Genomic DNA, 144,179 nt, shown 5'->3' with positions numbered 1-144,179 from the left:
TAAGCTGCTAAATAATTTCCTTTTTAATATCTGTGAATTTCTTTTCAGTTAGCCCCACTTTACCTATGTGAACTATAATCACAATTTGGATATCAGAGGCTATACAAATAAATAATATGAAATTGAAGAATTTTAAAAAGAAAAAAAAACATATCTATGCTCTCAAATTTCCATCTTTATTAAATAATTGCCCTTTTCATCTTTGATAATTATTACAACATATAATGCTTAGAGCTTTACAGACTATAATGATCTGTAATTTGAACTAAGTAATCTATTTTCTATAGTCAACTAAAAGTGAAAGAAAGCAATGTATTTATAGTAAAATAATGTAAGCAAAATATTTATAGCTACAAGATTTAACAAACAATTAGATTTATATGAAGAACAAAGTGAGTTTTCAAACCATTACACCCATAGATGCTACATGAACAGTTTAAGGACAAGACTGATAATAACTTAGATAAGATTAACAAAGACTAGTCTTTAGCTTAGCATAATTTCTGAAACCTGCCAGTTTTTTGAAAAGTGTTTACCACATACTGATATCTAAGAAAAGATAAACTTCTCTGAGGCTTTGGCTGAAGAAAGTAAGCAGTTAGCCATGAGCAGCGTGGGGAGGGTAGGCCAGGTACAGAAGGTCACCAGAGTGGAAAGTCCCAGGTGCCTAGCAAGGGGCAAAACTGGGCTGGGATCTCACCCCAAGGGTGACCTTTCCTACCCTAGCATATCACTTGTCATTTGGTTTAGCCTCACCTGCCTGACTTTTCACATCACTGGTCATATTGTTCAGACCCTCCCCTGACCTTTCTACCCTTAGCATGTCGCTGGTCATATGGTAGACCCCCTTAGGGGAGGAACAATGGGGCTGAAGAATAGCCTCCTAGGACCAGAATACGAGCCCTTGCACAACCACTCTCTTAGGCATTAAGCCCTCAGGAAAATGAGGTTCTGGCCACCATCAAATAATCTTAGGAACAAAGCCTTGGGTCTGCGGACCACAGAGACAGAGTTTTGACCAAACTAGAGATAATATCTAGGCCTTAGTTGTGTTTCAGCAGAAAAGTCAGGTGGGGCAAGGCCAAGCAGGGTGATGTCATGGCTGACCTCAGGACCAGCTGCAATGACTAATGACCCCCTGCCCTGACAATAACCAATCAGTGGGAACCATGACCTTGAGGGGATACCCCTGTAAAGCTGATGAATATTCTATTGAGATCCTCCCCTGAGGGTTCCAGATAAAAGCCCTTCCAAGGAAGGATCCAGTGTGGCTCTATCTCTGGAGCACATCCATGCCCTTGCCCCCTTCCTTCCTTCTCCAGTATTCTCATTCTCTCTCTCTCTCTCTCTCTCTCTCTCTCTCTCTCTCTCTCTCTCTCCCTCCCTCCCTCCCTCCCTCTCTCCTCTCTCTCTCTCTCTCTCTCTCCCTCCCTCCTCTCTCTCTCTCTCTCTCTCTCTCCTCTCTCTCTCTCCCTCCCTTTTCCTCTTTCTCTAGCACATCCATGCCTCTCCTCTTCCTTTCTTCCCTTGAGGTTATACCTTTGTTGTCTTTCCCCTAAGCCCCAAGGGCTCTTATTTTGCCTCTATAACTTGTTTCCTGAACCCACGCAACCCAGCTGGCCCACTTCTCCACAGATCACTTCTTCTACCTCTGTAGCTTTCCAAATAATCTTTTGCTTGTATTTTAGTCTTGGCTCTGAATTCTTTCTTAGCCAAAACTCAGGGACCAAGGTCTAATATCTGGTGCCAGGCGCCATTAACAGGTAGTAATATCTCAAAGTAGGAATTTATATTCCTGCTCATTTAAGATCCTCTTTCATTAGGAATGGAAGCCAGTCAATCCATTTGTAAATGCTTCCTTTTTTGGCACGTGGTGAATGGAACCCATCCCCAAGATGGTTGGCATTTCTCATGCTATTCCCTACATCAGTTATGTTCTTCCTCCTCATCCCTTCCCCTTCTCTCCCTCGCTTCCTCAATCCTCTCCAGGTCCACCTTAAGACCCACCTTCCTTTCAGATCTTGGCAGCTACAAAACTGTTTTCCTTCCCTAACCTCCTTTGACTCTGTCTTTATGAAACTTTTAACTCATGCTGTATCCACAAAGTTGGAACAGAATTTGACACCTCCAAAAGGAAAGAAAAAAATTTTTTAAGGTTATTTTAAATGCTTGGTTTCTCTAACATAATAAGATATACAGGTTTGTTTTTTGTTTTTTCTTTTAAATGATTTCTTCGGTCTGAAATAACTACGCATCCTTAAAAATGCCGGGTAATAGAGTAAACAATACTTGACTTTAGAAGGCAACAAAACCACAATATAATCTTCTAAGAAGAAAAAAATATGCAGTTTTAAGATATATGAACTGTGTCTTCAAACATCTTTGACTGTCATTGTTTTCTAAATGCTACTGGAGCGCCCTCTGGTGTTTTTTATTTAACATTTTTCCATCTCCAGGATCCTATTTCCTTTGAGAAAGAGAATTCAGGGAGAGAGTAACAACTTTCATTTACATCATAGTTGACTTTTTAAAAAGTACTTTCATGTGTATTATTTTGCCTAATTCTCCAAATTTTTTATTTTACCTTTGTTTCTTGAGGGTAATGCCATTTTTCATATTCTTTGAGTGACTTGCAGATAGCAGACCCCCCAACAATGTAGCCAGTGAGGCAGGCAGGGCTAATTTTATTAACCTCAATGAATGAATCCTGTGTTGCAGGGAAAAAAGACAGTATGATTTTTTTTCATAAGCAAGTCAGAGAAATCTTCAAGATTCAGAGAATCAAAGTATTCTATGATCGTCATGCTAACATTATCTTAAGGATGGATGGTAACAATTAGGAAATGTCCTTGTTCTTAGCAGATACTTGCTGAAGAAGTTAAAAGTAAATTTGATGAAATTTAAAATTTACTTTCATATAGCTTGTCAAAAGTGTGTGTGTGAGAGAGAGAGAGAGGGAGAGAGAGAAAGTAAATGTGACAAAAAATATTAATTGGTACATTTGGTGAGGGACATAGAGGTGTTCATTGTCCTAAATTTTTTAATTTTTAAATTGTGAAACTTTTAAAAATAAAAATTTGGATCAATAAACATGGATGGTTTCCAATCCCAAATTTCATAAGTAAATCACTTTTTAAAATATGACAGGTAATCAATCAACCTTGGGCTAAACATATTTACAGGCCAATTTTTTCCTTATGGTTAAAACTAAAGTCTGCATCTCTTGTTTCCTCTTTGGAGCATCACAGAGTAAGTTCAGGCCTTCTGAGAGCTGAGGACAGCTGTCATGTCCCCTGCTCCCCACCACCATGTCTTCTTTATTCCTAATTAAATGTATCTACATATACTTAAACTCAATATTCCATATGAAGTCTAATAATATACGTATTCCAAATAATATTCCAGTAAATGTAGGCTATATTTATTTATTCTTTAGTCAGCCATCTTCATTGTTGACAAATATTGAACTGTATAAAATACTTAAGTATTTCCTTTCTGGAATGCTATGAAGCCAGAATGCTCTGATTCTATCACTTTAACATAAGGCTAGACCATTAGTCTTCTCTGAAGTTTCAAGGTCTCAGGAAATAAGGCATTTAATAATATAAAAGAAAAACTATATCCTTCTTATTTTATTGCTATTAAATAACATTTTTATCTTTTCCCCATTTCTGCCAATAAAACTTTGTTCTATAGGTCTGCTTATAATATAGCTAATGAAATTGTTGAATCTAAAAATGAAAGTCTTTAGAATTAACTGAAAGAATCTGGGACAGAGATAAAAGAGGTGTCCCTTCTTGCAGCTATAAAAAGAGAAATAAAATTCTACATCCCAAGAATATCATTTATTCTCCTTAACAAGATGAAGACATGTGAATAGTCACAACTGTTACTAGAATTTCTTCTGTTTGTTGTTCAAAAGAAATTCATTCTCTGTTAATATTTTTTTTTAACTGAAAGGTCTTTGAGAATTTAAAAGCTTTAGGAAGTGTTGCCTTGTCCAGTGAAAATGATATCCTAGAAGAATCAGCAATCCTGGTTGCCTTATTGATAAGGTTTTGACCTGATAATAATATTGTAAACAACAGCTCTGCATTTCTAAGCAGCCTTAATTTTTCTGACAACTTAAAAAAGAATCATTGGCATATTTCTTTTCTCCACATGCACAATGTGAAAATATTAACTGTTCCATAATAATGGAATAATTAAAAGCCTATGCCTTTGCTATATTTACTTTTTAAAAATCTGAGCACCTAAATCTATGTTTAATTTATATTAATAAATTCATGGGTGCTCGCTTCAGCAGCACATATCCTAAAATTGGAACAATACAAAAAAAGATTAGCATGGCCCCTGCGCAAGGATGACATGCAAATTTGTGAAGCATTTCATATTTTTAAAGAGCTTCTGCTCAGCAAAAGAAAACATCAGCAAGACAAAAAGGGAACCAACCATATGGGAAAACAGATTTGTCAATGATACTTCAGACAAGGGATTGATCTTCAAAATATATAAAGAACTTATACATCTCAACACCAAGAAGGCACCCAATTAAAAAAAGGGCAAAGGACCTGAACAAACACTTCTCCAAAGAGGACATACAGAGGGCCCATAAGCATATGAAAGAAAGAATGCTCAATATCACTAGCCATCAGAGCAATGCAAATAAAAACCACAATGAGATACCACCTCACAACAGTCAGAATGGCCATCATCAACAAATCAACAAACAAGAAGTGCTGGCGAGGATGTGGAGAAACAGGAACCCTAGTGCACTGTTGGTGGGAATGCAGACTGGTGCAGCCACGGTGGAAAACAGTATGGAATTACCTCAAAAAACTGAAAATGGAATGGCCTTTTGAACCAGAAATTCCATTGCTGGGATTATATCTGAAAAATCCTGAAACCCCAATTCAAAAGAACCTATGCACCCCTATGTTCATAGCAGCGCTATTTATAACAGTCAAGTGCTGGAAACAGCCTAAGTGCCCATCTGTAGATGAGTGGATCAAAAAACTGTAAAATATTTACACAATAGAATACTATGCAGCAGAAATAAAGAAGGAACTCCTTCCTTTTGCTACAACATGGATGGAACTGGAGAATATTATGCTTAGTGAAATAAGCCAGGCAGTGAAAGACAAATACCATGATATCACTTAATACAGGAAACTCATGAACAACACAAACAAATATGCAAAATTGAACCAGAGGCATGTAAACAAAAAGGAGACTAACAGTTACCAGGGGGTAAATAGGGGAAAGGTCTAGTCAAGGAACATGTATAAATGACCTATGGACATGGACAACGAGGTGGGGATTGACTGTGGGAGAACGGATGGGCTAGGGGGGAGCAGTGGGGGAAATAGTGGGACAACCATAATAGAAAAATAATAAATAAATTAAATGTTAAACAAACAAACAAACAAATAAATAAATCCATGCGTGACAATACAAATGGAAGCATGACAGGTAGGGAAAATGATTCCAGATCCAGAATAAGAATTCACCCCAGTGAGACTAATAAGAGGGAACCATGTAATCAGTCACGGAGTGGCTGTCTGGTCCCCCTTAGGTATTATACTATATTGGGGACCCAGGGGTGGGTGCTGGTATCAATCTGGGCACTCAGCAATAGCAGAACCAGGACATCCTTGGTAAGGAACGTCTGTGCACTTGGGCCCATGTTCACCCCTACAGCCACCACATTGATAACTCCACTGAGCAAGCACTTGAGAGGGCTGCTGAACAACTTCCCTAGGTCGGGTGGCCTTGTCAACCTGATTATTGACAATCTCTTCCAAAATCAGGCCTTTTGGTGGGATTCACATGGAACATAAATTTCCTCACACAGTGCCTGTTATGAAGGTTCCACCCACAAATATTTCCAGTCTTCCTTATTACCAATTTTTCAACCTCAATCCTTCAAAGGCCCTGATCATCTAACTAAATCATTAATTACTGCCTCTTAATCAATGTAGACCCATACTTCACACTATTTCATTGCTGTGAAAAAGGACTCAAAGAGATGTAATGCTTAATGTTCTGTACCCTGGCAGGATTTCCCAAGTCTACCCCTACCAGCTGCCAGGATATTATGTAGAGTATTGTAAAGCAAGCTGAAATTCTCTTCCTCCTCTACAAACTGACCATAGGAAATCTTGCTGAGGGGTGGAAGTGTGGTAGGAATGTGAGTCAACTGCTCAAGCAAATTTATTGTGTCTAGAATCTTCTTGGGTCAATCCTACAACTATCACTTCCACTTGATAATGCTGTCTTCTTGGGTACATCCAGCCTTATAATTCTGTGGATCCAATAATACCCATTTCATGGTGAGAAACTCAGATACGTAGTGTGATCACCTAGTGTCTCATGCCCAAGCATTTTTAATCAGAACCAAGACTGAAGTCAACACAACTTTGTTCTAAAACTTTAGGTTTTCCGTGATTCTACTATTGGAACATGCCATAGGCTCCATACAGCATTCTGCCACAGACCCTTAAAAGCCACTCAGTCCGTAAAAGGAAAGCATCAGAGTTGTTCTAGACAGTCCAGATTAACTGGGTTTCTCTTGCTCTGAGTTCTGCTCAAAGCTGCAGTTTTTTAAGTCACACAGGTGAGACCTGCCCAAAGATGTCTCCTGCACTGATTTCTTACTCATTAGCAAGTCCTCACTTCTCTCTTACAAACAGAGCCCCATTTTATTCAGGGAACAGTTAGTAATGAGCTCCCTCAGCTCCAGAAAACCTATGATTGGTCTAATCCCATTCCCCTTTGCTAGTGACTGATTTAGGGTTGACATATGACTCCATTCTGGTGAGTGAGACATCAGGGGAAGTCTGCTGGGAGGGAGACGGGGTGAGGGAGTAATTTTCCTCTTGATTTTTAAAAAGGAGTTGAGGGGAGAGGCATAGAGAAGATGCTGTCCTTCCTTCCTTTGGATGTTGCTACATAAGGACATGACAGGCTGGAGCTCCAGCCACCACCTTGCAACCAGATGAGAAAGGCAAGAGTGGTGGAGAGGTTGAGCCCTGGCATCACTGGACAACAGAGTTCACCATTCCCTCCCACCATTCTACTCCCACAGGTTTTGAATGAAGTGCACCTTAATACTCTTCTATGGCAAAACCGTGTGGTTCTCAAGGCTTTGCCCTCAATGCTGTTCACTCCAGAAAATCAGAGCTGACTTTTTGTTAACTGCTCCATTCTTGCATACTTAGAGATACCCAGAATCAACTGAATTCTGCTTTCAACCTCAACCAGGTCAGATCATTAATTCCAGGTTGACCCATTTCCCTGGTAATCTGTTTTCTTTCAAAAGTCCTGCTACTGTTTTTATTTATTTCATTGTAAGTCACAGAAATCAACTCTTGCTCATTTAAAATAATAAAGTGTTATTAAAGTGATATTAGGCAGGTCATAGAATTATAGAGGACTAGAAAACACTTTCAGAGATATTCAGCTTGACATTATGTCCAAACCTTGCAGCAGGACTGATCTGGTCACCACATGCCTGCCCTCAGGCCACAGATGCTGCAGACTGAACCACCAATACCACCCCTGGACACAAGACACCACCATCAGCATGGTTGCCATTGCTGCCCCAGGAAATTAAATCTGCAGTAAGGAAAGAAGGAGAGCTTTGCTTATTCTCACATCCATGTTCCATCTCTCCCACCATTTGCTAGCTACTGCTTCAACACCCCTCCATTGTCCAGTCTAGAAGGGAAGGAAAATTTAGAGAAAAAAGACTACACTCTGCATGACCAGTACTGTTGCAATCAGATATTGATGCTCTTTGGGTGTAGTGTCTTTTAAGTACTGGATTCCTTCTTGATTGAGGAATTCCTGGGGGTTTCACAAAGAACCCTCTTCCCCATTAGGAATCTCCTACCTGCAATGTCTTGATAGGGATGATTCTTTCCACAATTAGCCAGCTGAGACTCTGCTTCAGCCCTTGACTTCCACCAGCCACCTCACTTCTCCGGGTGGATCTCTTTGGTAAAGCTCCTGTTAAGATTTCTAAAACTGTACCCCTTTGCAGGATCCACATTTGGTCCATGGAAAACACATGTGTTTACTTGTCCCCATTAAATCCTACTCTACTTCATTCTGTTACCAGACAGACTATTCTACCTGCCTCTAGCCATAAATTTGTTTTCTTTATTTCAGATACCATACCGAGTCCTCCAGGTTTCAGAGAAAACATCTGAAGTTTTTTTAGCTTTTTTCTTCTCTTGGCTTCAGATGAGGGGAGAGTGCTTTTCCATCATCCTCACCTGGAGGTAAAAAGGGCACATGTAGCACATGGACAACTCTCTCCAAAGAGACCCTCCCTCCCAACCATTTCTACTTTTTCCCATGAATTCTTTGCCCTCCCTTACATACAAATAGATGAGCTAATGCTGGCAGATGAAATTTTCTCTCCTACATAAGGTACTCTAGTACCTTGCCTTAGAATGCAAGGATAATTTTGGCACCCATATTGCTTGGCCTTAGAATTCTTTGCCAAAACTGAGACAATATGAAAAGCCCCCTTTGAATTTCCTGTTATATTTAATTATGGAATTACACATTGTACTTCTCTAGCCTACCAGGTTTTCCAGAGGCTCTGGAGTTCCTGTCAGGAAAAGATATGCTCAGGTTACTTACAATAATGGATAACTCACAATATATTATTGCCTACAAAAAAATACAAGGAAAATTGACTTCTTTGTGATCATAGAACCACACTGAGGGAGTCTCTGACTCCCAATTCTATAATATGTGTTTGTTTTGAAAAGTAACAGGGTAAACTGTACAATGCAATTCAGATCAGCAGCTGCAAACTAGATGCCATGTGTATAGAAGAGAAAGGATTTGATGGGTAGCTTTGGAACCTCAGTATTGAATAGAACTCATACCAACCACTTCTGGCTCCCTCCTCTTCAACCCATCTGGGGCTTCCTTTACTGCAGAAAGTTTTCTGTTCCACTTCATGGGACTATAGCAAGGACTATCTTTACCTCTCTAATGAAGTCTGTGCCCAAGCAACTCCTACTACAGCTGGGGGGGGGGGGGGCGGTTCCCCTCAAAATGTAGTAGACATTAACAGCTTCATGAACTCCTCCCTTCAACTCATTCACTATTTATCTTTCTTGTGGCTTCTAAGGAATATGCTTCAACTTTTTTGAAACCTGCTTGACTATAGCAACTGTACACTTACTTGCCTGTTATAAAATCTAAAATGACAGGTCGTTTTCACCTAATAAGTCCCTTCAGTTTAAAATAAACTAAACTCTTTTCATAAGAGTTAGAATTAAGTCACAGTCAACCATGTCACTTGTTGCTTCCCCTCTTCTGCTGGCTAAAATGCAGGACAAGGTCAGTCAAGAATTTAACGCACTCTGCTTCCAAATGAAACCAGGAGGCTGAGGTTCTCCAAAACTTCTGGATTTCACTGTTATGCTCATTTTGTAATCTGCATTTGGGAATCATCTGTGTCTCCTACCTGGTCAGGTTATTTCCAATACGGTCCACACTAGCAAGTTCTCTAATGAGACTGAGGGTCTCTAATTTTACCTTATATCAATTTTTCCTTCTCACAGAAAGTATATGGGATTTACACATCTACTTGTAACTCCTGTCTATGATTTTTTTCAGTATACTTTATTTTTAAGAACAGTGTTAGGTTCACAGAAAAACTGAGCATAAAGTACAGAGTTCCCATGTACCCACTGCCCCACCACATATACAACCTCCCCCACTATCAACCTGCCCCATCAGAATGGTACATTTGCTACAATTGATGGACTATATGACACATCATTATCACCCAAAGTCCACACTTTATGTTAAGGTTCATTCTTAGTGTTATACATTTTATAGGTTTGGTAAATATGTATAATGGCATGTATCTAGCATTATGGTAACATAGAGAATAGTTTCATGGCCCTAAAAATCTCTGTTCCACCTATTCATCCCTCTTTCCCTCCAACCCACGGAAACAAATGATTTTTTTACTGTCTCCATAATTTTTTCCTTTCAAAGAGTTGCAATCATACAGTATATAGCTTTTTCAGATTGGCTTCTTTCACTTAGTCATACTAATTTAAGATTTCCCAATGTCATTTCATAGCTTGATAGCTCATTCTATTTTGGCACACAATAATATTACCTTGTCCCAATGAACCAGTTTATTTACCCCATCTCCTATTGAAGGTCATCTTGGTTGCTTCCAAGTTGTGGCAATTATGAGTAAAGCTGCTATAAATAATATGTGTAAGTTTTGGCAATTATCAAAAAAGCTGCTATTAACTTGTATGGGCATAAATTTTCAACTAATTTGGATAAATACCAAGGAGCACAATTGCTAGATAGTATGGTAAGAAAATGTTCAGTTTTGTAAGAAACTACCAAACTGTCTTCCAAAGTGGCTGCATCATTTTGCATTCCCACCAACAATGAATGAGAGTTCCTGTTGCATTTGATGGTGTTAATGTTTTGGATTCTGGCAATTCTAATAAACATGCAGTGTTATCTTATTGTTGTTTTCATTTCCAACTTCATGATAACATATGATGTTCAGTATCTTTTTATATGCTTACTTTATATAGATAGATATAGATATATATGTCTTCTCTGATTAAGAATTTATTTCTTTTGCCCATTTTTAAATTGTGTTGTTAGTTACCTTATTGTTGGGGTTTTTTTAAAAGATTTTATCTATTTACCTTTAGAGGGATAAGAAGGGAATGAGAAAGAGAGGGAGAGAAACATGCAAAAGAAACATCGACCAGTTCCTCTCACATGCCCCCAATTGGAGATCAGGCCCACAACCCAAGTTTGTGCTCTGACTGCGAATCGAATCAGCGACTTTTCAATTCACAGGCCAGCACTCAATCCATTGAGTCACACCAGCCAGAGCTCTTATTGTTGAATTTTAAGAGTCCTTCATATATTTTGGAAAACAGTCCTCTACCAGATATGCTTACGCCTTATAAATATTTTCTTCCAGACTGTTGCTTGTCCTACTTTCTTGACAGTGTCTTTCACAGAGCAGATGTGTCTTTTTCATTTTAATAAAGTTCAGCATATTATTTCTTTTATGGATCATGTCTTCGGTATTATATATGGTGTGCAAAGGTAAGTTTACAGTTGTGAATACACAAAACACAGAGTTTATTCTTGTATTTTCTATTTATTATTGTACTATTTTCCACACAAACAACTGTAAATTTACTTCCCCCACTCAGGTCATCTACATTTTCTCCTGTTATAGAGTTTTATAGTTTTGCATTTTATATTCAGGTCTATGACCCATTATGAATTAATTTTTCTAAATAGTGTAGGTCTATGTCTAGATTCTTTTCTTGTTTGTTTGTTTTTCCATATGGATGTCCAAATGTCCCAGAACTATTTTTGAAAAGACTATCTTTTCTTTGTTGTATTTTCTTTGCTACATTGTCAAAGATCATTGACTATATTTATGTGGGTCTACTTCTGGCTCTTTATTCTGTTCTATTAATCTATTTGTCTATTCTTTTGCCAATACCACATTGTCCTGATTATTATAGCTTTACAGAAAGCCTTGAAGTCAAATAGTGTCAGTCCTCCAATCCTACTCTTTTCCTTCGATACTGAGTTCAGTATCCTGCATCTTTTGCCTCTCCATATAAACTTTAGAGTCACTTTGTCAATATCCACAAACAACTTGCTGGGATTGTGTTAAACCTGTAGACCAAATTGAGGAGAACTGACATCTTGACAATAATGAGTCTCCCTATCCATGAACATTGGAATATGTCTCCATTTATTTAGCTCTGGTTTGCTTTCTTTCCTCATGGTTTTGCAGTTTTCCTCATATAGATGTTCTGCAGACTTATACCTAAGTATTTCATTTTGTAATATGATAATTAATGGTAGTATGTTCTTAATTTTTTAATTATACTTTATTGATTGTGCTATTACAGGTGTCCCAGTTTTTCCCTTTTGCTGTCCTCCACCCAGCACCTCCCATTCCTTCAGGTAATCCCCACACCCTTGTTCATGTCCATGGGTCATGTGTATAAGTTCTTGGGCTACTCCATTTCCTATACTGTACTTTACATCCCCATGGCTATTCTGTGATTACCTACTTGTACTTCTTAATCCTCTCACCTCTTCACTGTTTCCCCTACACTCACCTCCCATTTGTCAACCACCAAAAATGCTCTCCATATCCATGATTCTGTCTCTGTTCTTGTTTGCTTAGTTTGTTTTTTAGATTCAGTTGTTGATAAATATGTATTTGTTGCCATTGTATTGTTCATAGTTTTGATCTTCTTTCTTTTAAATAAGTCCCTTTAACATTTCATATAATAATGGTTTGGTGATGGTGAACTCCTTTAGTTTTTTTTTTTTTTTTTTTGTCTGGGGAGCTCTTTATCTGCCCTTCGATTCTAAATGATATCTTTGCTGGGTAGAGCAATCTTGGCTGTAGGTCCCTGCTTCTCATGACTATAAATATTTCTCTCCTTTTTTTTTTTTTTTTAGATTTTATTTACTTATTTTCAGAGAGAGGGGAAGGGAGGGAGGAAGAGAGGGAGAGAAACATCAATGAGTAAGAGAAACATCAATTGGTTGTGTCTCGTGCACCCCCAACTAGGGACTTGGCCTGCAACCCAGGCATGTGCCCTGACCAGGAATCAAACCAGTGACTTTTCAGTTCACGCACTGAGCCACACCAGTCAGGGCTTGAATATTTCTTGCCAATCTCTTCTAGCCTGCAAAGTTTCTTTTGAGAAATCAGCTGATAGTTTTATGGGAGCTTCATATAGATAACTGCTTTTCTCTGCTGCTTTTAAGATGCTCTCCTTATCTTTAACCTTTGGCATTTTAATTATGATGTGTCTTGGTGTGGGCTGCTTTGCATCCACCTTGTTTGGGACTCTCTGTGTTTCGTGGACTTGCATGTCTATGTCCTTCATCAAATTAGAGGAGTTTTCTTTTATTACTTTTTCAAATAATTTCCAATTTCTTGCTTATTCTCTTCTCCTTCTGTCACCCCTATAATTTGAATGTTGGTACTTTTGAAGATGTCCCAAAGACTGCTTATCCTCTCCTTGTTTTTTTTTGGGGGGGGGGGGCATGGGGAATTATTTTTTCTTCTTGCTGTTCTGATGGAATATTTTTTTCTTCCTTATGATCCAAATCACTGATTTGATTCTTGGCTTTATCCACACCACTGCTGGTTCCCTGTAAATTTTTCCTTACTTCACTTAGTGTAACCTTCATTTCTGCCTGGGTCTCTTTTATGCTGTTGAATACCTAATGAGTTCCTTGAGCATCCTAACAACCAGTGTTTTGAACTCTACATTTTGTTTTTCTTTTTCTGGAGTTTTGTTCTGTTTCTTGTTCGGGCCATATTTCTTTGTCTCCCCATTTTGGCAGCCTCCCTTTGCTTGTTTCTATGTATTAGTTAGAGCTTCTTTGACTCCCCATCTTGGTAGTGTGACCTATTGTAGAAAAGTTCACCAGTAAGCTATGCAGGGCAACTCAAGTCACCAGCTCTGTGATTCTGTGGGGGTAGGAGGGTTCGGAGAGGGGACAATGCCTCTTCCTCACCTCTGGGATTTTGTCCAGGAGGAAAGTGTCTCCTGCGATTTACTTTGATGTCAGTCACTTCAATTTCTCCCTTTGTGTCACTGGTACCCTTCCAGCTATTGCCCTGATGCTGAAGCCCAGAGGAAGTGAATCTGCATAAGTCCTAAGTCCATTGTGAGCCCTTTAAGAGGAGACTCCTGAAAATCCTGCAGTTTTTTCCACCACCCCAAACCCCACTGGTTTTTTACAGAAGTTATGGGGACTTACCTTCCTGGTGCTAAAACCCTGGGCTGGGTGGTCTGGTGCAGGACTGGGATTCCTCGCTCCCAAGGTATCCCTCCCAATTTTTATACACATGTGTGTGGGACCACCCATTCCATGTTTCCATGCTTCTCTGCGCCTCTCTGCACCTCTCCGCATCTTTGCCCCTCCTACCCATCTGGATGAATGTGGCTTCTTTAGTTCCTTGGCTGTCAAACTTCCATACAGCTCAATTTTCTGACGATTCTGAATGATATTTGTTTTTTAGTCTAGTTGTAATTTTTGTTGTGGTTGTTCAAGGAGGTGAGCCATGTTTACCTATGCCTCCATCTTGACTGGAAGTTCTTCTTTAAGGTTTCTTATAAGGCATGTCAACTGGCAACAAATTTCCTCAAATTTTGTGTGCCTAGGAATGTCTATTTCACCTTCATTTTTGAAGAATAAAGTCACAGGATACAGAATTCTAGGCTGGAGGGGCTATTTCTCAAAACACTTTAAATATTTTACTCCACTATCTTTTGTCTGGATGGTTTCTGTGGAATAACTGATTATAATTCTTATCTTTCCTCCTCAATAGTTATGATGGTTTCTCCCTCTGACCTCTTTCAATATTTTATATTTGATGTTCTGTAGTTTGAATATGTTATGCCTAGATGTAGGCATTTTGTTTTGTTTTTTGGGCACTTAATCTCCTTAATGTTCTGTGAGCTTCTTGGATCTGTGGTTTGCTATCTGATATTAATTTGAGAAAAGCCTCAGTCATTATTTTCCCAAATATTGCTTCTGTTCCTTACTTTCTTTTTCTGGTAGTCCCATTGTATGTATCTTATACTTTTTATAGTTATCCCACAGTTCTTTATTACTCCTTCCTTTTATTTCAGTCTTTTTTCTCTGTGCTTTTCAGTTTAGGAAGTTTCAATTAACATATCCCCAAGTTCGTAGATTCTTTCCACAGCTGTGTATAGTCTACTAATGAGACCATCAAAGGCATTGTTCATTTCCATTACAGTGATTTTATTTTATTTATTTATTCATTTATTTTAGCATAAAGACATCATTCATCTTGTTTTTAATTTTATTTTCCATTATAGTTGACATATAACACAGGGAAATACAATTTTCATTGAGGTAGATCTGACACTTGTTTTTTACTAACTTTTGGCATCTGAATCCAAAAATGACCCGTTTTTCTCTATCACGTCAATTTTTTAAGGTACAGGATACCCTCCCTTTGTCCCAAAAATCATACAAAATGTACATACAAAGGAAAATAAATAAAAAAATACCTGAATATACTGTTTATTTAGAGTTATTTTATTCATATAGAGGTTATATATTGTTACTGTAAGTCAAATTGTGTACAAGTACTAAAGTTCTGCTACCAAACATACATATTAAGGTATTTTATCTTTTCAAATGATAGGCTGGGAAATGCCAAAATGAGATTCTTGAAACAGTCTCCTTCAGTTGACAAAGCTTTAACAAATTGCTTCATGAGACCCAGTTTTATGCGCAGAGGCAGGAATATAATGTTCTTTCTGTCAATAAGTGGCTCATGGAGAATGTTCGGATCGCCAGGTTTGAGGTTAGATCTTGGAGGCCAATTCAACTCCACCTAATGCTTCTCACAAGCTCTGCTGTCCCACAGACACAGAAAACAGGGATACTTGGTGTATCCGCATTGCTGACCAAGAAGGAAGCAGACCATTTTAAGGTCAACACAGATGATCCAATTGTGCTTGTGGTATTGCAACAGATCAATGACTCTCTTTATGTCTTCATATGCTTCACGAAAACAAACTGAATGGCCAATTGGGACTACACCAAATAAATTGCGGTTGTGGTGGAAGACACACTTCAAGCTCCGCTTTGAGCTATCAATGAACAGTCGCCATTCAGTTGCATTATAGACTGGAATTCCCAGTTCCTCCATTAAACCATGTATGTTATGGCAATACACAAAGCCACTTACACTTCAAAAATACTGCAGAAATGCACTTTCTCTTGATCAAAAGTAGGATGCTTTTGCTCCTTTTTCAGGCAAGTTTTTTTCATGCAGTCTTGACGCTAGGAGTTCTGAAGCCTTTTTGGATAGTCCCAAATCTCGTGCCAAATCATTCAACTCATGCTGATCAAATCCCTTATGAACTGAGTCATCTTCGATTTCAAAATCTTCATCATTGCTGTCACTTAGTTCTTCACCAGACTCCTGTTTTTTGAAAGAGGGTAGTTCAATGAAAACTGGCACTAGGATATCAGCTGAATGAGGCACTGGGTGTATAGCTGATGGTAGACTAGGATACTCTATTTTACATTTACTTTTCTTGTTACATCCTGATGTTTTCATTTACAAAAGTAACAGTCACTTGAATGATCTCTGGGCTCTCGCCAAACCATAAGTATACCAAATGGCAATTTATCATGTGTTCCTTTTATCCACATCTGTAAACTCTCTACACATTGCTTGCACACCTTGTGAGGGGCCCAACACTTATCTTGATCACCAAGTTTTACTTTAAAATATGCAAAATAGACTAGCCTGACAAATGCACTGGTGTTTGTCCTTTGGAAATGGTGAAACTGCCACACATATAACACAATGAATCAGAGTTGTTTAGGCACTTATGACAAGAAATAGCAGAGGCAGACATGATCTGAAGGAAAGGAAATAAGTATGTATGTAAATAAAAACAAATTCTGCTAACTCCTTGTATACAGACAAGAACTCGAACTACACTTGGGAATACGATTCACTATATAGAGCAGCACACAACCTCTCACCACACTGTCTCATGTGTAACTGAATAGCGTAGACAAGAATGAACTTGTCACTGGTCTCCAAGGCCATCACCCGCCCCTCCCCACTCAAGGGAGGTTTGCTCTCAGCTAATAGGAGAGCACTAGTGCTTCCCTCGATCCAGGCTCAATCCAGCCTAGAGTGGTTGCATTAAGATAAGCTGTACAGAAAAAACTTGATGTGATAGAAGAAAACTAACTGCAGTTTTGAAATCAGCATGCCTATTTAGTCTAAAACAGCTGAAAAATCTAACTCAATGGGAAATATGTTAAAAATTGTTTCCTGTGTTATAACTGTCTTTGTTCCCTATGGTTTACAGTACATCCCCATGACATGTTATAACTGGAAATTCATAGTTTTTTTTTTTACTGAATTTATTTTGATGTCACTGGTTAACAAACTTATACATGTTTCAGGTGCACAATTGCACAATTCTGCATTACATCATATTTACACCCATTACAGTGATTTTAATCTATAGCATTCCTTTTTGTTTCTTAGAATTTCCATGTGTCTGCTCACATTATCCATCTGTTCTTCCATGTAGTCTATTTTTTCCTTTGGATTTCTTAGCATATTAATTGTAGTTTTCAAATTCTCAAATTAAAAAAAAAAAATGTTTACTGACTTTAGAGAAAGAGGATGAGAGACAGACAGACATTGATATGCAAGAGAAACTTTGATTGGTTGTCTCCCATATGTGCCCCAAGCAGGGATGAAATCTGCAAACTAGGTATGTGCCCTGACAGAATCGAACCTTAAACCTTTTGATGTACAGGATGACCCACTCCAACCAACTGAGCCACACCAGCCACAGCTAAATTTTGAATAATGCCAACATCCCTGCTATATCAGTCTGGTTCTAATGCTTACTTTGTCTCTTCAAACTGTGTTTTTGCCTTTTATTATGCCTTGCAATTTTTTGTTGACAGGTAGATAGGATATACTTACTGGGTAAAAAGGTAGTTAATAGGCCTTTAGTAATGTACGTTAAGTGTGGGAGAAGGGGAAGCTTTCTTTAGTCCTTTGATTAGATCTCAGGCTTTTAGTGATTCTGTGCTCCCCGGGTTGTGAACATCACAATTTCTTTTCTTTCTTTTTTTTCCACTTCCTCAGATGGTACAGGATTTCTAAAGGGCACTGAAGTTGAGTATTTCCCTTCTTTGATGTCAGTTAAACTCTAGCAACACCTCAGTAACTTAGGCTCTGGTAAAATAGCCTCTCTTGAGACCAGGCCTTGTTAACAAGAACAGACTGCTGCGGCATATTTCAAAACACTTTCCCCTTCCCCTGCAAAAAGCAAAAGGGGATTCTTCTCTAATTTTTACTATGAAAACCTGGTGGAGCTCTTAGAGGTAAAGCCACAAAAGTATGACGCTTCCCCTCCCACCTGCCATCCCCCTCCGCAAAGCTCATGAGTAGGTCCCTCCAGGATTTTTAACTCAGACTTATCCACACTAAGCCTTCAGCAATTCATCAATTACATTTCACGTTTTCCAACCCTAATACTGGTTCCCCCAGTGGTGATTTCTCCTCCAGTAAGTTGTGATTCTCCATGTCCAGCTGTCTCTCCAATTCTGGGCCAGCAGTTTGCCCTATCTCACTTCTCTGACAGATTTAAGGAGAGTTTCTGACTTCTCAGTTTGCTCATCTTTTTATTCATTAGAATGGAGGGACAATTTTCAAATTCCTAACATGCCAGATCAGAAATTAAAAGTCCTTTGTATTATTACCGTAAGCCACAATATGCAAGTGTTTCTTTCTAGAACGTAGACATTATATCTGCAATAGGGAAAAGAAAATTAACCCTGCTAAAAAGCTTTTTTTACCCCACTAGAAAAATGCTTGCTGCATTCCAATTAGTTCTATCATATGCAAAGGCCTGGAATTAAGAAAGAGAACAGTTCTTTTAAGGAACTGCAAATAATCCATAAGTTTGAAGCATTACTTGTATGATAGACTAAGAAGAAATATGAAGTAAAAAGCAGGAACCAGGTTGTGCAGGGCCTGGTTGACCCAGCTACAGAGTTTGGATCTTATTCCTCTCCTAGCCCTTGAGGACTTATTACCCACATCATTCAAAAATAATTAAAGGTTTAAATAAATAAAAGAAGCTATTGTTGAAAAAAAAATAATTAAAGGTGAATGGAAATGGCATGGATTGATGTATGTTTTAGCACGATAATTAAGGGGACATTAGTTTATAAGTGCATTAGTTTCAGGGGCCTGGCAACAATAAAATCAAATGGAAGGCTTTTCAAAAACTCTGTAAGAAATATGAGTGCCTGAACTAAGGCAGCAGCTCTGGGGAAAGAGGCGGCACAAGATATGAGAGGCATTTAGAGTTTGGTGACAGACTGAATGCAGGGGCTGAGGGAGGTGGAGAACTTGTGGTTCCCAGGTTTCTGGCTGCGGCAAGTAGGTGTACAGTGGTACCACATACAGACAGAAGCATGAGTACCTTAAAGGAGAAAGATGACAAAATGAGTTTTGGGCAAAATGAATTTCATATAACTGTGAAATAGCTTAATGGAGATAGATGTCTGATAGGCAGTTGTATGCCCAGGGCTGGAGTTTACCTGGAACCTTCCTGATTCATACTCTGAAAGCTGTCTTTATATAAATAGAAGTTAAAAACAATAATGTGTACTAGAGGGAGAAATAAAGGAGAGGACTTTGAACACAAATTGTGAAATGGCCAACACAAAGTACACACTGAGGAGAAGCCATGAAAAAGACTGAGAAGCAGAGAAGAGAGTGGTGTGTCTGGCAGAGTTATTTTAATAAAATTCTGCATTCTCAACAACCAAAGTTTAAGAGTAAACTGACAACACTGCATTCTCCCTATGAACTCTGGTCCACTCTTAAAACACATCAAACGCACCCACATTCCTGAGACTTTTCACTCCTCACTCCTCCTTGCGAACTCCACTCCCCCGTCCTATTGACCACCCAAAGCCGCCTCATTTTTCAGGAGCAGCTCGAATAGCGGCCTCGGAAGTTTCTCAAATAGGTCCCCCTTTCTTGTGTCCCCTTTCTCATTCTAACAGCTCTGTTTTCCCCCTCGCTGGAGTATCCTGAAGGGCTGTATCTTAATCACCTTGCATCCTCAAGACGTAGCACGAACAGTCTGTGGGAGCAAGAAGACTACGTAATCCTCCCAGTATCTTACGTGCTCCCGGCGAAATGCCTGCTCCTCACCTTCCACGTCTCTCGTTTGTAAATCTTAGCTACGCTGCCTCGGCTACATTTAGAAGGGAAAACCTTTCCCTGACACAGACGGTTTGCAGCCAGGAGTCAGGACAGCCATAAAGGCGCCGCTACAGAGCCTCAGCCACAACCACTCCAACTGGGCCCACTCCACCAGCTACCAGGATCGCGAAGCACCGCCCACCCCTCGCAAGCCCTCGGAAGCCCTCGGAAGCCCTCGCAAACCCCGCCTCCACGCCTCCCCTGTGCGGGAGGAGACAGGACGCACCAGACGCATGCTCCACCCACGCTGCGCTGCGCCACGCCCCTTGCGTAAGGCACGCGGCCCCCCACAGGTGCCGCCCCTCGAGAATCCGAACCGGAGGTTATGGCGAACCAGGTATCGCAGGCTGAGTAGCGGGCCCAAGTCCGAGGACGGGAGGGAGCGAAAGCACAGGGGTGAACCAGACCGCTGGGTGCCACAACCGAAATGGGGACTCAGAGCAGCAGTTCAGTAGAAATGAAGCTTTGTTTGGGCTGCGTACTTGGGAGGGTTTTGCTGATTCTGGGCGGCCAGAGCGGAGTGTAGAGATCCGGAGAGTGGCCAGGGTGGTCGGTGCTGTTCTGGTGGAAATGGCTCAGGAGGTGCAGGAATTGGCCTATGCGAAAATGAGTACAGCAGGTTCTTTTGTTCAAGGTTATTTCATGCATAAAGTTGATGTGATGCCGTAGGAACTTAACTCATTTATAAATTAGCTTCTGGTAAAATTGGTTTCCTTATCCCTCATTTTGCATAAAGTCGGAGAACCTATCCAGGACTTCCTGTAACTTACTCAGGGTCATACTTGCGGATGGCCAACCTGTGACCAGAACCTGTGCTCCTAACCTCTAGGTTGCTTGTGTTTCATGATAGTAATTCACAATTGAGCCACTATTATACCACCGAGGAATGTATTTTAGGAAGACTCCTGGACACCTTTGAATATTTAGGCACCGGAGCTTTTCATCCTCCTTTAATCTGCACAGGTATTATTCCCGGTTTACAGACCAAAAACTGAAGCTTAGAGGTTGGTAGTGCTTAGTGGTCACACTAATAAGTGAGCCAGGATTCCAATCCAGATCTGTCCTAGTGCAACAGACTATCCCAGTTCCTGAAGCACATTAGATAATAAAGGTAGGAATATACAATTAACGTGAATGATCAGTCTAAAGTTGCTTTGCAGACTTTAGAAATTTTCTAGAAACATTTATGACCTTAAATGTTGGAGTTGGGAAGAAATGATAAACTCCAGAGGTCTTTTAGACTTGACAGATTGGCACTTGTTTTCCTTATTACCAAGTGTCTTTACGCCGAGAAAGTGAAAGATTATAATTCCTGTTATAGTTCAAGTGTTGAAGTAGGGTAATTGCCTGTGATTTAGAGTGGGGTTTTGTTTTGGTTAGAATTGTCATTGAAAATAAGAGTTTAAACTCCTTTCAAATACTCTTTAAAAGTTGGGGGGAGTAAAACTTATATTATGGATGAACTATTTATTCTTGTTACTTCAGACCTTTAGTGTACATGATCTTATTGTTAGTATTCTAAATTTGACTTTTGCAATTTATGGTACTTTGAGGTGAGAAGGGAGTCCAATGCAGTGTCTGAAATTTTTGTACCATAAGATTTAATATCTACATTTTCATTTTAAAAGCAAAATTTCTGGCCTCACCAGTTTACACAAGCCATTGGTCTCTCTATATCACTGATATGCTGCAAGACTTTTCAAAACATGCAATACCTGACTATTTAGTTAGGGGCACTGACCCCTTTTTCCTTAAGTTAAAAAAACAAAACAGCCCTGGCTGGTGTGGCTCAAAAGATTGAGTTCTCACCTGTGAACCAGAAGGTCGCTGGTGTGAGTCCCAATCTGGGCACATGCCTGGATTGCAGGCCAGGTCCCCAGTTGGGGGTGTGCGAGAGGCAACCACACACCAGTGTTTCTCTCCCTCTCTTTCTCCCCACCACCTCTCTAAAAATAAATAAATAAAATCTTTTTAAAAAACAAAACAAAAAAGTGATGACAGCTAATACAATAGCCACCTGATGTGCGTGAATCAAAATTATACCTATTTTTGCTCTGGCCAGGCAGCTCAGTTGGTTAGAGCATCCACCCAATATGCCAAGGTTGTGGGTTTGATCCCCAGTCAGGGCACATACAACAATCAAACAATGAATGCATACATAAGTGGAACAACAAATTGATGTCTCTCTCTGCCCCCTTCCCCTTTTTCTTCTCTCAAATCCATTTTTTTAAATATACCTATTTTTGACAGATTGGCCAAATATATATATTTTTTGGTGTTGCAGGATTTTAGTAATCAGTTTCTGTGAACCATGAGACGAAGAAGTTTGAAAATCACTGCTCTATATATATAGTTCAACTCTCCCTCCACTCTTTGTTTTACTGCTACTAATAACTACTAACTTATTTTTGCAAAGCTGCCCTGTGCCAAAGACTGTATTAGGGGCTTCTTATTCATTGTCATTCACTGTTCACAATCACCTTGTATGTAGGTGTTTTAGCATGATTTATAACTCTTCCTTCTTCGTTATACCAGTTAAAAAAGTGATGCTTTCTCAGACTCACCAACCAAAGTTTCACTCTTTCTCCACTTCCTGCATTCTGTAGGACTTTGTGCCTCTCCCTTTAAGTCACACTTTTTGTAATTATTGACTTTCCAGTTTCCCATAAACCCAGTGGTTTTCAACCTTTATTCTGTCAACTTGTTTCATAACGATTATGTAAACTGATTAAAACCTTCGTCAGTTGCACTTGATACTCTTGTAATGAAGGGAGTGTACTGACTAGAATCTCCAAGGCAACACTATACTATAGAAATATAATACAATTCACATATGTAATTTTAACTTTTCTATTAGCCATATTAAAATGGAATTAACATTGGATTAAAATTTAATCCAATATATTCAAAATACTATCTCAACATGTAATTGATATTTTTTAAATAGTATTGAAATGTTCTTACCTTTTTGTACTAAATCTTCAAAATTTGAGTGTATTTTACACTTGCAGCTTAACTCAGTTCAGACTGGCCATTTTTCAAGTGCTCACTAGCCACAGTTAAAAGCATAGGTATAGTTTTTAAAAGTTCCCCCATTCAGATACTCCTTACACGCCTTCCCATCCTACTGTTTTGTACTACAGTACACCAATGTTCCCTACACCAGCCTGAGCAAAAGACTTTTGTAGGGCACATGTTAAGCATACAGATTCCCTGGGCTCCGTGCCAGACCTACTGAATCAAATTCTCTTGGAACCTGTATTCTTAACCTGTACCTGCTTATGCATTGTAGAGGGTTATTAAATATTAGATGAATAAAACTTCTCAACCCAAAGAGGCATTTTTATATCTGACCATGTGGTCATCTAAATTAAATATTTTAATGAATATTATTTATATGAAACATGCAAAACAATTCTCTATATCACTCAGAAGTACATGTGTCTCTGTGAATCTGTGATATACTTGCTAAGATCAGCATTCATCAGTATGTAAATTAACAAATAAGCAGTTCATTATTCAGGTGGATAAACAACTTGCTTTCCGTCCCTCCCATTTCAGGTGATCAGGTGCAAGGCTGCAGTTGCCTGGGAGGCTGGAAAGCCTCTCTCCATAGAGGAGGTAGAGGTGGCACCCCCAAAGGCTCATGAAGTTCGAATTAAGGTAATGTTACATCTAAGGCACTGGAAAAGAAGACTTAAAATTAGGTCTCTCAATAGATGAATACTCTTAAGTTTTGCAGAGGATAAATCCAAAGGAGAGTGTCAAGAACAAGGTATTGAAAGTAATCAAACCTTAGAAGCACAACGTCCTCCCCTTATTTTAGCCCTCTCACCTTTGCAGCATTCCCCTCCATCTTTTAGCTTTGATGTTGAGCTGAGCAGCCTTCCCCAGGGGTCACTGGATTATGGCAGTTTACTCATGTGACCTGGGTTTAGGGTGACTCTATAAGATGTTCCCCTTCCTCCTGATCCCGTAACTTAAAAATGTATGGTGACACATTAGAAACAAAAGAAGTTGTCTTCAGTTTTGTTAGAGGAGACTTCAAATAAGATTTGGGAAGAGGCTCCTGATAGACTAGAATAACAGTCAAGTGAAGTCAGCTTGATTAGTGAGCTTGAAATACTGATCATTGCAGACAGGGCCCAAGTTCAGTGGATGCATTCATCACTCCAGTGCTTCTTAATTTCTACCGTGGCAAAGGAGAGAGGCATATTGCACAAGGCAACTAGCTGGATGTCTTTAACTTTCTATTCTGTATTTTCATTTAAAATTAATGGTTTAAATTAGTGACCATTGAATAAAACTAGCATTCTAGAACTCATAGCACATATACACAAACGGACTCACCCTCCCAGGGATCACATATATTAGGTCAAGAAGCACAGAGCCAAATAACTTTTTAAGGTCCTTTTCGGCCCAGAGCCAGGAATCTGAAATCTTGTAATAGTTAAATTCAAAACTTAACCTTATTGTAATTTTGCCACTGAAAAAGAAAATGTTTTGCCTTGAATATACTGTATGGGGCACACTGAGTTCAGCTGTCTTCAAATAGCAAAGAATGTTACATTGTAAGTAAGTATGTAGGTGAGAAGCAGAGAAGTATAAATATGCTCTAAGACTTTTCATTTCTGTGGTTTGGAAAAGTAATAGATACTTGAAAGTGAGAGACACAGGCATAAAGAGCTTATGTAAGCAGATTTTGTGTGTGGCAGCTAAAAGGGACTTGGTTCCACTAGAAACTCTGAGTTTTGGTGCACACCAGGCAGGCTGGCATATTTCAGAAACAGCCCAGACCTTTTTAGAAATCATATTTCCCAGCAGTCATGACGAGGCCAGCAGCGAGATGGCTTTGTACACAGGTGCTGTTCCTCTTCACACCTGAAGGCACAAGTGCCCATACGGTCACCTTATTTACTTTGTCTTGCTACAATGCACTGAAAAGGAGAACAGTTGTACCATCTTTCATTGCATATAAATACAGTGGTGCATCTATGTACTACTAAAAAAAGCTACCAATTCCAGTTGTTAAGATGCCATCTATTTATAAGCACATACTGGTTTTAGAGAAGTTAGAATATGAAAGAAATGTATCTCAGAATCAATGAAATAGGGTAGTAAAGTAAAAGTGCCTTTCCTTTGATCTGCCTCACTGAATTACATGTACGCACGCACTAAAACGCTCTTTATTTGAATATCCTGCTAGATTATTGCCACTGCAGTTTGTCACACTGATGCCTATACCCTGAGTGGGGCTGATCCTGAAGGGAGTTTTCCAGTGATCTTGGGACACGAAGGTGCTGGGATTGTGGAAAGTGTTGGCGAAGGAGTTACTAAGCTGAAGGCAGGTAAGGGGGATTTTGAACCACTTATTTTACAATTTTGGCTTATTTCCATAGGAAACTAACATTTCTGGTAAACTACATATTGTTTGTTTATGAACAAGTTATCACCAAAGAAAATTGTCAAGAATGATTTTATTTCTCACCCAGGAAGCACAAATATGGAGAAGGCAAAAGTAAGTTTACAGTTGTTTGTGTGGAAAATAATACGATAATAAAAAATAATACAAGAATAAACTTTGAATATTCACAAATAATAATACAAGAATATCAACTCTGTTTCGCATACTCACAACTGTAAACCTACTTTGCCCACACCGTGTTTGATGGAGTTTTTTTCTCTGATTTGCAGACTGCTGTTCATCGGAAACAGTTAAAAACACTTCCAAAGCCAATTTTGCCCAATTAAGCAAGAATTTTAAAAATGCATCACTGAGTCAGTATTTTGGGGCACATGACTCCTTGTTCTCCAGATACTGTTTTAAAAGTCTCCTTTAATAAAAATTCTGAAACTTGTATTTTTTGCGGAGTCAGACAGAGTCTGAATAATGTTAGGTAGGTGAAGTTCTAAGTCTTGAAGTTGTTAACTTTCCAAAGCTGAATGTGTTGGCAGGAATGGGAATTTTCAGGGGCTGATATGTTCCTCTAGACATAGAGGCCACCTATCAGGACAACGTCCTTGCATTTGTTTTCCAGGTGACACTGTCATCCCACTGTACATCCCTCAGTGTGGAGAATGCAAGTTTTGTTTGAATCCTAAAACAAACCTTTGCCAGAAGATAAGGTTTGTATCTTTTTATTTTATTCTTAAAACAAGAGGTCATCTTAATAATGATGATAATAAGTGTGTGGCAGTTTATACAGCACATTCTCCATGAATTACTTCATTTCATCTTTATAACTTCAGTATCATCATTTATATCCCAATTTTCATAGGTGAGAAAGTTAAGACTTAGTAATTAAGTGGTTTGCCAAGTATCATCAGCTATTAAGAGAGAAAACTGAATTTTCTGAACCCATTCTCTTTCCATAACACTAGGCTAAACTTACCAACGTGTGTAATAAGGACAGACATGCTTATGAAATTAAATGAAATTATTTTCATGTCCATTTTATTGTTCCTGAAATCGAAGTAATAAAACTTAGAAGATAACTGGGAAGACTACAATAGGAGGAAAACTGCAAGAGATAATATAACCTTAACACGGAAAAGGTAGTTACTTTATTGTAGTAAGGTAAAACAGCTCTTAACTACTTCTTTAAGGCAGTTTACGATTTTCTTGTGTACGTTTCCTTTCTTGTTTTTTTTTTGAATTGAGGTAAAACAAACATAATAAAGTACTTAAAGTATACATACCTGATGGTTATAACCATCACCCAGATCAAGTCAGAGAGCCTTGCCCTGGCCGGTGTGGCTCAGTTGGTTGGAGCATCATCCCATCACCCTAGGGTGGAGGGTTCAACTCCCACTCAGGGCACATAACCTGTGTTGCAGGTCTAATCCCCTGTTTGGGTGCATACAGAAAGCAACCAATTGATGTTTCTCTCCCTTCCTCTCTCCCTTCTTTCTCTAAAAGCAGTGAAAAAGAAAATGTCTTTAGGTGAGGATTTAAAAAAAAAATTAGAGTCCTTCCAGCACCCCGCAAAGTTCTTCATTTCCCTTCCAAGTAAACACCCGCTTCCCTCAAAGGCCACCACTGTTGTGACTTCCGCTGTCGTGTGTCTGGTTTCTTTCATTCACGATGTCTGGGAGAGGTATCCTGGTTGCTCTATCATATTCCATTCAAGTACCATTAGGATTGGAATACTGAGTCATAGGTTACATTCTTACCAGCAGTGCATGAGAGATCCATTTGTTCTTGCATTTTTTTTTCTAATGCCATTGACAAAATTAGTTTATATTTTTGGAAAACAAGATCCATTTGTTTTATAACATAAATCCAGTTACTTTTGGCCAAGCTAGAATAACATCAAAAATTAGCAGTTTTCAAAGGGAATTTCAAATAGCCTGAAGAATTTTGCGGCACATCAAATATAATAATGGTAATGGGCTTTCTATAGCTGTCTGTAACCTTTTAGGACAAGTCCTTTCACAGCTTAAAATGTATCCTACGTTACCTTTGTGAACTCCTCTGGGAAGAAGTGATTCCTCATTAAGAGGGCTAAACAAACAAGTTGTTATATAAAGATATAACAGTTATTTATGGTAGACCTTTGTCACGTATTTGCTCTGTGTTTCTGGTCATATTTTTGTTTTTCTCTCAAAGGACATATATTTCTCTTCATCTGTGTATTAATACACCAAAGGATTTGTAAGTGTTACATCAAATTGTTTATTTTTATTAAAAATAACAAACATTTATTAAGCAGTGTGTGCCAGGCACAATGTTAGTGCTTTATAGAACATCTCATTTGATTTTTTTAGCAATCTCTGCATTTTCTAGTGAGGAAACTGAGGCACAAAAGTTCATTAACTTGCCCAAGATCACACAGGATTTGAATCCAAGTGTGTCTGACTTTAGGGCTCATTTTCCTAAGCAAGACGTTATATCACCTATATGTATAGGATATCAAAAATAATTTTTGTTACCATAAATCATATTGGTTCCCTTTGTGATTTTGTTCTCCCACCCCTATCTTCACTGCTGTGACCAACTACACAGGCAAAAATTAAGTGAAAAGAAAAAACAACTTGAATCCTTGAGGACTGTTATACTTTTGAAAAAGGCCTCCTGAAAGATCTGAGTTAGCCAGTTTGTCCGTCTGTTTTTCTCAGCTGAATTGATCATTGCATGTGGTCTCTGCTTGTGTGGATGCTGGATTTGGCTTTGTGCATTGTGAAGTTACAGTTGCTTAGAGAGTCCTGTGATGGAATTTTAAAACAATTTCGTCTGATCCATAAGTTGTACCTGATAAAAATTATTTTAATACTCTGAGAATAAAATCCAGAAGAATGTTGGAAAAGATACATAAGGTTATAAATCTCTTACAAGTTTCCCTAATAAGGCATTGCTGAAAGATGCTAAATTATTAATACATATATTAGAAATTTGACTTCTGGTCTTAGCACACTCTTCTGTTTATTAGTCATTCTTTTTTAAACTAATTTCTTTTTCTTATGGGTTTTAGGAAACCTAATTGTACCCTGCCTTTTTCCTTTTGTATTTTCTTTAGAGTCACTCAAGGAAAAGGATTAATGCCAGATGGCACTAGCAGATTTACTTGCAAAGGAAAGACAATTTTACATTACATGGGAACCAGCACATTCTCTGAATACACAGTTGTGGCTGATATCTCTGTTGCTAAAATTGATCCGTTAGCACCTTTGGATAAAGTCTGCCTCCTGGGTTGTGGCGTTTCCACTGGTTACGGAGCTGCTGTGAACACTGCCAAGGTGAGCGTTGGCCTGGCTTTTTAGCTTTGCCTTCTAAGTTGACACAGCAAAACTTTTCTGGAATAATGAAATTATCCCAATCTATAAGAAAATGAGTGATTGGCCCTGACTGGTGTGGCTCAGTGGGTTGGGTGTCCTTCCGCAAATCGAATAGTCACCAGTTTGATTCCCTGTCAGGACACATGCCTGGGGGTGGGCCAGGTCTCCTTCAAGAGGCAACCAGTCAACCAACCAATGTTTCTCTCGCGCATCAATGTTTCTCCCTCTTTTTCTCTCCATTCTCCTCTCTCAATCAATCAGTCAATAAACAAACTAAAAAATAATAATAATAAAGTAAATTAGTGATTTTCTTGACTCTTATGGAAGGAGTACCTCATAGACTGTCTTCTAATAGGTGGAACCTGGCTCTACTTGTGCAGTCTTCGGCCTAGGAGGAGTTGGATTGGCAGTTATCATGGGCTGTAAGGTGGCTGGCGCGTCCCGGATCATTGGTGTGGACATCAATAAAGATAAGTTCGCAAGGGCCAAGGAGTTTGGAGCTTCTGACTGTATCAGTCCCCAGGACTTCAGCAAACCGATCCAGGAAGTGATCATTGAGATGACTGATGGGGGAGTAGACTATTCTTTTGAGTGTATTGGTAATGTGAAGGTCATGGTAAGTATGGTTGGCTTCATTCCCCTCTCTCTCTCTCTCTCTCTCTCTCTGTATAACTTTTTTAAATGCAATTTTCTTAAGATTAAAATTGGTTTTTTTTTTTGGAAAGGAAAAGTCTCTTGATAAGAATTATTCTAATAGAAGAAAAGAAAAATCATGACTTGAACTACAGATGGGAAATGACACAAAAATGGCTCAGGGAAAGATGAAGAAAACTGTTCCTTTGCCTTTCAGTGCATGCCAAATCTTAGAGGATGTCTGCTTAAATAAAAAGGCAAAATGATGCCATTACAAAGAGCATGAGCTTTGAAATTAAATAAACATCCATGTACTGAATCAGTGATCTTGAGCAATGACTTGACTTCTCTAAATCTAAGTTCCCTTGAGTGTAAAACACAGATAGTAACAGCACCTACTTGACACAAAGTAGACATTCAGCAAAAGTATTAGTATTACTTTTCTGCCTGCTTCTTTTATTAAAGTCTTTAGAATTTTAAGTTACTATTTACTTTTAAAAATGGGCAAAAAGTAAAAGCTTTAAGTTCTTTCAATTTGTGTTACTATTTAGCCAAGTAAGTGAATTTTTAAAGATTTGTTAAAGTTGTTTAATAAAATTAAATATACTAAATGTTCCATTTGATAATTGTGACTTTTTTTTTTTAGAAAGCATTATGAAACTACCCTCTCTCTGCAGAAGTTTCTGGGGAAGCAGATGTTCTCAGCAAAAAGCACTGACCTCTGTTTGGTCCTATCTCTGCCTGCAGAGAGCAGCGCTGGAAGCCTGCCACAAGGGTTGGGGTGTCAGCGTGGTGGTTGGGGTCGCTGGGTCAGGTGAAGAAATCGCCACTCGTCCATTCCAGCTGGTGACAGGCCGCACATGGAAAGGCACAGCCTTTGGAGGTAGTGTGTTGGATGGGTTGAGTACATTTTCTCTCTTATTTCCATTGGCAGTGTTTTAATTCCAGGCCAGTTTTCTGGTTTTAATAATAATTTTCATGGGCTACTTTCTCATCCTGAGTTGTTGCACACGAAGTTATTTTAATAGAAGGCTTTCACACTCAGTCAGTATTTTCCCCTAGGGCTGGGGAGGTACTCAGCTTCTGAAGCTCAAGACAACATTTTACACACACTTTTAAAAAATCAATATTACGTTAGTGAGGCTATAATTGGGGGTTGGGCAGACAGAAGTTGGTTTCAGGGTAAGCAAACTACAGTGTCTTCCATACTGTATAATTTTGTGGAGATTACAGGCATACAGGCATATTTTTACTCATTTTTCCAGAGAGTACAGTGATCACTGAATATACTCATACCTCTGTCTGAATAGACTTAAGCAGTAACCAATACTAAATCTTAAACTGAAAATTTTAAATTAGACAAACCTTATAACAAAATTGCACAGCTGTCAGACTGATTATTTTTCCTTTGTGTGATCCTAAAAAGTACATACTTGTTTGGGGTTGCCTAAGTTTTGATAGGTTTTTAAAAATACATTTTCACTGTTCTCTCAGGAAGAAGATCACATAGCCTGAGTTTTGAATGATCTGTGTTTAACAAGTATCTGTTAATGTCCCCTACCTTATATTATGCCAGGTTTTTTGGAAGTCAGAAGAAAAGATTATGATTGTATGCTAAAATGAAGAGTTTGGCCACTTTCCCGTCTTTATATTATAGGATTTGCTGTAGAAATGTCAAGCTGACTAAACCCTCCTTTCCAAATCCCCACTGAACTTCAGTATCTTAGAACAGACTTTTAAAGCCACATGTGCAACTCAGAGGCATCGTCTCAGGATCCATAGCTGGATTTGAAAAGGCTTCTAAGCCTGGTGACTGAGCTGGGGGGATGGTCAGAACCTCTAAGTGAAGCCCCATCCTAACACAGTGCTGTTTGGCTGTTTGGGAAATGAGCTGGAGCACTGGGGCCCTGAGGGTGTTGCTAGAATATGACCCACAGATGAAAAAAGGAATTTTGGTCTAGTGTTGTACTTGTCTCAGTTAACAGGAGTTTTAATGGAGAAAGAAAAAGCCCTAATTTGTAGGGAAAAAAATAATTGGTAGAGGTATAAGGAGGGAGATTTGGGAAGAGCTTAAAAGAGGTTTGAAATACAGCCTAAAGCTTCCCTGCTTTAAAAGGTAGGAAGGTTGCTTCGTTGACTTATTGTTTCTTTTAGTAACAAGTGAAAAATTCAAGCATCTGTTATTCTACTTTGGTTTCAGTTTCGCAGTTTTCTATTCTGAGATACTATCCCTATCCATTGTTGAATTTAAAAACAGAAATAGTCACATATCACATCAATATTTTTCTTCCTTGAATTTCATTATTATATAAATCTTTGCTCAGCTTGTTCTAACACTTATACAGTTATACCCTGGGTAGTCTAAAAGTCTCAATTGAGAATTAATGAGATTTTAATAAATCAATACAGAAAAAGGAAAACACTAAAAAGACATTTACTTTTTTCTTAACTAATGATGTGCATTAAATTGTGTCTCATCTCTATGCTAACTTTGAAGTTTTTCATTTCTCTGTAATGAAAAAAATTTATTCTCTTAAAGATCCTTGTTTAATCCACAAAGTAATAAGCATACTGTAGAGACTTGTTGAAAAAAATTAATGAATAGATGTTATGATTTCTTTTAGGATGGAAGAGTGTAGAAAGCATCCCAAAGTTGGTGTCTGAATATATGTCCAAAAAGATAAAAGTCGATGAATTTGTGACTCACAATCTGTCTTTTGACCAAATTAATAAAGCCTTTGAACTGTTGCATGCAGGAAAGAGGTAAGCTTCCTTTTTAATTATATATGATGGAATGTAGTAATGATTTGAGGTGTATGGAAGAAGGGTAAAAAAAAAAAAAAAAAATACAATTTTGCCCTGGCCAGGTAGCTCAGTTAGTTGAAGTGTCATCCCTGTACACCAAAAAAGGTTGCAGGTTTGATCCCTGGTCAGGGCACAAATCTAGGTTGTGGGTTCCATCCCCGGTTGGAGCATGTACAGGAAGCAACCAATTGGTGTTTCTCACACTGATGTTTCTCTCTTTTTCTCTCTCCCCCTTCCTCTCTCTCTCAAATCAATAAACGTATCCTCAGGTGAAATTTTAAAAATATATCTATAATTTTAATGTTCTTGAAAGAAAAGGTAACGTTCAAACCTGTTTATTGTTTCTTTCTCTTACAGCATCAGAACTGTTGTAAAGTTTTAAATTCAAAAGAAGAAAATATGTCTGTCCTTATAACTGAGTCATGAGATCTTATTGGAGCAGCGAGACAAGCAGGGAGAAGCTCTTCCAAGTTCACAGCCTCTTAGACTTTCAGTAACCTACTCTAGGGAATCATGTTTTCTGTATAATTAATATATCCCCAATCAGGGATAAGGCTAATACTGTCATAAATCTGTTTTCTGGACTCTCCTTCACATGAATAATTGCTAACTCATTAAGGAATTTTTTAACATAATAAAAGTAATTTCTGCATCTGTGTTTATCTCTGTCTTATGCTGAATTTATTCTCACAGTTCTCTCCCCATTATCTTTATTCTTTAAAGGAAAGATGGAGAAAGCAGGGCAGCAGTGAGTGTATGAACCTTGTCTGCTGCTGTCCCCAGTAACTTTAACTTAACTTTTGAGAGTCTCAGGCTATTTACTAAAGAACAGATTTCCTTAGCCATAGTGGCAAAGTTAATCAGAACCCAGGTCAGTTTCTGTGAGATTATCTTCTTGAGGGAAGGTACTATGCCTTGTTCAGATTACATACCCCCAGTTCCTAGTATGCTATCTAGCCCACAGCACTAAAATTCATCATCTTGAAACTACCTTCTATACTTAAGTAGGTGTACATGTATTGTTATGTTAGCTCTATGAACTATTTCAAGATTATAAAAAGTATAGTTGTTTATGTACTGAATATCCAAGTTTCCAGCACTTACTCCTCTCAAATTTTAACATTTTACCACGTGCAGGCCACATGGCCTTTTCAGAGGTAGTCACCATCCAGAATTCGATGTTCATCAGTCTCATATCTGTTATGCTTTACTGCACAAGCATACACTAAGTCCTCACTTCTGTCAACAGGCTCTTGGAAACTCCAACTTGAAGCAAAGACACATAAAGAAACTAATTTTCCCATAGGCTAACTGATATAAACAACAATTAAGTTCCCACAGTGTACTTCTAGTCACAAAAATGTCATCAAACTTCTAAGTAAAGACTTAAAACACTTCTAAGGTTAAACAGTGAAATAAATGCGAGGTATACATACATTTAAGAAAGGTGAACAACCCCTGGCTGGTGTGCCACAATGGATTGAGTGCTGGCCTGTGAACCAAAGTGTTAGTGGTTCAATTCCCAGTCAGGGCACATGCCTGGGCTGCAGGCCAGGTCCCTAGTTGGGGGCTAGCGAGAGACAACCATATACTGATGTTTCTCTCCCTCTCCTCCCTCCTCTCTAAAATAAGTGATTTTTTTTAAGTGAATGAAAATACATGAGGTAATGATTTCCCAACCCACTTAATTCCACTTCAGTGTTGTGGGTGGCCAGAGCATTTCCCTGCAGCTCAGGGTATAAGGCAGGACCCCCCACCCTGGACAGGAAGCCCTCCCATCGCAGGGCCTCATCAACAGAGTATGTAGTTAATATTTTAATATTTTCCAGTGGAAAAAGGAGAAATTCTATTTTAGTATAGTTTTAATATTCTCTTATTTTGAGAGATGTCAAGTATATTTTAAGGACTAGGCGTGTCATTTGCATGTGTGCACATGCATGTGTGTGTTTAAAATTTTTGTCTTGCCCTAGCTGGTGTGGCTCAGTAGATTGAGCGAGCACCAGCCTGCAAACCAAAGAGTTACTGGTTTGATTCCCGGGCAGGGCACATGCCTGGGTTGCAGGCCAGGTCCCCAATTGGAGGCGAGCAAGAGGCAACCACACATTCACTACATGCATGTCAGCAAATCCTAGTTGTCCAAAATTAAGATTCTACCACCTTAGAAGTATTGTTGAGTTTGTTTGTTTTTTTAGATAATAGTAGCTGTCTATTAAAAACATCCATTCCATGTAAGTTATCCAATTTATTGTCATACAATTATAGTATTCCCTCCTAATTTTTTATTTCTGTATGATCAGTAGTAATGTTTACTCTCATTTATGATTACAATCATTTGAACCTTCTCTCTTTTTTCCTTGATTAATCTGACTAGATGTTTTTCAATTTTGATGCTTTTGGTCTCTGACTGTTCCCTATTGTTCTGTTCTCTTCCTAATTTTTGTGCCATTGTTATTAGTTGTTTTATAATGCTTATTTTAAATTTAGTCTGCTCTTTTTTTCATTGTTTTCAGATAGAAGTTCAGATTATGGATAAATCTTTAACTCAATAGCAAAGAAAAATCTGATTTAAAAATGAGTAGAGGATCCAAATAGATATTTATTTCAAAGAAGAAATAAAAATGGCCAAAAGTACATAAACAGTTATTCAACTACGCTAATCATCAGGGAAATGTAAGTCAAAACACTGGAAAGTCACCCAATACCTTTTAGAATGGCTGTCATCACAAAGACAAAAATTACCAAGTATTGGTAAGGATGTGGAGAAAAGGGACCACTCATGCACCATTGGTGGGAATGTAGATTGGTACAATCACTGTAGAAACCAGTACAAACTTTCTCAAAAAATTAAAAATAAAACTACCATATGATCCAGCAACTCTACTTCTGGGTATTTATCTGAAGAAAATCAAAACTCTATTGTAGCGAATTCTGGCCAAGATGAAGGCGTAGACAGACATGCTGCATCTCCCTCCACAACTAAGAAGGAATACGACTACCTCAAAACTAGAAACAACCAGAAGTTCCAATAAACCAAACTGCATGGAAGTCCAGCAAACAAAGATATAAAGAAGAAATACTCATCCAGACAGGAGGGGTGGAGCCTGAGCAGAAAGGACGCGGTGTGGTGGCAGTGGCAGTGGTGGCAGCAGTAGGCCGGCGGAAAGGGCATTCACACGTTTTAAAAAGCCAGTAGGGACACCTGGGGAGCTATCCCAGCTTCTCACCGGACCTCGAAGCTCACTGTCCCAGGACTGTGGAAAATCAAGCCTCATTGTTTCTAACTGTGCAAACCAGTGGGGGTTGGAGTGGAGGCAGAAACTGCCAGTCTCTTAGCAGAGTCTGCTTGTTTAAAGGGCCCCCACAGTCCTAGAACGTCCACAGACCCACCCACTCCAGGAAAGATGGCCAGGGCAGCAGCTAAAGGGGCGCCAGTCTGGTGTGGAAGTGGGAGAAGTGCCTGGAAAAGGGGCAAGTGCTGGGCAGGTGGCATTGTTCCCTCTCAGACCACCCCCCCAAAACAGTGCCGCAATGTGGTGAAACAGGTCACCCTGTACTGACGAATCCCTAAGGCTCCGCCCCTTACAATGTAACAGGAGCAACAGCTCTACCTGGAACGAAGAGGCAAACAAACACAGGAGCCTGTCAGATGAGGAGACAGAGAAGTATGGCCCAGAAGGGGGAACAGATTAAGGTTCCAGTGGGAGAACTAAGGGACGAAGAGATAGCCAACCTAAAAGATGAGGAGATAGACAACCTAACAGATGAAGAATTCAAAACACTGGTGATAAAGATGCTCATAGGCTTGACAGATATGCTTGAGTACGGCAAACGCAAATGCTAAATGAAATGAAGGAAAATCCACACAAAACCAATGGTGAAGGGAAGGAAACCAGGGTTCAAATCAATGATTTGGAACATAAGGAAGAACAAAGGTCAACCAGTGCAGAATGAGAAAGCAAGAATTGAAAAAAATGAGGAAAACGTCCCAAATTTTGTGAAGGAGATGGCATACAGGTCCGGGAAGCACGGAGGGTCCCCGATGAGCTGGACCCAGAGGGGACCACACTAGGATGCATCATGATTAAGATGCAAAAGGTAAAAGATAAAGAGAGAGTCCTGGGGGCAGCAAGAAAGAGGCAGAGAGTTGCCTACAGGAGGGTGACTATAGGACTGTCAGCTGATTTCTCAGAGCACACTTTGCAGGCAGGAAGGGACTGGCAAGAAGTATTCAATGTGATGAAAGGCAACCTGCAACCAGAATTACTCTCTCCAGCAAAGCTATCATTTGAAATGGAAGGGCAGATGAAGTGTTTCCCAGACAAAGTAAAGCTAAAGGAGTTCATGATCACCAAGCCATTATTACATGAAATGTCAAAAGGACTTACTTAAGAAAAAGAAGATCAAAACTATGAACACTAAAATGACAAACTCACAACTATCAACAACTGAATCTAAAAAATAAAAACAAAACCCAACTAAGCAAACCAGAATAGGAACAGAAACATAGATATGGGGACCATTTCGAAGGTTATCAGCTGGGAGGGGGAAGGTGAAGAAATGGGGAAATGGTGCAGGAATTAAGAAGCATAATAGGTTGGTACAAAATAGGGGGAAGTTAAGAATAATATAGGAAGGGTTGAAGCCAAAGAACTTATATGCATGACCCATGGACATGAACTAAGGGGTGGTGGGATTCCTGGAGGGTAGGGGAGAACTGGATGGAGGGGAGCAAAGGGGAAAAAAATTGAACTATTGTAAAAACATAATCAATAAAATATACTTTAAAATAAAATAAAACACTATTGTAAAGATATCTGTGCTTCCATGTTTCTTGCAGCATTACAACAGTGAAGACGTGGACGCAACCTAATTGTCCATCAGTGGATTAATGAATAAAGATGATGTATACATCATACAGTGGAATATTATTTTAGCATTAAAAAAAAAGTCTTTATTCACAACACAAATGGGTGTTGAGGAAATTTCTAAAAAGTTCTTTTTTCTTAATATATCCTTTTACAGCTATGAATCTACCATGAGAACTTCAAATAATATGTCCCGTTAAATTTTGTTATACTGTGCCTTCATTTTTATTTATCTCAAAGTATTCTGATTTCTTCTTTTCCTTTTGTTGTTCTATTACAGTTGTCCCATTTTTCCCCCATTGCTCTCCCCTGCCTTACCCACCTCCCCCGTCTCCTACAGTCAATCCTTACCCTGTTGTCCATGTCCATGGGTCATTCATATTAGTTCCTTGACTAGACCCTTCCCCTTCTTTCCCCATCCTTCCCCTCCTCCCTCTCCTCTGGTCACTGTCAGTCTGTCCCTTGTTTCCATGCCTCTGGTTCTATTTTGCTTGTTTGTTCATTAGATTCCTGTATTCCTGGATAAACCACCAACTGGCTTATTCCACTAAGCATAATACTCTTCAGTTCCATCCATGCTGTCGCAGAAGGTTGGAGTTCCTTCTTTCTCTCTGTGCATAGTATTCCATTGTGTAACTGTACCGCCGTTTTTTTTGATCCACTCATCCACTGATGGGCACTTCGGCTGTTTCCAGCACTTGGCTATTGTAGATAGTGCTGCTATGAACATAGGGGTGCACAGGTTTTTTTGGTGTTTCAGGATTCTTCGGGTATAATCCTAGCAGTGGGATTGCTGGATCAAAAGGCAGTTCCATTTTTAGTTTTTTGAGGAAATTCCATACTGTTTTCCATAGTGGCTGCACCAGTCTGCATTCCCACCAACAATGCACTAGGATTCCTTTTTCTCCACAACCTCGCCAGCACTTGTTTTTTGATTTACGACAGCCATTCTGACCAATGTGAGGTGGTATCTCATTGTGGTTTTAATTTGCATCTCTCTGATGGCTAGTGATGTTGAGCATTCTTTCATGTCTATGGGCCCTCTGTATGCCCTCCTTGTAGAAGTGTCCTTTTCCCATTTTTTAATTGGATTGTCTGTCTTCTTGGTGTTGAGTCATATAAGTTCTTTATATATTTTGGAGATCAATCCAGTGTCCGGGATATGATTGGCAAATATGTTTTCCAATGTGATTGGTTCCCTTTTCATCTTGCTGATGTTTTCTTTCATTGAACAGAAACTTTTTAGTTTTATGTAGTCCCATTTGTTTATTCTTTTCTTTATTTCCCATGGCCTAGAAGATATATCAGCGAAAATATTTCCATGTGGGATACCTGAAATTTTACTGCCTATGTTTTCCTCTAGGACTTTTATGGTGTCACTGCTTACATTTAAGTCTTTTATCAATTTTGAGTTTATTCTGGTGTAGGGTGTAAGTTGGTGGTCTAGTTTCATTTTTTTTTTTTTCATGTCCCTGTCCAGTTCTCCCAACACCATTTGTTGAAGAGGTTATTTTCACTCCATTTTATGTTCTTTCCCTTTGTCAAATATTAACTGACCATAGAGACCTGGGTTTATTTCTGGGCTCTCTTTTCTGTTCCATTGATCTATGTCTGTTCTTATGCCAGTACCATACTGTTTTGATTACCGTGGCCTTCGAATATAGTTTGATATCAGGTATTGTGACCCTCCTACTTTGTTCTTCTTTCTCAATACTACTGAGGCTATTCGGGGTCTTTTTTGGTTCCATATACTTTTTTGAAGTATTTGTTCTAGGTCTGTGAAATATGTCATTGGTGTTTTAATAGGAATTGCGTCGAATCTATAAATTGCTTTGGGTAGTATGGACATTTTGATAATGTTAATTCTTCCCATCCATGAACATGGTACATGCTTCCATTTATTTGTATCTTCCTTAATTTCCTTCTTCAGTGTTCTATAGTTTTCTGAGTACAGGTCTTTTACTTCCTTGGTTAAGTTTATTCTTAAGTACTCTCGAGACGGACGGCTGCCGACGACGACGACTTCATAGTACTTTATTTTTCTTGTTGCTATAGTAAATGAGATTTTTTTCTAGTTGCTATCTCTGATATTTCATTGTTGGTGTACAGAAATGCCTTTGATTCTGAATATTGACTTTGTACCCTGCTAATTTGCCAAATTCACTTATCAGGTCTAGTTTTTTTGTGGAGTCTATAGGGTTTCCTGTGTACACTATCAGGCCATCTACAAATAATGAGTTTTACTTCCTTCTTTCCAATTTGAATGCCTTTTCTTTCTTTTTCTTGTTTGATTGCTGTGGCTAGAACTTCCCAACCTATTTTGAATAGAAGTGGTGAGAGTGGACATCCTTGTCTTGTTCCTGACCTTGGGGGAAAGCTTTCAGTTTTTGCCCATTGAGTATGATGTTGGCTGCAGGTTTCTCATATATGGCCTTTATTATGTTGAGGTATGCTCCCTCTTCCCACTTTACCGAGCATTTTTATCATAATTGGGTGCTGTACATTAAATGTTTTTTCAGCACCTATTGGTATGATCATGTGATTTTTGTCTTTCATTTAGTTTATGTGGTGTATTATGTTTATTGATTTGTGAATATTATACCATCCTTGCATCCCTAGATGAATCCCACTTGATCATGGTGTATGATCTTTTTAATGTGTTGCTGGATCCAGTTTGCCAATATTTTGTTGAGGATTTTAGCAATTATGTTCATCAGCGATATTGGCCTGTAGTTTTCTTTCTTAAAGTTGTGTCTTGACCAGGTTTTGGAATTAGGATAATCCTGGCTTCATAGAGTTTAGGAGTCTCCCCTCTTCTTGAATTTTTTTGGAATAGTTTGAGAAAGATAGGAGTTAATTCTTCCCTAAGTGTTTTGTAAAATTCACCTGTGAAGCCAACCAGTCCAGGACTTTTGCGTGCTGGGAGTATTTTTTATTACTGCCTCAGTTTCACTAGTTGTGGAAATGTTTTGAAAATATTTTTAAACCTCTATCTTTGAAAAAAGGTATATAATTTTAACATATATGGCTATAACTTCCACTGTATATTTCATGAACACTAGTAAAATGTACTTTTTAAAAATTTAAGGATCTAAAATTTTACGTTAAGAATTTCATGTAGCTTCATTTTTATTTTTTATTGAAAAATTTTCACATACCTAACATTTTTCAAATCTCTGCATTTCCATTTTCAGCATGTTGGGCCCTTCTGCTTTCTACTTAACCCACTTAATGATGTCTGCTGAAGACAGTTCGTCCATACACAGGCATGTGTGATTTGGAGCAAGTTCTTTATTACATGCACAGAGAACTAACAACATATAAAGTAGAATGTGTAGAATGATGGGGTTTTTTGGAATGGAGGTAAAGAAAAAAACTGTATCATGTCCCAAATTGTCATGCGCAGCCAGTTAATGTGAGTAATGCTCACACCAAACAAAAACAGCTTCAAAATGTACTCATAATGCTAACTTTCATTTATCCATTTGGGATGCAAATTATATGTTCTCAATATGTTTTGTTTGAATTGGGGAAGGGGGACATATTTTACATGCACAGAATGCTTCAGAACACTTTCTGCTTGGCTACCAGTCTGCAAGTAGGCTGATGATCAAAGTCCAAAGTAACTTTGGGCCTGCAGTCATTTCGCTAACTAGTGGAAAAGACAAACTTCGGACTCAGACAATTTTGTTTCAATTAACATGCAAGATCAGATTCTCTGTCAGCAAATACTTTTAGGAAAAAGTATACCTCAAACACATTTGGAAAACATTTTTAAAACAATTTTTTAAAAACATTTATTTTCAGAGAGAAGGGAAGGGAGGGAGAAAGAGAAATATCAATGTGTGGTTGTCTCTCAAGTGTCCCCACCCGGGGATTTGGCCCAAAACCCAGGCATGTGCTCTGACTAGGAATTGAACCGGTGACCCTTTGGTTCGCAGGCCAGCACTCAATCCACTGAGCCATACCAGCTAGGACTAGAAAACATTTTATTAAGTATATTTAGTGTTATTTAGATAATAAAGCCATAGAACCATGCCAAGGACATCAACTTAGAGAAACAAAGTGAACAGGGATATACAAAGTCCTCCATTATATCAATTTATTTTGGTGGAACTTTTCTTTATGGGAACAAAGCAGATATTTTTAAGCAGACTTATTTATCAGACAGGACATGCCACAACAGAATTCCTTGAGAGGAGGTAAATATGCACATAGTCCTTTCAAGAAAGGAGTGTTAATCCACCATAGACCTAACTCTAGGACTAGAATACCAAAAATAATCAAGCTACGTTAAGGTAAAACAGTGGAAATTTGGATTAAAAATATGTTGATCTCTTTCTTGAATCAACATTTTAATACTGTTTCTATCTTGCTACTTTGTTTCCTCAGAATTACCTAGGTCTCATACTTACTGGTAAGGTTTTAAAAGTTCTAGCCTGGCCAGCCAAGATGGAGGCCTAGATAGACACACTGCATCTCCCTCCACAACTAATAAGGAATACAACTACCTCAAAACTAGAGACAACCAGAAGTCCCAGAAAATCGAGCTGCATGGAAGTCCAACAAATAAATAAAGAACTATTCATCCAGACAAGTAGGAAGGGTGGAGCAGGGGTGGAGCCAGAATGGAGAGGACGCGGTGTGGTGGCAGCAGGAGCAGCGGCGGCGGCAGGCTGGCAGAGAGCACAGTCACACATTTTAAAAAGTTGGGAGGAACACCTGGGGGGCACTCCCAGCACCAGACCAGACTGTGCAGCTCACAGTCCCAGCGCCAGGGAAAATAAAGCCTCATTGCTTCTGACTGTGCAAACCAGTGGGGGTTGGGGTAGAGGAAGAAACTGCCCATCTCTCAGCAGAGTCTGCTTGTTTAAAGGGCTGCCACAGTCCTAAAACATCTGCAGACCGACCCACTCAGGGAACGACAGCCAGGGCAACAGCTAGAGAGGCACCAGTCCCATATGGAAGTGGGAGAAGTGCCTGGAACAGGGGCGAATGCTGAGCAAGTGGCATTGTTCCCTCTAAGACCGCCTCCCCCCCACAAAGGGCCACAGGGTGGTGAAAAGGGTCACCTTGTACTGATGAATACCTAAGACTCCACCCCTTATAACATAACAACTGCAACAACTATACCTAAGTCACAGAGGCAAACAAACACAGGAGCCTGTCAAGATGAGGAGACAGAGAAGTATGGCCCAAAAGGGAGAACAGATCAAGGTTCCAGTGGGAGAACTAAGGGATGAGGAGATAGCCAACCTAACAAACAAGGAGAAAGCCAACCCAACAGATGCAGAGTTCAAAAAACACTGGTGATTAAGGTGCTCACAGGCTTGACAGATATGCTGAAGTACGGCAAACGCATAAGGGAAGAAGAGGCTATGCTAAATAAAATGAAGGAAAATTCACACAAAACCAATGGTGAAGGGAAGGAAACCTGGGTTCAAAACAATGATGTAAAACATAAGGAAGAAAAAAAAACAGTCAACCAGTACAGAATGAGGAAACAAGAACTGAAAAAAATGAGGAGAGGCTTAGGAACCACTCGGACAACTTTAAATGTGTCAACATCCAAACCATAGGGGTGCCAGAAGAAGAGGAAGAGCAAAAAACTGAAAACTCATGTGAGAAAATAATCAAGGAAAACTCCCCAAATTTGGTGAAGGAAATAAATATGCAAGTCCAGGAAGCACAGAGAGTCCCACACAAGCTAGATCCAAAAAGGATCACACCAAGACACATCATAATTAAAACGCCATATGTTAAAGATAAAGAATCTTAAAAGCAGCAAGAGAAAAGCAGAGATTTATTTACAAACGGGTTCCTATGAGACTATCAGCTCATTTCTCAAAAGAAACTTTGCAGGCAAGAGACTGGCAAGAAGTATTCAAAGTGATGAAAGAGGCAAGGACCTACAACCAAGACTACTCTATCCAGCAAAGATATCATTTAGAATGGAAGGGCAGATAAAGTGCTTCCCAGACAAGGTAGAGCTAAAGGAGCTCATCACCACCAATGTTAAAGGGACTTAAGAAAAAGATAATAATTATGAACATTATAATGACAACTATCAACTGAATCTAAAAAATAAAAATAAAATCAAACTAAGCAAACCAGAATAGGAACAGAATCATAGGTATGGAGATCATTTGGAGGGTTATCAGCTGGGAGGGGAGAGGGGGATAAGTGAGGGAATGGTACAGGGACTAAGAAGTATAATCGGTTGGTACAAAATAGGGGAAGTTAAGAATAATATAGGAAAGAGTGAAGCCAAAGAACTTATAGGCATGACCCATGGACATAAACTAAGGGGGGGGGGGGTGGGATTGCTGGAGGGAAGGGGGTTACTGGGCAGAGGGGAGCAAAGGAAAAAAAAATTGGGACTACTGTAACAACATAATCAATAAAATATACTTAAAAAAAATTCTAGCCTGAATTTTCTGTTGACCTCTGATGCTACTAAAATTAAGCAAACTTACTTCTTAGTCACACTATATAAAGTTGCTAAATTGTGGTATCACCCACAAAAAGGAAATCAAGTATGGTGACTTGTCCTCCTGTTTCTGGAAAGGGGACCTGGCCCTGAGGGGGTCTGCCTTGGGCCGGCTGGGAGCGTGTAGGTTCTTGACTTTGTACAGGAAAGATTTCACACGAGTCCAGGTGATTTTTGAGGACATTCATTAAAGCTGCAGAAAGTGAAAAACTGAAGGGCTGAGGATACTGGAAGCAGCAGGAGAGGGAAAACCTCACCAGGGCTCTGGAAATGTTACAGGGAAGTGAGCTTTGGTGGGGTTGCTTTAGTTCACTAAGAAGTCAGAGAAAGAGGGTCTTTGGGTCAGGGTCGGCGTGTCCGGTTGGGAGGAGCCACTGCTGCCCACTGCTCCCTGAGTGCAAGTCTGATGGGGTCCCTCAGTTTAGGAGATGCACACCTGTGAGGGGAGAGGATTGGAAAGGCCTGGAGATGCTCCTGGGGAGAGTGTGTGCTCAGTCCTTTGTCTTGAGACTTTTAAAGGTTGGGAGTTTAGGGGAGGTCTCAGGGAGGATCCCGATAGAATATTCATCAGCTTTATGCTGATGTGTCAAAATGAGATTTCTTCTCTTAAACTCATCTATCCTTGGGGTGGTTGGCAAATGGCACTAATTGGATTTCTGTTATCTCTCTGAGCAGGGTGATTTAAGCTATTCACCCTCTGGTTTAAGGAAGATAGGATTTACTAGATGACTGCAAACTGCTTGTTTATCTGAGTTTCCCTATTCTGCTTGTCCTGGCTTGCTAGCCTGTCTTATTCCTAGCCATGCAACCAGTGAAAAAATTAAGAGAAATCTGATCCCCGGTGTCCGGATTGTTGGTCCTGTGCTCTTCCTATGACACCACAGGACAAAAGTGCCTACACATTTTGGAAAGTATTGGCATGTGTTTGTTGTTGGCAGTGGTGTTACAGAACCCCTGGGCTGCTCCAGTTGAAAACAAACCCACGGGCTCTTTAGTTAGGGGCCCGATTGCCCGCCGCCAAAATTATAACTCTCAATACCAGAGTTTAGCAAGAAGAAAAAGAATTGTTTATTTAACAGTTATATAGTTTTAGTTATTTGCGGATTTCTGTTGTTAAGTCTTACGCTCTTTAAAATACCCACAAACACATATCCTTGCCTCCCCCCCTTCCAAACCAGGCTAGTTTTAGGAAAGTCAGAGAAACTGTTTCCCTACTTTCCAAACACAGTTCAGCTTTACCAGCAGCTGCCAATCATTCAATCCTGATTGGGGAGGTCCTTTCTGTGCTGTGGCGCCCTCCAGCTCTCAATGCAGGACCACCTGGATTCTCAGCCTCCTTGCAAACTGCCTTCTTCCTGCAAACCGCGTGGATCTCTTCTCCTTCTCAAAACCGCATGGCGAGAGCCTCTTAAAGCAGCCTGGAGACCCCTTCTCCGAGCCACATGGAGAAGGCCCCTTCACCAAGCCATGTGGAGGGAGCACGCGAGAGAGCGAGAGAGCGAGAGCGAGCGCACGAGCGTGCCAGAGAGAGAGCCAGAGCGCCAGAGCCAGAGCACAAGCCAGAGAGCGAGAGTCCGAGAGTGAGAGCACGAGCGAGAGCCAGAGAGAGTCTCTGCTAAAATGTCTGCAGCTGCTTATATATCCCTGACTGCGTCATCTGACGCAGTGGGCGTTGCAAACAGTTCTGACCATTCACAGACCCTTACGTAGGCTCTGTGTGCTTTCCATACCATCCCCTGGTTCAAGACTCCTCCCATCTGCCTGAGGCTTTGGATGCATTAAAGCCATTTGCATAAGAAAGACAGTAGCCACCAGCCTCAGGCATGTGGAAGCATTTGAAAAGCTGCTTACTTCTCCCCATCCCCCAGCAGCAAACTCTGGGGATTTTTGGACTCCCCTGTTTCTGTAACAGTGGGATGAGAAAGCTGGAATAACAATAGTAAAAAGGCTGATCACCCAGGAGATGGGAGTCATTACTAAAAGCTTTACAATAGTAGAATGTCCAGGTGTCCATAGAATTATTAAAATACTTTGAACTATAACAAACATATTACTGACCAGTGAACATCCTTTTCCAGGAAGACCTTCTTGAGTGCTCCACATACTGACCTTTTGGCACATTTTAGCAGGAGATACCATGTTGACCCAATTAATACAACCACAGAATTGCTACACACAGGTGGCTGTTCTCACTCAGTCTCCAAAAAGAAAAGGCAGCAGGTAACAGTCAGCCAGTGCCATGTTATTTCTGTTCTTTTGCATAATAACCAAATGCAAACCACTATTTTTCACTCATACTTGGCACCAAAAAAGATGAGGTAAAGGAGGAGGCTGCCACCAAAGGCTGCTTGTTCCTTAGAGTTCAAACACTGAGGCCAGAGAATTTCCATGCATGGAGCATGTGTTGCTAAGCTGACCTTTCCTTAGATGTTCATTTAATAAATGAAGCTAACCACATTAACCTTTAGAATATTAATATAATGCAGACTACATTGTGAAACAATTTGTTCCTAAAACATTAATGTCCAGATGATTTTTCCTCCTACTATATTGGAAAATGAGCCACACATCCAAAAGTAGTATAATCTGCTCCTTTTGTAGCTAGAGAGCTTGTTAGAGGTCAAACACCACCAAATAAAGACAGAATCTTATCATACTATTTCAAATGGTTCCAACATTTCTAACTCCCAGACCCCTAAAATATCCTCCTTACTCTTACTGTATGTTTTGCCCACAAGATCCACTGCATTGTTTAAAAAGTAGCTCTGTTACAGAACCCCTGGGCTGCTCCAGTTGAAAACAAACCCACGGGCTCTTTAGTTAGGGGCCCGATTGCCCGCCGCCAAAATTATAACTCTCAATACCAGAGTTTGGTGAAAAGAAAAAGAATTGTTTATTTAACAGTTATATAGATTTAGTTATTTGCAGATTTCTGTTGTTAAGTCTTATGCTCTTTAAAATACCCACAAACACATATCCTTGCCTCCCCCACTTCCAAACCAGGCTAGTTTTAGGGAAGTCAGAGAAACTGTTTCCCTACTTTCCCAACACAGTTCAGCTTTACCAGCAGCTGCCAATCATTCAAGCTGATTGGGGAGGTCCTTTCTGTGCTGTGGTGCCCTCCAGCTCTCAATGCAGAACCACCTGGATTCTCAGCCTCCTTGCAAACTGTCTTCTTCCTGCAAACTGCACGGATCTCCTTTCCTTCTCAAAACCGCATGGCGAGAGCCTCTTAAAGCAGCCTGGAGACCCCTTCTCCAAGCCACATGGAGAAGGCCCCTTCACCAAGCCACGTGGAGGGAGCACACGGGAGAGCGAGAGAGCGAGAGCCCGAGAGCTAGAGTGAGAGAAAGTCAGAGCGCCAGAGCCAGAGCGCGAGTGAGAGCCCGAGTCAGAGAGCGAGAGTCTGAGCGCCAGAGCGAGAGTCCCAGAGTGAGAGCACGAGCGAGAGCCAGAGAGAGTCTCAGAGCGAGAGTCTGAGAGCGAGAGTCTGAGAGAGTCTGAGCTAAAATGTCTGCAGCTGCTTATATATCCCTGACTGCGTCATCTGACGCAGTGGGCGTTGCAAACAGTTCTGACCATTCACAGACCCTTACGTAGGCTCTGTGTGCTTTCCATACTGTCCCCTGGTTCAAGACTCCTCCCATCTGCCTGAGGCTTTGGATGCATTAAATCCATTTGCATAAGAAAGACAGTAGCCACCAGCCTCAGGCATGTGGAAGCATTTGAAAAGCTGCTTACTTCTCCCCATCCCCCAGCAGCAAACTCTGGGGATTTTTGGACTCCCCTGTTTCTGTAACAGCTCGTTATGAAATTTAGCACAAAATAGTATCAAAATTAATTATGTCGAATAATCTTTTATATTTTATTGATTATGCCATTACAGTTGTCCTGATTTTCCCCCTTTGCTCCCCCCACCCAGCACCACCCACTCCCTCAGGCAATCTCCCCACCATTGTTCATGTCTGTGGATCATGCATGTAAGTTCTTTGGCTGCTCCTTTTCCTATACTGTACTTTACATCCCCGTGGCTATTCTGTAATTACCTGTGTAGTTCATAATCCCCTCACCTCCTCACCCTTTCTCCCCTACAACCCCCTCCCATCTGGTAACAACCAAAAGGCTCTCCATATCCATGATTCTCTCTTCTTGTTTTCTTAGTTTGTTTCTTATATTCAATTGTTAATAAATATGTATTTTTTGCCATTTTATTATTCATAGTTTTGACCTTTTTCTTAAATAAGTCCCTTTAACATTTCATATAATGGCTTGGTGATGATGAACTCCTTTAGTTTTTCCTTGTTTGGAAAGCACTTTATCTGCCTTTCAATTCTAAATGATAGCTTTGCTGGGTAGAGCAATCTTGGCTGTAGGTCCTTATTTTTCATGACTTTGAATATTTCTTGCCCATCCTCTCTAGCCTGCAAAGTTTCTTTTGAGAAATTAGCTGATAGTCTTATGGGAACTCCCTTGTAGCTAACTAACTTCTTTTCTCTTGCTGCTTTTAAGATTTTCTCTTTATCTTTAATCTTTGGTATTTTCATTATGATGTGTCTTAAGAGTGGGCTGCTTTGCATCCATTTTGCTTGGGACTTTGTGCTTTCTGGACTTGCATGTTTATTTCCTTCACCAAATTAGGGAAGTTTTCTTTCACTGTTTTTTTCAAACAGATTTCCAATTTCTTGCTCATTATCTTCTCCTTCTGTTACCCCTATGATTTGAATGTTGGTACTTTTGAAGATGTTCCAGAAGCTGCTTACACCATCCTCTTTTTTTGGATTTTTTCTTGTTTTCTGATTGGTTGTTTTTTGCTTCCTTATGTTCCAAATCATTGATTTGATTTTTGGCTTCACCCACCCTACTGTTGTTTCCCTGTAAACTGTTATTTCAATTAGTGTATCCTTCATTTCTGACTGGATCCTTTTTATGCTGGTGAGGTCCTCACTAAGTTCCTTGAGCATCCTTATAACCAGTGTTTTGAATTCTTTATCAGACTGAGTGCTTATCTCCATTTCATTTAGCTCTTTTTCTGGAGTTTTGACCTATTCTTTCATTTGGGCCACGTTTCTTGGTCTCCTCATTTTGGCAGCCTCCCTGCGTTTGTTTCTATGTATCAGGTAGAGCTATTACTCCGTCCTGATAGCGTGACCTAATGTAGTAGGTGTCCTGTAGGGTCCAGTGGCACAGCCTCCGCTATCACCCAAGCTGGGTATTCAAGGTACAACTTGTGTGGGCTGAGTACACCCTCCTCTTGTAGTTGAACCTTCATTGCTGTTGACAGATCAATAAGAGGGATTTCCCCCAGCCAGTTAACACATTGGCTTTCTTTGAGAAGTTGGCAGAATGATGAAATTAGATGTTTTCTTATCTAAATCTAATAAACATATATAGTTAGATATAGACAATTAGAACAGAGCCCATATTGCTTTAAATCTTCCAAACTGAGAAAAGCATCACCACCAGTAAGGTGTTTTAACAACAACAAAAATCTATCCCACCAAGACTTTTCTCCTGGAGCTGCTGCTTCCTTTTTTAAAAAGATTTTATTTATTTTTTTAGAGCGAAGGGAAGAAAGAAAGAGAGGGAGAGAAGCATCAGTGTGCTAGAGATACATCGATAGGTTGCCTCTCACACACCCCCAACTGGGAACCTGGCCCACAACCCAGAATGTACCCTGCCTGGGAATCAAACAGGCAACCTTTCGGTTCGCAGGCCAGCACTCAACACTCTGAGCCATGCCAGCCAGGGCCTAGAGCTTCTTTTGTGATGATAGAAAATGAATCAGCCCACACTTAATTCCACTATCAGTACATAAAATGCTCCCCTAAATATTCAGCACTCTGTCTTAATAGCTCTTAAAAAAAAATATGGTTGCATCTCAAATGCTTCTGATAGACTGCTGAACTAAACACAGCACTGGAATTTTTATATGGCCAATAAACTTGAAAAAGTAATTTTATTCAAATGGTTATGAGTTTTAGATTATGAAATCAGTCACCCCATTCCCACCATTTCCCTCTGAAATCCCAAACAAATGCAACAAAGTTAATGACTACATGGTGGGATAATCTTTCAAACTTTTTAATCTCCCTTTATACATTATATTAATATTCATATTGCAAGGCATTCCATTCACAAATATTACAGTTTGATAAAAAACGTTCACACACATATCTCCAAAAGCCTATACCAGATTCGGTCACTTAACTAAATCATTAAAATAATAAAATGAAAACATTATCATAATTCTTTTAAAGCAATAAGGTCTGAGGCACTCTGGGAAAGATGTTCTCGTACAAGTATAACATGTCAGTGGTATCAAATTATCTTACAAGAAAGTCACCTGAAACCCAGTAATCAAGTACACTTTAATGACAATGATTTTGATCTGATGTGCCTTCACTGGATACAGTCCCATTTGGACTGAACTACTGAAAGGAAGGAACATAGATACTGGGCAGCTGAGGTCATTTCTAATGAGGTTCCAGCGATGTGAAGGGGAAGTGTGTGTTTGCACTCCAAGGACAGCTGTATCCCTACTGCAAGGAAACAGTCCAGTCTTCAAAGAGTTTCCTTCCTCATCACAACTAGGCTTACTAAATGTTATAATCTAACATCTCACCAGACTTACTCTGCTTACTGCTAGACATTTCAGAACTGGCTTTCCCAATCAATTTCCACAGTGCAACCTCCACTATTCTCTGATGATCTCCAAGGTATGCCCTTGAAATAAAATAGAGAGTGGAAGAAAGGGAACTTTGTTCCTCCCATTTTGACCAAATAGAGGTCTGAAATAGCAATATATTACAAAATCCTCATGCTCTGTGATAGCCACCACCATTTGGAACACGGCTATTTTTGCCATAAACTAGATTTCAAAAAACCTAATAACCTTTTTCCAAAGTGAATTTTGCCACATCTGTTCACTAACACCGTCTGACTGACTGCTTCCTTACACACAACTACATGGGTAAATAATTAGCATGGAGGAGGAGGGAGGCCAGTTCCCAATTAAGAATTAAATCACTGCAAACTATGTGTCCATTTCTGACAGCTTATGACCCTGTTGGAGCAGGATCAACACAAACCCCAGGTCATATAGTGTTCAGTAATTACATATATGGAATTTAAAATGTATACATATATATCTCCTATATAATAAAAAAAAATATCTGAAGCAACACATGTTGCTAAAGTTTCAAGGATTCTCACCTTCCACATTCATCTTTCTGGAAAGCAGCTGGCTCCCGATGGCCCTTGTGGCAGTGATAAAAGCAACTAGAAGCAAAAGTGCTCAAAGGGCAAATGAGAAAACAAGCGTGTAGAGATTTGGGGAGGGCAGATGGGGAAACACTGAAGGGAGTTGAAAAATGTTTCCTTTATTCTTCTTGGCTTTTCCAGACCCAAGACAAGTTCTTGAGGACACATGTCAAATGCTGTAGTACTTCCTTATCTATAGTCAAAACAAAACAAGTAATAAAAAATTTCCTCTTCCATTTTGTACTCTCAATAAAAAGCACAGTACAGCCAGAAGGTGTTACTGAGATGTGCCAGCTCAGCAGAAGTTAAAACTGGGACATGAAGTGAGGCCGCTCGCTGTCCAGTCGCCGGGTTAGGATTTCACAGCCAGTGTCCGTGACCAGCAGGGTGTGCTCGAACTGAGCAGACCGCTTCCCGTCTCTTGTCACTGCGGTCCAACCATCTGGCCAGGTTTCATCCTGCCATCCACCTTAAACAAACAGAAACCATTTCTTAATTCTATCACTCAGTTTCCTAAATAAGCTCTAGGTAAGGGTTTCTGTGTATGCTATGTCCTTCGGTATCACAGAAAACCAATTAGAAAATTCACTATTAAGATTTCTACTTACACTTCAACTAAGTTTTAGCTGAAGTCTTTGATGATACTTCAATTTACCACAGGTGTGTATAACTGGACATGTTTTATACTTCCCAAATATCAAACCAAGATGGCATTTCCAAAATAAAGACACTGGATTTGGCTTTCATTTTAGAAGTTAAATTGATACCACTCATTACAGAAGTACAAGAAAAAAATTGAATGAATGAATTTAGCTCTTTCCTGGTATAACTCTGGCATCTGACTAAATTATAGCCAGTGTTAATATAGATAATCTCACTTAATGCTTACTGCAGCCCTGGGGAGCTGGCAGGATACAAACTGTAATTTCCATTTTACAGAAAAGAAGGCAGCCTCTCAAATGATCTCCATTGCTCCCCTCCTCCACTTGAGTGTGGGCTGGATTTACACTCACTTCTGAGGAAGAGAAGCTGGTAGAAGTGATAGGATGTTTCTCTCAAGATTAAGTTATAAAAAAAGGCCATAGGATCCAAAGAGAGGTATATCCTTACATTCAGGGCCCAGGACTCACTACCTGTACTACTGCCTCACTCTGCACCCCCCGATCCCAACAAAGACCTGGCCGAAAAGAAAGGGGAAGGCTTCACGAAGCAGACCTGGGTTACCACTCGGACATCTCAGTGAGGAGCACTGAACATGACTCTGAGTCTATCATCACTGCCACATGACTGTCACAAGGCGTAACAACAGCGAGGACATAAAACTGCCCAGCGCTAAGCATGTCTGTGCTGGGCTTTCTCCCCCACAGCTGCATGATACCCCCTAATGACATGAGTGCAAACCCTGAAGAGGAAGAACAGCTAAGGACACTGGCGTGTGACAAAATCTGCCATGTAACTGGCTAAATGACTTCAGGCAAGTTACTTAACTTCTTAAAGAATCAGCGTGATCTGCTGTATAATGAGACAGCACCTACCTCATAACTTGTGGAGAATTAAATAATTTACCTGTGTCTGCCTCAAAATGAGTGGGTCTACTTCTTTTCTCCTCTCCTCCACCCCTCACCTGTCCCACATATCAAGCAAAAAATTCTACACAGGCTTGATGCAGGCTTCTGATTATTACAATGCAGGTTTTGGCTGGGGAGCTCAGTTGGTTAGAGCATCACCCCAATACGCCAAGGCTGCGGGTTCATTCCCTGGTCAGGGCACATACAAGAACCAATCAGTGAGTGCATAGGTAAGCAGAACAACAAACTGATGTTTCTCTCCTTCTCTCTCAAATCAATCGATAAAAAAAATTAAACATTTGCTATTACAACACATCCTTAGTATCTTTATGAAAAGGGACCAGGATTCAAGTACTTCAGCATCTACTGACAGCAGGAGAAAGTAGTTCTCTACATGACACTAAATCAAGTTTGAGATAGGACAGGGAGTAGAAGTGAAGCAAAAAGTAAGTGGAGCAGACTACTAATCTGTATTAGTAACCAAAAGTAAATAAAAATTCAATTGAAGAACATACAGCCCCCTTTTTTCTCACCTTCACAAATCATTGGCTCAATTGTGAATACGTGGCCTGCCTTCATCACTCCAACTGCTTTGTTTTCTGAAATTAAAGAAATAAAAAAATCTCAAAACATAGTGTATTTTTGAAAAACTCACTGGAAAAAATATACAACTGTATTCCCATTAGTCATTCTTAATTACCTTCTCCTCTCCTGATCTGCCTTTCTTAAAGTATCATTCAACCAATGATAACCACCTACTTTGCAACAGATACTGTCCTAGGTGCAGTTCATTCTGCTTATATTTTCTTTAGGAAAATACACAGACATCCGTAGGCTAAATCTCAGATGTGATTACAACTTTTATAAAAGGAAAAGTCCAATATTTATGTTACAGTAGGATTAGAACTGCAATCAGAACCAAAGTCCCCTTACTCACCCAGGTGTAACAGTTTAAGGGTGTTTGTGGATGCCGGGTGGGAGTCGGTGCACAGCCCACAGAAACAACTGCATGATTTTCTAAAGTTTTAGAAGTTGTCATCTTTCTCTTATTTTCAAAGGGGAACAAAGCCTCTGAACACTAACCTATTTACTTTTAATGCTCATGCAACTATTCCTTTTTTATTTGAAATCAGAAATACCATTTCTGCCTCCAAATACTGTTTTAGCTTTTTGTCCGAGTTCACGAATACAAGAGTATTTTTCAGGACCATCAAGAGAAATACAACTATGAGTTAAAGCGTCCAGATCAGACCTGCCATCCCCGCAAAATGCCAACATTTAAAAAGAGAGACAGGCCTTTTTAGATGATCTCAGACAAAAACAGAGAAGAGTTTAAGTTTCAAATGAAAAAAACAACTGGTAACAGCCCCAGTAAACAAATGCATGCATTTGCTTGGCCTGACCAGCAGATGGCAAAAGCATGGCTTTCAGGGTTTTTGGTCTGGATGGTAAGTCTTAATGATGGTGACTTCGGTAGTCAACGAAACGTGCCCACTGAGGCTGAATTTACTAAACACCACACTTTCTAGGTATGGTCTAGCCTCCCCCACATGTTTCCTCGTGACTAGCTATCATGCTGCTTTCCACTTTCTTAGGTATTGTCAAAATCTGAGGCGCAAACATAATTTTGACGTTTTATTTCTAATCTCATCAAATTTCTCTCCAAATGACATGCAATTAATTACTACATGTACATAAATGGTCCTAGGTGCTTAAGTATATATATAAAAAAAAAATCACACGTGTCAGTGTGGTGTCAGGGAAAGGGCCGAGCTGTTGGATACAGCAGCACTGGATGCATGTAGTTACTGAACACTTGAAAAGTGACTGGTCAGAAAGAGATAGGCAGTAAGTGTAAAAATATGCCACTTTCAAAGACCAAAAACATATATTAATAACTTCCACATTCATAAAATGTTGAAATGCTAGTATTTTGAATGTGATAGATTAAATAAAATACATCATTAATTTCACCTATTTCTTTTTACACTACTAGAAATTTTTAAATTACATATGTGCCTCATTGATTCTATTGGACGGCACAGACAGAGAATCCAAGTTCCATTCCTATTTCTGCCAGAGATTCCCTATTCGCTATTTACTCATCTTGAGTCATGGTTTCAATTTCTCAACATATATCACTCAACCAATACATGTTATCTGAGTAACTACACTACTGTAGACACTAATTAAGTACTTCTTGAAAAATTCATACCTGCTCTATCATCTACTGCACAGAATTATTGTAATATACATTCTAAATGTAGGATATTAACATCATTACTTCCCAACTATTAATAACTTAAAGAAGCAAACAAATTCTCATCTAATAAGGACTTCTCTTACATAGAATGAGGTGGAGGAAGTTACAGAGCAATTTCTTGGTTCCACCCGCAGCTGGTAAGGAATAGGGAGTTACAAACCAGTGCAGAGATCATTTATATTTCAAAGGCCTCTGCTCCATAAAGACTCCCAGAAGTTTCCTCTAACACTTCCCTAAAGTGATCAAAACATACTCTGATTACATAAACCAGATTTTCGTGTGACTTTTCACAAACATATCAAATGTATGAAATTAAGCACACCTAACTTGCCCATGGCTTCTTTTTTTGGAATGTAAAAAATTTTTTCTAATTGAAGGTTTTGTTTTTTTAAAAAAACCTCAAGTGGCATCTCTTGTACATCAGTGACACCCTATTTTGCTGAACCCAACATCACTGACACATGTCCCCTTCTCTCACAAATTCTATCTTCTTCAGTCTCTCTTTATGTAATCCATACCTAAACCTGAGTCTGTCACCTCTACAAGTAAGGGCACTTTCTTCATTCCCTCCCTTCACACTCCTTTTAATGATACACAGGCAAGGCACACTATTGTAGTCAGAGTGTCTATTTCCATTCTTTCTAAGAGAATGCACATCAGGTGATTACAGGGCTTACCAGGAAGGAATGAAGCTGGCTACTAATTTTCTGTTATTAGCTTTATTTCAAGCACAGTTCACAGCTTTAATTTTATAAAAACTACGTGGTCTGATAATGAATGTTTATTGATCTATGTCAAATGCTGTGCTCTAAACAACCTCTTCAGCTCTTCCTATTAAGCCATTTCTATTCATTTCTCTTCCACTTCAAAACTGTCGATGGCTAGGATTTCAGCACCTAACACCTGGACCACTGCACTGTGCACTGGGCTGACTGGTGACATTAGTCCACATCTCCAATACATTCTAGATACCATTGCCAAATTTGTCTGCCCAAAAAAGCATCTTCACCTTGCCATTCCTCCGCCTGAACAGGTTTCTGAAAATGCCTACAAATAAAGTCAAATATCCTCAGCTGGCACTGTCTATTCCTAGTTCTTAACACAGAATACTAAGCCAAGTTTACATTGTCTCCTTCAGTCTAAACATGCTTCCCCTCCACCTGGAATGCTCTTGCTCACATTCTCCGCCAAACCAAATCTCAGCCATTTATTTCTCCCACAGGACCCAGCACCAAATGCTTCAGTCTTTACTAGACAGCACAGGGTACAGAAGACTGACTCTAGAAAGTCAGACAGAGGCCAGGTACAAATTCCAGCCCTGGCATTTATTTACTAGTTTGGGTAAAGTAAATAAATTATTTCCCTAAACACAGTATCTGCTTTTTAAAACAGGGTTAAAAATTATGCATAGCTGTGATGATCAAATGAGATAAGGCAGCAATTCTCAACCTTTTTCATCTCATGATACACATAAACTCATTACTAAAATTCTGTGGCACACACAAAAATAATTTTGTGGATCTGACAAAAATAGGTATAATTTTGATTCATTTACAAGAAAAAAAATAGTAATAGTAATTACCTACCCTTTTTGCTCCAAAGAAACCTTGGGATAAGCATTTCCATTACTAAGCATTAACCAACCAGACACAACCTTATTATGCAATGGGATCAATAAGATGCAACTCAGTTATAGGATCTATATATGTATGGTTCAAGAGAGGGCAGTCACGCTATTGCTGTGTTGGCTGTTGTGATTATTTTATTTAATAATCTAGGGGAAAAGAGGTAAGTACCTCTGACTAAAACAGTGCTTTCCATGTAAAAATAGATCTGACTTAATCCTAATAACAGTTCTAGGGTAGGTGCCAGCCATTTCCTACTATTGTACAAATGAGAAAACTTAAGTACAAGGAGATACATGAAAGTGTCTGTGTAGCAGTGGCTCATAAATAAAATTGTTAAATTCCTTCTTGCTCACTTATTATGAACAGCTTTCATTTCTAGCACTAAATAATAAGACTTATTCTTACATGTCTTACAGCCCCAAGAAAAAAGGTTTCTGGAAGACACTAACTGTCCTACACTTCCTTTGTTATTCTATGACACAGCACTCAACTTGAGGAAAGGTACTCTGTCTATTCTGCTCTATTTATGCCTACAAATAGTACAGTATCTGACATACACTAAAAACTCAAGTCAAACCAAGATGAACCAATTTCATTTAAGGAATCGGAATAGATACACAGTAGACTGTTGGCTGTACACCAAAATTAGTTTACTTTTCTTTCAGAGTACTCAGCTAGGTAACATTCCTGACCTCCCTTGCAGTTAGTATAGCCATGTGACTAAATGTCTGCCAATGAAAAATAAATGTAAGTGATTATCCCAGTTCCAGGATGACTCATTTAAACCTCCCACGCATACCCCTCCATGCTTCTCCCCTTCCTCCCCAGGATCTACAGATTAAGAGGGGAACTCCCAAAGTGATCTTGAAAGCTATAGTTTGAAAATGACAGAGCCTAAGTCACAGAGTAACTCCCCTGCTCCCAGTGACCAAATACACATGCTCTGGACTGTGAACAAGATGAACCTATAAACATGTATTGTGCTTGAGCAAATATACAGGCCCTGTTAAATATTTAAATAAATATTTGTTGAATAAATGGTTAGAAAATACCAGATCCTTGGACAGTACTTACTGGCATAGTGGGGTACATTGGGGGCTGTATGAAAAAGTTTATGGATTCCATGCCCACAGTAGCTTCGAACAACTGAAAAACCATTTGCTTGGGCATGCTTCTGAATAATGTTTCCCAATTCTCTGTATCGAACGCCAGGTTTCACTAGAAGGGAAAGAGAAGACTTATGAAACAGTAATAATACCTAACATTACTATGCAATTATTTATCTATGTGCCAGGAACCCTTCTGAATGAGGCATAGAGAGGCTATTCTAGTAGTACATGGCAAAGCTGCAATTCAAACAGCAGCACCTGAACTTCCTCTTTTGAAGCGTAAAAGGACCACATGTATACAGTAAGTGGGGGGAGGCACATTTTGCTTTCTGAATAAACAAGAGAATGGAAAACACTTCTCTTCTTCTCCTTCCCTAAGGTCAAGTGTGCTATTCTATTAAAGTGAGCACACAAGATAAGAGGAAAGACCATCACGAGAAAAAAGAATGTCCAAAAAGTAACTTGACTTGTCCTGAGTTTCAGTCTCTTCTTATCAACTCCTCAAAGAATTACTTCCTAGGGGCTTCTTTCTTCCCATAAAAGTGGTTCTCAAATTATTCACAGATGCCTCTGGGGGTAGGGTATAGAAAGGTACTTTGCACTAGTACATACTTCCTACTTTGTTTAATTTTTATGACTTTTACTTCCATTTCAATAAAAACCAAAACAAAAGAAGTGGTTCTCATTGCTGTTATGTCTCTCCTAGCATTGAGATCCCTAGCACTGGGCCCTGCCAGACCCCTGGGGAATCTAGCCCTGGTTCTGGAGGTCGTCGGATTCCCTAGTCCCCTGCTCTGCCTGATTTCCAATCTGAGGTTCAGATGCAACATATTTTCTCCAGGCAATCAAATTTCTGGGCAAATAGCTCAAGAATTCATTTTCATTAATATTTACTTGCTCTTAACCAGATGTTCCAGGTTGACATTTTTTGGGGGGTGGGAGGTTAATGATTTTAAGGAACTGTGCTGACTTTCATAATGATTTCCTTCATTCCAATTCAAGCCTTCCTATCACTCCCAATCAATGGGAAGAAAAGCAAAATCTTAACCCATGTTGTACAGTATAAAATAAAGAAAATCCCTGTTCATCAATATGAGGAACAGTAAAAGGGGAAATTCCTCCCTAATTCTCAAAGCAGAGACAATCCTGGTCCCAAGGGTGTAGTATCTGGCGGTATTTTTGGCTGCCACAACTAGGAGTGGTGGGGCCAATCCCTAGATAGAGATCAGGGATGCTACTAAGCAACCCACAATGTACAGGCCCCTAAAACAGAATTCACAGCTGTCTGGTTATTTCAATCAACTCAGAGAGAAACAAAAAGGATGTAAACATTGAATGCATTATCTTCCACAAACCCTAACAATTATTTAAAACTAAAGCTTCCACAAATGAGAAACTGAACACTAAAGTTCTCATCTCACAATACAACCAGGAATATTCAAGTATTTTAATAATCAACAGTGAATATATAAAAAGAAACCTCACACATTGCTGATACATAAAAATATCACATGTTTTTATTTTTCATTACTCCAACTTCATTAAATTAGTAAAAGTTCTGTCATCTCCCATGCATGTTAAATGAAGGAAAAACAATAGACAATGGATCTGTTACTAGAGATAACTGTATGTTTGCCAAAGAATCCTGTGCTGTCCTGTCCTGTTGATTAGGGTTATTTTATTTTATTTTCTTTGTGGTGGTGGAGTGGCTGTGGAGGGATGCAGATAAACACTGAACAATAAAGCTGAAATGCTGTGGATTTCAACTGGAAGCTGTTTGCCCTCAAACTGTCCTGTTTGTGTAATAGACTGTTACCATTTGCAACAAGACTTCCCGTCTCCTCACAAGCTTAAGCATAAACAAACAAACAAAAATCCTGGATGAATTGTTTGTATAGACAAAGAGAGCCTGAGAAAAATCCTACAGAAATACATCTCTACCCAAAGATATTATTCACTATAATGGCAAGACATCTAGAAAACACCGAAATCTGATAGGGGAATAGTTGTGGAAGTTTTTATATTATGGAATATATAGCCATGAAAAGAATGCCATAGCCCTGGCCAGGTGGCTCACTTGGTTGGAGCGTTGTCCAGCACACCAAAACGTTGTGAGTTAGAACCCCAGTTGGGAATATACAAGAGGAAACTAATTAATGTTTCTCTCTCTTTTTTCTCACATCAATAAATATATCCTTAGAAGAAGATATTTAAAAAATCTTTTTTTTAAAGAATGCACCCTGACTGGTGTGGCTCAGTGGTTTAGGCATTGTCCTGGGAACCAAAAGTCACCGGTTCAATTCCAGGTCAGGGCACATGCCTGGGCTGCGGGCCAAATCCCTGGATGGGGGCATGCAAGAGGCAACAGATCAATGTTTCTGTCCCTCTCTTTCTCCCTTCCTTCCCCTCTCTCTAAAAATAAAAATAAAATCTTTATAAAAAGAAAAAACAGAATGCATGTAGGTACACATGCTAATTTGGAAAGATCCCTAGGTATTATTAGCTAAAAAGTACCAAACTACAGAATACTACAAATATTATGATTCCATTTATCCTTAAACACATACACATAAGTATGTGTGTACATGTGTGTCTTTATGCACAGATGAAAAAAACCTTTTAAAAGTGAATACCTCTGGAGAAAAGATATGAAAAGAGGCCAAGTATAAAGGAGAATCATTCAATTTTTTTCTCCTTCATAATCTAGCATCTTCTTTTAGATTTTTTATGAGAATGTAATATTAATGAAAGAATAAAAAAGTAGGAAAAAATTTATACTCAAGAACTATCCATACATTACTCCTCATTTATCAGCCAAAGAAAGATAAATCACAGATGAGACAAAGGACAATAAACAATTATTCAGTCCATCCTCATCAAGGGATTCCAAACCTTCCTTACACAATTACTATGAAAACCCAAAGCTATCTCAGGCGGGGGAGAGGCAAAGCCTGGCAGGGACAGGAATGGCCAGTGCAGTGATGAGTCTTTCAAGTCCCATCAACAAAGAGCAGTTTCAGCGATGCCCAGCATGGCTGACCTGCGTCAATGGCTTGCATCAGGCACTCATACGTAGTCTGAACCAGCTTCCGTGCTCCCTCATCCACATCTCCAACAAAAAAAGTCTCGTTCAGGTCCCCGTGATAACCATTGCGGTAAAGAGTGATGTCCACTGCAAAAAAATGTGCAAACATAAAGACCGTATTTGTTTTTATTTCAAAATTGAAGTACTTTCCGCAACATGACAGCATCAAGCAGCTTAATGACAAGGGTAACTCCTCAATTCTCCTATTAGACCCCAGTGGATATAGAGGCATGGCCCACCAGGCATTCTTACCTATAGTGGAAGTAAGCTCACTGTGCAAAACAGGCACATGGTCATGCGCAGCACAAGCCAGATGGTGGGCTTTTATATACTCTTATAAAGTAGTAATCAGATCATTTATGGCAGAAGAAAAATGCACCCAGGATATATTCATGCAAGATCAATACCCTGAGTTAGTAACATTAAATGAAAGACTTTACTACATTTGACATTAAAAAGAAAATATTGCTTTAATTTATTATCTGCAACCAATTTTTCCTCTTGGTGAACCAATAAATAGAAAAACTTACACTACTCTTCACTTATTTTTCAAATACTAATTTGCTTTCCACATCTTTGTGAATATTCATCCATCTCTTTGTCCCCATGTTTAAGAATACAGATTATTGCTATACAATTATAATACATTAAAGGTATACTAGACAGCACATTAAATATTTTTTATAATTTATTTTAATATACTTTATTGATTATGCTGTTACAGTCATCACAATTTCTTTTCCCTTTGTTCCCCTCCACCCAGTGACGCCCCCTCCAGTTGTCCCCCCCTTAGTCCATAGCCATTGGTTTTGCATATAGTTCTTCTCAACATCTTCCTGTCTACTTCACTCCCTCCTACTATGCTTCTTAATTCCTGTACCATCTCCATCCCCCCCACTAACCTCCCCCCATAATGTTCCCCATACCCATAATTCTTTTACCACTCTCGTTGCGTAGTTTGCCTTTGTTTCGGTTCCCTAGCTTCTGTTGTTGGTTGTTGTGATATAGTTTTCATTTTAATGTTCATAGTTTTGATCCTCTTTCTCCTAAACAAGTCCCTTCAACATTTCATATAACAGTGGTTTGGATCTGATGAACTCCTTCAGTTTTATTTTGTCCTGGAAGCACTTTCTCTGCCCTTCTATTCTGAATGATAGCTTCACTGGATAGAGTATTCGTGGCTGTAGGTTCTTGGCTTTTCATTACTTTGAATATTTCTTGCCAGTCCCTTCTTGCCTGTAGAATTTCTTTTGAGAAATCAGCTGATAGTCTTATTGGGACCCCTTTGTACATAATTCTCTTCTCTGCTTTTAAGATTCTCTCTTTATCCTCAATTTTCAACATTTTGATTATAATGTGTGTGTGGTTCTCCCTGGGTCATTTTTTTGGAACTCTCTGTGCATCCTGGACCTGTAAGTCTATTTCCTTCTCCAAGTTAGGGAAGTTCTGCTTCACTATTTTTTCACATAATTTTTCCATTTCTAGTTCTTCTTCACCTTCTGGCAACCCTATGATTCAGATGTTGGCCTGCTTATAGTTGTCCCATAGGTTTCTGAGGCTCTCCTCATTTTCCTCACTTTTTGTTTCCTCTTTCTGCACTGATCGACTGTTTGTTCCTTCCCTATGTTCCGATTTGTTGATTTGATTCCTGGTTTTCTTGCCCTCACCACTAGTTTCATATGTGTTTTTGTTCATTTCAGCAGGACTAGCCTTCATTCCTTCCCCATCTTGTTTAAGATCTGCTGTTAGGTCTGTAAGTGCTTTTATAAGCAAAGCTCTGAACTGTGCCTCAGAAATGCTTTCTATCTGCTGCTTCGTTAGATTAGATCTTTGCTGTCTGGTCAGCTGCGTCACCGGCAGCTCTATCATGATCTGTGCCATCCTGACAGTTTTGTGTTTACCTTGGCTTCCTGGGCAGGGCTGTCACACCTCCTACACTAAAGGGGGTAGAGCCCTGTGCACTTGTCACAACCGGGCAACCCTTTTTATCATGCTGTGGCGTTTTCTGTGGGGTGGGGATCCAAGATGGATTCCTGCCATTCACTCTCCGCTGAGAGACTGGGAGCCTCCTCCTCCATCCTCATCCGCTCTGGGCCTCACAGTCCAAGCAACGGGGGTCTGCCTTCCCCGGCGTTGGTATTGCAAGCTGACAGTCTGGTCTGCAGCCGACTGTGCTCCCCAAGCACTTCTCGCCTCTCCCTAAATACAGGTGTCTGTGGTTACCGCTGTCCCACTGCTGTTGCCGCTATTGCTGCTGCCAGCACAGCTTGACCTCTCTGCCCCAGCTTCGCCCCTCCTACCCGTCCAGATGAGCACCACTTCTTTATAACTTCATATGTTGAACTTCCATTTATTTTCTGGAATTTCTGGTTATTTCTGGTTTTGTGGTAGCTGTATTTCTTAGTTGTGGAGGGAGACAGAGCGTGTCAGTATAGGCCTCCATCTTGGCCAGAAGTCTCCTGTGTGTTTGCCTCTGTGTCTTAGGTAGAGCTGTCGCTCCTGTCTGGATGAGTATTTCTTCTTTATATATTTGTTTGTTGGACTTCCATGCAGTTTGATTTTCTGGAACTTCTGGTTGTCTCCAGTTTTGAGGCAGTTGTATTCCTTCTTAGTTGTGGAGGGAGACGCAGCATGTCTGACTATGCCTCCATCTTGGCCGGAAATCCCTTAAATAAATATTTTTAAACTATAAATTTTCAATCAACCTACAATATCACAGTACAGATGGGCTGGCTCTAGCATGATACACACATCCCTAAAAAAACTCACACATTATGCATGTCATAAATAACAGGATTTATATGAAAAAACAGGGATGGGCAGACCCCTCAAAAACTATGGAAGTTTATAAACAGATGCTCTAACTAAAGCAATAACAATCCAAATAAAAACAGTGTCTCCACCATCATCCACAGCCAGCATCACAGCTGGTGCATTCTCTGCAGCCTTTAACACTTGGGTTCACGCTTCCTCATTTGATATGTAGGTCCTTGAAGATGCTGGATTACTAAAGAGACCAAGTTCATCAACATTAAAACTCTGGATTGGCCAAACAGTTTGTTGGTTTTTTCCAGAAGATGGCTCTAGTAGTGTTTACTTGTCTTTAACTTGATTTGAAACAATTTTGTTAGACTTTATTGTGACAGCTGTCATGTCAGTGTGCATTAAAAAAAATCTTATCAAAAATGGTGAATTTTTGTGTAGCCATTTTAATATTGAAGATGGAAGAAAATACCCATTTTCAGCATATTATGCTTTATTATTTCAAGAAAGGCAAAAACGCAGCTAAAACACAAAACAAGCTTTGTGCAGTGTATGAAGAAGGTGCTGTGACTAATCAAATATGTCAAATGTGGTTTGCAGAGTTTTGTGCCGATTTCTCTCCGGACAATGCTCCATGATAGGTAGGGGAGACCAGATGAAGTTGACAGCGATCAAACTGAGACATTAATTGAGAACAATCAACATTATACCACATGGGAGATGGCCAACGTAACTCAAAATAGCCAAATCAATAAAGTTATTGGTGAAAATGAAAAATGTGTCCTTTATTTTACAGAAAAAAACTAAACAGACTTTTTGGCCAACCCAATACCATCTAGGAGATGCCTTCTTCATCTGGTTTTTTTTAATAATAGAGGGAAATGTCTGAGCAACTTCTTCCTCTACATTTGCAGCTTCCCAAGACAACTTAACTTCTAACATGAGGGGAGGCATTTTTGTAGGATTTTTAGCTTTTTTTTCCTTAAGGTCTTCATGTATTACTAAAGATTTCTCTTTATCTTCAAGAAAGCCTGCTCTGAACTCATTCAAACAATTAGCAGACTAAAACGAAAAGGGAAAAAATCCCATCTGAATCAACATTACTCCCACATTTCACTGGCATATTTATCAATTACATGAGATATGCTGCATTAAAGAAATACATGCTGTACCAAATGCATCATACTAGAATTACCTTAAAACCATTAAAAAAAGTATTTCACAGATTTAAGATTTAAAATTTTAAATATGAAAAAGGGTAAGTTAAAGACAGGAAGTAAGGAAAGAAAATACAAGTCGGTATCAGATTCCTCAAACCTTGGTGTTTCTTTGCTCATAGTGACAAAACTCACATATTTCTTACCATTAACAATGTCACCTTCTTGCAAGGGCCGTCTGTCTGGAATTCCATGACAGATCACTTCATTCACTGAAGTACAACAAGACTTTGGGAAATTATAATAATTCAAGGGAGAAGGATAGCAATTTCTTGCAATGCATGCCTACAATAAATTAAGATACAGAAAAAATAATTTGGAATGTATAAAAAGAAATTAATCCTATGCAATTAACCAAATTTTAAAATTCAAAAACTGTGAAAATTTTGCTGTGCAGATGCTCTTAATGAAGAATTTGCTTAGTATTTTATTTTAGAAATAGCTGTATTTTTTATCTTACACAGTATATAACAGGGTTTGTGTGAGTCAGACTTAGGTAAACCAGTTTACTGAAAATAGCAAAAGAAAAGCAAATTTACACATTACATATACAAACTGAATATTCTAGAACTACTTATGAAAAATATCATTTCAAGTAAAAAAGATAATAAAGTAAATATCAGCATGCACTTTTAATGAAATTATAATTTCTTATATAAAAACAAGTCTATACCCTACGACCAAAAAAATGAATACTAGTATAATTAAGATATGGTAAAGTACTTCACTACATCCATGTGGAACAAGAAAGAAACCTCTAAGAAAATGGTCTGGTTTTCTATAACAAGTCCTACTTTACTATAAGATATTTTTTACATAGTGGCAGTCATAGTATATATAATATTTCTTCATACTACCACACAGTCTTCAGACTAATAATTTTTAAATAGCTGCACATAACACAATTTGTGGAAAACACAATACTTTTGGAAATTTAAATTACGTTTCTTCAATTGCAAAAAATATCACTCCTTGCCAATAACCACATAAATATCACTTCTCCCTTGCTTAAAAATATACTTCTATATTTCTTTTAAAAAATTATCTATGTTCTCACTTCCATGTCCATATTCATTTTCTTTTTGTTGATTATAACAAGACCGTTCCGACCAAAAATGCCACCTCCATCACAAGCTGTGGACCAACCTTAGGCAAGTTAACCTCTCTCTGTCTCAGTTTCCTTATCTATAAAATGGAGATGTTAGTACTGACTACATTATGGGGCTGTTGAGGACATTAAATGAGTTAGTAAAAGAGCACTTGGCTCACAGGAAGTACTCAAAGTGCTATTACTACATATTTTATAACATATGGAACAATAACCAAAAATCAGGGTTTGCATCTTTTGAATATAAAGTCTTTAAAAACATGTTTATACTCAAGACACATTGTCAAATTTCCTTTCAAAAGGGCTGCCCCAATTTACAAAACCACATTTCATAATCCCCACCTAAGCAGTGGATATAAACATTTTAAAAAAGACTTAATAATGTAGTGGATCTTTATGATTTGCATTTGTTTAATGACCAGAGCAAGTTTAATTAGTTTTCCATATGGCTTATTAACTAGTTATTGCTCTTCTTTTGTGAATAATTATTCACAGAATGTGTGCACTCATCTACTATAGGATTTTAAGGTCTCTCCTTGATGGACAGGCAATATTTATTAAAAAAAGATACCCCTATATCATATTTACTACAAATACAGGGTGGGGCAATGTAGGTTTACAGTTGTTCATATGCAAAATAATACAATAATTAACAAATAATAATGCAAGAACGATCTGTTTCATGCACTCACAACTATAAACCTACTTTTGTTCCACCCTGTATCTGGTCTATTTGCTGCCTTATTGCTATGGATATGAAAGGTAATTTTTATTTTTAACACTAATCCAGTTTCAGAACTTGTATTCTTTTTACTTCAGAATATCTGATGTACGTAGTGGCATGATTTATTTCAAGCAGTAAAAAAATTAATCATTTATAAAAGCTAAACTAAAATGTTATGAAATATGAGGTTTCAGAAACAAGGTATTTCACAGACACAGACACTTAAAAATGGGAATAATGACTGTTGAATATATTTTATATTTGAAACGAAGTGAAAATTTGCTTTCAAATTAGCTTAGCCAAGTTACTTTAGACATTCAGAATTTGCTTATTTAATTTTAGAACTCTAAAACATTTAATGATGTGAAAAAATTTCAAAGCATAAAAGTAAAGTCCTTACTAAGTGCACAGAATGATCTATTTCTTCAGTAGTTACACCTGGCTTAATCATTCCAGCGGCAATGTCCAGTACTTCTCTAGCAAGCTGTAAAAGAGAAACCCTTAATACTTAATACACTCAACAAGAAATGAAATAAAAGTGGAAATTTATACCCTCTGCACTATCATAGATTCTGTGAGAGATTCATAAAGTGCATCTCACCTTGAATATTATAATCCTGACTCTCCATTTTAAAAACCATTTGTATTTCTTATGCCCACCAATAAATATGTGTGTAAATATATAAATAAAAGTGGACTAACTAGTAAATAGCTTAATAAATTTGATTGATTTCTACGTGAAAATGTACATCTTAAATAGTCTAAACAATGATCAGCTGGTGAAGGCTGAGTCCTGCCATGTTTTTCATAATGGGAAAAAGAAGGAAGGGAAATAAAAGAATACATGAATGATTTTCCACAAAGCATCACAGCACATAGTGATAGAAATATAAATTTCTCCAGATTATCAAAGAAAGTTCACTTTAAAGCACTGAATAAAAATTTAAAGGATAATTTCTAAATAAACATTATCAATTCTTTGATTTTTTTTCCTAAGAAAAATGTGAACATGTGACTGTAAGTATCAGCCACTAATACCACACTGCATAGGTATTCACAACAGGAGTTTCAGGTTAACTTTACATACGCCTTAAACTCTGCTCTATGTTATAGTGACTTGTGAAAATAAAATGACAAAATGTCATAAAAACCTGGTTCTTTAAAAAAATAATACAAGGGGTAACAGAAATAGATTCTCAACTCAATATACATTTCCTGCCATATTAATTTTCAAATAGGCTATTTAATTAGACAACAACTGTCGCACAGAATTATATAACAAAAACTTAATCAAAAGCATTGGGTTGGGCAAAAGTTTGTTTAGTTTTTCCTGTATGATAGCTCTAGTAGTGCATTGTTAGTTGTCTTTAATTTCATTCAAAACAATTTTAAGATTGTATTGTGAGAGCTTTCATTTCAATGTGAATTTTTTAAATCTAATCAAAATTGGTGAATTTTTGTGTAACTATTTTAATATTGAATATGGAAGAAAATATGCAACATCTTCAGCACATTATGCTTTAGTATTTCAAGAAAAGTAAAAATGTAACTGAAACACATGAAAAGATTTGTGCAGTGTATGGGGAAGGTACTGTGACTGATCAAATGTGTCAAAAGTGGTTTGCAAAGTTTCTTGGTACTATTGACATTCTGGCCAAACAATTCTTTGCTGTGGGGCTGTCTTATGCATTGGAAGATGTGTAGCAGCACCCCTGGCCTCTATCCACTAGAAGCCAATAGTGGGAGATGGCCGATATGCTCAAAATATCCAAATCAATAAAGTTATTGGTGAAAATGAAAAATGTGTTTTATTTTATGGAAAAAACTAAATGGACTTTTTGGCCAACCCAACAGTATGGCTAGTCATAGCTTTACAACATAAAAATGTCTGCCCTTTGTAAATCAGCATGTCTAACAAATGTTTAGAAGTATTCCACACCATAAGGGAAAAAGAAATGCTTACCCTACATACGAGTCGCATCCCTTCTATATCTTCAGATGAGAGTAATTTAATTTGAGAGGTACCTTTAAGAGCCTGTTCAGATTCAGACATTCCTGAAAAGGAAAATAAGTAAGGAAGAACAAATGAACAGAAAGATGTAGTATTAGGCATAACTGTCTTCACTATTTCACACAACAGTATTTCATAATTTAGGAGGATCCAGGTCAGATTTTTTGAAAAAGTATTTTCAATATGAAAAGGAAATTTACTAAGTAAACTGAAGGAAGAATTCTAAAGAACAAATTTACAGATCTATTAGAATTCAGTCTATATGGATATATATTATATGACAGGCAGTGTGCTAATAGGTCAGTAAATGATTCGCATTTAAATAGTACCACACAATTTACAAACTGCTTTCATGATCATCATCTTGTAATGAAACTATACACCAGCAATTGATGAATCAATTACACACATTAATTTTTTAAAACAGGAACCTAAGTCAGTGTTTTTTAAACTGCTGTTTGTGACCTGGTAGTGGGCTATGACTAATGTTTTTTAAAGTAAATAGATGAAATAGAAAATATTAGATTATATCATACATAGAGCAAGGGTAAGTGCTGCTGTGAAATGCTTGACTGATAATTTATACACACATGCATACACATATACACAGATCATATTACAAAATATATTTCTCACTCTGGGTTACAGTAAAAAGTATTGAAAAATATTGCCCTAAGAATATTCCTTAATAAAATTACCTTAACTCATATTATTCATATATATTTAAAAATAGAGCCAGTATACTAATATTTCAGAATCTGACCAAAAATATAACAATATATTAGTATTTTTAATACATGCTGATATAAAAAAATCCCAACTAAAATATTATTAAACAGTATCCAGGATACATATAATACACCATGACTGAAGTGAGGTTCCTTTTGGAAAGGCAAAGATAGTTCAGTATTAACAAATCTATTAATTCACCACAGCTATAGATTAAGGAAGGAAAAATAAAGAAATGATCATCTAGAAGGATAATTCTGATAACACAGCCAGCATGATAACTATAAATCTCAAGCCAAGAACCCACATCATGGAATACCCACCATCAGCACCCCTAGTTAACATGGTTCTGACAGTATTAGCAAGTATTTAAACAAGAGAAAGAAGACAAAAGAAGCTAGAAAATATAGAAGATACTATTTAAGAAAAACTAAAAACGATAAAGTATCCAGGAATAAACTTAATAAAAGACCTAATGAAGAAAAATTTTTAAATACCACTGAAAGACATAAAACGAGACTTAAATAAAACAGAAAAACATACCCTGTTCTTGGATAGGAAGCCTCAATATTGTAAAGGTGTCAATTCTTCCCAAATTAGTCTATAAATTTTATACTATCCCAATAAAAAATGGCAACAGGATATTTTGGGGAACCAGACAAGCTGATTCCAAATTTCACATGGAAAAACAAACATGAAAGAATAGCCAGGAAAATTCTGAAAAAGAGGAAAGGTGGGGGCAACAAGGCCTACCAAATATTAAAACATTATATAGGTATAATAATTAAGTTTGGCAATGGCACATGATTAGACAAATGGGTTAATAAAACAGAATATAATCCAAAAACAGACTCAAAGACCTGTGAGAATTTAATATAATGATATTATATTAAATTTTAAATTAAAAATTGCATTTTAATCAATACGAAAAAGATATTTTAACTAACTAGTGATGTGAAAACCAGATATTCTTTGGGGGAGAAAAAGTTTCATCCATACTTAATCCTAAATACTAAATAAAAATTTTATCACTAATAAAAAGACAGTAACCATAAAAACAGTGGAAGAAAAAAATGGAAAAATATTTTTATAATCTCTGAACCAAAAGGGTCTTCCTAGGTCATTAAGCCATAGACACCTTAAAAGAAAACACTGATAAATTTTATTACAGAAAAATGTTGAAAATGTGTCATAAATGTAATGACATAAACAGAGGCAAAATGTAAATGTTCAACTGGGAAAAAACATTTATAGCACATACATCAAAGGATTCTTTTCCTTAGTGCAGAAAGAGCATTTATAAATTAGTATGGGAAAACTAGTAACATAACTGAAAAAAAAGGGGGATAAGGATGAAGAGACAGTCAAAAGAAAAGAAAATACGACTTTTAGTGTATAAAAAGATGTTCAACCTTATTCATAATTTAAACCTACAAATTAAAGTAACAGCAAAATACCTTCTTTCAATTTAGCACAGATCACAAAGTTTGATAACACACTATTGTTGGGGAAGATAAAGAAAAGAAGAGACTCCTATATGTTTTTAATGGAAGTAACTGGCAAAAGCTCTAAAATCTGTATCTCTCAAAATAAAAAATTCATGTATTCTTTGATCCAGTTTTTTTACTTTAGGCAATTAACCTACAGAAATACTCTCACATGCACCCAAAGATGTAATTGAAAGAATAGTTACTGCAAAGAAGTAAAAAACCTGGAAATAATCTAAATACACATTAGGAGGAAGGAATCTGGTTTAATATATTATGATATATCCACACAATGAAATGTCTGTCATTAAAAAGAAAGATGAAGTTTTATGGGCTTATATGGACTATTTACAAGATGTACTAAGAGAATATAACAAGGTGAAAAGGCATATATAGTTTGTGTATATATATTGTGTATACATATATATTGTGTATAAAGGGGAGAGGGGCTGATATATGTATACACATAAAATATCTCTGGAAAGTTCTGCAAGAAACTGCTTATACCTGTGGGGAATAGGACTTACTTTTCCCTATGTAGCATTTTATCATCTTAGAATTTATCATGTCTATGTTAATTCTTTATAACTACATTTAAAATATTAAATACAGAGTATGGAAATTATTCATCCTCAAGAGCTATCATTCAGACTACCTTTTCCTTCAATGTATTGAGTTGGCCAAAAAGTTCATTTAGTTTTTTTCCATACAATAAGACACATTTTTTATTTTCACCAATAACATGGTATAACGTTGATTGTTCTCAATATCTCAATTTGATCACTATCAACTTCAACTGGTCTACCTGACAAAGGAGCATTGTCCAGAGAAATCTGCATAAAACTTCACAGACCACTTTCAATATATTTGATCAGTCACAGCACCTCCATAAACTGTACAAATCTTTATTTGCATTTCAACTGTTTTTACCTTTCTTGAAATAAAGCATAATATACCAAAAATGCTGATCTTCAATATTAAAACGGCTACACAAAAATGCACCAATTTTGATGTTTTTTTAAACGCATGCTGATATGACAGCTGTCACAATACAATCTAACAAAATTGTTTCAAATGAAGTTAAAGACAACTAAGAGATACTAGAGTCATCTTACAGAAAAACCAGATGAACTTTTTGGCCAACCAATATCTGAAATACTGAAGTTTAACTAAATTTTTAAATTACACTCATAAAAATGTAACTGGTCCCCATTTCTTAGAGAACAAAGCAAAGGCAGCTTAGTTGAACAGACTTAACTACGTGAAAATATTGATATACAACCATTTTTGACATGCAAAAGCAGTATTTTCACAAAATCCAACTTAAGTTATGTCTACAGGCCCTAAGGTCAGAGACTGCTCCACTTCTACTGCAAATTATCTATCTTCTCTGGGTGCCTCTCTATCATCATCCATAAAGTGGAAAAGACAACAGAACCAACCCCAGGAGTAACATATGTGAGAACTTAGCACAGTGCCTGACACATAGTTACCAAAAAATATTTATCAGTTATAGAAACATCATCATTACTACTACTATAATTATTATCATTACTTCTAGTTCTATTACTGCTATAGCCCAGTATTTAGTTAGGCATTCATTTGAGGCCTCCACAATCTTGTGTTTATTTATTTAATTAAAGTAGGAGGACACATTAAAATCAAAATATTTTTTAAACCTAGAATTTGATATAACAAAACAAAATGTAATACTATATTGAATGTGGTCTTTAACATATGAACAATGTTTTCATAATTAGGTAGATTTCTTGGGAGAAAAGAATCTTTAATTCTCTTAAATGTTCTAGTGTCTTAAAAAGCCATGTTTACATTTATTAGAAATCCAGCACTGAAACAAAACAAAAATCAAGCAAATCCAGCACTGAAAATGTTCTCCAAAAGAAAGCACTCCTTTCTTTTACAATAGTCATCAGGTTTACAAATTGAAAACTGAAGCATCGGCATCGCAGAACTTACCTAAAGGGTGATCAGCATAATCTGGTCTTTGAATATAACTTGGCACTGGTCTTGTTGGCATCTAAAAACATTAAAGAGGTATGTTAGTTAAAACCAACTCAAATATGAAAACAACTTTCATAACTAAAATTTGCTAACAAAGGAAATACAAGAGGAAGAAAAACATTGACAAGTTATTTCATTTAAATGAAAAAAGTTTTAAATGACATTTAAATTATCATAATATACCTATTTCATGAAGATTAAGCTTCATTTTCCTAGTGCTAATACCACTTAAATATCATGAGGGAGAGAGTGGCCAAGGCAATTAAGGATTTAACATCACATGCAGACAAACCAGGAGCCCACGTTGTTCCAAAGAAACTGGCAAACCAACAACAACAGTAAAATAATGTCTTTAAGTAAATATGCACCATTATGTTTCTGATCATTATCTTTGAGAAGCAGGATTAAAAAGACCTTTTTATATGGTTGATATTCGTCAAGATTTTTAAATTAGAGATGTATTCCTTTTACTTTAAAAAAATTAGTAAAAAACAAACAAACTTATGGATGACAAGTAGATTTGAACTTAATGGATTTCTATGTTAACACTCTGAAGACCATCTAACACAGAAAGAGGTGGGAGTGGTAGGAAAACCATATAAAAATTAAGGTAGAAATATACAAAGCTAAAAAATGTTAGCAAAGTAGTAATACACACTACCATCATGCCAGTCAGAAAATATCTATTCTGCCACTTCCTTTTTTTTAAGATGAAAGAAGTTTTCATCCTTTCATCTAAAATTTTTCCTACTTCTTCCATGATTGCAAATTATCCCTATTAACTTCCAAATAATGTACCATAAAAAGTGAAGAGCTAAAATGCAAACTTAATCCTGATAATACGATTCATAACTGGAATACAACTTAAAGGTATCATTTTTAGGAAAACTGAAAATCCTGAAAATTGGTTTAAAAGAATGTTAAATTTTTATTACCTTATTTACTCACCAGTGGATAATGTGGTCGAAGTTTACCAGTGTATCGATAACCTGCCCATGGGTCCGTGTTAATATCACCTTCTAGAGTCCAGGAAGACACTTCTCGCTTTGCCTTTTCATCTTCTGCATGATGGATGGATGAGAGAAACGGAGAGAGAAAAAGAAATGCTTCAGTGGTCAAGCTACCGAACAGCAGCATACTTTATCACTTGTTTGAACACCCCACCAAAGAGCTCAGGCACAAAACTCCAGCCAGCTCCCACCTTCACCTCTATCACCAAAGCTACTGTTTTCTTGCTATGTTTACAACCCTATGACACCTCAAAGATCTAAGTATCTTGTGAGAAAAAGCCCAAGTTAATCATACTGTAAGTTTTTATACAGTATCAACTACGAACAGCTCATAAGTAGAACTCCTTTTCTCAAATAAATGCTAAATGTATCCCCTCTACGGTATCAATTTATAGGAAGCCCATTTTGAAATATAAAATCTGAGCCTAGGCAAAACTTCTGAGATCATATATTATAAGTGAATTCTGTGCTCTTTCTAAAAGGACAGATTCTAAATAACCCCAAAGCAAATTTAAAGAAAAAAATTAAAATTTCCAACTTTGTTGATAAATATTTCAAGTCAATATTTGAAATTGCTTTAAAAATTCTATGAGCATCCTTTGCCTTTTTACAGAACAGGAGCAACAGAAGGAGGTAGGAAAAGGTAAAGATAAGGGGATGGAACAATCAGTAGAAAGTTACTGAAAACTCAGTAGAAAACTTTAAGAATCATACACACACACACACACACACACACACATACACACCCTTAGCAGATTAGTCATTAATGCATAATGCTGTATTACTGAAATGCACCTAAGAATCCTTTTCACACAAAACAGACCCTGACATCAGCAAACTGCACCTCTAACTACACGTAAGATCAAACAACTCAATAGACCTTAAATAGCAGGAATTCAAATACTTCCTTGATGGAGTATTGACCTCCCAAGCACATCCATCTTTTCTTGATTATTGCCATGCTACCACAAGTTTTGAAAGTCAGGCTTCAAATAATTTTAGAAGTGTATAAGAAAAATACAACTCCCCTTTAAAAGAATCTATTTAAAATACAAAACGAAGAGATGAAATCATACTGCATTAAACTGGCGAGGAATGGTGAAATGGGTGAAGGTGGTCAAAAGGTACAAAATACCAAGTTATAAGACGTTCTGGAGATGTAATGTGCAGCATGGTGACTAAAGTAAAAAAAGAATAACAACAACACAGACAACTCGTCAAATTTCCTCATTTTACAGATGAGAGAACAGATATAAGGAAATTCATGCGGGCAGAGAGATGTGGGAATGCAAAAATACAGCCAATCCATTCACATTACTCTGGAAGAGTATACAATTATATTACATATAAAGGAACAGAAAAAAATAAGAATAGAAAAAACAAAAAAAAGCTCTACTGTGCTACTGAATTTTAAATATATTTCTCCCCTCTGGAGTTCAAGAAAGCCACTGTCAATGCTAATGTCAAATAGGGAGACTGTCTCTGGTCCCAGGACAAAAATGGACCACATTCAGTGCCACAGGGACAAACATTATAGGAAAGTTAGAAATGCAGGCCCACTGAGGCATGCTTCAGCTATGCATTGCATCAAGTGCTTTTGTCTGAAATATGAACCTGAAGGATAATTTTCACCTGAAACCTAGGAGGGAATAACAGTCAAGATGCAGGCTTTTTGCTTTCACATACTCCTAGGGACGGAGCAAGGAAGAGGTAGGAAGAAAAATCTTTCAAAGCTACAACTTTTACAAATCAGAGTAAAAGCAAAAACTACTATGTATACTCTGACTGGAAATATGGTATAAGAAATATGTATCCTGTTGGAAACATAAAAACGGCTGAAAGATGGCATCATACTTAAACACAGCTCTCCTCCTCACACAACCACATCAAAATTACAACTCAACTACAGAAAGAACATCATTAGGAACTGTGAGATCTCAAGCTGAATGGAAGTCCTAAAACCACGGAATTAAAGAACAAACTACATTGTGACTCACAGGAGGGGCGGAAATGCAGAATGAGCTGGTCCCACACCCATATGCGGCGGGTAAAAATTCAGGAGGGATATTTTCGGAGCGAGGAGTTTCAGACCCACAACCAGGCCCCCCACAACCCAGAGTTCCAGTGCCAGGAAGATAAGTCCTAATAACTTCTGGTTGTAAAAATCAGTGGGGATTTACACTCTGGAAGACAGAAACTGTGGGAATCCTTATATGTTCCTCTTAAAGGGCCCATGCACTGACTTACTCAGATTCTAGCTCTGAGCTCCAGCACGGCAGCAGCAGATTGAAAGGCACCAGAGACATACAGGGAGGAAATGAATTCCCGGCATGAGGGTGAGAGCTGGGGGACAGATTTTCCCCAGACGGAAGTGCTGGCAGAGGCCACTGTTTCTTTTCCAAGCCCTCCCCACACCAAGCAATAGAGCCAGCAGGCAGGCTCCATATGGGAAGCTTCACCAACCTGGCTCACACTGTTTGCCCCATACTGCTGACTCCCTGAGGCCCTGCCCCACCCAAATTGCAGGCCAACCCAAGCTGCTTCCAGTGGCTTTTCCATATGAATGGCTTGTCTTGGCCCATGTTTCACATTTTCCTAAATTCTTTCACATAAGTAGCATCTGGCTTAAGTAAGCCCCATACCTCTTGCTAAGTGGCCCCAGGCCTGGCACTATCAGCAGCCTGCTTTGGTTCACAGCTTGGCCTCACCTGGGCACCTCCAAGCCCAAATCAAGTAGCAGCTATTTGCATATTGCTTTGTAACTTATGTTGTGTGACCCTGGACAGAACACAGGTGGTTGCTGACCTTGGATATATGCCAAGAGCAATCAAGGCTCAATTACAAAAGGGGGTGTACACAACCCACACAGCAGGCGCACCTCAAGTACCTAGCTTGGGTAATAGGGGAGACTGTGCCACTGGGCCCTCTAAGACAACTACTACATTAGGCCACACTATCAAGCCTGGGAGATGTAGCAGCTCTACCAAATACATAAAAACAAACACAGCGAGGCTGCCAAAATGAGGAAACAAAGAAACATGGTCCAAATGAAATAAAACAAAACTTAAAAAAAAAAAAAAAAACCTTAAACAAAATAGAGCAAGCAAGCTACTAGATGCAGAGCTCAAAACACTGGTTATGAGATGCTCAATGAACTTAAGAGAAAGAGCAGATGAACTGAGAGAGAACTTCAACAGCATATAAAAGGACCCATTAGAAATGAAGGACAGACTAACTGAAATGAATAACAATTTACAGGGAATCAATAGTAGAGTGGATGAAGCCAAGAATCAAATCAGCATTTGGAATATAAGGAAGCAAAAAATACAGCCAATCAGAACTGCAAGAAAAAAGAATTTTAAAAAATGAGGACAGTGTAAGTTAAGTAGCCTCTAGGACAACTTCAAGCATGCCAACATTCGTATCATGGGGGTGCCAGAAGGAGAAGAGACAGCAAGAAATTGGAAACCTATTTGAAAAAATAATGAAAGAAAATTTCCCTAACTTGGTGAAGGAATTAGACATACAAGTTCAGGAAGTGCAGAGAGTCACAAACAAGATGAACCTAAAGAGGCCCACTGCAAAACAAATCATAACTAAAATGTCAAAAGTTAAAGACAAAGAGAGAATCTTAAAAGCAGCAAGAGAAAAGCAAGTAGTTACCTATAAGGAAGCCCCCATAAGACTGTCAGCTGATTTTTCAGAACAAACTTTGCAGACTAGAAGGGACTGGCAAGAAATATTGAAAGTGATAAAAAGCAAGGACCTACAACCAAGATGACCCTACCCAGAAAAGCGCTCATTTAGAATCGAAGGACAGATAAAGAGTTTCACAGACAAGAAAAACCTGAAGGAGTTCATCACCACCAAACTAGCATTATATGAAATGTTAAAGGGTCTTCTTTAAGTAGAAGAAGAAAATTTTTAAAAATGAACAATAAAATGGCAACAAATGCATATCTATCAACAACTGAATCTAAAAAAAATAAAATAAGCAGAACAGAAACAGAATCATAGATACAGAGAACATTTTGATAGGAGGGAGTGAGCGGTTGGGCAAAAGGTGAAGGGATTAAGAAGTACAAATTAGTAGTTACAGAATAGCCACGGGGATGTAAAGTACAGCACGGAAGGTGGAGTAGCCAAAGAACAAATATGCATGACCCACAGACAGGGAATATGGGGTGGGGATTGCCTTGAGTGAGTGGGGTGGCTGGGTAAAGGAGGTCAAAAGGGGAGAAACTGGGACAACTGTAATAGCTTAATCAATAAAATATAATTAAAGAATAAAGAAAAATAATGGCTGAAAAGTATTTTGAAAACGTGAAGTAACACAGAAACTGGATGGACTATAGGGAAAGATATTAGTTGCAATAAACAGAGCTTTCCTTCACCTTGGTCAGTATAACTTTCCAGAAGCCCCAGATTCTTCACAGAAATTTTAAGAATTAACTCAACAAATTCAGTGACCACCAACAATGCCGCTGTGTCTGCTCTAGCTGAGCAAACTCAAGGACTCCCTAGAGCAGCTTTAGGCCATGGTATAGCAGGACCCCGGGCACTAACTGCATGAGGGGATGCAATTCAAACAGATCACCATACATAAGCTGGAGTCATCTCAGAGCAGGCAGAAGAAGCAGGCCCTGCTCCAGTCAGTCACCAGCAAAGAAGGGGATATCTTCAAAATGCCGTGCCTCAAGCTGGCTTCCATCCCTCATGTTCTGGAAGCACCAGGTCTTTGAAAACTGTACACTGTAGCTAATATATGAATGTGACTGGTGTATTCAGTGAAGCCTCTCTCACTGGTGTCTAGGAGCGTGTCTCCTCGGTCCAGAGCCAAAGGCAAGGCTGTTGTGCAGTTTGCTGAACTCTAGCCAGTTCAACACTGTAGTTCTGTACTGTTTGTGAGCTGGGGTAAACATGTCATTAGGGTGGTGGTCACAGACAGAAGAAATGCATAGGACACAGTAGGTCCCTTTTCCTTATTCCTGGAAACTGTACTGTTTGGTCTATTAATTCTGAATATCCTCAGAGAAAAGCTAAAAAATGAAAAATAAACTGTCCTCACTCTATGCTTGAGTGTCTAGAGCACCTATAAAAATGGAAGAGGGACACCAAAACTTAATTTAATTATTTTTTAACTCCCACTCCCCAAAATATGCACCCAGGCATCAGTATTATGTGTCTTTAAGGGCTTTATAATCTAACTTATTTAATATGACAACAAAAGATAAATCCTGACCTTGAGTCATTTATTTAAATCACACCTGAAATTTTCTGAAGGCTTGATTAGCTTTTGCATTCAAGGAAATTACAGATCCATATGGTTTCACTGGTGAATTCTACCAAACATTTAAGGAAGAAATAATACCAATTCTATATAATGTCTTCCAGAAAACAAAAGAGGAAGAAACATTTCCCAATTCGTTGGAAATAAAATTATTCTAATGCCAAAACCAGTCAAAGATATTAAAAGCAAATTACAAACCAATATCCCATATGAGCAAAGATACAAATCAGCCTTCCTTAATTACAGATCAGTACACATTACATATTTTAAAAAAAAACACCTAAGCATATCATTGTCATGATGTGAACTGCCTGATGTTATCTTACTACTGCTTGTTGGAATGAGGTGCTATCTTTTATGATGCCCTGTTCCTGCCTAACCCAACATTCTTTCCCCCTAATCCCTTTCCCAATTCTCTTCTTAGTTCTGGAGATCACCCCTCTCCAGATATTCCCTCCTCTAGGATTGTCATCCTCAAGGGTGCAGTTGGGATCAATTTATTAGGGTGGAAAAGATACAAGGCTGGCCAAATGAAGGCTGTCTCTATCCAACACAGCCCAAAGGGATCAAGAATATTAGGCTTTCCCCTTGAAGAAAATTGTATGATCTCATAAGATCCAAGAATAAATACTATAAGACAAGTAAAAACCATATAGCCTCAGTTTAATGTAGTAATAATTGTGTTCTTTTTACTTAAGGCATATCAGCTGTTTAATTCTCTGAGAGTATATTTTTATTGAAATAACTCTACCCTTAGAAATCCCATATTGGAAAAACAGGTATACAGTATTCCTTCACTTATCGCAGGTATTACGTTCTAGACCCCACCACGATAGGTGAAAATCTGTGAAGTAGGAACCTTACATATATTTTAGTATTTATATATATTTTAAGGCTTTATAAACCCTTCTCACACACTTAAAAGCCATTCCCAGTCCCTTATTAACCTTTTCCACTTTTATAAACACTACTTATGTTCTTAAACATATTCAACTCTTAAACCTATGCAACTTTAACAACATAATATATACAGTACTGTAAAATTTTATATGGATACTCAATAGTGAAGTATACTACAACTTGAATGATGAAGATGATGAATTAGCTGTGCAGTACTGATGAGAGAAGGAAAACTCTGACTCCAAAAAACCTCCACTGCCTTGCGGCATACCTCTTCAGGGGAAAGGCTAAGGGAGTAAACCCCGACAGAAAATCCGGAGCCGGAGTCCCTAAGGCGGTTTGACGTTGTAGTCAACACCGGCAACTCCTGCGGCGCACCTGAAGCCAAGCTGTATTGACTCCGTCTTTCCCTTGGGCCCTTCAGCTGCGAAGGGAGGGGGGGTCTTCTGCATGGGCAACAGCAGACCCTCCATATCACCCTGCCCAGGCTCTGTAGCTTCAGCTTCACTGGATAGGACACTCCAGCGTCATCGCAAGATGTCGATTCAACTCGGGAGGAGACAGATACCATGTCACTCCCGAGTCGGACTGCACAGCCATTCTTGGCGGTGCAGATAGACTCTGAAGAAGCTACACCATCGTCTCTCGAGACGGACGGCTGCCGACGACGACGACGACTTACACTGATTTCTATATTTGATTTGAGATAACAAATTCTACGATTTCATTTTTCCTCATCTCTAACAATTCCTCTAGCATTTCCATTAAATGCAGACTTCATTTTATACAACCACAGAAAATATCTTTTTAAATTGTTGATATAAAACTATCAGGTGGTGGGGAGCAAAGGGAAAAGAAATTGGGACAACTATAACAGCATAATCAATAAAACATACGAAGAAGAAGAAGAAGAAGAAGCTGCCTAATTTGTATCAGGTAGGAAAAGAACTAAGAAATAAAGTATATTTTATTTGTTAAAAATAAAAAACAAAACAATCTACCAAACTTTATTAGATTGGTAAGTTCCTTTAAAAAACATACAAGTAGATAACTAATAAATACCATGATCAGTAAGCTGAAACAGAACCCTTATCCCAAGGACCATGTGCTGTCTGCCAAGCCTTCATCCATTAGGATGGCGATGCCATAGAACAGAGATCCCTTGTCAATTTTCAGGTAATTGTGATGGGTTGTTTGTCTTAAGCCAGCTACACTGATGACATGCATTACAAGATGAATAGCTAGAACAAAAAAGGCCATTTCAATCAAAGATATATCCCTGTGGGTGACAGCAGTAGCTAAGCAGCAGTCAATAGTTTCAATTTGTGGTGTGTCACAAGCAACTTCAAAAGAGCAAATTAGCCCTGACCAGTGGGGCTCAGTTGGTTGGCCACTGTGCAGCAAAGCAAAAGATCACCAATTTGATTCGTGGTCAGGGCATATGCCTGGGTTGTAGGTTTGGTCCCCAGTTGAGGCGCATATGAGAAGCAACCAATCAATGTTTCTCTCTCACACCAATGTTTCTCTCCCTCTTTTTCTCCCTCCCTGTCTCCCTCCCTCCTCTTCTTGCAAAAAATATATAAATAAAATCTTTTTTTAAAAAGTCAAGAAAGAACAAATGAAACATTACACTCAATGTAATAACATTAAATGACCAAAAAATAACAAAAAACATAAGCAATATACTTTTGAGTTGAAAAGCCATCGAAATTCAGACTAAACAAAAACAAAAGAGCAGGCTAAATGAACCCTACAATGTAAACAATGTGCAAACATTTCTAGCACAGGAAAGAGGGTGCAGTTCTCAGGTACTGCCCAAGCAAGATCCATCTATTCCAGCAACAATTTTCTGTTTTCATGTCACATATCATACAAGATCAACAAAGATATTACTCAGCCATATTTTATTTCCATGATTACATACCAGAAAGAAAAAAAAATATGTTCAAATTCTAGTTTCTGGATTACCCTCTCAGAATATTCAAATATACACCTTCTGAATATTCAAACACACACTTTGAAAACTCCAAGAATTCTTGTCTTTCGCACAAAAGCCATTTCTAAGACATATGGTATAGAGATGTGTGAGTTCACTTACTTGCTTTCTTATGTAGTAACTTGTGAGTAGCCCAACTTCCTTTAAAACATTCCTAAAAAAAGCAAACATGAAAATTAGTGTCAAACCTTCCTTAATTAGAAACATCTTAAAGGAATGATATATATAAGAAACAGTTACTAAGAATTTCATTTGCAAAAAACAAATATTTGACTTCACTAAATATTGAGAAAACCTCAAGAAATGACAGCTATTTTAAAATTCATTTCAAAAAGCAACCTAAATTTTAGATTACTTCAAAATGAGCAAGAAACATTAGCCTATATTGTAAATAGCAGTCAGAGTTAACATTTCAATTTTATGCCACCAAATTATTTTGAAGTATTTTTTAAAATCATGAACCTATTAATCATAAAAAAAAAAAAAAAGAAAAAAGAAAAAGGAAAATGGTGCAGATTCTTCCATTACTTATAGTAGTTTGATTCTCAGACATACCAACTTTGTTTACTATGTGCGGACAGCCCTCCTAGACTGAACTCCATGAAGGAAGCGACCATGTCAAGTTTACCAATACTCCCTCAGAGCCAAGCAGAAGGCCTGGCACATGGTAAAACTCCTGTGAGCACTTGCTGATTAGTCAGATGGATGAATGACTAGAAAGACTAAGCTTTTCATTTAGGAAAACATGTTCACGTAACATATTTCAGATACCAGCAAGAAGTACTGAGCTGGAAAAATAAGTTCAAGTAATAAATTGAATTAAAATAACAAATTCAAGCAATAAATATTTATGCTTTGATTTTTATTCTCTCTCCTTCAAAGCATTTAAAGTTACTCAAATACAGTAAGTAGTCCACCTATTATAGTTTCACTTTCTGTGGTTTCAGTTATCTGTAGTCAACTGCAGCTCAAAATCATTAAATGAAAAATTCCAGAATTAAACAATTTATAAGTTTTAAATTGTGCTCCATTCTGAGTAGCGGGATGAAATCTCACACAGCCCCACTCAGGACGTGAATCATCCCTTTGTCTAGCATATCCACATTGCATACATTGCGTCTACTGGTTAATAACTTAGTAACTGTCTCAGTTATCATATTGACTGTCACAGTATCACAGTACTTGTGTCAAGTAACCTTTATTTTACTTAACAATGGCCCTAAAGTATAAGAGTGATGCTGGCAATTTGGATATGCCAAAGAGAAGCCATCAACTTTATCATGGGTATATATGTACAGGAAAAAACATACTACAGATAGGGTTCAGTACTATCTACTGGAGATCTTGGAAGATCTTGGAACATATCCCCTGCGGGTAAGGGGGAACTACTATAAATCATTACAAATACTAAGAAAATTCACAAAGTCCTACAAATGTTTTGATTTTGCAAATATACAAGAGTAAGTCATGGATAAAAACTAAGAAAAAATAGAAAATAAAGCATCCCTAGAACTATGTACTAGGCAGAGCACACTACACAAGTGATGCTAAGCCTACTCTCCCTAGGTTTACCAGGCTTCTGGGAGGTCAATTTTTCCCTCCAGGGCCAGAATCTCCACTATTTCCCCTTTACTCTCCTTGTATCCTCACAGACTGCAGCAGTTAAATCAAGAAAACCCAGGTCCTATCTATTTCCCCCTACTACAACATCAACAGACTTCAAGTATATAAAAAGGTATCCATGACATCCTTAGATTTTTTTTCATTTTTGAAGCTAAAACCGAGTTCAGTCTTTTGGGGAGGATGGGAGAGGAGATGAGCAGAATAATGGTTCCCCAAAGATGTCCATGTCCTAAAACTCAAAACCTGTGACTATGTCAGGTTATGACTATAGTAAAGGGAAATTAAAGTTGCTAATCAGCTGATGTTGAGATGAGGCCCAATGTAAATGGGCCCAATGTAATCACAAGTGTCTTGCTGTGGCTCAGTGGATTGAGTGCCGACCTGAGAACCTAAAGGTCACTGGTTCGATTCCCTGTCAAGGCACATGCTTCGGTTGTGGTCCAGGTCCCCAGTTGGGGGCGTGTGAGAGGTAACTAGTCAATGTATCTCCCACACATCGATGTTTCTCTCCTTTTCTTTCTCCTTCCCTTCCCCACTCTCTATAAAAAAAAAAATAAAGTCCTAAAAAAGACTGTTGCTCGGGCCAAGATGGAGGCATAGACAGACACGCTGCATCTCCCTCCACAACTAAGAAGGAATACAACTACCTCAAAACTAGAAACAACCATAAGTTCCAGAAAACCAAACTGCATGGAAGTCCAGCAAACAAAGATATAAAGAAGAAATACTCATCCAGACAGGTAGGACGGGCGGAGAGGACGCAGTGTGGTGGTGATAGCAGCGGTGGCAGTGGCAGGCCGGTAGAAAGTGCAGTCACACATTTTAAAAAGTCAGGGACACATGGGGAGCGTTTCCAGTTCCTCGCTGGACCTCGCAGCGCACAGTCCCAGCACCGGGGAAAATCAAGCCTCACTGCTTCTGACTGTGCAGACCAGTGGGGGTTGGGGCAGAGGAAGAAACTGCCGGTCTCTCAGCAGAGTCCACTTGTTGAAAGGGCCCCCACAGCCCTAGAATGTCCCCAAACCTACCCACTCTGGGAACAATGGCTAGGGCAGCAGCTAGAGGGGTGCCAATCCAGTGCGGAAGTGGGAGAGGTGCCTGGAAAAGGGGCGAGTGCTGGGCAGGCGGCACTGTTCCCTCTTGGACCCCTCCCCCACATACAGCGCCACAATTTGGTGAAACAGGTCGCCCTGTACTGACGAATCCCTAAAGCTCGCCCCTTACAACGTAACAGGTGCGACAGCTCTACCTGGGACACAGAGGCAAACAAACAAAGGAGACTGTCAAGATGAGGAGACAGAGAGTATGGCCCAAAAGGGGAAATGGATCAAGGTTCCAGTGGGAGAACTAAGCGACAAGGAGACAGCCAACCTAACAGATGAGCAGACAACCTAACAGATGCTGAATTCAAAACACTGGTGATAAAAATGCTCACAGGCTTGACAGATAAGCTTGAGTATGGCAAACGCATAAGAGAAGAAGTGAAGGCTATGCTAAGTGAAACGAAGGAAAATCCACACAAAACCAATGGTGAAGGGAAGGAAACTGGGGTTCAAATCAATGATTTGGAACGTAAGGAAGAATAAAACAGTCAACCAGTGAAGAATGAGGAAGCAAGAATTGAAAAAAATGAGGAAAACTTCCCAATTTTGCGAAGGAGATGGACATACAGGTCCAGGAAGCACAAAGGGTCTCAGGCGAGCTGGACCCAGAGGGGACCACACCAGGACACATCATGAATGAGATGCCAAAGGTGAAAGATAAAGACTGAGTCCTGGGGGCAGCAAGAGAGAGGTGGAGAGTTGCTTACATGGGGGTGCCTATAGGACTATCAGCTGATTTCTCAGAGGACACTTTGCAGGCAGGAAGGGACTGGCAAGCAGTATTCAATGTGATGAAAGGCAACCTACAACCAAGATTACTCTATCCAGCAAAGCTATCACTTAGAATGAAAGGGCAGATGAAGTGCTTCCCAGACAAGGTAAAGCTAAAGGAATTCATTATCACCAAGCCATTATTATATGAAATGTCAAAAGGACTTACTTAAGAAAAAGATCAAAACTATGAACACTAAAATGACAACAAACTCACAACTATCAACAACTGAATCTAAAAAATATAAACAAAATCCAACTAAGCAAACCAGAATAGGAACAGAATCATAGATATGGGAATCATCTGGAGGATTATAAGCTGGGAGAGAGAAGGAGGAGAAAGGGGGAAATGGTGCAGGGATTAAGAAGCATATTCGGTTGGTACAAAATAGACAGGAGAAGTTAAGAATAAGATAGGAAAGGGTGAAGCCAAAGAACTTATATGCACGACCCATGGACATGAACTAAGGGGGGTGGGATTGCTTGAGGGAAGAGGGTAATGGGAAGAGGGGAGCAAAGGGGAAAAATTGGAACTACTGTAACAACATAAAATATACTTAAAAAACAAAAAAGACTGTTGCTCAAGTTACTTACTATGAAGTGCTCAATAAATATTACTTACTATGATGTTTAAAAGAAAATGAGCTGATTTAAATCAGGGTTTCTCATCTTTGGCACTGACGACATTGTGGGCCAGATAACTCGTTGTGGGAGGCTGTGCTGTGTATTGTAGGATGTTTACCAATATCCCTGCCCTCTATCTACTAGATGATGCCAGTAGTACCCAATTATGGCAAACAAACAAACAAAAAAATGTGTCTTTAAAAAGGTAGAAGGGAGAAGTAGGAGTCAGAGAAAGATGTAATGATGAGAGATAATTACATTGCTGGCTTTGAAGATGGAGGAAGGGGACCATGAGCCAAAGAATACAGGCAGCCTCTGGTAACTGAAAACAGATTCTCCCTAGAGCCTCCGGAAAGGAATGCTGACCTGCCAACACCTGATTTTAGCGCTGAGACCTGTGTCAGACTTCTGATTTACAGAAATGTAAGATAATAAATCTGTTGCTTTAAGCCATCAAGTTTGTGGTAATTTATTAAGGCAGCTATAGAAAAGAAAAGTTATACCTATCAGTTGTCAAATTTCAAAAATCACTCACAACTGGTTTCTCTCCATCCCAGTTATAGGAAATTGGTAGAAAAACAAATATTTATGCCACAAGAGGGCTATTATGATTAATTGAAAAGTCCCAGGAACTAAAATAAGTGATTTCTTCAGTATTATCACATCTACAACAGAACAAGAAAGGAAAAGTCAATGTTGATCTATAATAAGAAGATAACCATAAGTTACCATTTACTGAATAGGTGCCCTATACACCAATATCTCATTTCGTTCTCACAAAAATTCTGCAAGGCAGAGGACATTATCCCCATTTTACAAATGACAACACTGAAGTAGAAACAAGTTTGATAATCACATAACAGAACCATACCTGGCAGAACTAAGACTCAACCCAGCATTACTGCACTAAAAGTGATGCTTTCTCACTGCTTTACAATGTGTGGATGGGTAGGTATGGTGTGTGTGTGTGTGTGTGTGTGTGTACACAAGTCAAAGCATCAGTTTAGCTTTAAACTTAGAACCAGAAAACACGGATGCGATTAAGCTCTACCATGTATTAGCTACACCATTGTAAGCTCTAAAATATTATTTTTAAATCTGGAAAATGATATTATTAACCATTCTCATGGATCCTCAGTTGCCTCACCTATAAAGTGGGATTGATACCTCCAGAAGATAATATAGCATATTACAAGAAATGGTGTAAAGAACCTACAGGAAAGGTGTCCAAGCGTCTAGCAAACAGTAAATACCAATGTATGGGAACCCTTGACCTCCCAGGGCTTATCACTATGCCTGGAACTGAACAAGTGTTCTCAATATATGTTGAAGAACGGACAAACATTAATGTGAGCACAAACAAAAGTCTTCTAGTTGTAGGTGGAACTGTAAACTATGTTCATTGCACTTGGTACAATTTTCAATTCATTTTCATTCTGTCAGCTTAGAACAAACCAACTGAATGCCCACTGAGAACTATATGAGGCTGAAGTGGTTTACACATCTCTTAGATACTGACAAGGCCAATATTGTAGCACCACTATGAATACTCTCCCATGAAAAAAATTAAGGACAGATTCTTGGCCCAGCACATAATCCCCTTATCCAAAATCCTAAACTACTTCAGTTGTTAGGTAAGCACTAGCAAGTTCATACCTTCAGCCTGGCAATTCCTTTTCCTGCCATCACTGACATTAGAATACAAAGAAACAGAAGATCATGAAAAATGGGGAAAAAAATGTCAAGAACAATATAGAAGTGACTTGTGGACAGAGCAGGGTTAATGTATACAATCTTTTAGACACTTTTCAGCTCCACAAGCCTATAATTCCACTTTACAAGTAATTAGGGAGAGATTAGAAGTTCTTAGAAATTTTAAAATGACAGTAGAAATAAATATCTCAAAATAGGAAAATTGCCCCCAAACAGTGAGCAAAATTACAAAAAGTTAAAAATAAAGAGATGGTATTTTTGAAATAGAGGATTTAACCAACAAGCCTAACATCTGAATAACCAAAGTTCAGAAAGAAAATGGAGAGGAAAGATTAAAGAAGTAACTTAAAAGTTTTCCATAACTGAAAAGACAGGAGTTTCCAGATGGAAAAGATCACCTAAGGATGAAAATCAACTTGCCCAAGGCACACAGTGTGAATTTTCATAATACAAGGAACAAGAGAATATACAATAAACTTACAGAGAAAAGGGAAGGAATAATATACAAAAGATTATGAATTCTAGTGGCATCAGACTTTCATAACATAAAAATTTTGAGAAAACCATTTCCAAACTGGAATTATATATACAGTCAAACTGAAAATCAAGTGTCAGGGCATAGCAAGACATTTTCAGTACACAGAATCTCAAAAATTTATGTCCCATACAATATTTCTCAGGAAGCTACTAGAGGAGATATTACATAAACATAAGAATAAACGCAGAAAGAGGAAGATATGACACAGACAACAGAAAAATAAATCTCTGGCATGATGCCTGAAGAGCTTGACGTAAGAATGACTACCATGCAGCAAGCCCAGGCCGCAAGAAGTTCTGGCTGGAGGAGGTCACATGGTTCCAAGAGAGACATTTACAAGATAAAATTGATTAAATGTCAAATGTATTTAAAAGTAATCAGAGGAGTTCTATACACTTGTGGAAGAGTTTGGGGATGAATTGTTAAGTGACCAAAGGAAATTGTAAAAAGAAAGGGAAATAGGAAAGGGAAAAGGGAATTTATTAGTTAGAAGCATTTAACTAGGTATGTGAAATAATCTGAACAACAAACTAAATTTACACAACTCTAATTAATTACGGACATTTTGCCTCTATGTTGAGATAGTAAACATAAATGCAATCAAGAAGCATTTAAATTACCTTATTGCAAACTAAGTTTCAATAAAATGTAAAATATTTTTTAAAAAATAGGATGTCTTTCCAGACATGGCTGTAATATGAAAAATAAGAGACATTTATTGAAGAAGATACAAGACACAAGAATCATGGTACACAGGACAATGACACCTCGGTCCCCTTCAAAGTAGGCACCTTGGGACCTCACACAGTTCTCCCAATAGCCATCAGCTGCCCCACAGTATTTTCTCAAATCCCATAGACAATCTGAAATCTCTTCCCTTTCAAAAGTGATTTTAGTTTTGGGAAAAGCCAGAAGTCACAGAGTGCCAAATCTGGGCTGTACCGGGGCTGAGTCACCTGGGTGATCTCATGTTTCGCCAAAAAACTTTGCATGAGGTGGGATGCATGAGCGGGTGCATTGTCCTGATGGAAGCTGCCAATCACCAGCTGTCCATAGCTGCAGCCTTCTGAATCATCCAAACAGTTCCCACGGAGGAATGTTCCAGCTTAACACAAACTCTGGTGCATTCATTGCTCTACTTGCTCACTCATTTTGAATGTGACAGCCACACAGTACACATGCTCACTCAATGGCCCTACTGACTAGTCCCCACTGACTAGTACAGTGAAGTCGTCATTGTTCAAGCATGTGTATTTCAGTCCACTCTCTTTGGCTGCCAGGTTACATCAATGTCACACAAAATCACGCAAATAGTTCTCATTACATTAACAATGGCTGGACTTCTGGACAGATCTCGTAGGTATGTCCACTGCTAAAGAAACTTCTTTTAAAAGGTTTATAATATGAATTAATTAGCATCTAAGAAAATCAATTACCATATTTTTCGCACTATAAGATGCACCTAGGTTTAGAGGAGGAAAATAAGAAAAAAAATATTCTGAACCAAACGGTGTACTAAAATATTTAATAAAATATAACAGAATAAGATTTCAACCATGTAAAGTGAAGAGCAGTCAACAGCAGTAATAAGAACCATCATCACTGTCATTAACAAATGAGGAGAAACTTTAAGGTTCAAGTACTCTTCCAGTTTTCTGGGAACCCCAAAAACTCATCATCGCTACTGTCAGAATTTATGGGGGCCTTTAATAACAGGCATTGAGGGAGTTAAGAGGTAACACTGGTTGTAACAGTCACTGAGAGTATTACTATCCTAGTTACAGGTTCTGGCGGACTACCCCCAGTGCCTGGTATGGCTAGTGATACCCCTTAATCCCCTCAGTGCCTGTGTTAATACTAGAATAGTGACCCCACCGTAACTCCCTTTATATACTACAAACTTCAGCATTTATGGCTGCTATCCCAGTTACTGCTGGCCTCCTCACACAGAAATCTGGTGTGCACTGGAAACAGTATGGAGGTAGACGAGACAGCTGTAGCATCTAACAGAGCCAGTAGCCAGCCGAGAACATGTTACTTCAGCTCCACCCATCTGCCTCTCATGATTGGCAGAACTTAAGACACAGTGATTGGTGATGGGAGGTGGTTCTACTGACACAGACCCCACCCAGTGTCAAAGACAATTGGCAATTGGCACTGTGCCTCATACCCATTATTAGCCTCAGCTGATTCGACAGGTCAGCGGTTGTAGCTGGGAGTGTCAGGCGGCTCTCTGAACTCTCCCAGGTCCCAGGTGATGGGCAGAGGTGGATGGCAACTGACTAGATGCCCAGAGATTCAGCAGTAAAATGGGACATTTAAGTGTCCCCAGGGGTTTCGTGTGGACCCACCACTTCCTCTTCTAACAGCTGTCACCACTGCTGACAGGTCAGGTAATACTCATCATGGCTGTGACGCAATATTCACTCCATAAAACGCAGACATTTCCCCTCACGTTGGAGGGAAAAAAAGTGCGTCTTATGAAGCGAAAAATACAGTGAGTAATTTTAAAAGGAAAACACAGAATTTAAAACTAGGAGAAACTCACAATTTTATAGAAGGTAAAGGGAGGGGGAAGATGGCAGCCTAGCAGGTGGAAGCTGAGTCCACTTGCTCTAGTCCCCAACTCGGATTCTTAGCTGATCTTCCAACATACAACATGAACAATCAATGGAATCATAGCTGACATGAAGTTTTGAGCCAAGGAGTACAAATATGCTTCAAATCGGGTGGTAAGGAGATTTCATAAGTTGAAGGGGAAATACCCCATGTGTGGTGCCTGTAGTTTCAGACAGATTGATCAGAAATTACAGCTTTGTGGCTCCCTCCCCTCCCAGGGTAGGGCCCCCAGTTCCAAGCAGGAGACCACAGACACTGGCCAGGAGTGACTCCAGGAGTGACATGCGAGGAAGGGGAGACTCAGACTACATGCATACAGCGAACAGCTCATCATGCATAGCCACAGCACCAAACGCCAACCGGGAGAGTACCAGAGAGAGGTGGGCTCTATCTGCACCTGGGTCGGGCAGAGGCAGGCTGCAGCCAGCCGTGCCCATGAGAGACTTCTGGCTTTTTGGAGAGGTGGTGTGAACAGAGTGGGAGAGTGACTTGGTGTTGCAGTGGGTGTGGCACAGAAAAGACTTTTTAAAAGAGCAGCTGAAATGTGCTGGGCAGGGACCCTGTGTGAATCTGCCCTGCCAGCAAAGGAACAAGACTGAAAGCACAGTTTGCTCCCTCTGAATACGGCTGGGCAGGGAGATCAGAAAACTGCACAGCAAAGGGATTTCTGTCCCCAGACCAATGCGACTAAGTCAGGGGCTACACAAAACGCAGAGTTCAGGACTGTGTCTATGACAAGGGCAATGAGCTGGGAATTAGATGGGCAAGGGTTGAGTGCTTGAGATTATTTACAGCCAGGCAGAACCCCCTATCCTAGAAGAAATCAAACCTCTGGGAAGGGAGGAACTACCGAGCCTCCCGCATCCTGCACAATGGCCAGAACAGGGATGACAGGCTCAGGAACCCCATGCAAAATGCATATCTACAGGAGAAAGGAGGGAAGAGAATCTCTGGACAGACTCATTTCGAATGTCTCTTAAGGAGACAAAATATGCTGGTTCATAGGGCCCTGTTTCACTGAGGTCAGCAAGGCAGGGAGATCAGAAATTGGTGCAGCAAGGGGGAATCAGTGCCCTGCCCAGCCTCAGCTCTCACACAGAGCTGCCAACAGCACCAAGCAGGAAAGAGCTCACTTGCTTACACAGATTGGCCCCTCCCTTGAAATAGACAGCTAATTCGCCAGAAACTATGCATTATTGGAAATAAGCTGGGAAAGACCAAGACGGGTGGTGCAGGGGCAGGGGGAACACACCCACAACTTTCCCAGAAGACTGAACAGTGCCTCCCAGGGGAGACCCAGAGGCCTCACCCTCCCAATCACAATAGAAGCTCCCTATACAGGCAGGTGAAGGTGGTACATGTGGTGCTGCCAGAAGATGGCTGACCCAACCCTGGACCTTGAACTGATAAAAAGCCAGAGGTGGATGCAGAAGGAGAACACAGAAGGCAAACACCAAATTGCTGATATAAATTTCACCTCATTCTTCAGAATTTGCATCATTTTCTCTCAATAGCCCTTTAAAATTCCTTCGTTTCTCCAAGTATATCCCAACTAATTCACTATTTGTCTTTTTTCATTCTTTTTATTTAATTTTTATATATATTTTTATTTCAAATCTCACACTGTCTCCCTTGTCTTACTCCATTTTGCCTTCTTCCTGCCCATTCTTATTTTCATCGTAAATTTTACTTTCCCCCTCTCTGAGCTTTGTTCCTAGTCCTTACTCTTACTATTTCCCTCTGTTCTCCCAAAATCATTCTTCGTGCCTTTAGTTCACAGTCTTTTTCCTTTTCCTGTGATATTTTTATTTTCTTTCCACCTTTATTAATTGTGGCTTGTTTGGCATGGATAGTGTGGTTACTGCTGTTTTCTTCAATTGTATTCCTATTTGTTTACTATTTTTATTTCAGATTTCATAGGTTATTCTCACTCTAACTCCATTTTGCCTTCCTTCTGACCTTGCTTATTTGAGTTTGTAATTTTATTTTTCCCTTTCTTAGCCTGGATTCTATTCCTCATTCTTATTATTACTCCTCGGTCTATCCTCTCAAAATCATTTTTCTTTACTGTAGACATCTCATATTCTCTTTTCTCCTTCTTATAATATTCTTATTCTCTTTCCACCTTTATTAACCTTTGCTCATCTGACACTGATACACACCCTGTTGTAGTTTTCTCCAATTTTGTTGCTATAGGTTCACTATTTTTTAAATTTTATTTAAAACCTTGATTATACTCTTCCCTTTTCTTACTCCATTTTGCCATCACCCTTCTTTTTACTTAGCTTTTAAATTTTATTTTCTCCCTTTCTTCATCTTGTTTCTATTCCCTACTCTCATAATTTCCCCTTCCTCTTCCCTCTCAAAGTCATTTTTCTCTCCTTCAGTCATCTCATTGTTCTTTATTCCTATCTTACAATATTCTTAATCTATTTCCAACTTTATAAATCTTTATTCATTTGTTGATATTATGCATGTGGTAGGGAGTATTTTTGCTGGCATGAGTTTAGTGTTCTGGGTAGTACTGCTTTGTTAACCAGCACCTGAGCAGTAGCATACAAGACGTGGCAGGGGTTGTGACTCCCTGTCAGGCAGTTGAAGGGGAGAATCCACCAACTAATGAGCCTCCAATAATGAAAGCCCAAGTACAACAAGAGAACCCACATGAACTGAATAAAGAGCATCCCTAGAGCATCCAGATCAGGAAAGCAAAGAGACTGTACCACTGAGTCCTACAGAATGCCTACCACAGAGGGCGACCCCAAAAAGACAGGTAGACAAAGCAGTGCAATCCGAGATATAGAAACAAACAGTTATCTAAAATGAGGACACAAAAAAATAATTCCCAATCAAAAGGAAAGGAGGAATCCCTAGAAAAAGAGCTAAATGAAATTGAGGTAAGCAATCTATCAGACATAAAATTAAAAATAATGTTTGTAAGGATGCACAAGGAACTAACTACAATGAACTTAGCGGGAACTACAGCAGAATAAAAAAGGACAAAAAAACTAAGAACAAGAACCAGAAAAAAATGAAGAATGCAATCTGAAATGAAGAATACACAAAAGGAATCAAGAGTAGGCTAGATGAAACAGAGGACCAAAACAGCGAGCTGGAAATCAAGGTAGGAAAAAATACCCAGTCAGAGCTACAAAACAAAAAAATACTCAAAAAGAATGAGCATAGTTTAAGGAAGCTTCAGGACAACATGAAACATTACAACACTCACATCATAGAACTATCAGAAGAAAAGGAGCAAGGGATAGAAAACCTGGCTGAAAAAATGATGACAGAAAACTTCCCTAACTTGGTGAGGAGAAAAGTCACACAAGTTCAGGAAACACAGAAGCTCCCAATCAAGTTGAACCCAAAGAGGCCCCCTCCAAGACACATCATAATTAAAATGGCAAAATTTAAAGGCAAAGAGCAAATCTTAAAGGAAGCAAGGGAGAAACAGCTACTAACATACAATGGAGTTCCAATATCAGCTGATTTCTCACTAGAAACACTACATGACAAAGGAATTGTCATGTAACAATCCAAGTAATGAAAAGCAAGGCCCTACAATCAAGACTACTCTATCAGCAAAAGGCTCTCTTTTTAAATGAAAGGCAAAATAAAGAGCTTCCCAGAAATCAGAAGGCTAAAAGAGTACATCTTCAACAAGCTAGCACTGTAAGAGATGCTAAAGGTACTGCTATAAGGAGAAGAGAGAGGAACACAGATACATAATAAATAGCAATGAATATGTATCTATCAATAATACCCTTAAATGGAAATGTATTAAATGCTCCAATCAAAAGACATAGGGCAGCTGAATGGATAAGAAAACACAACCTGCATATATACACTGTTTAAAAGAGATTCATCTCAGAACAAAAGATCTACTACACAGGCTGAAAGTGAAGGGATGTAAAAAAAAATATTCCAAACAAACAGACATGAAAAAGAAAAAAAGGGGTAGCAATACTTATATCAGACAAAATATACTTCAAAACAAAAGCCATAAAGAGACAAAGGACACTACATAATACTTAAGGGATTGGTCCATCGGGAGGATATAATCCTTGTAAACATATATGCGCATAACATAGGAACATCTAAATATATAAGGAAAATCTTGGAGGACTTCAAGAAAGATACTGACAACACAGCCATTGTAAGGGATTTTAATACTCCACTGTCAACAATAGATAAATCTTCCAAACAAAGAGTCAGCAAGGATATTGTGGCACTAAATGACACTCCAGATAAAATGGACTTAACTAATACATACAGAACCTTTCACATCAAAAAAGCAAATACACATTCTTTTCAAACTCACATGGAACATTTTCAAAGACAGACCACAGGGTAGGAAACAAAGCAAGCCTCAACAAATTTAAGAAAACTGAAATCATATCAAGCATGTGCTCTGATCACAATGGCTTGGAACTAGAAACCAAACTCAAAAAAACTCAAAAAAATTCATATACATGGAGGAGACTGAATAACATGTTATAAAATACTGAATGGGTTACCAATGAGATCAAGGAAGAAATCTAAAAGTACCTGGAAACAAATGAAAATGAACACACAACAACCCAAAACCTATGGCACAAAGTGAAAGAAGTCCTGAGAGGGAAGTCATAGCAATACAGGTCTACCTAAAGAAAATAGAAAAATCTCAAATAAACAACCTAACCCTATATCTACGAGAACTAGAGGAACAACAACAAAGTCCATAGCGAGTAGAAGGAAGGAAATAATCAAGATCAGAGCAGAATTAAATGAAATAGAGCGGAAATCCCAACCTTTTCAGCACCAGGGACTGGTTTTTCCACGGACAGGGTGGAGGTGGGGTGGACAGAAGGCTGAGCTCAGGGGGGTGAGGCAGATATCAGGAGGCGGAGCTCAGGTGAGCTTCCCTCATGGCTCAGTTCCTAACAGCCACAGACGGGTACCAGTCCGTGGCCTGGGGGGTTGGGGACCCCTGACATAGAGATTCAAAAATCAAAGGATCAATAAATCCGGGAGCTCGTTCCTTGCAAAGATAAACAAAACCGACAAACCTTTAACCAGACTCATCAACAAAAGAAGAGAGAGGACCCAAATACACAGTATCAGAAATGAAAAATGAGAAGTTACAACCAATACTACAGAAATACAAAGGAGTGTAAGAAATTACTATGAACAACTGTATGTCAATAGAAATTTGACAACCTGGATGAAATGGAAAAATTTCTAGAAACATACTATCTTCCAAAACTGAAAGAAGCAGCAGAAAGCCTGAATATACCTATAACAACTATGAAATTGAAGCAGTAATCAAAAAACTCTCAGCATACAAAAGCCCTGGACTGGATGGCTTCACACGTGAATTTTACCAAATATGAAAGAATAACTAACTCCCATCCTCCAACTATTCCAAAAAAATTCAAGAAGGAAAATTCCCAAACTTTTTGTGAGGCCAGTATCATCCTAATTCCAAAACCAAGTAAAGACAAAACAAAGAAAGAAAACTACAGGCCAGTGATGAACAAAGATGCCAAAATCCTCAACAAAATGTTGGCAATCCATATCCAGCAATACTGTCAAAAGATCATACACCACAATCAAGCAGGATTCATCCCAGGGATGCAAGGATGGTACAATATTCACAAATCAATAAATGTAATACACCACATAAACGAAATGAAAAACAAGTATCACATGATTATATCAATAGATACTGAAAAAGCATTTGATAGAATCCAATACCCATTTATAATAAAAACACTCAGCAAAGTGGGAATAGGGAACATACCTCAAAATAATGAAGACTATACACAAGAAACCTACAGACATTATATTCAATGGGCAAAAACTAAAAGCTTTCCCCTCAAGATCAGGAACAAAACAAGAGTGTCCAGTTTTACCACTCTATGCAGCATAGTACTGGAAGTTCTAGCCACAGCGATCAGACAAGAAAAAGAAAGAGAAAGCATCAAAATTAGAAAGGAGGGAGTGCAATTGTCATTATGTGCAAACAACATGAGAGTGTACATAAAAAAACTACTCAACCTAATAAGTGAATTTGGCAAAAAGTGGCGTACAGAGTCAAAAATCAGAAATCCAAGGCATTTTTGTACACCAACAATGAAATATCAGAAAGAAACTAGGGAAAAAAATCCCATTTACTATAGCAACAAGAAAAATAAAGTACCTAAGAATAAATTTAACTAAGGAGGTAAAAGACCTGTACTGGGAAAACTATAAAACACTGGGAAAACTACAGAACATTGAAGAAAGAAATTAAGGAAGATACAAATAAATGGAAGCATATATCGTGTTCATGGACTAGAAGAATTAAATTAACATAATTAAAGTGTCCACACTACCCAAAGCAATCTATAGATTCAACTCAATTCCTATTAAGATACCAGTGGCGTATTTCACAGATTTAAAGCAAATACTTCAAAAATTGATATGGAACCAAAAAAGACGCTGAAGAGCCTCAGCAATCTTGAGAAAGAAGAACAAAGAGGAGGGATCACAACACCTGGTATCAAACTGTACTACAAGGCGACTGTAATCAAAACAGTCTGGTACTGGCATAAGAACAGACACATTGATCAATGAAACAGCATAGAGAGCCCAAAAATAAACCCATGTCTCTATGGTCAATTAATATTTGACAAATGGGACAGGAGCATACAATGAAGTAAAAATAGCCTTTTCAATAAATAGTGTTGGGAGAACTGGACTTGTACATGAAAATTTAAGAAATGAAACCAGATTACCAACTTACACCATACAACAGAATAACCTCAAAATGGATAAAAGACTTAATTGTAAGCCGTGACACCATAAAAGTCCTAGAGGAAAACGTCAGCAGTAAAATTTCAGATATCCCATGTAGCATCTTCTAGGTCAATGGAAATAAAGGAAAAAATAAACAAATGGGACTACATCAAATTAAAAAGCTTCTGCACTACTAAAGAAACCATCACCAAAATGAAAAGGAAATCGACTATATGAAATAACACATTTGCCAATGATACATCAGACAAGGGTTTATCTCCAAAATATATAAAGAACTCATGTGAGTCAACACCTGAAAGACAAACAAATTCAATTTAAAAAATGGTCAAAGGACCTGAACAGATACTTGTCCAAGGAAGACATACAGATGGCCCAGAGACATCTGAAAAGATGCTAAACATCACTAGCCATCAGAGATGCAAAACCACAATGACATATCACCTCATCACTTCAGAATGGCCACCATTAATAAATCTACAAACAAGTGCAGACAAGAATGTGGAGAAAAAGGAACCCTACTGCACTATTGGTGGGACTGCAGATCGGTGCAGCCACTACGGAAGACAGTATGGAATTTCCTCAAAAAACTAAAAATGGAACTGCCTTTTGACCCAGGATTCTTTTGATCATAGCAGTGATGTTTAAAATAGCCAAGTAGTGGAAACAGCCTAAGAGCCCATCAGTAGATAAGTGGATCAAAAATCTGTGGTGCATTTACACAATGGAATACTACACAGAAAAGAAAGAAGGAATTCCTTTTGCAACAGCATGGCTGGAAATGGAGAATATTATGCTAAGTACAATAAGCCAGTTGGTGAAAAACAAATACCATATGATCTCACCTATAAGAGTAATCTAATGAACAAAATAGAACCACAGGCATGTAAACACGGAACAGACTGACAGTGACCGGAGGGGCGTGGGGAGGGAGATAATGGTGGAAAGAAGAGGAAGGGACTAAAGAGCAGGTATGAATGACCCATGGACATGACAACAGTGTGGGAATTGACTATGAGAGTGGGGGTCAAATGGGTGGAGGACAGCAAAGGGGGAAAAACTGGGACAACTCTAATAGAACAACAATTAAAAAATAAATTCTCAAAAAAAAAGAAGATAAAATTTGCAAAGTAGCCAATTTCCCTCTCAACTGCAACTCTATTCTGTTGTCATATGTGTTATATAATAATCAACACAGATTTTTTAAAGTGCTATTATGTTAATATAACCCACAGATAATGTTTTTTAAAATGAATTTTATGTTCTACAGACAATATGTAAATGCTAAATGCTTGCTCATGGCCATATTTAATACAATATATGTCCAGATATTTAAATGCAATTTGAGACTGGAAAGTGAACATCTTTAATGTTTAATGATACTATTTAGGTTGAGTATCCATTTCACTGTATCAATTTCTGCAGTGTGATACTTAACTTTTTTAGATCACTGAATCCTTTTAGAATACTGGGAAAGAAATCATTCCCTTCCAAAAAAAAAAAAAGAATCCATGTACAAATAAGCTTGTGCTTACAATTCTATTTATGCATTTATTCATTCAGATACGGAGGACACGTTGTGATCAGAGCACTCTGCTAGATGCAGAGCATTCAGCAGTGAATGATACAGGCCCATTCTAGACAAATACCACATGGCTAATTACATAATTAAGTACATAGTTAAGTCACAAGGGCTAAAAAGAAAAAAAATACACAATGCTATCAGAAGAGGTTGCAGACAAGAGCTATAGGCAGGGGTCTGATCATGTTAAGGATTCTGGCCTATTCTAATAAGAACAACCTGATAAAGACTTGAGTTCATGGCATCCCTGACCTCCATCCACAACCCAATATTAAAGCTCCTTTTTCTAACTAATACACAGAATGGTCTTGAAGAACTCCATAAAACTGGCTTTTAATACAGGCAGTCCTTGCTTTGAATAGTAGTTAGCGTAGAATTATAAAAATGACCAAGCAAGCTGTAACCATAGAAAGCAATCTTCACAATCAATATAAAAAATTACAAATACAAAGTATTATTGAATGTTAACTGTAACTGAAAAATAAAATTTTAAAAATTATAATTGGTTCATGACCACTTAAAAATTTTTTTGTCAAAACCTTACAAACTCCCTTACTGTCAGTTAAAATATACAGGAAACTGAAAAAGAAATGTAAAACTAATATTTGTTTAGTTTCTTGTAATTTAAAACATTAGAATGTCTAGAATTAGAGTGTTTTATTTCTTTCTCTAAAAACTTACCAAGACTAGCTTGAAGAATGTTTGCCTTCTTTGCAATGTGTACAGGAAACACAGTGCACATCTTTTTTATGCTTAGCTAACTGTCATGCTTCTGTCTAGGTTTGGAACAGCTTCTAAATTTTATCCTTTATACTTTCAATGCCTCTGAGAGTTCCTTTAATGTAAAGTTTGTTGTTGATGTCACCTCCCCTGAGGCACTGTCATTCTTGTTATCACAACCATTTTCCTCATTCGTGTCAAAAGTCTGCCTCACAGAATTCCTACGGCTGCACATCTAGAGTTTCTACATGGGGGACAATGTATTCCCATGATCAGCTAATTCTTCTGCAATTCCATTTATGTTTGCTTAGATTTTACTTCTAGAATTATCAGTTACCATTCCTTTGCTGCACTATCATCTTTGTTTGGCCAATTCCTCCTTCTGATGATCAAGTTTTGTAAAATGTTGCATATACTTAGAACTGGGTAACAAGAAAGTAACACAAATACAGGCTTCCCTGTCCGCACAAGAACTGTCTGCCAGATCACAGTGACCAATCACTGACAGGCTTTGAAAGAAATGGAATGATATAGTCACTAACCAAGATGCACACCTATGATTTTCCACAGCGCTCCAAGTACTGAAGAGCTATTAGCATAGCTTGTACTTTATGTAATTAATTACTCCATGTTGTTGAGAAACTAATTTTGTTTAACTGAACTGTGGTAACTAAATTCATGCACATCAATACTGCAAAGTAAGACATGCCTTTATATAGCTGGCAACCTGACACAACCCATTTACAAAACTTTTCTAAATAGGTTATGTGAACAAAATGCTTTTGCTTCACCCAGCATCTTTTTTTACCCTCTCAAAAGCTAACGTATATTTTCTTTAAAAATAACATCTCTATCCCAACCGATTCATTTAGAGAACACAAAAGATTACATGCCAATTTAAATCAAGAAAGGAAGGGGGAAGGAACCATCAGGGGGGAGAGGTAACAGAAGCATTTAAAACATTACAAACAATGAGTATCTTCACCTAATTTTGTAATACTACAAAAATTGCACTGCCCACTTATTGTTAGAATAATTCATGAAGACTTTATAAGTAGAAACAACTCAAAACTCACATTATTTTCTAAAACGTTTCATTTCCAAACTAAATTTAGGGCAGTGGCTAAATCACAGACTTTAAGGTCAGACAGACTTGTACCCTAGCTTGGTCACTTATTAGCTGTATGACACTGGGGAAAAAAGTCTTACTATCTCTAAGTTCTGCCTTCTGAAATGGTAATGTAGAAAAACTACTGTGTTCCCCTGGCTGGTGTGGCTCTGTGGACTGAGTGCCGGCCTGTGAACCAAAGGTCACCAGTTCGATTTCTCGTAAGGACACATCCTGGGTTGCGAGCCAGGTCCCTGGTTGGGGGCAAGTGAGAAGCAACCAGTTGATGTATCTCTCACATACCGATGTTTCTCTCCCTCTCTTTCTTCCTCCCTTCCTATCTCTCTAAAAATAATAAAATCTATTAAAAGAAAAAAACTACTGTGTAAAATGTGTAACCAATAATAAGCGCTCATTTCTAATTATCATCAACTTTATTATTTTAAACATTTTAAATTTGAAATATTTCTTTAACAGGTGTGTTAATCCTGGCCCAAATTCTTGGCTTATGAAAACTTAAAACAATCAGGCAGCTAGTGATTACTGTGGGCACTGTATCTTACTAGCATCATTGCCCACCGACGCTGCACACATTGAGGAAGATGATGCAAGAGCCCAGCAGAACCTTAAGTTCAAATGAGCTCCCCAGTCAACACTACAGACCATCACAGAGAACAAGAGGTTCATGGTGTATTTTGGCACAACCTGTGACCAATCTTTGACAAAATAGTAAGTTACGCAGACACAAAGGCAACCCACAACTCCTAGAAAGCCATGCTTTTCTAAAAAAAAAATAATAATAATTACATAAAAAATAAAATGAGCATAGATATCAGTAGCCACACTGCACAGGACACAAAATACACAGATTCACAGATTTGTGTATAAAGACTATAACTATAAAATCTGAACAGAATGCAGGGAGCAGCTATTTGAGGACTCTGAAAAGTGACAAAAGCAGGCAGGTTAGGTAGGACCAAAAATTTGAGGTACAATTCCCACCCCCCACCTCCCAATCACCAAGGACAACACAAAGTGACCACCAGGGCATTAACACAAGAGCGCTCCAGGAGAAACCCTCTAACTCTGGCTGGTGAAACAGGAAAGGGAACTCCCAGTACTCAAAGACTACATACATCCACCTTCTTTTCTCTTTCTGTCCACACTCTAGACCTCAGGCTTGTAGATCTATGAGCTTGTAGGAGCCAAAATTCTTGAAAAGAGGCATTTTTCCCTCTTATGGGTGAAGCTGTGGTCAACAGAGGGTGGGGTCAACCCCACTGTTTTCTGTGTCTTCCTGCCAGTTAGCCCCAGACAGAGGCAGAATCATGGAAGTATGCAACAGAGCAGGTAATACACCCCAGCTTTCTGGCCAGAGGACCAAAGTAGAGGATTCCAAGAAATCATAAAGTATAAAGGCAGAAGCTCCAGAAAGTAACCCCATAAAGCTGAGCATAATACAAAATACAGATGCTTCTGAGAACAGAATAGATACAGACTATCATCCAGGTTTCAAACCAAGCACTGGGACAGATCTGAATTACACTGCAAAGAATTTGAAAACTGAATTTACATTGGAACCCAGAGCCCAAAGAAGGCAGGTTAGAACTTCCAGCCTGAATAGAAACAGATTAGTAGCCTGCTAAAATAAAAATATCAACATTCTGCACAGGATTTAAACAAGACTCAAGATCTCATAACATTCAAAATCTCCAGGATACAGTCTAAAATTATTCCACATATAAAGAACCAAGAAAATTTCAACTCACAAGAGAAGTGAGTCAACAGACACCAATGTTGACATTCACAATGTTGGCATTAGCTGGAAAATACTTTAAAACAGCTATTAAAGTGCTCCAATAAGCAATCAGGAATACTCTTAAAACCAATGGAAAAAGAGAAAATCTTTACAAAGGAAAGAAGATAAACCAAATAGAAAAATTTTAATTGAAAAATACAATAGCTAAAATTAAAAACTAACTGTATAAACTCAATAGCAAAATGGAGATGACAGGGGAAAGAATCAGTGCACTGAAATTTCAAAAGAAATTACCCCATTCAAACACAGAAAAGATTTTTTCAAAACGAACAGCACCTCAGGAACCTATGTGATGATAATAAAAAAAAAAATTGCTAACAGTAAAAAGAAAAATTACATAATGATTTTTAAAAACGTCAGTTAACTAAGATGATATAACAATCTAAACTATAACAATAGAGCTTCAAAAGACATGAACCAAAAAGTGACAGAAGTGGCCCTAACCAGGTGTGGTTCAGTTGGTGGGTGTCCTCCCACCAAGTGAAAGGTCACCAGTTTGGTTCTTGGTCGGGGCACATGCTTGGGCTGGGGGTATATGTGGGAGGCAACCGATGTTTCTCTCTCACAATGATGTTTCTTTTTCTCTCTTTCTCCCCCCCTTTCCCTCGCTCCAAAAATAAAAAATATATACTTTTTTAAAGTGAGAGAAGTGGAAAGGGAAAGAGAAAAATCCACAATATTATTGGAAACAAAAATCAACATTCATTCATGATAAAAATTCAATGAACTAGATGAGTTTTCTAAGGTTGATAAAGACCAGCTACAAAAAGTCTACAGATAACATCACATTTAATGTGGAAAGCACAATGCTTTCTCCCTAAGGAATCAGACAAGGATTTCCACTCTTAATATTCCTGCTTCAACATCACACTGTAAGTCTTACAATGCAACAAGGCAAGAAAAATAAATTAAAAAGGCATAGACTGGAAAGGAATAAAACTGCCCCCATTCAAAGATGACATATTTATCTAGATAAAAATACCAAGGGGGAAAAAAAGCTTCCAGATCTAAAATATCAATTTTGCAAGTTCACAGATACATGATCAACACATAAAAATATGCTTCGTTTTTATAAACTGGCAATGTACAATTGAAAAATTACATAAAACAATGCCATTTACAATCACTCCTCCCAAAATAAATTTAACAGAATTTAAAATAAATTTAAATTTCAGCTGTATGCTGAAAATTAAAAAACAATAATTAAAAAAAATCAAATAAGAGCTAAATAGAGATATCCTGTCTTCATGCAATGGAAGACTCAACATAAAAAAAGTGTCAGTTCTCACCAAATTCATATGTAAGTTATAAGTAAATCCAATAAAAATAATAAGAGGATATTTTTTAGATATAGAAAAGAATGATCCTGAAATTATATGAAAAGGCAAATAAACAAGAATAGCTAAAACAATTATAAAAAAGAATAGAATTGGAGTAATCTTATACTTTTTCATATATTAAGGACTTTTTTTTATATTTCTACTCTTAAAATAATGGTACCAGGGCCTAGTCGTCGTCGGCAGCCATCCGTCTCGAGAGACGATGGTGTAGCTTCTTAAGAGTCTATCTGCACCACCGAGAATGGCTGTGCAGTCCGACTCGGGAGTGACACGGTATCTGTCTCCTCCCGTGTTGAATCGACATCTTGCGATGACGCTGAAGCTACAGAGCCTGGGCAGGGTGATATGGAGGGTCTGCTGTTGCCCATGCAGCAGATCCCCCCTCTCTTCGCAGCTGAAGGGTCCAAGGGAAAGACGGAGTCAATACAGCTTGGCTTCAGGTGCGCCGCAGGAGTTGCCGGTGTTGACTACAATGTCAAACCGCCTTAGGGACTCCGGCTCCGGATTTTCTGTCGGGGTTTACTCCCTTAGCCTTTCCCCTGAAGAGGTATGCCGCAAGGCAGCGGAGGTTTTTTGGAGTCAGAGTTTTCCTTCTCTGATGTACCCTGACTGGAAGATCGAACCAGCGACACTTAGCTCGCAGGCTGACGCTCAATCCACTGAGCTAAACCAGCCAGGGCCTAGTATTGAATCTTATTAAATACATTTAAATCATCTACAAAAGCAATTATATTTCTGTATTTGATATATTAATAGCTTTTCCTATTATTTAATGATTTCTACTTCCCTGAAATAAACTAGCTGACTGTAGTTGATTATTCTTTTATATAGTACTGCATAGTGCAACTTAGTGATATTTGTTTTATAAAGTCGTAGTCATTTTATGTCTACATATGTACTGCTGGATATTTTAAATCAGAACTTTCTTCATGATCTTTCTTCCCTTTCCTTTCTACCTGCCATTTCACTATTACTACCAACTCTTATTATTAACTATTATTACCAACACTTATTATCTAAACCTAGGGAAAAAGCCATTACTTCTGCTTCAGAGTTGTGTTTCAAAAATAAAAATAGCTCTGTCATCTTCTTAATGAATAAAAAAGACCAGGTGGACAGTGTCTATAGAGAAAGATTCCCATCAGTCTGGGTTAGCAGGACTGTCACCTTCCATTATAGATAGCAGCCCATCACACCGCCATTCAACATCTGTTGGTGGAAACTACCATTTGTTGAGTATAGGGAACTGGTCCATGTGGCAATGGTGAATGTAGCTCAGCTCTGGTTTGGAAAACCGACAGGCCAAGGCAGCACACAGATTGGCTTTCCCGTGGGAATCAGGCCTGCATTGTATCTAGGCTGCTTTGAAGCTTGCTTTTGCTAAAACTCCCTCACCCTGAGTTGGAAACAACAAATGTTTAATGTACAATTTTTAAATACTTTCTGAGCTGTTTCAAGGACAGGATATCGCTAGCCCAGCATCCTTATCACTCCCTTGCATGTATGACATTCTTTTCTTTATTATCTGTAAGGAATAATCATCTAAAGTGACCTTACCTTTAGCATAATGAGTTATGGCTTTGTTTAAGGTAATCCACTCTGAAAGCAATAAAAGCCTGCCTAGGCAAGTGTTGGGGCACTCTCATCCCTAGAAAGTGGCCATTCTGTCCCTTTTCTCCACAGGATTCATAGAGTCTGTGTGAATTTATTTGCCTTCATCTGCAATGCCGGGGACACTGCTGGCCAGAGTCCATGACACCTTCTGTGTGTATTATGTCATTCAGACTTCACACTAATCCTAGGAATTGGATATTATATTCGCATTTTACAGACAGGAAAACTAAAGCAAGGAAGGGTTAAATAATTTGACAGCTCAAACAGCTGTTAGGTAGCAGAGCTGGAATAAAGGGCTCTGGATCCAAAGTCCACACTCTTTCCATACAGCTACAAGGCTCCTGGGTAGTGCTCTGAAGAAGCAACAGCTCAGTAAAGGTGGTTAAGATACTGGTCTGCACTACCCTCACCCCTAAGACCTTGCCTTATACATCTCTTCCACTTGGCTCTCTGAGTTGTAGCCTTTATAAGAAACTAGTAAAAATAAATAAAAACAAAAACAATTTAGCAACAGATAGGGGAGAGAGGAAGAAGCAGATTAGATCAAAGTAAAAGGAGACAGATTTAAGAGAAAGGCTAAATAAAAAATTTTAACTTCTATTTTTAAAAATATAAGAATGAAAAATATATAAACATTTATCAATATATAGTAAGAACTGAAAAAAGAATCAAGTCAGCCCTGGACAGGTAGCTCAGTTGGTTAGAGCATGATCCTAATACGCCAAGGTTGTGGGTTCGCTCCAGTCAGGGCACATATAAGAGGCAATCAATGGATGCATCAATAAGTGGAACAACAAATCAATGTTTCTCTCTCTCCCTCCCTCTCACTCTCTCTCTCAAAAAACAAAAGAACAAAAAAGCATAAAGTCAAAGAAGAAAAATGAAGACTAGTCTCAAGCAGAATCATATTAACCACTTAATAAACATTCTACAAAAGATTAATGTTTTCATTCACAGAGCTTCTCTTAATAGTAGTAATTATTTTTTTATTATACACTATAGTAACCCATGTTATCAAGCACAGGCAGGAGAATAGAATGTTTCTTATTAAATTCAGCTGAATATGCTGATTAAGAGATGTACATACCATGTCTCTTGAAAACTCCTGGGGCTACATAGTGATCACTCCTGAGACATTAGAGATAAATTGTGGGGGCGGGGGAGGAGGCAAGTGCCCCTCACTTTAAATTCTTGGCAGCTAATACGTATTACTTTTTTTAATAAAAAAAAAATATTGAAACTACTTAGTTTAGAAGACCTACTAGACACAAGAAAGAACAGGGTGACATATAAGTTCAAGAAAATATTCTTTTAAGAGGATACAGGCCCATTTTGTAAGCTCTCAAGATATTACAACCAACAATTAGTGGGGTTTCATTCATAACTATAAGACTTGGTTGCTTCTATTTTTAAGTTTTCAAGAAATTGAAGGTTTATCAGTTGCCAAAAGCGATCAATATTAAATGAGTCCTCAATATGTAAAAGGCATTCCTGAATGGCAGTTTACCACATTTGAAAGTACCTATTTTGGGTCCAAACTAAGATATTCCATTTAAAATTGCTATTTAATATCTTTTACTATTACTGATATATATACCCAAATTATTTCTAGCTAAAGGATATAAAGTATAAAACTGCCACCCATATGTGGTTTCAAATTAGAAGCAAATGCTTTATAACCTTAGGGGAAAAAAAAATACTTTCTTAAAATGCTATTTTTCAAAATTTTCCATGAATAGTTTAGCAAAATGCAGAAATCAGGGATTACTACCCAAGAGAAGGTAAAGGAAGGCCCCCAATAATGTGAGATGATCCCCTATCCTCACAAAAAAATAAAACCCTATACGGAAGAGCTAGAGAGCAACTAACTAGTCCAGGCTGGAAAGGCCAGAGACTCCTTCAACAACATGAAACAAAAGTGACAGAATACTGCTTATGTTTAAACATGCTAAGAAGAGATTTACAAAAATAAAGGACGGTTTGGGGTAAATTAAAGATAAGTACACAGAAAGCTAAGTAAAGGAGTTGCACAGGTAAGGAAAAGTAATCACAATGTAGTTAACAGATTAACACTTATACAGTGCCTACTATGTGCTGGTCATTCATTATTCTAATTCTTTATGTATGTTAACTCTTCACCCTATGAAACAGGTACTATTTATATACCCATTTTACAGATGAGAAAACTTAGATGAACAGATGTCAGTGACTTGCCCAAGGTCACACAGCTATTACTTGTAAGTAGACTACATGACTTTGTCAAAACCATTTAAAAGTCAGAAGATAGGCATATGGCAGTTAAGTGAAATAGCTAAATCCTCTATCTCCTCTACCTCCATTCAAGAAGTCTAGAGAGAAGTCCTAAAACCAAATTATCATGACATTGCAATGTAATCATGTTATTTAGAAATACAGTTAAATGCCTAAATAATGTTTAAAATGTTAAAACAAAGATAAACTCTAGAAACGTAATGTACACCATCATGACTGTAGTTAATATATGTCTTATATTTAAAAGTTGCTAAGAGGGGGACAACTGTAATTGAAAAACCAAAATAAAAAAATTAAAAAAAATAAAAAATAAAAGTTGCTAAGAGAATAAACCTTCAAAAAGTTCTCATCACAAAGAAAAAAATTTTTAACTGTGAGGTACTGGATATTAACTAAACTTATTGTGGTAATAATTTCACAATATATACATACTTGCATATCAAATCATTATGTTTTATATCTTAAACTTGTACAATATTATATGTCAATTATTTCACAATAAAACTAGGGGAAAATGTCAAAAGAGATTACCTGGTATGGGGGTGTGAGGATTATAGAATATTTGACTCTAAGTCCTGTGCTTGTCTTTTCAAGAATCAAAACCATGTTTAAAAAATTACAATTAGCGTATAATCTCTAAAATGTATAGTGAATATACATTAAGGTTCACTTCCGACAGCCATTTTCCAGCTGCATGAAGATTCCATCTAAAAAAACTGTTTTCTTATTCTGAGTTAAGGCATCTTGTCATCTGAAGCAAACATTATACTAATTAATACAGCAGTAAAGCAATGTGTTGACACTTTCCTGCTCAATTGAGTATCCCTTCAAGTGATCAAAACACACAGCCCAGCTCATCCAAACTCTTCCCTGGGCAACATGAGCCTTCTGGTGACCTAGGCTTGACAGACTGGCATCTAGAGAAACAATCAGACTACTCCTTTATTTCAAATCGTCATTACCCTACCAACACTGCTGTCTTCAGTGGTCCACCCCTTACAGTGGGTATGTCTACACATTCACCATTATTTGTTGGTTGTTGCTAGTTTCTCCACTCAGAAGGTAATGTCATTTACAACACCACAACAGCCAGAACTCAATCATCAAATGTTCCTCAATTCTAAATAAAGACTTTTCTAATTGCAAATGCTTGCCATCTGGAGTATATCAGAGCAGGTTCCAAACGTTTTTCTTTTTACCCCTCTTGATCACAGAACTCTAGTAAAAAGAAATCTAAAGCAATCCTCAGTGTTTCAAACAGAAAAAGTGCCCTGGCTCGTGTGGCTCAGTGGACTGAGTGCCGTCCTGCAAACCATAGGGCTACCGGTTCAATTCCCAGTCAGGGAACATGCCTGGGTTGTGGGCCCGGTCCCCAATTGGGGGCACAAATGAGAAGCAACCACACATTGATGTTTCTCTCCCTCTCTTTCTCCCTCCCTTCCCTTCTCTCTAAAAATAAATAAATAAAATTCTTAAAATTGAAAAAAAGTACATTTAAGAAAAAAGAAAAAAAGCTGCTCTGAAACAGGAGCAGGGATCTAGTGCCATTGTATTTGCACATATTTCCATATGCATAATTCAAACCAATTACTCTTAAATAACTAGATGTCCTCTCCTACATTCAAACCTTACCTTTCTTCAAGAGTACAGAAGATGACCATACCATAACTGATTTTAAACACCATTTCTCTGAAAATTCCTGTGCCCTGGTGAAAAATGATCCTTAAGCAATCACTGCCTCTACAATTCAGTTAATAATCTATTCCACTGTAATCTCTACCATCGATTTGATATTCTCAGGTAAACGTTCAACCAACTAAAAGCAGTGTATGTTTATTAAAGGAACAGTATTTCAAAACCCTTCTCTATCTTCACTTCATGGTGGGCAGAATAAAAACCCAGAATAATGTGTAAAGACCAGCATATAGGACACACCTTAAAGCAGTCATGAAAAATTATTTTCATATCTTTTCTGAAAAGTCATAAGCTGTGGACCAATTACCAAATTTAAAAATAATCATCCTTGATTCTACTTCAGCAAAAAACACTTTCAACAAGATTAAGAACAAGAACATAGTCCTGAAAAAGTATATGCTTTAGATTTTTCAGACTACTTGGTATTCAACTCTGCCCCACATCAATTTTTCTCCTAACTATACTTTCAGTGTAGCCATCATTAATCAAAATTTTGAAATTCTGCACATTCACTGAAATGTAACTATCCAAAGAGCCTTGTGTTTTCCTTAAAGGATTTCATGATGCTTATATTTGATTAATGAAACTTACATCAAATCCCAGCTTTTTAATGAGAGGACTAATAGGATAATTCTCATTAAAGCAACTGGGGAACTGTCTCACAAAACACCTAAATTAACTAATAGCTTATATTTCAAGATGTGTAAGGATTTAAGAAAGTGAATAAACCAAAATTCCACCTGCATAAAGATACTCACCTTCCTCTTACTTACAGAGGCCATGAAGAAACCAGTTCGTATTCTTCAAAATCACCGATGACATCAAGATTTTCAAATCTAATAACTCTTGAAGACAACATTGTTCCTTCCCTAAACCCCAGTGTCTCACTCTTTTTCTTCTTTTCACTATCAGACCATGACCACTCAAAACCGTGAGTGACTATCCGCTCCCTGAAGAATAAATCCTGACCCCTCAACTGCGCAATCTTTCCCTTTTATCTCTGAAAAATGTACCAATAACCCAACTAAATTAGACTTAGTGTTCCCCAGACAAACACCACACTTTCCTTTCCTTTGCAGAACCTGGTCTATCTGCTCCTGACACTCACCTTCACACCTGTATCTTCAGAAGCTTACCTACCCCTTCAGGTCCTTTTCAAATGCTGCCTTCTCTATAGTGTCCACACCACACACACCCAACCCCAAACCTAACAGGTCCAATATATTTATTCTGTACTACCTGAGAGCACTTTGTCTCCCTGCTTTTTTCTCCACCTATTTAACAGGTCCAAAACACTGCCAATTAGCCTTTAAAAATAGTAGGTAAAACTTTGATTTTCACCCCAAGAAAACACACTTTTTCTTTACTACCCACAGGCATCTACCAATTTTAGGAGCTGATATGGGGAGGTGTGGTTCAAGAAAACACACTTTTTCTTTACTACCCACAGGCATCTACCAATTTTAGGAGCTGATATGGGGAGGTGTGGTTCTCAGTCTTGGTGACAAATTAGAATCACCTGGAACGCTTTTATCTAAAAATACACATGCTATTTCCTTCCTCAAATTAAGTCAGAATTTCTGAGGATAAGCTATGTAGGTGATTCTTATTTATTTTCAGGACTGTGAATCACTGGAGGGTGAAAAAGTACTACCAGAGTTAAAGAGAGCTGTACTTTCATTTCACTGCCAGAACAAGTCATTCCCCGCTCTATTTTAGGCCCTGCTGACTTGCCAAACTACCAAAACAGCTCCCAACTGGTTTCCTTACCGCCACCCTCTCCTCTCCCTAATCTTTTCCTATTCTGAAGCATCCTACTAGTAGTTACTAGAATTAATACTAAATGGTTTTCATAATGTGACCACCTACCCACTCTTATCCCTTGAAGAACCTACTATTTTCCTCTTTTCCACCATGTCAAAACTAAAACAAATTTATGTTGTGAGGGTACGAGAAAATGGGTACAACATACAATGTTAATGAGTGTGCCGAACAGTCAGCTGGTACTGAAAAGGCTACAGTATCAAAATAGAGCATGCATGTAAATATTTAATACATAAAAACGTATACAGAGTGGGGTAAAAGTAGGTTTATAGTTGTTTGTAAATAATACAATAATTAATAATAATACAAGAGGAAACAGTTTTGTATACTCACAACTGTAAACCTATTGCCCTACCCTGTATACTCACATTCAAAAATATACTTTGACCCAGTAACACCACTTCCAAAAATTTAGCCAAAGAAATAATTTGACAAATGAGCAAAGATGTATGCAAAATTAATGTTCACTGCAGCACTTAGAATTGTGAAAAATTAAAGAGAATTTAGGTACCCATCAATACAAAATGGATTAGATAATTATTCAACCATGTAGGTGAATTTTATAGTCATTAAAAGTAATGGAATTCACCTTATCTATGGACATACAAAGTCCACAATGGTTTAGGTTTCAGAAAGGTAAATTAAAAGGAAAACTGAAAAATCTAAATAACATGGAAATTAAGCAATGCGCTCCAAAACACAACCAATGGGGGTCAAAGAGGAAGAAAGACACAATGGAAATTAGAAAATACATCAAGACAAATGAAAACAAAATACCAAACATACTAAATATACAAATACCAAAATTTATGGAATGTAGCAAAAGCAATGCTAGAGAAAGTTTATAGCTATAAACACCTACATTGAAAAAGAAAGATCTCAAATTAAAAACCTAACTTTATACCTTGAGGACACAGAAAAAGAACCAACTAAATCTAACACTCAGCAAAGTAGAAACAGAAGAAACTACCTCAACATAATAAAATCTATATATGGAAAGCTGACAGCTAACATCACAGTCAATGGTGAAAGAGTGAAAGCTTTTCCTTTAAGACCAAGAACAAGGAAAAGAAGCCCACTCTCACCATTTCTATCCAACATTTTATTGGAAGTCTTACCCAGAGCAATTAAGCAAGAAAAATTAAAAATAAAAGTAAAAGTAAAATTATCTTGGTTCACGGATGACATGATCTTATGTGTAGAAAACTTCTAAAGATTCTAAAATGAAAAACTATTAGAATAAACAAAATCAGTCAGGTTGCAGGACACAAAATCAACACACAAAAATGAACTGTTTTTCTGTATGTAAACAATGAAAAAGGAAATTAAGAAAACAATTATATTAACAATAGCATCAAGAAGAATAAAATACTTAGAAATAAATCTAACAAAGGAGGTGAGAGACCTGTACACTGAAAATTACATAATATTCCTCAAAGAAATTAAAAGCACAAATAAATGGTAAGATGTCCTGTGTTTATAGATTGAAAGACTAACTATTATTAAGATGTCCATACTACTTAAAGCAATCTACAGATTCAACACAATCCCTATCAAAATCTCAGACATTTTTTTGCAGAAATCAAAAATATCATTCTAAAATTCATATGGAATTTTAAGGGACCCCAAACAACAAAAACAATTTTGAAAAAGAACAAAACCGGAAGACTCACACTTCTTGGTTTCAAAACATATCACAAAGCTACAATAAACAAAACAGTGTGGCACTCCCGTAAAGACATATATAGTCTAATGGAATAGAATGGAGTCCATAAGTAAATTCTCATATATATTCAAATGATCTTTGACAGGGGTGTCAAAACCAATGAGAAAAGGACAGTGTCTTCAACAAACGGCATTGTGAAAACTGATATCTTCATGCAAAAGAATGACATTAGACTCTTTTCTTGCACAAAAATTAATTCAAAATAAAGACCTAAATGTAAGGCCCAAAAAGTATAAGAATCTTAGAAGAAAACATAGGGGAAAAGCTTTATGATATTGGAGATAGCAATGATTTCTTGTATATGACACCAAAAAGAACAGGGAACAAAAGCAGAAATAGGTAAGCGGGACTACATCAAACTTTAAGACTTTCGTTCATCAAAGGACACAACAGGGAAGTGGCAACTTATGGAATGAAAAAAAAATTACGTCATATACCTCATAAGGGGTTAATATCCAGTACACACACAGATTCCTACAACTCAATGAGAAAAAAATCAGATAACCTGATTAAAATAAGGGCAAAGGAATTGAATAGACATTTCTCTAAAAATGATACACAAATGGCCAATAAGCATATGAAGGGTACTCAACATCACTAGTCATCAGACAAATACAAATCAAAACCACATGAGATATCATCTCACACCTACTAAGATGTCTACTACATTTTGGAAGTGCAGATCATTCCAAGAAGCACCAACAAACAATAGGAGTAAAAAAAATGGGGAGACAGAGAAACAACCTCCCATCAAAAGGAAAGGTAGAATCCCCAGAAAGAGTGCTAAATGAAATAGAGGGGAGCGAACTATCAGATATGGAATTCAAAACATGGATTATGGAGAAGCTGAATGAGCTCAGCGGAAACTTCAAAGAACTCCAGAAAAACTACAAGGAACTCACAGAAAATTACGTGAGCATGAAAAAGGACATAGAAGCTATCAATAAGAGCCAGGAGGAAATGAAAAATACGATCTCTGAATTGAAGAACACAGTAGAAGGAATTAAAAGCAGGCTAGAGGAAGCAGAAGATCGGATCAGCGAGCTGGAGGACAACCTACACAAAAACTCCCAGACAATGCAACAAAATGAAAAAAGACTGAACAAGACTGAAGAGGTTCTAAGACAGCTGCAGGACAACATGAAACGTAATAATATCCGTATCATAGGACTTCCAGAAGGAGAAGAAGAAGAGCAAGGGATAGAAAACCTCTTTGAAAAACTAATGACAGAAAACTTTCCTAACATGACGAGAGAAAGAGTCATGCAAGTCCAGGAAGCACAGAGGGTCCCAATGAAGATGAACCCCAACAGGCCCACTTCAAGACACATCATAATTAAAATGCCAACATTCAAAGACAAAGAGAGAATCCTAAAAGCAGCAAGAGAGAAACAACTAATAACATACAAGGGAGCTCCAATAAGGCTATCATCAGATTTCTCAGCAGAAACACTACAAGCCAGAAGGGAATGGCAAAAAATATTCCAAGCAATGAAAAACAAAGGCCTACAACCAAGAATACTCTACCCAGCAAGGCTTTCATTCAAAATGGAAGGTGAAATAAGGAGTTTCCAAGACAAAAGAAGGCTAAAAGAATACATCTCCACCAAACCAGCATTGCAAGAGATGCTAAAGGGTCTGCTTTAAGAAGATGAAGAAACAGAGAGACAGAGAGGAACACGAGTACAAAGGGGGAAAATGACAATGAATAAGTACTGAAAGAAAGAAGGAACTTCTACCATTTGCAACAACATGATTGGAACTAGAGAGAATTATGCTTAGCGAAATAAGCCAGGCAACAAAAGAAAATTACCTTATGCTGTCACCTGTTACAGGAAACTAATGAACAACACAAACAAATGAGCAAAATTGAACCAGAGGTATGTAAACAAGGAATAAACTAACAGTAACAAAGGGGGAGATGGGAGGGAGAGAAGCGGTAAGAAGGGGAAGGGTCTAGTCAAAGAACATGTATGAATGACCCATGGACATGGACAACTGGGTGGGGACTGACTGTGGGGGGGGGGCAGGGTGCAGGGAAGCAAGAGGGGGAAAAAAGTGAGACAACTGTAGTGGAAAAACAAACAAACAGAAAATTTTTTAGTGGGGGGGGGAATAAAAATATAAAGAATAGAAATGCAAGTTCAGTGAATATTAGAAGGACAAGGATTTTCCTTCCGATAAGACAGTCCTACAGATTTAGAGACTTGTATGTGGGTTATGTTACATAAATTAACATGTGTTTTCTGTTTTCAAAGGGCATAAGCCTACAATCTCATTACCTGAGTGATTATCTGTATGCATAGGCCTCACTTAATCCTGTCTGCATTGCTGCCTCCTGAGACTCAATGGTTTGGCTGAACTAAGTGGCTGGGTTGGTGAAGAACGGGGTGGTCTGTGGGCTTCACTTTAAAACTGGTTTCTCTTTTCTATCCTAATGGCTTGGACAGAAAAAGCCCAGAGGCCTGAGATGGGGGAAACCTAAAATATTTCCCTCAGTCCAAAATAAGTATAATGGGCAAAAGGGTTTTGGACAGGTGAGATGTACCTGGCACACCTTCCTCCAAAGAAGCCCTTCTTTTCCCTAATGTGGGACATTGAAAAATTAATACCTGTCTTTTGTCATCTAGTGGTTACGGATTAAATGATGTCCTTTAACCCTGTTGCCCCCAGAATACAACAAGGATGCCAGCCTGTCAAACCAAGCATGCCGTTGTCCAGAGACAGCCAACCAACCTGGAGTCTGCACGATCCTTCCCCTTGTGGGAAGGCCACCCTCCCCTCCACATCCCCACTCTTATTAGGGATTTCTTGACCCACGGGTAGGTAGGACGACGACCATGTCCAGCTTGAAGCAGCTAGAGGAGCTCGAGACCTTCATCCATTGTCCTTTATAAGATTGTAAAGGGTCTTAAGTCTGAGAGGGAGGAATTGTTATTTTTTATTGTTAAAATATTTAACTAATTAATTAATTAATTTTAAAAAAAGAAGAAGAAGAATATATGAAAGGGTGAGGCGGGAGAGCTTGTATGTACGACCCATGGGCATGGACTTGGAGAGGGGATTGTTGGGGAAGGGGGGTGCTGGGCGGAGGGGAGCGAAGGGGAAAAAAAATTGGAACTATTGTAACAATATAATCAATAAAATATACTTAAAAAAAAAAAAAAAAAAAAAGATGTCTACTACATTTAAAGAAAACCTGAAAATAACAAGTATTGGTGGGGATTTAGAGAAGTTATAACCCTGTGCACTGTTGGTTGGGGTTGGTGGGATTGTAAACCACTATGTAAACCATACTGAGATGGAGCAATGCCATAAAAAAACAGTATGATGGTTCCTCGAAAAATTAAAAATATAACTACTAAATGATCCAGCAATTCCACTTCTGGATATTTACTCAAAAGAATTAAAAGCAAGGTCAAAGATATATTTGCACAGCCATGTGCACAGCAGCACTATTCACAATAGCCAAGAGGTGGAAGCAACCCAAGTGTCAATCAAAGAATGAACAGATAAACAAAATGTGGTATATACTTACCATGGAATAACCTGCAGCCTTAAAAGGAAAGAAATCCTGTCAAATGCTATAACATGGATGAACCTGGAGGACATTATGTTAAGTGAAATAAGTCAGTCACAAAAGGACAAGTACTATATGATTCTACTTGTATGATGTATCTAAAATAGTCAAATTAATAGACATAGAAAGTGGAATGGTGACTAATTTCTGTAGGGCTGGCAGGAGGGAGTAAAGGAGCGTTGTTGTTTAATGTGTATAGTTTCATTTCTGCAGGATGAAAAAGTCCTGGAGAGCTATTCCACAACAATGTAAATATACTTAACATTGTTCAACTGTACACTTAAAATTAGTTAACATAGTAAAGTTTACAGGTGGTTTTTTTACAATTTTTTAAAAATTTAAGTTATAATGCTATACAGCTGCATCTGAAACTAACATAACATAATACTGAATGTAAAATGAAATTGAAAAATAAAGATTGAGATGTATATTTTTAAAAAGTGAATAGCTGTAAAATATAGAGAATCCCATTTTTGTTCTGAAAAAATAAAACAGCTAACATTTGAGCATGCACTACTACTACTTGTGTACTACTATCATGCCAAGCACATGATTTAGGCACTTGCTATGTATTAACAATGTTATTCCTCACAATCACTTTAAGAGGTAGGCATTATTATTACTATCTCATTTTACAGATGAGAAAGCTGAGACACACACAGATTGATTAACATGCCCCAAAAAACACGTAGTTAATTAATGACAATACCAGGTTTTAAATACAGGCCTTCTTGAGACAGTATCTATGCTCTTAACCTCTATATAATATTTACATAGGAGTCTGGAAAGATAATAAACCAAACTGCTAACATTCTCTTAGGATATGTTCATGATGGAGTTTTTACTTTATATGCTTCTCTCTTAAATTTATATGGAGATCATACAATGCTTTTCATAATGAAAAACAAAAGGAAATATTTACATTTTGAAAAAGAAACGTAATGGGACAAGCAAGGTCTCTATCCCTGCAGCCATTTTATTTCCTTATACAGTGTTTCTGCACTTGTACTCTTCACTACAATAAAGCTAATCTATCTGCTGCAACACACATACCTCAGCTTGCTATTGCCACAAACATGTCCTTTCCGTGGACAGAATGTCCTCTCCTTTGCCCTAATACAGACCTTTTTATCTTTCAATTTAATTAATTAACTTATTTATTTATCAAAATCCAGTTCTTAACTTGCCTACTTCAGGAGGTCTTCTAGAACCTGTCCTTACTTCTACCATTTTCACCCATTTAATATGCTGCTTTAAGAAACAGAGCTTTAGTGGTTTTATTTTGTCCTCACAGAGAAATCAGCAAAGTTCCTTGATGATGTCACTAACCCTTCTCCCAGAGGCAAGGACATTCCAGTAGCAAGGAGCATACTCAACATCCAGATCTAGCTAGATTTAGACATTCCTATCAGAAACAAGGGCTACTTCGAAACAGGACTGATTCCAAATCTGAAATGTGAAAATTACAAGATAAATCTGATTTGTCTTGTGCCAGAAAGCCAGGATGCAATGAGACACTAATCGAGGAGGGTCAAAAGGACAAGAAAGTTACTATGAAGATGGTACCACTGACCACATCAAAAAGAATAGGACTGTAACTGATTTTAATATTTAATGAAGAAAAAGTCCAAAGGTTCTTTGGCTGAAAAATGAGAAAACAACAATAAACATTTGTAACCACTGGAAGTGACTGGTATATTACCATTACATATCTTTTTAATAGGAATATTATACTGCCATTTTTAGGTGGAACACAGTTTATTCACCAGTTGATAGGGGAAAACTCTTTCTTATAGGTAAAAATAATCATCTATTAAATGACAATGGGGGACTGACTGGGGGTGGTAATCACCTTTGGTAACCCACACTGAAATAATTATCAGACAAAAATCATCAAGGATACTAAAACCACTAGGAGAAAGACTGTTGGGGAAATGTGTATACTCATAATACCAAAGTATCATCCTACAGATTACAAGGCAATTGCAAAGTGAAAATCATGTTCACAAAGGTGACCTGGTCACAGCCTCCTGTGATCAAGTTTAGTACCACTGGACAACGATGCATTCATTCTATGCCTCCTAAGGTGATATAATATGAAATACACAGCATCACCTATGAGTCTTCTTGTCAAGTGAATCTTGGCAGAATCTAATTAGGTCTTTGGACCTAATTTTTGGCTTACAGAAAATACAGAGGTGAAAAAACAATTTAAAGACACTATGAGGAGCCCTGACTGGTGTGGCTCAGTTGGCTGGGTATTGTTCTGCAGAGAAAAAGGTCACCGGTTCAGGCCCTAGTCCAGGCACATGCTTGAGTTGCAGGTTCCGTCTGCAGTCGGGACATGTGCAAGAGGCGACTAATTGATGTTTTCTCTCACACTGATGTATCTCTCCCTCTCTTTCTCTCTCCATTCCCCTCTGTCTAAAAATAAATACAATCTTTTTTAAAAAAGATATGAGGAAATGATCATTGAAAATGTATGACATTATACAAGTCAACTGACTAGTCTCTTCAAAACATGAGTATCAGAGAAATAAAGATGAGACGACTGTTCTAATTTAGAAAAGACAAAGACACAACAACTAAATGCTATTTGTGAGCTTTGGTAGAATCTTGATTTCAAAAAAGAACAAAACTAAACAAAACAAAAAATACAACTGACAGCCTTGGTTCCCATGCCATACCCCCCACCCCCTGCCCACCGCCCACCTGCAGCTGTCTGGGAGTTTCCCATGATAGTAGGGTACATCAATCGGAGCTCCATTTGGCTTTGATGAGCCCTAGACTCACAGCAGCAAGATAACAACTGAATTCAATAGTTTCTTTTTTCTTCCGCCTATAAAACAGCCCCTCCTTCCCTAGGACCCCGGAGTCAGGCCATTGGTGGGACGGCTTCCTCCCCCCTTGTTAATTTCCTTAAATAAACTCCTTTTCTTCTGCTCGCTGCCTCCTCACGGTTCTCTGAGCGACACCGTTCTTACAACAACTATTAAAGATGCCTGGAGGATAACTGAGGAAGTTGAAGAGGACCGTGAGATGAATTTTCTTTTGTTGTAACAATGATATTGTAGTTAAGAAAAATGTCTTTTTCATTAGAAAGTGCATGCTGAATATTTAAGAGGTGTGGTTAGCATACTAACTGTGACTTATTCTCCAATGTTTCAATAAAAAGATAAACAAATGCAATACACACAAGCACACATAAATAAAGCAAATAGAGCAAATGTTAATTTATGTGATGGGTATACTGTGATTAGTTATAATAGTCTTCTTTAAACTTTTCTATGTTAAAAATTGTTCACAATAAAAATCTAGGGAAACAATGAAGTTGTAAAATAATCAAAGAAAAATAATTCCTTGTCTGTAAGTTTCACTTAGCACCTCCTTGTCTTTTTAAAATACTTTGTCAGTACAAGGAGCCACAAGCTCGTTGAGAAGTTACATTTTTGCAAGTTTACAGATACGAAAATAGCCCAATAAATATTATTCAAAAGTAACACAGAAGACCAATAAAAAGTTTCTGATGATGGGAGTATAAATACAGTCACACTGGAAAACAATTTGGCACCACCAAAGTAAAGCTGAACACATACATATCCTATGACCCAAATTTTTCTCCTAGGTGTATACCCAAGAGAAGCTCACACACAGATGCCAGGAGTTAGGTACAAGAGCATTGAGAGCCGCACTGTTTATAACAGCAGACACCTGAAACAACCCAAAATTCCATTAACAAAGGGATGAATAAATTCATTGGAATACCATACAGCAATAAAAATGAATGAACTAGAGCTATGTGCAATGTGGATGAATCTCAAGAACATGATGTTAAAGAAAAGTTGCTGAAGAATACTTGCAGTGATTTCATTTATAAAAATTTAAAAACATCAAGACTAAACAATGCATTATTTAGGAAATAAAATCTAAGGAAAAGGAAATGAACGGTAAATACAAAATTCAGGATAAGGGAGTACCTCAGGTAAAGAACACATAGGAGCCTTCTGGTTTTATTGTTTTACTAGTAATATTCTTTTTAGTAAGTTAGGTGGTTAGTATACAGACATTTACTGTATCATGTGTCTACTGTATCATTATGGATGATATATTAGTTTTTTATTCTTACTCAATATGTAATAAAAACAATTTAATAAAAAAAATTACTTACATGTAAATCCTGACTTTAAGGTACTTAAAACCTCAAATCAAAATTAATATTAAATTACTCATGTAATGCAATAACTACATTTATATTTTTCTCTACATTTAAGTAAACAATGCAAAGTTAGCAGTATTGAAACAGTCAACCCCATCACTAACACCAATTAGTGAAATAAACAGGAATAAACTAAATTCTATTTGAAAAAGTCATGCCCTATTCAAGGGAAAAATAAACTGCAATGTAAAAAGCCGTACATTTATCTATTTTACTGAATAATTTAAATTCATAGCTTGATGAATAATACAGGCTTAATCTTCAAAATCTGAGGCAAAGGGTGGTCCTTTTGCAACTTTTAGATAGAATCATTAAATTCAGTTTCACAATATGGAGAAGTCTCTGCTGCCTCCCACTTTAAGATGATAAGGAAATTGCTAAAGGCATAATTTCACTTATCATTTATATCCTACCCACTCTTCAAAGGCATGAGCTTATGATGCAGGTAAATGCCACATTAGCAGACTCCAGCTGACAGGGTTCTTAGGAATGTTATCCAACAGGCAAAGCACAGCTCGGTTATATCAGGAAGCAGTCCCTACTGAACTTTGCAATAAAATAAGTTCCTGGGGACAAAAAGGGGAGAGAAGCTTTTTTTTAAGTTATATTTTATTGATTATGCTATTATAGTTATCCCCATTTTTCCCCTTTTGCTGCCCTCCACCCAGCAACCCCGATCCTTCCCGGCAATACCCACACCTTTGTTCATGTTCATGGGTCATGTGCATTAAGTTCTTTGGCTACTCCATTTCCTGTATTGTACTTTACATCCCCATGGCTATTCTGTAACTACCTATTTGTACTTCTTAATCCCCTCACCTCTTCACCCATTACCCCATACTCCCTCCCAATCTGGCAATCACCAAAACACTCTCCATATCCATGATTCTGTCTCTGTTCTTCGTTTCCTTAGATTTGTTTTTTTTTTTTAATTGTTGATAGATATGTATTAGTTATCACTTGATTATTGATAGTATTGACTTTCTTTTTCTTAAATAAGTCTCTTTAACATTTCATATAATAATGGTTTGGTGATGATGAACTCTTAAGTTTTTTCTTGTCTGGGAAGCTCTTTATCTGCCTTTCCATTCTAAATGATAGCTTTGTTGGATAGAGCAATCTTGGCTGCAGGTCTCTGCTTTTCATGATTTTGAATATTTCTTGCCAATCGCTACTAGTCTGAAAAGTTTCTTTTGAGAAATCAGCTAACAGTCTTACGGAAACTCCTTTGTAGGTAATTAACTGCTTTACTCCTGCTGCTTTTAAGATTCTCTTTATCTTTAACCTTTGGCATTTAATTATGATGAGTCTTGGAATGGGCCTCTCTGCATTCATCTCGGTTGGGACTCTGTGCTTCCTGGACTTGCATGTCTATTTCCTTCACCAAATTAGAGAAGTTTTCTTTCATTATTTTTCCAAATAGATTTCCAATTTCTTGCTCTTTCTCTTCTCCTTCTGGTACCCCTATAATGCAAATGTTGGACCACTTGATGTTGTCCTAGAGGCTGCTTACACGATCCTTGGGTTTTGGGAAGTTTTTTTAGATTCTTTTTTCTTCTTGTTGCTCTGATTGGTTGTTTTTGCTTCCTTATATTCCAAATGCTGATTTGATTCTCAGCTTCATCCACTCTACTGTTCTTTCCCTATAAATTGTGCTTTATTTCAATTAGTGTACCCTTTGTTTCTGACTGGATCTTTTTTATGCTATTGAGGTCCTCACTAATTTCCTTGTGCATCATTATAACCAGTGTTTTTGAAACCTGCATCTAACAGATTGCTTATCTCCATTTTGTTTATTCTTTTTCTGGAGTTTAAATCTATTCTTTCATTTGGCCCATGTTTCTTTGTCTCCTTGTTTTGGTAGCCTCTGTTTGTTTCTATGTATTAGGTAGAGCTGCTATGACACCCTGTCTTTGTAGCGTGGCCTAATGTAGTAGGTGTCGTATAGTCCAGTGGCACAGCCTCCCCTATCACCCAAACTGGATACTCGAGGTAAACCCTCCATGTGGGCTGAGTATACCCTCCTCTTGTAATTGAGCCTTGATTGCTGTTAGCAGGTCAAGAGGAGGGATTTACCCCAGCCAGTCAGCTGCAACAACTGGCTGTGACCACTGACCACCAACCTCCACCCTCCGTGGAGGATCAGCTGTGCTGGGACAAGGTGGTGGTGCTCCAACGTGGTCTATAGCAGTCCATTAGGTGTGCAAGCTCCAGGGTTTACCATATCGTGCAGGCCACGGTCAGCCCCAACCTGTGTTCTGCCTGGGACCATCCTGCATAAGCCACAAAGCAATTCTGCAGATGGCTGCAACTTGTGCTTGACTTGGAGGTTCCCAGGCAAAGCCAAGCTGTGAACCTAGGCTGGCTGCTGTTAGTGCTGCGCCTGGGGCCACTTAGCAAGATGTATCGTGGCTAGGGGCTGGGAGCTGGGAGCTCACTGAGGCCACTGATGCTTGTTTGATAGAATTTAGGAAGTTATGAAGCATGAGTCAAGGCCAGTTATTCATATGGAAAAGCGACTGTCAACTGCTTGGGGGAGCCCATAAATTGGGTGGGGCAGAGCCTCGGGGGATTTCCAGGGCAAGGCAAACAGTGTTAGCCAGGTTGATGGAGTCTCAGGTAAGGCACCCACCTGCCAGCCCTGTGAGGGGAGGATTCAGAACAGGAACAACTGCCTCTGCTCACCTTTCTGTCTGGGAGAAAACTGTCCCTTAGCTCTCTCCCTGAGGCAAGACACTTCAGTATGCTGCTGGTGCCTTTCAAGCTGCTACCCTGGTACTGGAGCTAATGGGGAATGAGTCTAAGTAAGTCTGTGTGCAGGTTCTTTAAGAGCAACTGCTTGGGATGCCAGAGGTTTCTTCCACCAACTCAATCTCTGCTGGTTTTTGCAGCCAGAAGTTATGGGGACTTATCTTCCTAGCACTGGAACCCTGGGCGAGGGGGCCTGGTAGTCCTAGCTCTTGAGATATCCCTCCCAAATTTTTATCCACCACACATGGGTGTGGAACGAGCCTGTTCTGCATCTCCATGTCTCCACCCCTCCTACCAGTCTGGATAGATGTGGTTTCTTTAATCCACAGTTGTCAAATTTCCATTGAACTGATTTCTGATGGTTCTGAGTGATGGTTGTTCCAAATTTAGTTTTAATTTTGGTGTGGTTATGTGAGGAGGCTATTTTAGATACCTCATGTAAGTTAAGTCATGTAGTATTTGTTTTTCTATGACTAGTTTATTTCACTTAGTATAATGTCCTCAAGTTTCATCCATGCTGTGGCATATTGCAGAATTTCCTTCTTTTTAAAGGCTGAATGGTATTCCATTGCAAGTTTATACCACATTTTATCCATTCACCTGTCCACAGGCTTAGCTATAGTGAACAGTGGGGTGAGGAGAGAACTTATTTGCAATGTGTAATTTGGAGGTTTCCCAAGGTCCTTCCCTTGGGTTCAACTATATAGCTGCCAAACACATATGTTGACCAAGGCAGGCCTAACTTTTAGGATATACTGAGTTATTCTTTATTCAAAGCCAGACACAAGACTGATACCAATCAAAGAAATCAAAATAAAAAGACTTATAATTGTTGAGCTGGGAGCACTGCCTGCTCAAACATGAATAATCAAATGCTTCATGTTAAAACTATTAGGTAAGGAGAAAGAGTATAATTATATTTATATTTCATTACATTAAAATTTTAATGTGCAGAGAATACCAATGGTTGCTGTGTAAAGTATTCCTACCTATATATGTCTACTAAATAGGTTTGCTATTAATACCAAAGACAATTCCTCATTAATACAGGAGTTACCATGCTACTGCTTCTCCTTCCTAACATTTACATGTATTACGTATGTCACCCCCACCAAATTCACTAAGACCAAACTAAAATTTCTGCAAGTATGCCAACCCTGAAAAAGACTTAGGAAAAGGGGGATACTAAAACTTCTATCCACAAACTACATGAACCACATGAGCTCATATCTACTTCCAATGGCCTTTCAATCTCTAAAAAAGTAACTCAGTTAAAGACTTGTTCTAGTGTTGATTACCTGCCAACCAAATGATGCTTCTTTTTACAAGGTCAAGTGGAATATAAGTATAGTTCATTCCGAAACTCCAATGAGTCTGTGCTCAGCCCTGAAATTTTCTTTATTTTCTAGAATTTAAATTCCTAAGTCAAAATAGTGACATTAATAATTTGTTTGATAAACAGCCTTCAACTGTTTTCTATAAGTGTAACTATTAACACACACTAAAAAAATTTTATTGACCACCTACTGCATACAAAACGTGTTGAAAAATGACCATAGGGCAGTGAACAAGATAACTTTATTCATGAAGCTCACCTCATTCAGAAACTGAAAAACAGATAAATAAGAAAACAAAGAAGATACACATTGTATAAATTATAAAGGAAATAAACAAGGTGGTGTGGCAGAGTAACTGGGAAAAGCTCTCTTCTGTGACCGCTTTTTGTAGTGTTGTTCTCAGTTTATTCCCAAAGACAAGCTGGCTAGACAGCCAGCGTGGGGACCAGAGAAGAAAGGAGTACTACAGGGAAGACAGACCACTCCTAGTGAAGATGATCAGAAAAGTGGCAAGGAGAAGCCCCAGTTTCATCACAGATGTAGAAACGGATTAGAAAAAATTAGTAATTTGATCAAAGTTTCAAGCCAGGACTGAAAGAATAGCTGTGGTTTCAGAAGACAGGTTACATTTGGGATGAAGAAAAAAATATAAGTACAGCTTCTGGTTACAGCAAGAGAATAAAACTGGACCAAGAAGAGTTGCCCTAATTACAGCACTAGCATCCTGCAAGCAATGGTAACTCTATTTGTTATGGTAGACAGGAAGAATAATCAGACTGTGCTATGCTAGGGAAAAATAACTCCTGTAGAAAAGGTTTTGTTCGCTTGTTTTTTTGTGTGTATGTGGGTATTTGCAAGGTGGGGAACTAGAGTAGGAAAATACATTAAGAGACCACTACAACTGACTTGGTGAAAAAAATTTTTAAACTGAGCTTAGGAAGTATTATTAGAAATGAAGAGAGAGACACTATGAGAGCAACTCGGGATATATATGACTACAGGTATAGCAATGATACCAGAAATATACCTGTGGAATCCAACATGAAATAACTCCAATCCTACAGTACTGAATAAACCCTATATGTTTTCACAAATTGGCTGGAATTTTTCTACAAACCCCAATGAGCCAATGTTCTTTGTACTGAATGCTACCATGCCTAATTTCACCTATGCTTGATGAAGATGGTTTCATAGTATCTTTAAAATCCTAACAGATAAGTGTCTGTACATACTATTTCATTTAGCATCACAATTTCCACCTGATCCTAAACACAATGTAAACCACATTATTCTATTCAAATGGTACACAATTCCCAAAAGGAAACTGTAGGTTCTTTTGTTTTAAGTCTAGGTCCCACATAAGCCTCAAAATATTTGAATCTGAAAATTATTTTACAGAAACAAAAGGACTCATATACCGGGTTTAGTTATGTTGAGTAGCCCCACTGCTATTTTTAGAATGAACAACACTTCTCCATGTGCAACTTTTTCCAAATGATACTAACAAGGTCAAGGATCATACCCTATCTAAAAACAAGACCTATACAACATAGGTAGGATCTCTTACAATGGCTTATCTACAAGTGTTTCTGTCTTATGCATTTTACTTGTATGTTAATTTTATACACATCCTCATGTTTATATATTTAAAATATTTATACTATTTGTATTTATTGTTCTTATGTATTTGTTTTTGTTCCATTCACTGATATTTTTACATATGGCAGTATAATATTGTACTGGCGGCCTGTAAAAATATGCCTTAGATTTTACCAGCATTTCATATTCATTGGATAATTGGAGGCTCAAAACAACCTTATGATATATGTAAGGAAAATATTTTCCCCTCTGTACAATGGCGAAATTGGAGCTCAGAAAGGTTAAGTAATTTGACTAGTTCAAGATCACATAGTAATTGGCAAGGGCAGGGTCCTGACCTGATCTTCAGACTTTATGTTCACGCTCTTCTCCCCACCCCTCCCACCCCCGGACACTACCAATTTCATATTTGAATATTGATGTGTCTCTCTTGACTGCAACTAAAAGCCACGCCACTGCCACTCTGCCAAATCCTGAGTGTCGAAACGCAGCCAGAACACTACTACCTTTCAGTAAACATAAACACGAGCACACGCTTTAGTCAGGACCCCATTCAATGCTGGGTTTGCCTCACTGCACAAAACTTATTAAAATACACTACAGCCTTAAAGCATAACCCTTAATGGCACTGTCTTTTCCACTCAGTGGGAAATTCAGTGAATGCAAAGGTGATTCATACCATTCATTTGTGATTTTCTAAATAACTTTGGATGCCAAAGGAAAATAATGAATTACAGACTTGCCTCCATCATCACCCTCAAAGTTGTTTAAGTGTCAATGCAAGATAGTTAAACACAAGGACAGAGGTGGGAGCTGGAGCCAGCATTCCTCCTCCCTCCGACTGCCACTGTCCCCAGGCAACCCAGCGGGTCTCTTTCAACCCCAATCCCGCCGTGACCAGAGTGACTACCGGCCCCGAAGCCCCCCGCGACCCAACATAGGAGCCCTGCCGGGAGCTGCGGCAGCCGCAACTCGCTTGGCTATGGCCGCCCCCTTCCCCAGGCGTCCCCACCTGTCCGGCAGCCCGCACACCTGGGAGCCCCTGAATGCGCGTTGCCGGAACAGACCCCTAAATGCGGCCCCCCAAGGCGTCCCGGCAACCCCGCGCAAGTCTGCTTCCGCTTCCACCCCACATGGTCGCGACAGACTGCACCCCCGCCCCCGCAAGCGCCCCCAGTCCCGCAGGGTCGAGGATCGCTGGCGGCGGGAGGGGGGGCGCCAGCGCTGTGAAACGGGAAGGAGGAAGAGCAGCAGGCGCGCCCGCCCGGGGAAGAGGAGGAGCGCGTCCTAATCCGCCGCGAGGGCTGGCGGAGACGGTCCGCCGCCACTGGCGGCAGTGCCGCGGCGGAGCGGGCAGCTTACCTGTGAGCAGAAGTACGAGCCCTGGATACCCAGCTTGATGCAAGTGGGACACTGGAGCTTGGCCTCGCTGCTGCAGCCGTCCGTCTCACACACTCGGGTCTCCACAGCCGCCATGCTGCCTGACTGCTGGAGGAGCGCCTCACCGAGGAAAAGGAGGAGGAGGCAGGGAGGAACGGCTGAGTGGAGGGAGGGCCGGCCAGAGAGGAGAGAGAGGCCGAGCCAGAGGCGGAGCTGGGCCAGCCGGGCCTTGGGACGGAAGGAAGACGAGCGCCCTCTCAACCTAGACAACGCTGCGCGCCCCTCCCCTTCCCCGCGCGCGCAGCTGGCGCCCCGCCCCCCGTCGCGCACGTGGGGGACGCCAGAGACCCCGGCGGAACCCTCCACAGGCTCTGTGCGCTACCCCGCTGTCTGCTGGCGGGGAGTGCGAGTCCCAGTGCCTTGCAGTGAAGGCCAGGCGAGGCCCGAGGGCAGGCCCGCATGCCTCGCGCTCCGTGCTTGTTCAGGCTCATCCCCGGTCGTCCCTTACTGACTGAATCCCAAGGTCCTGAATGTCCCCACGCTCCCAAGCAGTTGGAAAGGGCTCTCCACTCTGCGTCAGCCCATCCGCAGCTCCATAGAAAAGGGAAATAATGCCCGTTTTTAAAGTTGTACTTCTCACTGACTCTGCTCAGAGGCCAAAGGACCAGTGCTCATTCACAAAAAAAAAAAAAAAAAAAAAAGAAAGAAAGAAAGAAAGCCAGAGACTTGTCTATGAGGTGGGCTAGGATTTGCATGACTCGCCTTTGAGCCTGATATTATTTTTTTCACACCAACCCCCTTCATTCACAATCTACAGTGCTAGTACTAGTAAGACAGTGGCTATTAAATATTAAGTACAGCCCTGGCTGGTGTGGCTCAGCGGATTGAGTGCCGACCTGTGAACCAAAGAATCACTGGTTCGATTCCCAGGCAGGGCACATGCCTGGGTTGAGGGCCAGGTCCCCAGTTGGGGGTGCATGAGAGGCAACCACACATTGATGTTTCTCTCCCTCTCTTTCTCCCTCCCTTCCCCTTTCTAAAAATAAATAAAATATTTAAAAATATATTAATACAAAGTTTAGTTATATTCTATATATAATATTTCATATCATCCGAGGTAATTAAAGAGGTAAACGGGGGTGGTGGTGGTGTATTAATAATGAAATGTCAGAGTTGCAAGGAGCATTAGAGGTCATCTGATGCAAATCTGTTGCCTAAATTCCTTCAACTATATTTCAGACCTGCCATTTTCTGACTTGTGCTTGAATACCTCCTGTCACTAGAGAAGAGAGAGGAACTAAAATTTATTGGTCATCAACTAAGTACTGTGAACTTTGTGTTAGCTATCCAATTTTTAAAAAGATACATATTAAAAGACAAGAAATGCTCATATTTTATTTTAAATAACTTTGTTTTGCAATGTAAGCAACACAAATATGATAATAAAGTTTTAAATGTTATACACACATAAGTAAAAAGACATCAGCCACCAAATATATGTTAATGTATGTATATGTATTTTACATGTATATATGCAAACAGTATTTTTAACAAAAACAGGAAAACATACTATGTAGAGTATTTCACAAACTGCTTTCTTCAATTATTATCTTGAGAACTTCTTTCCTTGTCATTAAATATACTTTCACCACGTGATTTTGCTGTCTGCATAACATTCTGTTGTATGATTTACTGAACCAAACTAATAGACATTTAAGTTATTTTTAAAGTGTATTTTATTGATTATGCTGTTACAGTTGTCCCAATTTTTCCCCCTTGCTTCCCTCCACCTAATGCCCTGCTTCCCTCCAGCAATCCCACTCCCCTTAGTTCATGTCCATGGCTCATGCGTGTAAGTTCTTTGGCTTCATCCCTTCCTATACTATTCTTAACATCCTATCTATTTTGTTCTACCAATTATTCTTCTTAATCTGTGCACCATTTCCTCCTTTCTTTCCCTTCCTGATAACCCTCCAAATGATCTCCATACCTGTCATTGTGTTCCTATTCTGGTTGTTTGCTTATTTGTTTTTGTTTTTATTTTTTAGATTCAGTTGTTGATAATTGTGAGTTTGTTGTCATTTTAATGTCTATAGTTTTGATCATCTTCTTTTTCTTAAATACGTACCTTTGACATTTCATATAATAATGGCTTGGTGATGATGAATTCCTTTAGTTTTACCTTGTTTGGGAAGCATTTTATCTGCCATTGCATTCTAAATGATAGCTTTGCTGGGTAGAGTAATCTAGGTTGCAGGTCCTTGCTTTTCATCACTTTGAATATGTCTTGCCAGTCCATTCTTGCCTGCAAAGTTTTTTTTGAGAAATCAGCTTATAGTCTTATAAGAACCCCTTTGTAGGTTACTCTATTCTTTTCTCTTGCTGCTTTTAAGATTCTCTCTTTATCTTTAACCTTTGACATTTTAATTATGGTGTGTCTTGGTGTGGTCCTCTTTGGGTCTATCTTGTTTGGGACTCTGCTTCCTGGACTTGTATGTCTATTTCCTTCACCATATTAGGGAAGTTTTCCTTCATTATCTTTTCAATTAAGTTTCCAATTTCTTGTTCTTCCTCTTCTCCTTCTGGCACCCTTATGATTCAGATGTTGATATATTTAAAGTTGTCCCAGAAGTTCCTAAGCCTGTACACATTTCTTTTCAATTCTTGTTTCCTCATTCTGTACTGGTTGACTGCATATTTCTTCCTGTGTTCCAAATCATTGATTTGAATGCTGCTTCCTTCCCTTCGCTATTGGTTTTGTGTGGATTTTTCTTCATTTCACTTAGCACAGCCTTCACTTCTTCCCTTATGCATTTGCCGTACTCAGTCACGTCTGTCAAGTCTGTGAGCATCATTATCACCAGTGTTTTGAACTCTGCATCTGTTAGGTTGGCTATCTTCTTGTCACTTAGTTCTCCCACTGGAACCTTGACTCTCCTCAACTTGACAGCCTCCTTTGTTTGCCTCTGTGTCTTAGGTAGAGCTGTCACACCTGTTACATTGTAAGGAGCAAAGCCTTAGGTATTCATCAGTGTTGGGTGACCCATTTCACCACGTTGTGGCACTGTATGTGGGGGTGGGGTCAGAGAGGAAACAATGCCACTTGCTCAGCTCTCACTCCTCTTCTAGGCACTTCTCCTACTTCCTGCATGGGACTGGTGCCCTCTAGTTGTTGCCTTGGTTGTGGTTCCCAGTGTGGGTGGGTTTGCAGATGTTCTAGGACAGTGGGGGCCCTCTAAATGAACAGACTCTGCTGAGAGACCAGCAGTTTCTTCCACCACCCCAACCCACACTGATTTTCACAGTCAGAAGCAATGAGGCTCTATTTTCCCAGGCTCTGGAACTGTGAGTTGCATGGTCTGGTCTGGGGCTAGGATCATTCCCTAGGTGACCTTCTGACTTTTATAATGTGTGACTTCCCTTTCCACTGGCCAGCCACAGCCACTGCCTTGCTGCCACCGCTGCAGCCACCACCACCATACCGCATCCTCTCTGCCCCTCCTACCTCTCTGGAAGAGTATTACTTCTTCATCCTGTTGGGCTTCCATGCAGTTCCATTTTCTGGTAGTTCTGGTTGTTTTTAGTTTTGAGGTAGATGTAATCCTTCTTATTGTTGGGGAAGGAGGCAAAGCATATCTACCCACGCCTCCATCTTGTTTGGAAGTCTAGGTTATTTTTAATTGTTATGTATTACAAACAAAGTTTCAGTGAATAACCTTTTAGCTAGAACTTTGCATACATCCTTATTTACTTACATACATATTTATTTATTTTAAACCCAGAATCTTTATTGTGTGATTAATCATTGAAATCCTTATGATGAACTGGATGCTGCAACAGCTGTCCTCTTGGGTTTAGGTATTGTTCCTTCAAAAATCCATGCCTGAATCCACAGTATACAATTTTTAGGTGCCCCATGAAACCAGTCCTGGTGGTGTTTCATTGTTTAGCTTTGGCACTCCCCCCAGTCATACTTCCAATTCCACTTGCAGGTAGCCACTCTTGCCACAGGTATACTTCTGAAGGTGGTAGGCCCTTGAGCCACTGCACAGCTCAGCGTGTAAGTCATGTTGTGGCACTTGCTGAAAGATGATGTCCCTTTGTCATCTGGCTTCTGCAGCCAAGACCAAAGAGAGCTGCACACATCCTTATTTACTCAGGATGTATTCTTGAGAGTAAAATTGATGCATCAAAGGGCTGTCACTGTTTATTGTTTTTTCTACAGTTTGTCAAATTTTTCTTCAGAAAGTGTGTTCAACCCTGGCTGGTGTGGCTCAGTGGATTGAGTGCTGGCCTGCAGACTGAAAGGTTGCTGGTTCGATTCCTCATCAGGGCACATGCCTGGGCTACAAGCCAATCTCCAGTTGAGGGTGTGCAGGAGGCAACCAATTGATGTTTCTCTTGCACATTGATGTTTCTCTTTCTCTCTGTCTCCGTCATTTCCCCCGTCTCTAAAAATAAATAAATAAAATATTAAAAAGAAAGAAAGTGTGTACATAGTTACACTCTGGTCAAAACTGCACTAGAGATCTTACTTCCTGAGACTTTACGAGTGCCAGTAACTATCTATTTTTAATGCTTGTAATTGTGATTAATGAAAATGGTGTCTTTTTAAAAATTAAATTATAACAAGACAACATTTTTCTCTCATATTAGCATTTTATTTTTTTAATCCTCACCCAAGGACATTTTTCATGGCTTTTTGAGAGAAAGGAAAGGAGAGAGAGAAATGTTGACTGACTGCCTCCCATACCCACCTGACCAGGGATCTAACCACATCCTAGGTATGTGCCCTGACTGGGAATTGAACCCACAACCCTTCAGTTACGTGGCAGTGATCCAGCCAACTGAGCCACGTGACCAAGGCTATATTTCTTCTTTCATATGTTTGCTTTTATTTCTTTAAATTTCTTTTTTGCAGAAAAATACTAAAAAGAAAAAAAAAAGCCAAGACACAAATTGGCCACAATGCCATCAACTAAACACATCAATGTTTCATTTGCTCTTGTTACCTTTAGTCCTTGACCATAGGCATAATCAATGTTTACATATTTGCAGTTATCGATCAAACTTTTTATGCTATATATTTACATAACATTATACCATGGGTTACTCTTAGATTTAGAAATAAACAATAAATTCTATTTTCTTCTATATGGTAACTCTTTATATATTTGAGACTATCTATCATACCTTATGGTTTTTCAGTTCTTACAACATCCCCTTGTATTATATAGCATGTCTTATGATTTTTTAAAGTTTTTATTGACTTTAAGAGAGAGAGGAGAAAAAGCATTGATGTGAGAAAGAAATATCAATTGGTTGCCTCCTAAATGCACCCTGGGTGAAGACCAAACCCACAATCTAGGTATGTGTCTTGACAGGGAATCAAACCCATGACTTTTGTTGTACTGGATGATGTTCCAACCAACTGAGCCATCCCAGACAGGACTATATAGCATGTTTAGATCCTTTGCAATCCTTGTCCATTTGTTCTGAAGGAATTCCAGTTTGTTGACTCCTGATGGGTTGTGGTCAGGATTAAGCTAATAAAATGGAGGAATAAGAACTTCTGAAAACTCTGAACCCCAAGGGTTCTTCTTGGGCACAATGGTTCTGGAGACTGTCCTGTCCCAACTGGTAATCTGCTCTGGGAGCTGCTCTTCCATGCATCTAGGAAAGCAGTGCTATGGGGCAGTTGAGAGCACAGATGTTGCAAGAAAAAAAGAAAACCTCTCTGCCTTCAACCCTGCTCCCTTAGTCATGTTTCCATGGGCAAGTTGTTTAACCTCATTTTCCATATCTGAAAAATACAGATTTGAGTATAGTAGTCCCTCTCTATATCGCGGTTCAATTATTGCGGCCTCACTGTATTGCGGGATTTTAAAAAATACTATATTTAATTGTTTATCACGGATTTTTTACTATATCGTGGGATTTTGCAGTACTGTATACATATGTTGTTAAAGTTACATAGGTTTAAGAGTGTAGAACAAATGTAAGGTTCCTACTTCGTGGGGGAAGGGGGGTCTAGAATGTAATACCCACAATAAGTGAGGGAATACTGTACCTACCTCATAGAGTTTTGTACTTAAGTTGATAGAATTTGTGTAGTGCTTAAGAACCCAGTAAGTGATATTATTTGTTAGCCTTGCCATCCGCTCCTCCTTCCTTTTTCCTCTTCACCCCTACATGACAAACTGATGAGTGAGATAAACTTCCTAAGATCACCTTTTTGGCTGTTAAGATAATCACCCAGATCTTTTTTGTTTAAGTATAAAAAAGTGACAAAACATAAGATATTTTTATAAATTATGTAACAGTCCCTGTTTTCTTCTTCTCTTCTGAGATTTTTAACTCAAAGTCCCAGTTGGATATATAGTCACTATTTTCATTCATGTGGGCAAAGTTCAGCCAACCCACTTCCAGGAGGAAGAATGATCTTCAACATCTCAAATAAGAATTGGGCATTTCTAAAGAGTCCTTTGGCCCTGAAGGTACTTGTTTCCCTGGACATCTACATAGGGAAAAGCACTTTAGAGATAATGTCTAAGCACATATCCAAAGCCATCTATCCAACTACCTACTATACTTCTAGTACCTATGGACTAGTTCAAATTCAACATGATCAAAAAGAAAATTACCTTCTATTCACTCACTTTTGCCACCGCCTTTAAATCTGCTTTTAATATCTTTCTTAGTGACACCTCCTATCTACTCTTATCTCCTTCCTCTTCCTTATCTACCCCTAGCAAATTAATCACTCAATCCTATAGGTTTTATTTTTTAAATATTTTTTATGTGTTCTCTCTTTTCTCATGGCTGTAGCTTTAGTTTAGGCCATTTTAAGTCTTGCTTGGACTGTTACCAAAAAGCCACTTAACTGCTTCTAATCCATTGAATCTACCCTAACATCAAGCTGATTAACTAAGAGACAAATCTAATCATGCCTTTCCCTGCTTAAAACTCTTCACTAATGTGGGGCCTGCAGAGATGGAGCCAGGGACAAAAAGGTGGCCAGAGCCTACACAGCTGAGGACAAGTAAACAGTCAGGGTTAAGGGACTAGTCAGGGTTAAGAGGATCTGTGAGACCATATGACCAAAACTAAGGAAAAAAGTAAAAAAGATTAGGGGCTAGTACATAAAGGGGAAATGAGAAAATAAGTGTATTAAGGATAACGAAAACCAGGCTTTTCTGAGAAGGAAGTTACTAGTGTGGAAAAAATGAAGGCTAGAATTAATGATGTGGTATTGTATTGGAATTTGAGGTATTGATGTGAACTGAAGGTTCAGATAGATAAATAGATAATATAGGTGTGTGTGTGTGTGTGTGTGCGTGTGTGTGTAAAGCTCTGACTACTTAGAGGGCCTAATGGCAATGAGCACACCTAATCTCCAGATCTTGGTTTCTAAATACCATTCTCCACTAAAGGGAATCAGGCATCCTTGGAGGATTAGCTTATTCCACTGCTGGAGAAGGGAAAGTATGAGTTAAATCTGGACAATTTCGTTGTACCATAACATAAGGTGCAGCTCAAAAATGGTGGAGACCATAAAAAGGACACTGATATCAGTCACAAGATGGTGGCAGAGTAGGAGGATATGTCACACCTTCTCCCAGAACCAAACTGGAAATAAAACAAAAAGGGGAATAATCACCAAAAACAACCAAAGACTACCTGAAAAAGAGATTTTTAGCCAAGAACAGGCAAAAACCAGCTGGAGACCTGTAGGCAGGGCACAGATATGAAAAAGGGGCAGCTCTGTTCACACAGGCAGCAAGCTGAGGCTGCAGCATGGCTACGGGAACTTCCCCCTGAGAGGGGAGAGAAGCCAGGCCCACAAACAGGGCTCTCCAGCACAGAGGGCCAGTGTAGTATCTAGCAGTGAAAGGCTGTGGGGTTTTTGTCTGCCAGGGAAAGATGGAACCCGCTGGGGATGAACCCACTTTTTTTTTTTTTCTTGTTTTCTAAAGAGGCAAAAGCACAGGTTTTGTGTGTGCAGCCACTCACCTTAGGCTCCAGTGAAGGGAAAGCTGCATGGACTAGAGTCACACAGGACAGTCTGGAGTGGGAGGCACTGGGGAAAGATGTAGGGAAGTGACTGTGGGGCTTTCAGTGCTGGAACACCTGGACACTGCAGCAGCTATCTCTCTTGAGAAGAGCAAGCCCCTCCTAGGGGAAAAGCCATTACCTTACCCTGTGGGATACTGCCTGCTCCACTCTCCATCTTTTATTCTTCTTTCTTTTCTCCCATCCTGCATCTTAACACCTGCTAAGGAGACAGCAATATATACAAACTTGGGGTGTCCCAGACTGGCTGTAGTGTACAGCCATTCCATACACTTTCCTGGAAATCAGACTGGCACTTCCCTCTCAAGAGAGAGCCACAGAAACACCTTCCTGGTTTCCCACAGACCCAAAATCTGGGCTCTGAAGACCCCACTCACTAGTCTACTAAGGGGCCTGCTCTGCCAAGTTCAGAGAAATAATCTCAGACAGACTTAGACTAGTGGCTCAGGGGCAGGGGAACACACCCACCATCTTCCTTGAAGTCTTAAAGGCACATTCCACTGAAGATCTAGGAGTTCTATCCCCATGATTCTGCCAAAAGCCCTCTTAGAAACAGGTCTGCGACTAATCTAAGACTGACAGCAGGCCTGCAGGCAGAGACAGGGACAGGCAGATTCTGGGCTGCCTTGGGATGTTTGCTGACCCATCCCTGGACCTAGTGCTGATAAAAGCCAGCTTTGCAGTGCAGCTTAGCCCATCCTGAGCACAGCCAAGCCAGGAGGAATAAGCCACAAACTGTAGGTCACTTGTAGCTTCAAATAGGCTGCCAAGGTCTACACATGGACAACACATTGGACTACATCAGCTTCATACAACATCAGAGCCATATCCAAAGGGAGAACTCAGCAGACAAGCGCTAAACTCTGCTGAGACAAATTCCATTTTGTTCTTTTTCTTTTTTCTTTTTTTTTTTGGTTCTTTTTCATTGCCTTTTATTAATTTTTTTCTATTTTTTTGATGCTCTGTTTTTTCTTTCATATCCCTTATTTTACTCTTACCTTAGATTATTCCATTGTGTCTATCTTCTTTCCTTTTCTTTGTTATTTTTTCTCATCCTTTGTCCATTTTCTCGTTTTTCTCTTTCTATTCATTACTCATATTAGTTCTCTCTTTTCTCCTCTCATAATAACTTTTCTTTCCTTTGGTCTTCTCTTATTCTTTTTCCTTTTTATTTCTTTTCTCCCTCCTCCATCTCCACTATTCCATTTTTCTTTCCACTTTTATTATTCTTTGCTCTTTTGGCATTGATATTGCTGTTGTTTTTGGGGGGGGGGTTGTTTCTGTAGTCTTGGTTTTCCTTCTGTGTTGTTTTGCTTTGTTCTGTCAGCACCCATCCAACAGCATACGAGGTGTTGTGGGTTTGAGCCTCTCAGTCAGCCAGCTGGAAGGAAGATCCCACCAACAAATGGGCCAACAACAATCAGGATCCAAACACAACATAAGAGTCCACATAACCCTCACAAAGGACATTCCTAGAGCATCCAGTTCAGGAGACCAAGGAGATCACACCACCGAGTCCAACAGGGCTTGCCACATAGGGTCACCACACAAAGACAGAGTCAAAGAAAATCTATCTTAACACATAGAAACAAGCAAAAAGTCAGCTAAAATTGGGAGACAAAGAAACATCCTTCAAACGAAAGAAAAGGAGGAATCCTCAGAATAAGAGCTAAATGAAATTGAGACAAACAATATCAGAAATAGAGGTCAAAGTAATGGTAATAAGGATGATAAAGGAACTTAATGGGAACCACACCAGCATGTAAAAGCACATAGAAATATTAATAAGAGCCAGATAGATATGAAGAATGCAATATCAGCAATGAAAGATATACTAGACAATTAAAAGCACACTAGATGAAGCAGATAATTGAATCAGTGATCTGAAAGACAAGGTAGGAAAAAAAACATACAATCAGAGCAACAAAATGAAAAAGACTTAAAAAGGACAAGGCTAGTTTAAGGGAGCTTTGGGACAACATGAAACATAACAATATTTGCATCATAGGGATGCCAGAAGGAAAAGAAAGGGAGCAAGGGATAGAAAACCCGTGTGAAAAAGTAATGACAGAAAACTTCCTTAACCACTTGAAGGAAAAGTCACATAAGTTCAGGAATCACAGAGTCACAATCAAGATGAACCCAAAGAGACTCACACCAGGGGCACATCACAATTAAAATGCCAAATTTTAAAGACAGAGAGAGAACTTTAAAGGCAGCAAGAGAGAAACAGTTATATACATACAAGGGAGCTACAATAAGGCTGTCAGCATATTTCTCAACAGAAACACCATAGGCCAGAAGGGATTGGCAGAAGTATTTCAAGAAATGGAAAGCGCCCTGGCTGCTGTGGCTCAGTGAATTGAGCATCAGCCTGCGAGCCAAGTGTCACTGGTTCGATTCCCAGTCACGGCACATGACTAGGTTGGATGTCAGGTCCCCAGTTGGGGGCGCAAATGAGAGGCAACCACACAGTGATGTTTCTCTCCCTCTCTTTCTCCTTTCCCCCTCTCTCTAAAAATAAACAAATAAACAAATAAATAAATAATTTAAAAAAAAAGAAATGGAAAACAAAAACCTGCAAACAAGACTACTCTATCCAATATGGCTTTCATGTCAAATGAAAGGTGAAATAAAGAGCTTCCCAAACCAAAAAATAAAAATAAAAAGAGGTTAAAGGAGTACATTTTCACCAAACCAGCATTACAAGAGGTGCTAAAGAGACTGCTTTAAGTATTATGCTAAGTGAAATAAGGCAGTGAAAGACAAATACCATATATATGATCTCACCTATAACAGCAATCTGATGAACAAAACAAACAAATGAGCAAAATAGGACCAGAGGCATGGAGACAAGGAACAGACTGACAGTGACCAGAGGGGAAGGAGGAGGGGAAAAAGGAGGAAATAAAGGGAAGGGTCTAGTCGAGGAACATGTATAAATGACCCATGGATATGGACAAGGACAACGGGGTGGAGATTGACTGTGCAAGTGGGAGGTATGCGGGACAGTGGAGAGAAATGAGGGGGAAATTGGGATGATTATAAGAGAAAACAATTTTAAAAAGAGACTCCTTTAAAAAGAAGAAGAAATAGAGAAAGAAACACAGGTGCAGATGGAAAAAGTGACAATGAATAAGACCTATCAGTAATAACTTTCAATGTATATGGCTTAAATGCTCCAACCAAAAGACATAAAGTAGCTGAATAGATAAGAAAGCATGACCCATATATATACTGTCTACAAGAGAACCACCTCAGAACAAAAGATTTGCATAGATGAAATGTGAAGGGTTGAGGAAAAAATAGTCCATACAAATGGAGACAAAGTAAAAAAAAAGAAGAAAAAGAAAAGTGGGGTAGCAATACTTCTATCTGACAAAATAGACTTCAAAACAAAGGCCATAAAAAGGGACAAAGAAGTTCAATACATGGTACTAAAGGGATGGATCCAACAAGAGGATATAATCCTTGTAAATATATATGCACCCAATATAGGAGCACCTAAATATATAAAGAAAATCTTGGAAGACTCTAAGGAAGAGATCAACATCACTACAGTCATTGTAGGAGATTTTAACACCCCACTCTTGCCAAGGGATAGATCTTCCACAAAAAAATTAACAAGGAAACAGTTGGGTTTAGATCAAATGGATTTAATTGACATTTAAAGAATGTTTCATTCCAAAACAACAGAATTAACATTCTTCTCAAGTGTACATGGATCATTCTCAAAGGTAGATCACATGGTAGAACACAAAATCAGTCTTTTTTTTAGATTTTATTTATTTATTTTTAGAGAGAGGAGAAGGGATGGAGAAAAAGAGGGAGAGAAACATTGATGTATGAGAGAAACTTTGATCAGTTGTTCCTCACATGTCCCCAACTGGGCACTTGGCCCCTAACCCAGGCATGTGCCCTGACTGGGAATTGAATCAGTGACCTTTGGGTTCGCAAGCCTGCACTCAATTCATGGAGATGCACCAGCCAGAGCCAAAATAAGTCTAACATTCAATAAAATTAAAATCATATCAAGTATTTTCTCGAGTCACAATGGCTTGAAACTAGAAATCAACCTCCAGGAGGAAAAAATATCCTCAAAAACACTGAAATACATGGAGGCTAAGTAACATGTTATTTCAATAATGAATGAGTTAACAATGCAATCAAGGAAAAAAATCAAAAAGTTCGAAAACAAATGAAAATCAACACAGAACAACCTCAAAACTAGAGGACACTGGAAAGCAATCCTGAGAGGGGAGTTCATAGCAAACAGGCCTACCTTAAAAAGATAGAAAAATCTCAAATAATCTAACATACACCTAGAAGAACTAGTAAAACAACAACAAACAAAGCCAAGTGTGAGTAGAAGAAAGGAAATAATCAAGACCTGAGCAGAAATAAATGACATACACACTAAAAACAAAGGATCAATAAATCCAAGAGCTGATTCTTTGAAAAGATAAACAAAATTAATTAACCTTTAACCAGACTCATCAGGAAAAAAAGTGAGAGAACCCAAATAAAATCAGAAATGAAAGAGGAGAGGTAACAACTGATACCACAGAAATGTAAAGGATTGTAAGAAATTACAATGAACAACTATATAATGAGAAATTGGACAACTTGGGAGAAATGAAAGCAGTAATCAAAAACTCCCAGCAAACAAAGGTGTTGGATCAGATGGCTTCACAGGCGAATTTTATCAGTCATTCAAAGAACTAATACATATCCTTCTCCAACTATTCCAAAAAATCCAAGAAGAGGAAAGGTTTCCAAACTCTTTTTACAATGCCAGTATTATCCTAATTCCCAAACCAGGTAAAGGCACAACAAAGAAATAAAACAGGAGAGACCAAAGATTGTGGAGGAGTAAGTGGAAGGTACACTAACCTCCTCCCAGAACCAATCTGGGATTAAATTAAAAAGTAGAGGAATCATCCAGAATAACCAACTGAACATTAGCTGGAGAAAAGCCTTATAACCAAGCACAGAAGAAACCACTTTACCACAACATTACTAGGAGAGAGTGTGGAGGAGGCACAAGAGCATTGGCTGGGCTCCCATGGACAGCAGCTGAAATTTCAAAGGGATATTTCAGCTGCTGGGGAGTGTCCCCTGAGAAGTGTGGGGTGTAAACCCCAAGCTGGGCTCTGCAGTCTACATCAGCAGAGCTGGGAAAGGAACCCCGATAACATCTGGCTGTGAAAAGCAACAGGGTTTCTGACTGCCAGGGAGAGATGGCTGGAGACACAGAGAGACTCATAAAGGGCTAATGCACAAAATTTTGTTTGCAACCGCTTACCCTGGGCTTGGCAGAGGGAGGGAGAGTGAAGGAGAGACACTTGAGAAGAGGATGACGCTGGTGGTTCTGGGAAGAGAACTGAAGGGACAGCTGCCAGGATCCTTATGCTGAGTCATTCCCCATACTGCAGAGGCAATCTTTCTCAGGCAGAGCACTCCCCTCCGGCTGGCATCAGCCTGAGGGGAAGCAGTAGCCCTACTCATAGGAATTACTCTGCTTCACCCTGTGGTTTGTAAGCCAGGCTGCTGAGTACAGCTTGAGGCTATATCACTAATTAAGTTTAAAAACTAAGGTGGATCTCTGAGAAAACACACACAGGCAGAGCAGGAAAAAAAAAGTGAGAACTTGAGAAGCATTTTGGACAACAGGAAGCATAAAAACATCTGTATCATGGGAATACCAGAAGAAGAGAGTGAGCAAGTGATGGAGAATCTATTAGAAGAAATAATAACTGAAAACTTCTTTAATGTGGTGAAGGAAAAAGACACACAAGTCCAGGAAGTTCAGAGGGTCCCAAACAAGTTGGACACAATGAGGCCTACAACCAAACAAGTCATAATTAAAATGGCAGGGCTTAAAGACAAGGAGAGAATCCTAAAAGCCACCAGAGAAAGTGGGTAGTCACATACGTGAGAGCACCAATTAGACTGTCATTTGATTACTCAATAGAAACATTTCATACCAAAAGACAGTGGCAGGAAATATTCAAGGTGATGAAAAGAAGGACCTACAACCTAGGGTACTTTACTCAGCAAGGCTGTCATATAAAATTGAGAAAGAAGGAGCGTCCTAAACAAGAAAAAACTAAAGGAGTTTTTAAAGGGAACAATCCAAAAAGAGGATATAACCCTAGTAAACATTTATGGAACCAACATAGGAGTACCTAAATATGTGGAGCAAATCTTGATGAACATAATGGGAGAGATCAACAGAAATCAGTCATTGTTAGGGATGTTATCACCCCATTGACTTCAATGGATAGATCTCCCTGAAAAAAAATCAACAAGGAGACAATGGCGTTAAACGACACACTAGATCGAATGGATTCGATTGATATTTTCAGAGTATTTCACCCCCAAACAGCAGAATATTCATACTGTTCAAGTGCATATGGAACGTTTTCTAGGATAGACCATGTTAAACACAAAACAAGTCTTTCTCAATAAATTTTAAAGTATTGAAATTATATAAAGCATCTTCTCTGACCACAATACCATGAAACTAGGAACCAATCACAAGAAGAACAGTGAAAAACACACAAAGACGTGGAAGCTAAATAACATGTTATTAAACAATGAATATGTCAACAACCAGATCAAGGAGTAAATCAGAAGATACCTTGAAACAAATGAAAATGAGAACACAACAATCGAAAATCTGTGTGTCACAGGGAAAGCAATCCCAAAGGGGAAATTCATACCATTACAGGCTTATCACACCCACACACAAAAGGAAAACCTCAAATAAACAATCTAACTTTACACTTAAAGGAACTGAAAAAGAACAACAAACAAAACCCAAAGGGAGTAGAAGGAAGGAAAAATAGAGATCAGAGCAGAAGTAAATGAAATAGAGTCTAAAAAAATACGCAAAAGATCAATGAATCCAACAGCTGTTTCTTTGTAAAGATACACAAGATAAACAAACCTTTAACCAGACTCATCCAGAAAAAAGAGTGAAGATCCAATTAAGAAAATCAGAAATGAAAGAAAGAAGCAACAACTGACACCAAAGAAATACAAAGGATTGTAAGAAAATTTTACAAACACTGTATGTCAACAAACTGGACAACCTGGACAAAATGGGTAAATTCCTAGAAACATACTCTCTTCCAAAACTAAATCAGAAAGAATCTGAGAATGTGAATAGACTATACCTAGTGAAATTGAAGCTGTAATAAAAAAAACTCCCTACAAACGAAAGCCCTGTATTGTATGGCTTCACAGGTGAGTTTTACCAAACATTCCAAGTACTAACATCTCTTCTTCTAAAGCTATTTTTAAAAAGTCAAGAGAAGGGAAGCCTCCCAATCTCATTTTATGAGGCCAGCATTATCCTAACTCAAAAAATGGATAAAGACACTACAAAAAAATAAAACTATAGGCCAACATCCCTGATGAACATAGATGCTAAAATCCTCAACTAAATATTAGCAAATCAAATACAGCAATGTATCAAAAAGGTCATACAGCATGATTATGTGGAATTTATTCCAGGAATGCAAGTTTGTACAACATTCACAAATCAATAAATGTGATTCACCACATAAACAAAATGAAGGGTAAAAACCACACGATCATATCAATAGATGCAGGGAAAGCATCTAATAAAATCCAGCACCCATTTATCATAAAAACTGTCAGCAAAGTTAATAGAGGGAACATATCTAAACATAATAAAGGCCATAGATGACAAACCCACTGCTACCATCATACTCAGCAGGCAAAAACTACAAGTGTTCCCCTTAAGACTGAGATCAACACAGGGATGTACGCTTTCACCTCTCTTAATACAACATAGTACTGGAAGTTCTAGCCAGAGCAATCAGACAAGAAGAAATAAAAGGCATCCAAATTGGGAAGAAAGAAGTAAAACTGTCTTTATTTGCAGATGATATGACGGTACATAGAGAACCCAAAATTTCCACCAAGAAACTACTAAAACTGATAAATGAATTCAGCAAAGAAGCAGGATACAAAATTAATATTCAGAAATCAGTGGCATTTTTATACGCTGATGACAAACTAACATAAAGAGAAATTAAGAAAACAATCCCATTCAAAATTGCTTCAAAAAGAATAAAATACCTAGGAATAAATCTAACCAAGAATGTAAAAGACCTGTACTTGGAAAATCA

At 38.6% G+C, this 144,179-nt stretch overlaps 2 protein-coding genes, 1 non-coding gene and 1 pseudogene across 3 annotated transcripts; 2 read left to right on the top strand and 2 right to left on the bottom strand.

Annotated features, from left to right (window-relative positions):
• Window positions 1-4,290: 4,290 nt before the first annotated feature.
• LOC150019332 (U6 spliceosomal RNA) lies at window positions 4,291-4,398 on the top strand. The gene has a single exon (XR_016509390.1). It is a non-coding gene; the product is annotated as a U6 spliceosomal RNA (small nuclear RNA).
• A 15,730-nt stretch (window positions 4,399-20,128) lies between these two features.
• ADH5 (alcohol dehydrogenase 5 (class III), chi polypeptide) lies at window positions 20,129-32,748 on the top strand. Its single transcript, XM_090266329.1, has 9 exons — window positions 20,129-20,210; window positions 23,435-23,536; window positions 25,080-25,221; window positions 25,912-25,999; window positions 28,390-28,609; window positions 29,004-29,264; window positions 30,029-30,164; window positions 31,906-32,044; window positions 32,444-32,748. The coding sequence occupies exons 1-9, from the start codon at window positions 20,199-20,201 to the stop codon at window positions 32,466-32,468; spliced, it is 1,125 nt and encodes a 374-aa protein (XP_090122455.1). The 5' UTR covers window positions 20,129-20,198; the 3' UTR covers window positions 32,469-32,748.
• Window positions 32,749-49,506: 16,758 nt separating this feature from the next.
• On the bottom strand, window positions 49,507-128,199 carry METAP1 (methionyl aminopeptidase 1). Its single transcript, XM_090266328.1, has 11 exons — window positions 127,927-128,199; window positions 81,714-81,765; window positions 73,364-73,476; window positions 72,371-72,431; window positions 68,130-68,221; window positions 66,567-66,650; window positions 64,481-64,619; window positions 60,310-60,441; window positions 57,235-57,378; window positions 52,803-52,868; window positions 49,507-51,170 (listed from the first exon to the last, which is right to left on the bottom strand). Exons 1-11 carry the CDS (start codon window positions 128,038-128,040, stop codon window positions 51,007-51,009), a joined length of 1,161 nt encoding a protein of 386 aa, XP_090122454.1. The 5' UTR covers window positions 128,041-128,199; the 3' UTR covers window positions 49,507-51,006.
• A 3,559-nt stretch (window positions 128,200-131,758) lies between these two features.
• LOC150019329 (large ribosomal subunit protein eL37-like) lies at window positions 131,759-132,090 on the bottom strand (annotated as a pseudogene).
• Between the last annotated feature and the right edge of the window lie 12,089 nt (window positions 132,091-144,179).

The sequence above is a fragment of the Furipterus horrens genome, unplaced genomic scaffold (assembly GCF_987537825.1).
Source record: "Furipterus horrens unplaced genomic scaffold, mFurHor1.1.pri manual_scaffold_2, whole genome shotgun sequence".
Lineage (NCBI taxonomy): Eukaryota > Metazoa > Chordata > Mammalia > Chiroptera > Furipteridae > Furipterus > Furipterus horrens.
This window is presented reverse-complemented; position numbering and strand designations above follow the sequence as displayed.

Coding starts and splice junctions, on each gene's coding strand:
- METAP1 (XM_090266328.1), bottom strand. CDS start 128,040: ATGGCGGCTGTGGAGACCCGAGTGTGTGAGACGGACGGCTGCAGCAGC. Junction 72,432..73,363: donor TTCGACCACATTATCCACTG/GTGAGTAAATAA, acceptor TAATGTTTTTAG/ATGCCAACAAGACCAGTGCC. Junction 68,222..72,370: donor TTATGCTGATCACCCTTTAG/GTAAGTTCTGCG, acceptor TTTCCTTTTCAG/GAATGTCTGAATCTGAACAG.
- ADH5 (XM_090266329.1), top strand. Junction 26,000..28,389: donor AACCTTTGCCAGAAGATAAG/GTTTGTATCTTT, acceptor TATTTTCTTTAG/AGTCACTCAAGGAAAAGGAT. Junction 30,165..31,905: donor GAAAGGCACAGCCTTTGGAG/GTAGTGTGTTGG, acceptor GATTTCTTTTAG/GATGGAAGAGTGTAGAAAGC.